This window comes from Heterodontus francisci, chromosome 36 (assembly GCF_036365525.1).
Source record: "Heterodontus francisci isolate sHetFra1 chromosome 36, sHetFra1.hap1, whole genome shotgun sequence".
In the NCBI taxonomy this organism is placed as follows: Eukaryota; Metazoa; Chordata; class Chondrichthyes; order Heterodontiformes; family Heterodontidae; genus Heterodontus; species Heterodontus francisci.
Window position 1 is genome coordinate 13,389,336 of NC_090406.1, and position 144,179 is coordinate 13,533,514.

General features: G+C 43.4%; 1 protein-coding gene across 1 annotated transcript; it reads right to left on the reverse strand.

Annotated features, from left to right (window-relative positions):
* Positions 1-10,167: 10,167 nt before the first annotated feature.
* LOC137351601 (ADAMTS-like protein 5) lies at positions 10,168-119,432 on the reverse strand. The gene is made up of 13 exons (XM_068016191.1): positions 118,792-119,432; positions 118,323-118,395; positions 49,745-49,899; positions 40,342-40,402; positions 38,844-38,952; positions 37,090-37,217; positions 32,769-32,892; positions 31,237-31,320; positions 20,021-20,184; positions 18,306-18,516; positions 15,465-15,569; positions 13,118-13,189; positions 10,168-11,604 (listed from the first exon to the last, which is right to left on the reverse strand). The coding sequence occupies exons 1-13, from the start codon at positions 118,821-118,823 to the stop codon at positions 11,297-11,299; spliced, it is 1,626 nt and encodes a 541-aa protein (XP_067872292.1). The 5' UTR covers positions 118,824-119,432; the 3' UTR covers positions 10,168-11,296.
* Between the last annotated feature and the right edge of the window lie 24,747 nt (positions 119,433-144,179).

The following is a 144,179-nucleotide window of genomic DNA, read 5'->3' on the forward strand; positions in this document are numbered from 1 at the left end:
TTTTTTGATAAGAACATAGGAGCAGGAGTAGGCCATTCAGCCCATCGAGTCTGTTCCACCATTCAATGCGATCATGGCTATTCATCCACTTCAATGCCTTTTTTCCCACACTATCCTCATATTCCCTTATGTCATTTGTATTTAGAAATCTGTCAATCTCTGCTTTAAACATACTCAATGACTGAGCTTCCGCAGCCCTCTGGGGTAGAAAATTCCAAATATTCACAACTCTCTGAGTAAAGAAATTTCTCCTCAATTCTGTCCTAAGTGGCTTCCCCGTTATTTTAAAATTGTGTCCCCTGGTTCTAGACTCCCCAACCAGGGGAAACATCTTAGCTGCACCTCCCCTGTCTATCCCTTGACGTATTTTGTGGGTTTCAATTAGATCATCTCTCATTCTTCAAAACTCTAGAGAATACAGGCCCAGTTTCCCCAAACTCTCTTCATAGGATAGTCCCGCCATGCCGGGAACAAGTCTGGTGAATCTTTGTTACACTCCCTCTATGGCAATAATAACCTTTCTAAGGGATCATGTTGAACACCACTTGGAGAAAGCACTGAGAGTGGCAAGGGAGCAGAATGTACTCTGGGTGGGGGACTTCAATGTCCATCACCTAGAGTGGCTAGGAAGCAACAGTACTGACCGTGTTGGCCGAGTCCTAAAGGACATAGCTGGTAGACTGGGTCTGCGGCTGGTGGTGAGGGAACCAACAAGAGGGAAGAACATACTTGACCTCATCCTCACCAATCTGCCTGCCGTAGATGCATTTGTCCATGACAGTATTGGAGTGACCACCGCACTGTCCTTGTGGAGACGAGGTTCTGCCTTCACATTGAGGATACCCTCCATCGTGTTGTGTGGCACTACCATCATACTAAATGGAATAGATTTCAAACAGATCCAGCAATGCAAAACTGGGTATCCATGAGGTGCTGTGGGCCATCAACAGTAGCAGAATTGTATTCAACCACAATCTGTAACCTCATGGCCTGACATATTCCCCACTCTACCATACCATCAAGTTGGGGGACTAACCCTGGTTCAATGAAGAGCGTAGGAGGGCATGCCAGGAGCAGCACCAGGCATACCTCAAAATGAGGTATCAACCTGGTGAAGCTACAACACAGGACTAGTTGTATGTCAAACTGCGTAAACAGCATGCGATAGACAGAGCGAAGAAATCCCATAACCAACGGATCAGATGTAAGCTCTGCAGTCCTGCCACATCCAACCGTGAATGGTGGTGGATAATTAACAACTAACTGGAGGAGGTGGCTCCACAAATATCCCCATCCTCAATGATGGGGGAGCCCAGCACATCAGTGCGAAAGATAAGGCTGAAGCATTTGCAACAATCTTCAGCCAGAAGTGCCAAGTTGATGATCCATCTTGGCCCCCTCCCGAAGTCCCCAGCATCATAGATGCTAGACTTCAGCCAATTCGATTCACTCTGTGTGATATCAAGAAACAACTGAAGGCACTGGATACTGCAAAGGCTCTGGGCCCTGGCAATATTCCAGCAATAGTACTGAAGACCTGTGCTCCAGAATTTGCCGCACCCCCAGCCAAGCTGTTCTAGTACAGCTACAACACTGGCATTTACCTGGCAATGTGGAAAATTGACCAGGTATGTCCTGTACACAAAAAGCAGGACAAGTCCAACCTGGCCAATTACTGCCCCATCAGCCTACTCTCAATCATCAGTAAAGTGATGGACGGTGTCGTCAACAGTGCTGTCAAGCAGCACTTGCTTAGCAGTAACCTGCTCAGTGATGCTCAGTTTGGGTTCCGCCAGGGCCACTCAGCTCCTGACCTCATTACAACCTTGGTTCAAACATGGACAAAACAGCTGAACTCAAGAGGTGAGGTGAGAGTGACTGCCCTTGACATCAAGACAGCACTTGACCATGTATGGCATCAAGGAGCCCTAGCAAAACTGAGGTCAATGGGAATCAGGGGGAAACTCTCCGCTGGTTGGAGTCATACCTGGTGCAAAGGAAGATGGTTGTGGTTTTTGAAGGTCAATCATCTGAGCTCCAGACATCACTGCAGAAGTTCCTCAGGATAGTATCCTAGGCTCAACCATCTTCAGCTGCTTCATCAATGACGTTCCTTCAATCATAAGATCAGAAGTGGGGATGTTCGCTGATGATTGCACAATGTTCAGCACCATTCATGACACCTCAGATACTGAAGCAGTCCGTGTAGAAATGCAGCAAGACCTGGACAATATCCAGTTTTGGGCTGATAAGTGGCAAGTAACATTCACACCACACAAGTGCCAGGCACTGACCATCTCCAACAAGAGAGAATCTAACCATCTGCCTTTGATGTTCAATGGCATTACAATTGCTCAAACCCCCACTATCAACATCCTAGGGGTTACCATTGTCCAGAAATGGAACTGGAGTAGCCATAAAAATACTGTGGCTACAAGAGCAGGTCAGAACCTAAGATTCCTGCGGCGAGTAACTCACCTCCTGACTCCCTAAAGCCTGTCCACCGTCTACAAGGCACAAGTCAAGAGTGTGATGGGATAGTCTCCACTTGCCTGGATGGGTACAGCTCCAACATCACTCAAGAAGCTCGACACCGTCCAGGACAAAGCAGCCCGCTTGATTGGCACCCCATCCACAAACATTCACTCCCTCCACCACCGATGTACAGTGGCAGCAGTGTGTACCATCTACAAGATGCACTGCAGCAACACACCAATGCTCCTTTGACAGCACCTTCTAAACCCATGACCTCTACCAGCTGGAAGGACAAGGGCAGCAAATGCATTCGAACACCACCACCTGCAAGTTCCCCTCCAAGTCACACACCATCCTGACTTGGAACTATATTGCCGTTCCTTCACTGTCACTGAGTCAAAATCCTGGAACTCCCTTCCTAACAGCACTATGGGTGTACCAACCTCACATGGACTGCGGCAGTTCAAGAAGGCTGCTGACCACCACCTTCTCAATGGCAATTAAGGATGGCCAAATAATACTGGCCTAGCCAGCAAAGCCCACATCCCATGAATGAATTTAAAAAAAACTTCACACAGTACTCCAGGTGTGGTCTAACCAAGGTTCTATACAAGCAAGACTTCACTACTCCTGTACTTAAATCCTTTTGCGATAAAGGCTAACGTGCCGTCAGCCTTCTTAATTGCTTGGTGCACCTGCATGTTAGCTTTCAGTGACTTATTGACAAGGACACCCATGTCCCTTTTACATCAACACTTTCTATTCTCTTACCATTTAAGAAATAATTGGCACATCTGTTCCTCCTACCAAAGTGGATAACCTCACATTTTTCCACATTTTATTCCATCTGTCACGTTCTTGCCCACTCACTAAGTCTGTCCAAATCCCCCTGAAGCTGCTTTGCATCTTCCTCACAACACACATTTCCACCTAGTTTTGTGTCATCCGCGAACTTGGGAATACTACATTTGGTCCCCACATCCAAATCATTGATATATATTGTGAACAGCTGGGGCCCAAGCACTGATCCCTGCAGTACCCCACTAGTCACAGCCTGCCAATACAAGAATGACCCATTTATTCCTACTCTCTGTTTTCTGCCTGTTAACCAATCCTTAATCCATGCCAGTATATTACCTCCTATCCCATGTGCTTTAATTTTGCTAACCAACCTTCTGCGGAGGACTTTATCAAAGGCCTTTTCAAAATCCAAATATACCACGTCCACGGACTCCCTTTATCAATTCTGTTAGTAACATCCTCAAAGTTCTCTAACAGGTTCGTCAAACATGATTTCCCGTTCATTAATCCATGTTGACTATGCCCAATCAGATCATTATTATCCAAGTGTCCATTTATCACATCCTATAGAATAGATTCTAGCATTTTCCCAATGACTGATGTAAGGCTAACAGGCCTGTAATTCCCTGTTTTCTCTCTCCCTCCCTTCTTAAATAGTGGGGTGACATTTGCGACCTTCCAATCTTCAGGAGCCACTCCAGAATCTATAGAAGTTTAGAAGATGATCACCTATGCATCCATTATATTCATAGCTACCTCTTTCAACACTCTTGGATGTAGAATATCAGGTCCTGGGGACTTATCAACCTTCAGCCCCATTAATTTCCCTAATACGACCTTCTTACTAATACTAATTTCCGTCAATTCCTCATTCCCTCCAATCTCTTGGGTCTCTAATTTTGGGAGATTTCTTGTATCTTCCTCAGTGAAGACAGACACAAAGTAATCATTTAGCTTTTCTGCCATTTCTCTATTCCCCATTATAAATTCTCCTGACTCTGCCTGTAATGGACCCACATTTGTCTTAGCCAAATTTTTCCTTTTTACATACAAATAGAAGCTTTTACAGTCCGTTCTTATATTTTTTTCTAGCTTGCATTCATATTCTATTCTCCCTTTCTTTATCAGTTTCTTCATCCTCCTTTGCTGTATTATAAAATCCTCCCAATCCTCAGGTTTACTACTATTTCTGCCAACATTGTAGGCCTTTTCTTTTAATCTTATACAATCCTCAACTTCCTTTGTTATCTATGGTTGACTGCCTTTACTTTTGGGGTTTTTGTGCCTTGAAGGAATGTATAGTTGCTGTAAACTATGTAATAATTCTTTAAAGACTATCCATTGCCTATGTACGGTCATACCTTTTAATGTTTTTTCCCAATCCACCTCAGCCAATTTGCCCCTCATATTTTCATAATTTCCTTTGTTCAAATTTAACAGATTGAACCACCTCACTTTCAAACAAAATGTAAAATTCTATCATATTATGGTCACTCATCCCTAAAGATTCTTTTACAACAAGATTATTAATTAGCCCTTTCTCATTACATAACATTAGATCTAAAGTAGCCTGTTCTCTAGTCGGTTCCTCAACGTACTGCTCTAGAAAACCATCCCTAACATACTCCAGAAACTTGTTCTGAAGCATTAGTTCTCGTTAGGTTTACCCAGTCTATATGCAGATTGAAGTCATACATGATTACCGTATTACTCATGCCACATGCTGCTCTAATATCCTGATTAATACCGTGCCCCACACTACCACTACTGTTTGGTTGCCAATTGACAACTCGTATCAATGTTTGCTGCCCCTCGCTGTTTCTTAGCTCCATCCAAAAAGATTCCACATTTTGTTCTTCTGATGTGAGATTCTCCCTTACTAATGTACTGATAACATCCCTTATAGTGGATAACCCCACTATTTAAAAAGGGAGGTAGGGAGAAAGCAGGGAATTATAGACGAGTCAACCTGATGTTGGTAGTGGGGACAATTCTATTATCAAAGATTTTATAGCAGAGCACTTAGAGAACAATGGTAGAATCGGGCCGAGTCAGTATGGATTTACCACAGGGAAATTATGCTTGACAAATCTAGTTTGTAGAATTCTTTGACGATGCAACTAGTAGAGTTGATGAGGGGGAGCCAGTGGATGTGGTTTATTTGGACTTTCAGAGGGCTTTCATCGAAGTCCCACATAAGAGATTAGCATGTAAAATTAAAGCGCATGGGATTTGGGGTAGTGTATTGCGATGGATAGAAAATTGGTTGGCAGACAGGAAACAAAGAGTAGGGATAAATGGGTCTTTTTCCGAATGGCAGGCAGTGACTGGTAGGGTGCGGCAGGGATCGGTGCTAGGACTCCAGCTATTCACAATATATATTAATGATTTAGATGAGGGAACTAAATGTAATATCTCCAAATTTGCAGATGACACAAAACTGGGTGGGAGGGTGATTTGTGAGGAGGATGCAGAGAGGCTTCAGGGTGATTTGGACAAGTTGAGTGAGTGGGCTAATGCATGGCAGATGCAGTATAATGTGGATAAAAACAGGAAGGCAGATTATTATCTGAACGGCTATAAACTGAGAGAGGGGAATATGCAGCGAGACCTGGGTGTTCTCATACACCAGTCGCTGAAGGTAAGCATGCAGGTGCAACAGGCGGTAAAAAAGGCAAATGGTATGTTGGCCTTCATAGCGAGAGGATGCGAGTACAGGAGCAAGGATGTCTTGCTGCAATTATACAGGGCCTTGGTGAAGCCACACCTGAAATATTGTGTGCAGTTTTGGTCTCCTTATCTGAGGAAGGATGTTCATGCTATAGAGGGAGTGCAGCGAAGGTTTACCAGACTGATTCCTGGGATGGTGGGACTGACGTATGAGGAGAGATGGAGTCTGTTAGGATTATATTCGCTGGAGTTCAGCAGAGTGAGGGGGGATCTCATAGAAACCTATAAAATTCTAACAGGACTTGACAGGGTAGATGCAGGAAGGATGTTCTCGATGGTGGGGGAGTCCAGAACTGGGGTTATAGTCTAAGTATACAGGGTAAACCTTTCAGGACTGAGATGAGGAGAAATTTCTTCACCCAGAGAGTGGTGAGCCTGTGGAATTTGTTACCACAGAAAGCAGTTGAGGCCAAAACATTGTATGTTTTCAAGAAGGAGTTAGATATAGCTCTTGGGTCTGAAGGGATCAAAGGGTATGGGGTGAAAGTGGGAACAGGTTATTGAGTTGGCTGATCAGCCATGATCATAATGAATGGCGGAGCAGGCTCGAAGGGCTGAATGGCCTACTCCTGCTCCTATTTTCTATGCTTCAATGTTTCTATTATCAGCTCATCACCACCTCCTTTTCCTTTTTGCCTGTCCTTCCTAAATGTCGAATGTCCTTGAATAGTCAGTTCCCAGTCTTGGCAACCCTGTAGCCATGTTTCTGTTATGGCAATTAGATCATACCCATTTACCTCTATTTGGGCCTTTAGGTCATCTACCTTGTTGCGAATGCTGCATGCTTTCAGGTAGAATGCCCTTAACCTTGGCTTCTTGACATTCTGCATTCTAAGACTAGTTGATGCTCGCCTTTGTTTCACCTGCCTTCTAATGTTACTTGCTACTTTTCTATCTCCGTTACCAGCTTTACTTCCTTCCAATTTGAACCACCCTCTGGTTCCCATCCCCCTGACAAGCTAGTTTAAACCCTCCCCAACAGCACTAGCAAATCTCCCTGCAATGATGTTAATTCCAGTCCTGATGCTTTTCTTATATCCACACAAGTCAGAATGCACTGCCTATAACAATTAAACTGCTAAGATATTTTAAATTAGTAAATGACTAAGGAATTACATGGTAAATGATTTCAGTATGTTGAAAGGTAAGTTTCAAGCATTTCCAATTTGCTTTGTTGCTCTCCCATTCTCTTTTCTTCTATTGTGTCTCTTTTGCTAATTGTTTCTGTCAACATAAATTTCCTCTATTTCTCTTTGGATCCCCTCATGTTTTCTCACTCAGTCATTTTACACTTTTCTTCTGCTTTCTCAGTGTCTCTCCTGACTTTTTCACTGTCTCTTCCCAATTTAAATTGGTGTGCACCTGGAATTGTCATTAACTTTGTACTCCAAGGAGAAATAAGGGAAATTATAATTGAAGATTCTTGTGGAGTCTCTGCAGCTGTTTTAATGCTATGATATAGTTTCTTTGTGACTGGCTAGAAGGATGGTCAGAGGCCCTGCAGGCCAAAGCCCTAATGGATAAGACAGCTCTAGCTGGACAAGCAGCAGGAATCTTACAAGTGACCTGTAAGGTGTATGGTCCAGCAATACCTCTTCCTCGTTTTCAAATCCCTCCATAGCTTCGTCTCACCCTGTCTCTGTAACCTCCTCCAGCACTACAACCCTCTGAGATCTCTGTACTCCTCCAATTCTGGCCTTTTGCACATCTCCAGTTTTAATTGCTGCACCATTGGCTGCTATGCCATCAGCTGTCGAGGCCCTAAGATCTGGAAATTCCTCCCTTAATCTCCATTTCTCTATCACTCTCTCCTTTAAGACATTCCTTAAAACTTACCTCTTTGGTCAACAGTCCTAATATCTCCTTATGTAGGTTGGTGTTGAATTTTGGTTTATAATGCTCCTGTGAAGTGCCTTGTGACTTTGAGTACGTTAAAGGCACTATATAAATGCAAGTTGTTGTTGTTGTTTTGCTTGGCTAAATTGCAAAACTCCTGTGCAGACCAAAGCTTCTCTGGGGATAATCTTCAATTTTACTGCCAGAGCGTTGGGCCGTGTGCATTACAGAAATAGCCCAAGTTTCCTCGCCATTAATTTCAATGTCTAGGCTCTGCCATCCTATAACTAAGCTCTTTGCATTCAGCTAAGTGTGATATGTTCCTACGGAGAGAGAATGCACATGCTATATTTAGCAAACAGGAGTCTTACAGATGAGTATCAATTTCTCTATAGCTTGCATAGGAGATTCTTAAACATGATGATGGGTTCTCTGTGTGGTACACACCAACCCCGCCCCCCACCAACCCCCCCCCAAAATAATACTGTCCACCTGATGGTATGACATATTTGGCTTGTTTCCTACATTGTAACAGTAACTTCACTTCAAAAATACTTCATTGGCCGTAAAATGCTTTTGGATGTCGTGAGGTCAAGAAACAGACCATATAAAATGCAATATCTGTCTTTCTTTCTTTACATGATAAAGATATGTTATCTCAGGTTGATTATATGCAATTACTCATGTACAGCATTCAGGTTTAGTTCTGCTGTAGGATACATGTTATATTAAGACAACAACCATTCCTTCATTCTTTACATTTCTCCTGTAGGAATTATGGAATTGAGTGATCGCTGCAATATGCAGGCAGCTGGAGCTGTCATCGTACCTGGGGAATTAGCGCAGGGAATATAATTCCTCTATCTGTTTCTTATAGCAACATCATAAATGCACCTTCCCAGTTCACGACCAAAGGAAATCTTCCTCCTCAGTTTGTAGGCAGGTGGGAATACAATCAGGCAAACTCTGTTAAAATGGCAACTAGATCTGGCTGGAATACTCAAAGTCTCCACCCTTTACTAGGAATCAATTAACTCAGATGTGCAAAATTAAAGGGTCTCGTTACTTGCCCCTCCCAGTGCTCCATAATGCTACCATCCTAGTCTTCCTTTAGTCATACCTTCCAGTTTATCTAGCAGTGATCACCTGCTTTACAGATTTTCCATGTTTTATCTCATGATCTGTTCCTTGCTGTTTCTCTGAGTTATTCAACCATCCGTGTCAATCTTTTCTGCTTTGATTTCCTCTCCACAGATGTTGCCTGACCTGCTGAATATTTCCAGCATTTTCCGTTTTTGTTTCAGATTTCCAGCATCTGCAGTATTTTGCTTTCGTATTCATGTTAATCTTATCTTTCTGTCCTACTCTATTTTCCTGCTGCATCCTGCCTTCTCCTCTTCTTCAGCTGTAATATGTTTTTTTATTCATTCATGGGATGTGGACGTTGCTGGCTAGGTCAGCATTTATAGCCCATCCCTAATTGCCCTAGAGAAGGTGGTGGTGAGCTGCCTTCTTGAACCGCTGCAGTCCATGTGAGGTAAGTACACCCACAGTGCCGTTAGGAAGGGAGTTCCAGGATTTTGACCCAGCGATGGTGAAGGAACGGCAATATCGTTCCAAGTCAGGAGGGTGTGTGGCTTGGAGGGGAACTTGCAGGTTGTGGTGTTCCCATGCATTTGCTGCCCTTGTTCTTCTAGGTGGAAGTCGTGGGTTTGGAAGGTGCTGTCTAAGGAGCCTTGGTGCTTTGCTGCAATGTATCTTGTAGATGGTACACACTGCTGCCACTGTGCATCGGTGGTGGAGGGAGTGAATGGTTGTGGATGGGGTGCCAATCAAGTGGGCTGCTTTGTCCTGGATGGTGTTGAGCTTCTTGAATGTTATTGGAGCTGCACCCATCCATCCAGGCAAGTGAAGGATATTCCATCACACTCCCGACTTGTGCCTTGTAGATGGTGGACAGGCTTTGGGGTGTCAGGAGGTGAGTTACTCGCACAGGATTCCTAGCCTCTGACCTGCTCTTGTAGCCACGGTGATTATATGGCTACTCCAGTTCAGTTTATGGTCATTGGTAACCCCCAGGATGTTGATAGATTAATATACTTTCTGGGGCATCTCTTTATATCCTCGTTATTCATCCAATGTTCAGTGTTCTTCATCGCCATTGTCCCTCTTGCACTAATCATATAACAAGAGGTATTATCTGTTTTTGTTACTAATGTGGTGACATTTGATCCTGCTCATCTGTTGTCAGCAGAAAGTGATATGGGAAAAGTTAAATATCTTACAAACAAACTTGAAGAATTGCAAAATAAGTAGCTCCTACAGTCACCATAAATTGTTCCTTTAATGGTTAATTTAAATCACAACTTTTGAATCCTCTTAGTTATTCCACTGTTAAATTTTCATTACAGGCACATACAGGTCTTTGATGTGGTTGTGAAGGATGTGCTATCTGGTGCAATAACATCCTTTTGTTACCTTATAATCTTTGCTTTTAGTTGATATTCAATATGTCTTCAATGGTTGAGTGTATGTGAAAGTCAGAGGTGAAATGATTTAAGATAATTAATGTTTGTCAATTTTAATGACTGAGTGTGTACAATAAAATATTTTAAAATGCCTTTGATTCTTAGATACATCATGTACCATGCAAAGTGATTAGCCTCAGTATACTAGTGAGGTACTTAATATACGTATTTAAATAAGTGAAATAAAAGAATTGGCACAGGGGTATATCAGTACAATACATCACCCAAATTCAGAACATGCCAGGTATAATAGACTGCTAGTCCTTAAAAACCATGGGATCCATGCAATGTAAAACAGTCCAAACCTGGGAGCATCCTTCAGGAAATTGATGTCCCAAATACATGTAGAGAAACTATTACAAAACAAATAAGTGCATTATTTTTCGAAGTGTAGCAGAGATATTGTCATTGTGCTCCAGTCACAATAGCGTAATATTGGGTTGGCTGGTTGCTTAAATATATAGCTTCTGCCATTATCATCAACCTTAGGCATGATGATACCATGCACATTGAATAGTTCATCATAGAGAACATTCATTACAACAAAACCAGACACTGTTGGTCAAGACCGATCACATACAAACGTTGGAAAGCTCCCAATAGCTCTTTCCAATATGTAGTATTTTGCTTCATTTCAACTGAGCATGGATGTACAAAGCAGCCATATTAACTAATTTCCAATAATTCAGTGCCACTCATTTTTGCCTTGACCCACAGAGTCATCATCAAATTAGATCTTCCAGTGATTGCTCTTGGTGGCTTAGAAAGAGGTATTTTAATATAAACTTTGAGTAGTTGGTTAATAGGAAGTTTGCATGTAACTGATGGAATGATACAGTTTTCCTACACAATGTTAAGAGCTCTTCCCAAATACTATCCAATATAGGACAGGGCTGCAAAATGCTTGTGTTAAGATAGACTTTCTTTTATGAGTATCGATGGCAATATTTGTCCATGTCTCGCAGCATCATGTCTTCCTTTGGCTGCCAGAGCCTGACGAAACTGTTGTGCTCCAGTAGGATTCGGTTCAGCGTCTGCTCAAAGTTCACATGTCGCCTTGCCATCATGATATATTCTCGCTTCTCTAGAATATATGGACAGTCACATGTGTTTGGCACCCAGATGTATTCCCTGTGGACTATGGGGTATTGGTTCTTATATGTTTGCTTGACTTGTACATCGTATCGAGTCTCTGACCCCACAATTGTCTTTCCAAGGATTCTTCCACGGAAAACTGGTGAGAAAGGAAAGAAGAAACATTTAAGGAACAAAGTAGGAGTAGGGTTTTTTTTTACTGGCAATTTACTTTCTCCCATTTTCCCTTCCTCAAGTTTCCTAGGACCACACTTCCCCACTTTCCTTCATCAGGAATACAAGTCTCTGCTTTACTCAGTTGGTAATACTCAGTTCGTAACATTCTTACCTTTGAAGCCATGGGTTCAAGCATTGTTGGAGGTACTGCGTTTTGAATAAGACATTAAAGTGAGGCCTGGTATGCCTGCTTAAGGAGATGTTAAAGACTTCATGGCATTATTCAAAGAAGATCAGGGAGTTCTCCTGTTGTCCTGCGCATTCCTCCCTCAACCAACACCAGAAAAACTGTTTATCTAACCATTCATTTATTTATGTTTGTGAAAAATGATTGAATGGGCAAGAAGCACCTTGGGATGCTTGAGGATGTGATTTGGTGTTTGATAAATACAGGTTCTTCTTTTCTTATGTAACACTGTTCCGTGTTGAAAAATCATTAGAGGACCAGTGACTGATCTATGAGTTCTCCCTCCATCCCTGTTGGAATGGCCTGGCTATTGCCTAATGTCAGTAACGTGGGTTAGTTTAGGTGGATAGAATTAATCCACCAAAATTCCAAAAGTTGCTGTGCACTCCATTGTTGCTGCGAGTGTCTTTATGGTGCCTTATCTAGTATGAAGGTGCTCAAATTTTCTTTGTAGCTGGGTCAACTCCATTACCCACATTTTGTGGTCCCATTATCACCTCTCCTCTTTGAGTGGCAGGATGCCAGGGCAGAGAGCAGATCAACGGTGGTGGTTATGCAAACAGCTCATTACTAATGTTCACTGTCTTTACAGTGGATGACACTGGAGTGAAATCCATACATACTAAAAGGTGTCAGTTGAGTATTTAATCATTCAAGGCATTACTTGGCTGATTGTTAATCCAACATCCAGCATGCACACATACAGACTGCATTGAATACTGATTGAGTGGCAACCCTGGTTCATTTTCATTCCCTAACTAGCTCAAGGGCATTGAAGCTATATGCAGGAACCTTATCTGCACCCGAGCTGAGATTGGCACAAGCCAAGGCTGACCCTAGGACTTGCTTTGTCTGTGTGGCCTTTGAGCACATTGGGCAATGTACTTACCCACTGTGGAGCTTTTATTTTGCTTTTCTTTGAGTTCCTCTGACATAGAAAGATAAATTCACTGATCCCGCATTCCATTGGTAAGCCCCACTGAAAGGGAGCATCGGGCATAGATAAAGCTAAAGCACGGTAGTGCCAATTCTGTGCTCCCTTTGAGCATGGTTTCATGCTGAGATAAGTGAATACATTCTACAGAGCTGACCTTTGCTACAAAAACAAGCATGAGATGATCTGTAGCACAGTGATGTTGTTATAAATTAAAACCAGTGCTCATAATGCGTCCAAAAATAAATTTATATATATTTGAATTAGTTTCTATTACTTTTAAAGTAATGGTTTCATGTTTTATTGATGTCTTACCAAAGTCTTTCTGGCAGTACTGTTGAATCCTTTGAGATTTTCCTTTTGATTTCTTACACTTTCTACAGTAACCTAGATCAGAGATAGATAGTGATTACTTACATGCATCAGACCAGTTTAGCTCAGTGCTCGTCAACATGTCAGTTAATGCATACCATCTATTAGAGAGAACCTTTTCTCAGGCAGCAAGTAATTAAAGCTCTCCCTGTTGAAGCTTTATTAGACTGTCAGCAAATGGATATTGTTCAGAAGGGATGCTCAGCTTTCCTTGACTGCAGATGGGAGAAGGAGGAAGAATTATATTCAGTTCTCAGAGGGTGAGTCTTTGGAACTCTCTTCCTCAAAAGGTGGTGGAAGCAGAGTCTTTGAATATTTTTAAGGCAGAGGTAGATAGATTCTTGATAAGCAAGGGGGTGAAAGGTTATTGGGAGTAGGCAGGGATATGGAGTTGAGGTTACAATCAGATCAGCCATGATCTTGTTGAATGCTGGAGCAGGCTCGAGGGGCTAAGTGGCCTACTCCTGCTCCTAATCTGTATGTAAATAAAAAAAAATCCCTTTCCCTGGCCTGGGACAGCTCCACTGAATCTTCTTCGTGGGATGGGTTGTTTGGGAAAGGAGTTGCTTGAGGTGAAGATACACAGGATATGTTTCTCCATTCCCCTCTCCTGTGCGCCGGTGATCTCTCACACTTGTTTGTTACTCAAAAGTTCTGTGGATTTCACACTTTCCCTCCCATCCCCCTCTTCCGTCCTTTATTTTTAAAGAGTGTTAGCTGTAGCTTTGTTGATGGCACTTCTTATCTCTAAATCAGGAGGTTGTGGTTTCAAGCCCTATTCCATGCCTTAAGCACAACAATCTAGGCTGACACTCCAGTATAGTACTGAGGAAGAGCTACACTGTCAGAAGAGAAGTTAAACTCAGGCCCCATTTGCTTACTCAGGTGGATATAAGAGATCTCTGGCAGCATTTTGAAAATGAATAGGGGAGTTATTTCTGGTGTCCTGGTCAATATTTATCCCTCAACCAATATAACAAAAACAGATATCTGGCCATTATCACATTGATGTTTGTGGGAGTTTGCTGTGTGCAAATTAGCGACTGCATTTCCTACATTACAATAGTGACAGTACTTCATTGGCTGTAAAAAGATTTGGGATGTCTGGTGGTTGTGAAAGACACTATACGAATGAAGGTCTTTCGTCTCCCCAGGTGTTTGCGTGCAGGTATTGTGAAGATCCTCATGCTTGGCAAAGTAGCAAGCCACCTCTGGTGAGCATTGAGCTCGAAGAGAGAGAGAGACAGCAGGGAGATGACAGGAGGTTTAACATTCATTATTTCTTTCTAGATATTAACAGTTCAGCAGCTGACAGGAAGCTCACTTACTGGGATACAGATCTCCCAATGCTGTCAAAGACGACAGACTAAGGAATGTGTTTTGACTGTTGCAAGTAGTTTCTGTAGACATGTTACTGCTGGTGAGATTTTATCAGGCATATGTACCATTAACACATGTAATGGAAGGATTTCCATGGCACATAGTTCCATGCCAGGAATAATACTACTCTTTATAAACACAAAATATGGATTCTGTGCTCAATGGCATTTGTGGTCTTTTCACCCTTAACATAAAAGCAACTCAGGGTCATGCTCTTGGGTGGGAAGAAAACAAAATGGTTGCTTCAACATTGGGTGGGACAGTGCACAGTCACCATTTACAGTAAATCTGTAAATAAAGAGCTTGTTTGATTTGGCTACAAATAGCGAACAAAAGGCTATGTGTGAGGCTAATCCTCTCAACACTTAAACAACTCTGTAAGCACAAACAGTTCCACCATTAAAGGCATCTCAAGTCTATTTAATGAATATTGAAACTTATTTGGTCATTGGAAATTCACTTTGCAGAGCTCACTGAAATATTTCAGGAAATTGAAATTATATAGGAACATGAGCAAGCCATTTGGCCTTTTGAGTTTGCACTGCCATTGGTCATGGCAACTCTTTTACTTTTCAACCTCAATTCATGTCCTTTCTTTGTTAAGTTACTTTTTTGATTCTGTGGTCCCAGCAGGGCATTGGCTACAAAATGTTTTTGGATATTCCAATAATTTTATAAGGTAAGATATAGCTTTCTGCATTATATATATAACATATGTAAATGCTAGATCAGCTGGTCCATTGAGGTTTTATTATTGTCATTATGGCCTCCACATCATGATTCCCAACATCCACCCATCCAATGACAGCCATGTTGTTTCCTGGGAGAGGCAAATAAAACAGATAATAAAGAAACACAAAGCCAGTCCAGTGGGCCTGGTTCTGGCAGTGCCTTCGATGCTTTCACTCACTGGGCTGATGGCTGGTGGGCTGGATGGGATCCCTCGGTGATATGTTTTGTAAATAATTATCTTGATGGGGACGCACTGGTGGTCGCTGTGCAGGGTGAATCCAGCCTGAAGAGAAAGGGGCAGGGGAAAACATTTAGATCTGTGCTTTGGTCAGTAACACGACAACCCTAACACCTTGCCTCAATCCAATGAGTCTGTAAGGAATGCCTGACAGTTCCTTCAGCGCTCCTACCTGTAGTGGTCTTCCCAACTGTATCATTGGTTGGGACTCATAAGCAGAGAGGGTGAAATACAGAATTGTCTAATGAATCAGGCACTGTTAGAACACCTATTAGGCATGGGAAAGCCCTGGGTTTGCTCTTTGAACCCTGGCACAAACTCTCCAGCTTTTTCTTGTGCCCTTAGTGATTTCCAGAGTTTTGCTCACCCCTAACTTTCATACAGTTGGTTGTGGCTGGTCCCTGTTATTATGTACATTTTATTAAAAATCCTATCGTCTGCAATCCCACACCATTTTCCCCTTTAATTCCTCTTCACTGAAGGCTAGTATACAACATAGAATTAACTGTACAGAGACAGGCCATTTGGCACAACATTTCCATGCTGGTGTTTATGCTCCACATGAGCCACTTCCCACCCTCCTCCATCTAACCCGGTCAGCATACCCTTCTATTCCTTTCTCTCTCCTGTACTTGACCAGCTTCCCCTTAAATGTATCTGTGTGCTATTTGCCTCAACTACCCGCATGTAGTAGCAGGTTCTGCAGTCTAAAGTCTCTCTGGATAAATTCGTCTCTGCTGAATTCCTTATTGGATTCATTAATGACTATCTTATATTTATGACCCCTGAAAGGAATGCAAAAATAGTCTTCTGCAAAAACGGAGTGAAATTCAAGTTATAAGGAGATTCAAAAGCCTCATAATTTTATTTTATTTCATGAGTCACATTCAATAAAAAGCATTTCTGCAACATTACAGAGTATCACTGATCATGTATTCTCAGTGGGAAACTACCTGAAGGGGGCTCAGGTTGGAGATGGGGCTACAACCCTATAGGGATGATTCTCCAAACTGCACTGCCCATGATTGTGACTCTCCACTGGGAATACAGCAGCAGTGAATTTATCATAAAATGCAAAGTGCTTAAAGGTGAGAATGGATAAATAAGTGATCCCTGCCCTCATTCAGTTCTCGTCCGTGTACCTTATCTACCATTTCTTGTGTACAGTGAGAATGCTCAGAATCCTTTGTATTTTATTTCAAAACCTGCTGGCTTGGATTTTTGCAGGGGACGTTGTGGGATTTGCTGGTGAACTATCAGCGTTTGTCGTTGTTACCCGCGAAACTGACTGCAACTTCAGAATGCAGCACATGCGCAGATTAGTGCGGAAATCCTGGTCTGTCACTCAAGGCCCTGCTATAGGCTATGCTGTGGATCCCCCTCACCTACCCTCCCCCAGAGCCAGTAATCATTGAAATCAGTGAGAAATTCACCTTTTCTGCTCTTACATTGCTTTTCGAAGCCCCATAAAAAGTTGTACCTTGTTCAATCAGCTGTAACTGTGTTTTAAACAGCAACGTACATAATAACTATTGTTGAACAGCAAATCTGGCCCTGAAAAAATAATTTTCTATTTGTGGAGTTTTGTTAAATATCACCATTGAGGTTAATTACAAGATTTTTTAAACTAAGTTTTTAAAATACTTTTTGAAAAGTTTTTCATGCTATTTCAGCTTCAACCATTGCCCCTTTTCTATGTCCCAATCTTTATTTGGCTGAATGTAAAATTTTTTAAAAGTGATTTGATTTATTAGTGCTTTTTTATTTCCTGGTTGGCTGTCTGTGAGAATTCTTTAATGTGACTGGCTGCTTGGACAGCTTGATGACATCACCGCAGTGCCAGGCGGGGAATCCCCATTAAAGAATGCTACAATCCACTGCATAGCGGATGAGGGACAGTTCTCACCACAGACATCGTTAGATCGCTCAGCGAGGCTTTCTTTGAGGTCAGTGGCGAGTGTCCTTTGATGCTGACCGCAAAATCCAGGCCGGTGTCTTTTTTCAGTATTTATTTTATCGCTCTCCCAACCCCCCACCTTTTAAGATGCTGACACTTGCTGGGGTACAGCTCCACAGATGCCTTCCACCTTCCCCAAGTGACCATTCTTCATCTGTTCAGGTAGAGGGTATCAGCAGACTATTTGACCATGGAGAGCATCACATCTGAGCCAGGCCTCACCTGATGTCAGTTTCCAGCAGTCATTACTGGACAGCAATCAGGAGGTAAAACAATGGCTCATTTTGCCAAGCCTATTACAAGGGAGCCTTAAAACCATCTTAGTGCCCCATTGTTGCCCTGGCTGGGACCAGCTTAGTCAATCCAGACTGGAAACCATTCGAATCTATATGGACCCACATGGCATCAAAGAGTAAATATAGTCACTATTTATGGATTACGATTTAACCATCCATTCATGATTACATTCAACTGTACAATGGCTCATGGTTAACAATTCCTCATTCAGCAAGTGTGCACTTGTGCAGGAAAGGCAGATGCCAGGCAGGAGCTGCACACATGTCCAAGGAAGGCAGAGGAAAAGGAAATGGTGGACAAGTCACCTTGGCCTGCTTTGTTGCTCCTTCTCATGGTAACTTCAAGAGCAGCAGTGGCAGAGACCAGGCAAAAGGCTGACCATTCAGGCTCGAGGTATGGAGAAAAAATGTGTGTGGGTGATGGAACATAAGTAGGCTGGAAGAATGTCATTGGAAAATAATTACTCCTGAAATCGAAAATTCACTATCTAGTGATTGTGTCAATTCAAACAAAAGCCAGATACGTACCTGGGTAGACGGTTGGCTTTCTGGTGGTGGTGGTGGTGGTGGAGGCTGTTGTGGTCTGTGCCCAGGGCAGGTAACTGAGAGGGTGGTCTGCCTCTATAACAGCAGTCTCAGGCTGCCTCAGTGGACTATGGCCCCCTTGGTAATGACTGTAGCGTTCATTCGGAAGCCAGAATTCATATTCGATACCCGAGTTTTCCTCTTGTAGGAGAACCTGTAACACACATTGACCTTTACATGTTCCATTGCTAGATCACCTTTGACAACTGTATTTTATATTGTTACACTCAAAATGGATGGCAATGCAATGATTACCTGAGCTACTCTTTGGGATGAAATTGCATTATGTGGAATTAGCTTATAAAGAGTTATTTTATTCTGTGTTCATTTCCTTTGCCTGCTACTTTAGCAAAGGCTCATAAGTGGATTAATGCCTCCATTAAAATACTGGCCAAAAATATTAAATGCAATAGAAAAAAGAATGAAAGAATTGCACAACCTCAGGACATCCCAAAATGATTACTAGACAATGAAATACTTTTGAAATGCAATCACCGTTGTAATATAGGAAACACAGCAGCTAATTTGCATACAGCAAGGCCCCACAATTAGCAGTGTGATAAATGATCAGTAATTTGTTTTGGTGATGTTGGTTGAAGGCCATCTTATTTTCTGATGGGAATTTCTGTTACTTAAATGATGCATTAACAGTCAGTGTTTTAAATCTTACTGGGATTGTTCTCCTTACAGCAGAGAAGGTTAAGGGAAGATTTAATAGAGATGTTCACAATTATGAAAGGATTTGATAGAGAAAGTAAGAAGAAACTGGTTCCACTGGCAGGAGGGTGAGTAACTAGAGATGCATGGTTAAGGTAAATGGCAAAAGAATCAAAAGGGAGATGAGGAGAATTTTTTTTGTGCAGCCAGTTGCTGTGATCTGAATGCACTGCCGGAAAAATGGTAGAACCAGATTTAATAACTTTCAAAAAGGAATGAGATGTATACTTGGAAAGGAAAATTTGCAAGGCTATGGGGAAAGAGCAGGGGCATGGAACTAATTAGATAGCACTTTCAAAGAGCTAGCACAGGCACAATGGACCAAATGGCCTCCTTCTGTATCCTTATTATCTTTATGATTCACAAAGATAAGGTGCTCCTCTGTCTGGATGCTGACAAATCTGACAAAAAAAATTTATTTTGTTCAGTATTTAGAATAAGATCATGTACGCATTCTTTATACACGTGTTTATGATTTTGTTATAAATAGTTAACAGACGGAATCTATACTGCTAGAAACTATTCACAAAATTAATGACTGAATATGGTTGAATAGATGACATTTGTCTGAGAAGCTTTCTGTCTTTCACCTATTGAACCAGCATTGGTTTATTTCCAAATCTTTGAATTGAGAGAACACTGACTTTTAAGTAAACATGTCGGGTTAACCATTTTTTCTATTGTAAATTGTCAAAGACAGCAGAGGATAATTTTAGAAGTTTTATTGAGTTGAGGAAATCTCTCCAGGGTTGCTAGGATGGTTCGACAGTCATGAAGGACACCACCTCATGGGATTGCAGACTAAGAAGAGCCTATCACACTTCCATCCATGTGTAATCGTACTGTTACTTTCAGCACTACAAAAATACCCACCAGCAGATGAATAATGATCACTCTATCATGATAAACAATCACCACACATTTTACATGAAGATTTGTACCATCACATGGAGGTCCTCGGCTGTCGGTCCTATGGCCTCAATGGACTCATGGTTGCTAGCAGAACGCTTGTAGTGCACCTTGGTGCCAGCGACATCATATTCTCCAGGCCAGTCTATAACCCAGTTCCCATTAATCACATAGTGATTTTTGCCATTTATTAAGGCTGCAGGCAGAAAATAGAATCATTGCAGTCAAAACGTAACATCCATAATCAATGCAATCAAAAGTACAATTACCCATAATGGTAGCATTGTACACCAACCATTAATACGGGAGACTGGACAGTTAAATGGGTTAGACACGTCTGGGACCTGGACTTAAATGAAGAGCAGACTGTTGGATTGAAAGTCTTCTCTGTTTACAGGCTCACAGTACAAAACTGTCAATAATGTGGCACCAAATTGGCAATCTCTCCTCAGAAAGGCCACAGGATGTCTGGTGCAGTGAATAGAGAAATTCCAACAAAGCGGGAGGTCATCTGAGGTTGGAGATGAGATATAAGTTTGGGGCAAAGTTTTACTCAACAGCTGGACAGACTGGAGCTGAGATGGGAGTGCTTCATGTGACAGTGGAAATTAGATTTTAAAAAAATTCACATATGGCTCTGAAAGTAGGCTGATACCTTGGATGGGAGGAGTTACAATTTTCTGATATACATTTTTAGGCTTTTGAAGATTTCTAAAACTCAGGGGACAGATTTGCTCTGATTCTATAGCTAACAGGCAGATGGTCCGAGATGTGGTCATTTACATGGGAGTCACCAATGCCATCTCTTATGCTAATTGGGTGGTGTACTTGACCTAGAAGGAGCTCAGCCATGGTCCAGACCTCCTGTCCCCCAAGTATATCCCCCCACTTCAGATGATTCCACTTACATTGATAAAACCCATCACCCAAGGGCACTCGACAAAGAAAGGTCAGGCAGAACATGGATGTTGCTTCTGCTTTCTCAATATTCCAATATTCCAGTTTTGCAGCAGAACCTTTTTACTTTGCATGAGAGGAATCTGTACATGCTCCCAGGTAAGACTTACCGAAGGTGACGTGTAATGATCATCGATTCCAACTTCACCCCCCCCCCCCCACTGCCAAAATCTGACATTTTCAGTTTGTGGAATGAAGTCATAAATATTTTTTCTAACTGCATTTGTACTTAAAACATTGGAAAATGCACTAAAGTTGCACCAAAGCCATTAAGACTCCAAACTCTAGTGACAAGCACTCACCAAATGCTTTCACCATCTGCCATTACCTGATTGTTTTGCTCACTTGGTCTGCCAAGTTAGAACTTGTACAAGATAATCACTCAAAGAAGTCATTGGTGTGCAACATGGGACTGAGAAATTAATCTGTTGGCTGAGAGAACTAGTCGATTATAAGACCACATGCGACACCTGTCAATTTAATGGGGTAATGTTGAGGAAAAACAGCCTCTTGTGTTTTGGAATTTGCCAATATTTCCTCAGTTCACAGTGGGGATCCAGGATTCCACATCAGTGTGAATGAAAACAATATTCCACGCTTACACCCTAGCATCACAGGGATGTGGAAATGCTCATTAGTTCATTAGTGCAGACACAGCAAAGGGAATGTTTTGTGGTCTTGACAGTGGATGGTCAATGTTCAATCACTTGTGAGCTATCCTTAATTCATCCCATGCATTTGGCAGGCCTGTTTGCCTTCATCACCCATGGAACAGATCGGAGCCTGCACAATCTCTGCCCTGTTCCCATCTACAATGGCAATCGGGGTCTTATTTATGTCATGGCATCCCAATTTCAATATTAAAATGAGCCTAGTGCCTGAAAAAAGCAGACGTGTTGGACACTTGCCTGTAGGCCCCTTTCAAAATGGAGTTGATATGAAGGGGACAGTAAGGCTATCGACCCCATTTTGCAGCCGATGCTACCCATTAACAGCAGATAAAGGCAACAAAAATTGACGCCCCCCCTTAATCTGACAGCACATTTGTGCACCCATATTTTCATGGACGGATGCTATTGCTGGTTCCCTAAGCATAGGAGTGAGATAACTCCCATTGTCAGCGCTCCTACAATATAAAAGCACCTTAGATAGTTTCACACTATAAGGCCGAGAAGAATGCATTAAGAGTTGAAAGAGAAGGCCAGCTTGTTGAAGAATTCTTAGAGTCAGATACATAGGTCTGAAGGATGAACAATTTGGGCCTAATGCCCTTCTCCAAACCCCCTGCACCCCAACCCCTACTCCCCTCATCTGTTGTTGCTTTGTGATCTTTGTAGTGTTTTAAAATTAGTAATAGACTGAAAGATCCTTGCCAGTTTAATTTCAGAAACAGAGATCAGAGAGGAAGAGCTAATGATATTGTCCAGGAGGCACAGGGACCAGAGACAAATAATAAAAACAAACAACTTTTATCGCTCTCTACAAATGCTTAGTGAGATTGTTTACTTCAGGGCAGCAGAGTACGAAGCGAATCGGAGAACCAGCGCTGACTCCTGTGATAAATCAGCCAGAAAGGCAGGGCAGTCGTCTGAAAAACTCATTCAACTAAAGTCTACATTAAAGGGGTGATCTCACAATCCAGAATTTGCCCAGCAGGGAGTGCACCCTGGGCAACTGTAACCATCAGCTGTGATTTCACATCATCTGTAAGATCAGAGACTCTATTCCCTCTATTGTGCTCCCTGTGAATCACTCCCACCTGGGAGCTCTGGATTGTAAGTTCACCAAATCATGTCTTGCTGACCGCCTGATCGAGCTTCAAAGACTTTAAGACTACCAGCCTTAAAATAGTTTTGCATATTCACCTGCAATAAAATCAAAACTCATCATACAAGCCTCCTACTTGAACCAAAATCTCAAAACTGTGGAACTCCTTAACTTCTCCAGTCTTTCCTTCCTTCAACAATCCTCAGGCTCTTTAAAAAACAATTAAGCTTGTTGCCTAGATTCATGAATAATCTCATCTTCTCTCTTCTTCTCAACCTTGGGAATGTGTCCTATACTATGGGCCTTGGTCTTTTACCTGCGTTTCATCACAGAATCACAGAATAATACAGAGCAGAAGAGGCCCTTCGGCCCATCGAGTCTGCACCGATGCATTAAAGACAGCTGACCTGTCTACCTAATCCCATTTTCCAGCACTTGGCCCATAGCCTTGAATGTTATGATGTGCCAAGTGCTCATCCAGGTACTTTTTAAAGGATGTGAGGCAACCTGCCTCTACAACCCTCCCAGGCAGGGCATTCCAGACCGTCACCACCCTCTGGGTAAAAAAGTTCTTCCTCAAATCCCCCTTAAACCTCCCGCCCCTCACCTTAAACTTGTGACCCCTCGTAACTGACCCTTCAACTAAGGGGAACAGCTGCTCCCTATTCACCCTGCCCATGCCCCTCATAATCTTGTACACCTCGATCAGGTCACCCCCCCATCAGTCTTCTCTGCTCCAGCGAAAACAACCCCAGCCTATCCAACCTCTCTTCATAGCTTAAATGTACCATCCCAGGCTCCATCCTGGTGAATCATTTCTGCACCCCCTCCAATGCAATCACATCCTTCCTATAATGTGGTGACCAGAATTGCACACAGTACTCCAGCTGTGGCCTTACCAAAGTTCTGTATAACTCCAACATGACCTCCCTGCTTTTGTAATCTATGCCTCGATTGATAAAGGCAAGTGTCCCATATGCCTTTTCACCACCCTATTAACCTGCCCTTCTGCCTTCAGAGATCTATGGACAAACACGCCAAGGTCCCTTTGTTCCTCAGAACTTCCCAGTGTCCGGCCATTCATTGAATACTTCCGTGTCACATTACTCCTTCCAAAGTGTATCACCTCACACTTTTCTGCCCATTTGACTATCCCGTCTATATCTTCCTGTAACCTAAGACACTCCACCTCACTGTTAACCACTCGGCCAATCTTTGTGTCATCCGCGAACTTACTGATCCTACCCCCCACATAGTTATCTACGTCGTTTATATAAATGACAAACAACAGGGGACCCAGCACAGATCCCTGTGGTACGCCACTGGACACTGGCTTCCAGTCACTAAAACAGCCGTCTGTCATCACTCTCTGCCTCCTACAGCTAAGCCAATTTTGAATCCACCTTATCAAGTTACCCTGTATCCCATGTGCATTTGCTTTCTTGATAAGTCTCCCATGTGGGACCTTGTCAAAGGCTTTGCTGAAATCCATGTAAACTACATCAACTGCACTACTCTCATCTACACACCTGGTCACATGCTCAAAAAATTCAATCAAATTTGTTAGGCATGACCTCCCTCTGACAAAGCCATGCTGACTATTCCTAATCAAATTTTGCCTCTCCAAGTGGAGATAGATTCTCTCCTTCAGAATTTTCTCCAATAGTTTCCCTACCACTGACGTGAGACTCACTGGGCTGTAGTTCCCTGGCTTATCTCTACAACCTTTCTTAAATAGTGGGACCCCACATTAGCTGTTCTCCAGTCCTCTGGCACCTCCCCCGTGGCCAAAGAGGAAATAAAAATTAGGGTCAGAGCCCCTGCAATCTCCACCCTCACCTCCCACAGCATCCTGGGACACAAATCGTCCGGACCTGGAGATTTGTCCACTTTTAAGCCTTCCAAAACCTCCAATACCTTGTCACTCCCTATGACAATTTGCTCAAGAACCTCACCGTCTCTGTCTTTAAGTTCCATATCTACATCCTCATTCTCTTGGGTGAAGACAGATGTGAAGTATTCGTTCAACACCCTACCAATGTCCTCTGGCTCCACCCACAAATTTCCCCCTTGGTCCCTAATGGGTCCTACTCTTTCCCTGGTTATCCTCTTCCCATTGATATACTTATAGAATATCTTGGGATTTTCCCTAATTTTACCAGCCAGAGCTTTCTCAAACCTCTTTGCTCTCCTAATTGCTTTCTTAAGCTCCATCCTACACTTTCTGTACTCCACTAATGCTTCCATTGATTTGCTCTCCTTGTATTTGCTAAAAGCATTTCTTTTCCTTCTCATCGTACCCTGAATGTTTCTGGTCATCCATGGTTCTCTGGGCTTGTTGCTCCTACCTATTACCCTAGAGGGAACATGTTGGGCCTGTACCCTCCCCATTTCCTTTTTGAATGCCCCCCACTGCTCTTCTGTAGATTTCCCGACAAGTAACTCTTTCCAGTCTACCTTGGCCAGATCCTACCTTATTTTGCTAAAATTCACTCTCCCCCAATCCAAAACCGTTTTTTGCAACTTGTCTATTTCTTTCTCCATAACAAGCTTAAATTGTACCATGTTGTTCACTAAAGAGAAACTTCTTTTGTTTGGCATTAAAACACCTTAGGAACTGGTGAATGCAATCACAGATATCAAAAACAACTTGTATTTATATAGCGCCTTTAATATAGCAAAACATCCCAAGGTGCTTCATAGGAAGGCCAAACAAAATTCGACACTGAGCCACATTAGAGCAGGTGACTAAAAGCTTAGTCAAAGAAGTAGGTTTTAAGGAACATTTAAAGGAGGGGAGAGGGAGTTAGAGAGGCTTAGGGAGGGAATTGCAGACTTTAGGGTCTAGGCAGCTGTAAACTCCAGTATTATTGAAGCTTCTCATGAGTCTAAACAACAGAGAATACCAATTCTGAGTCTTTTTTTTTCAGAAGCATCTGCTGAACTGAGGAACTGAGCTGGACTCTGGGATTCACCATACATGATAATTTATTTCACTGCCAGCTCTGCAATATACTCACAACAACCCCTTTGTTCTGGCAGTAAGAAATTTGACTTATTAATCATACGTATTTCAAAACCACTAATTACTGCTTCCTAAAAAAAACATGATCTGTAGTTGGTGGTCTGATAACTCATGTTAGCTGAGTGTTGTACTCCTAACCATTAAGGTCATAAGTTCAAGCCCAAGGATTCTTTGAATTCTTAATCTTATTTATGCTAATATTGTCAGTCTGCAGCATCGCAAAGTCAAGTATTTTGTTCCTCGGGTGGGCACTCCACTTTCTGTTGGCTAGTCGATCATGCTTCCTGTACCACAGTTCAAATGCCACATTTGAAAATTATTTATCACGTAATACCCTAAATGCATAATGTACTCCATTATTAGCTAGGTCATTGACTTATACTTGGAAATGTAATATTATTTTAATCAATATTAATGACTGGTGAAATACACCTTATCCTGACATAGCACTTTCATCATCGTGAAATGACTGAAAGTGCTTCGTAAAAGGACTGCATGAGTTGACAAAGGTATGCTTGAAGGGGTAGGCTCTGATGAGGCTTCTGAAGGTGGGGAGAGAAGTCGCAAAGGGGAGGGATGTAGGAAGGGAAATCCAAGTGTAGCGACAAGTTGATGGAAGGCAGAGTGATGCCTGCTGCTCAGAACTCAGAAGGACTGCCAAGTCGAGCTGGATGATTTTGCAGAGGCAGAGTGAAGTGAAACTTGAAGGGATTTGTAAGGAAGGATGAGGATTTTGTAATCAATGTGCTGGGGGATGGGGAGGCAGATAGGTGAAGACTGGGGAGATTGGGCCATGAGAAAAGCAGTGGTTTCTGAAAGATTGAAGTTTTCTGAAGAGACATTGGGCCCAATTTTAACTCTATAAGTGAATGGATTTTGAGTGAGTTCGAATCTTGATTTCATAGAATCATAGCGAGTCATAGAATGGTTACAGCACAGAAGGAGGCCACTTGGTCCATCGTGCACATGCCAGCTCTCTGAAAGAGCAGCTCACCTCGTCCCACTTCCCTGCCTTTTCCTGTAGTCCTGCAAATTTTTCTCTTCAGATAGTTATCCAGTTCTCTTTTGAAGGCCTCAATTGAATCTGCGTCCACCACACTCTCAGGCAATGCATTCCACTCGCTGCGTTAAAAAAAAGGTTTTCCTCTGTTCTCTGTTGCTTCTTTTGCCAATTACCTTAAATCGGTGTCCTCTATTTCTGAATTCTTCCGTCAATGGGAACAGTTTCTCCCTATCCACTCTGTCCAGACCCCACATGATTTTGAACTCCTCTATCAAATCTCCTACTAATCTTCTTTTCTCCAGGGAGAACAGACCCAGCTTATCCAACCTAGCCACGTTATTGAAATTCCTCATCCCTGGAACCATTCTTGTGATTCTTTCCTGCACCCTCTCTAATACCTCTGAAAATGTGGTGCCCAGAACTGGACACAATACTCCAGTTGAGGCTAAACCAGGGATTTTAAACTTCCTTGTGTGACGGAAACCACACCTGCCAAATGGAAATATATTAATTTCGGCATATGGAACACTATTTGAACATTTACTGGACATTGAACATAACTTGTTTAAAAGGACCACAGAGCATTGGCTGAAAACACAGCTGTACAATTGCATTCTGAGAGGCAGTTGAAAAGAGAGGTAATGGAAGTGCTCCCTGATTCAGTTAGCCAGATGGGTTTTGTCAATAGTGACGATCAAAAGATATTGAGAGTCATTGTCTGTGTAAGAGTCAGCAATCCACCCCACTCCCCCCCTCTCCACCCACCCACCACTGAGTGTGTCTAGTAAGCTTTGATGAATCAACAAACCTCGCAGACGATGCTGTTGCAAACAAGGAGCTAGTCACATGACTAACCTGTTGGCCAACCTGGGAATTGACTGAATTGTGCTCACAGTAAAGTTTAGACAGATTGCTTTTGAAGACCAAAGAGAAGCAAGGCCTCTCTCTCTCTCTATGTCTCCCTCTCACACAAAGTTCCAGGGACCCATGGAAGTAACTTCAGCCTCAAGACAGAAGACCCCTGAAGCCTTCTGGTACCAGCAAAATAAGTTTAAAAGTGTGCACCGGGCCCCAATGAGAACTGCAACACTTAGCTTCGTTCAAAGACTTTACATCCAACCCAAAACCAGTAACTGAATTCCATCTACTACTTCAAACTTCCCCCTTTAATTCTTTCTCCTCCTCTGTATCTATTTGTATGTGTGTTTATTGCGTATGCATGCTAGTGTGGTTGTGTTGTGTATTTTTAGTAGTTTTAACTGAGTTAGAGTTTTAAGGTTAAGAAACTTACACATTTCTTGTTTAAACCTGAGAAAAGCTGTCTGGTTGGTTCCTTTACAATTACACTAAGAGAGCAGTGAAGGGAAGCTAAAAAACACTGTGTTTTAAAAGTTAAACCCTGTTCTGGCCAAACCAGGAAAGGGCTCAGAGGGGAGCCTGAGACCCCTTCCTCACCTGGTTGATACAGAAATTTGGGGGCGCATCCGGGATTGGACCCACAGATAAACGAGAAATTGGAAGTGGGAAGTCAAATTGATCCCAAACAAAAAGAGAAAATATTTAAATACAGATTTTATTGTGGTTGTGTGTGCTGGAATAGTAACATGTCCATGACTGAAGCCAGTAACTACCCAAGCCAGGGTGAAGTAAATCGGGATAAGTTAAAAGCACTGTCTATGGGGGAGTTGAGAAATATGGCTGAGCAGATTGGGATCACTTTCTGTGCCAAGGCTAGGAAGTCCAAACTCCTAAGACTAGTGGCCTACCATTTTTCCCTTGAATCTGAAGAATCAGAGACAGGGTTAGAAATAGACTCTGACGGGGTATTGCTAGCAAAGATACAACTTGAATAGACGAAACTTGAATTAGAATACAGAGAGAGAGAAAGAACCTTCCAGAAGGAACGGGAGGAAATAGAACTGAGGCGGCTTGCGTTCGCTAGGGGGCGACAGAGTAACCCCAGTGAAAGCATGGAAAATACAAGTGGTGTGGTGCTGTGTACTGAATTTTTAAAATTTTCCCAATTGATTCCAAAATTCAATGAGGGAGACGTGGAAGCATTTTTTGTATCTTTTGAAAAACTTGCAAGGCAGTTAAAGTGGTCAGCTGAGGCTTGGACTCTCCTGCTACAAAGCAAGCTACCAGAAAAAGCCCATGAGGTTTATTCCCTGTTGCCAGATGAGAGTTCATCAAATTATGAACTGACAAAAAATGTTATCTTCGGGGCATATGAGCTAGTACCAGAAGCCTACCGTCAGAAGTTTCGAACCCTCAGGAAGCAGACTGATCAAACTAACTTGGAGTTTGAGAGAAGTAAGCAGCTGGCTTTTGACCAGTGGTTGAGGGCTCTTAAAGTGCAGCCCAGCTATGAAAACCTCAGAGAGGTGATTTTTCTAGAGGAATTTAAAATCTGTCTCCCACTCTCCGTAAAGACCCATGTGGAGGAACAAAAATTATATAGAGTGAGGCAAGCTACTGTTCTGGCTGATGAGTTTGCTCTAATATACAAGTGGGTTCCACTGGGAAAACATTTTCTAGTCACCCCAGCAAATCCGAAAAGGACAATGGGTGGGAAGGTGATAGGAGCCCAAGCAGTCTGAGAGAGAAAGAAAAGCAGGACACACAGGGCGCCCTTCTCTCCAGCCAAAAAGGAAGGTGCTGTAAGTAGGAGTGAGACCTGGAGACCTGTGTGCTTCAATTGTAATAAGGCAGGTCATCTAAGAGCTGACTGCTAGAAATTATGGGGAAAGCCTGTCGGGTTAATCAGGGCACATCCGCTCTGTGACAGAGAAGAGACCCTGATGGAAAGCACAGCTGAACAAGCTGTGTCTTTAACTGCAGCAATAGTAAGACCCAGAAAACATACTGCTGCAGGTGCAGGAAAATTTAATAGGATTCCTGAAGGTTGTCAGGATTTTGTGTCTAAAGGGAGAGTAAACCCTCGAGTGGGACAAGCAAGCCCATAGTAATACTCAGGGATACAGGGGCCACCAGATCCATTTTACTGGGAAAAGGCCTGACCTTTCCGCCAGAGAGTGCAGTAAATACCAGAATAGTGGTGAATGGTATTGGAGGGCAGTGTATGCCTGTACCTGTACACCGGGTGCACCTGGAGCGTGACCTAGTTTCGGGACCGGTGACCGCAAGGATTGTCCCTAGTTTGCCTGTGGATGGGGTTGACTTGCTCCTAGGTAATGATCTGGCAGGGTGAAGGTGGTAGCTTCCCCAGTAGTGAAAGAGAGACTGAAGGAGGTCAGAGAGACAGGGCAGTGGCAGGAGACGGTCCCCTGCAGTTCCCCTACATGTGAATCGGGCCATGACCAAACCAGGTCCCCCCAGAGGAGACAGAATTAGGTCATTAATATATATCAAGAAAAGCAGGGGTCCTAATACCGACCCATGGGGAATCCAGTCTAAAAAACAACTGTTCATAACTATTCGGTTTCCTGTCACTAGCCAATTTCGTATCCATGCCACTACTGTCCCGTTTATTCAATGGGCTGTAATTTTGCTGACAAGCCTGTTATGTGGCACTTTATCAAATGCCTTTTGCAAGTCCATGAGCATCATATCAACTGCATTACCCTCATCAACTCTCTCTGTTACCTCATCAAAAAACTCAAGCAAGTTTGTTAAACACTGTTTGCTGATCTCTGTAAACTCTAACCTAAGCTTAACAGCACTCTACCAAAGTTTTACATCATGCTTTCATGCGTCTTTGGGATATTCTAAAGAACTTTATGGCCAATAATTTATTTTTAAGTGTCATCACTGATGTTTTGCAGCCAATTTGCAGACAGGTAGGCACCATAAACAGTAATGAGATGAATGACCAGTAAATCAGCTGTTGGTGTTGTTGACTAAGGGACAAATGTTGGCCAGGACCTACATTGGGTCTGAGTCCCCTAAATCCACCATTAAAATCCTCATTCTTGTGTTTAAAACTTTTCATGGACTCTCCCTGTCCCTATACAATCCTGCCTCCTACAATCGCCCCCATGAACTCTCTGCTTCTCCAACAACCCCCTCCTTTTGCCCCACCATTTGTGGCCATGTCTTCGGTCACCTAGACCCCATTCTCTGAGATTCCTTCCCTATACCCCTCCACCTCCCTCTTTTCCTTCAAGATCTTCCTTAAAACTCACCTCTTTGACCATGCTTTTGGTCACCACCTCCTACTATCTCCTTGTTGGGCTCAGCATCCAATTATTTCTGATTATGCTTTTGCGAAGTGTCTTGGGTCTTTTTGTTATTTGACAGCATCGCAGCTGAGCCTTGACATCCACTTGAGAATTTGCCTGACGGGGTTAGGTTGATAGATGTCAAAAGTGGGATCACTGGCTGATTCTTCCCTACTTAGCCCAAGGCTACCGGAGCTAAGTGTAACACTGGAATTACAGCTCTGGCTGAAATCAACTAACTTAGCACAGATGAGCTAACATGGCATGTACTGCTGCAGTAACCTTTGAATTCTTGTAACTGAGAGGTTGACTTACCCAGGTAGTTCCTGCTGTTGTCTGTAACTTTGATGTTAGTGGCTCCTGCTGGGATCATAGTCACATTATTGTAACCAAAGTAACCTAGGATTAGTTAGAAAAAAATACTTATTAACTCCCTGATGCCAATTACCAGCTGCACCACTGAGATTTCAGAAGTTGTACTGTGCATTATTTTGAAGTTTGGAAATTGCAGTAAGTAATGATTAACACATAAGTATTAAAGATGCATTTTACAGAACTGGGCAAAACATTTAAATAATAAAAAATAAACCTGGAAGTTCCTGTTGGAGTCATCAGAGAATCATAGAATAGGATCAAAGAACCATAGACTTGGACCATAAAATTATTTAATAACACTAAAGATGTTTGCAACACAGAGGGAGGCTATTCAGCCCATCTTGCCTGTGCTGACTCTTTGCAAGAGCAATCCAAAACTAATCCCATCACCTCAATCTCTTCCCACAGCCCTGCATTTCCTCTGCTTCAAATATTTATCTAGTTTTCCTTTATAAGATCTCTGCCTCAACTATTCTCTGTAGCAAAACATTCCATGCTCCAACCCTCAGTGAAAAGAAATGTATCCAAACTTCGCCCCCCCCACTCTCTTGGCGACAATTTTAAATTGGTGGCCCTGCAGAAACTCCCCAACTATCAGAACATAGTCATTATCTATTCACCCTATCAAAACCTTTCCTATAATCTTCACCCCCGTGGAACTAATCCTAGTATCTCAAGTGTCTGCTTATATCCAATTGAACACTCTTAATATCCTCTAACTTTTCTGTCAGGGGTCACCCAAAACAGTGATTGTGCAAAAGCTTTTATTTTATATTAAAATCGTTATTGCCTTTGTTAAGATAACAAAGAGAACTATATGATCAAAGGTACATATAAACCATTGCAGGAAATCATCTCCAGGCTTAAATGCGTAAACACTGGGAGGCAAATTCTTAAATTGTGTAGCTCTTAATAAATCAGAGGTAAAATTTGAAAGAGTAGTGAGATTATACGAAAAGAGGCGATTTTTAAGTTATTTAAAAATAAATGGGAGTTAATTTTACTAATTTTTCAAATGCTATTTGATCTGGACAAGTGTAGCAAGAATTGATTGGTCGCAGTTAATAATAATTAGCCACTAATCAGTTCTGATAATCAATGAAAATTTGGCAACGGGGCAGCATTATTCTGGAAAGAAAAAAATAGAAATACTGGAAACACACAGTCAGGCGCTGTAGAGAAAAGGTTATGGTGTTTAGGCTGCGTACGTGAAGTGTAAAGCAACCCCCCATCTTTACACTCTTCTCAGGTGTTATCTGAACTTTTGTGTATTTCCAGCAGTTTTTCATTTTTTTTACTTCAGACTTTTACACTGGTGGAAAGGATCTGCACTGTTACTCTTGTGTCCCACATCTTGTGTGCTGCTCCTGGTAATGCGGTGTACCGCAGACTGCCAGCACCGATGGGAATTCCGACTCATGTTTTAGTCAAGGCACAAGGCATTCACCCATCGAGAATGTCAGGGCAATCACCAGAAGAGGGAAACGCTGATCGGTAGACTCTCCTGACCAGGATGCACGAGTCGTTCCGTCCTCCACAAACACCACACACGTCCGCTCTGGCGCTCGAGCCGAGAATACTGTCACAACCTACTTTCTGAAAAGCAAGAGAAAGGGGAAACAAAAACACACACATCCAGTGATTCAGGACGGTTACAGTCAGTCAACAGTGAAGCTTACGCGAAAAGTGAGACAGTTGAGAGGGATATGTACATGCCTCAGTTACTCTAAAGCGCCTGTTCTATGATCTGTGCACAAGGTTCACTTGCAGGAAACAGGTTTCCCTCTCATCCATCTCAGTGTAAAGGCTCCTGTTTATGTTACACTCAGTATTGTTTGCAAAGTGCAAAAGACCCACATGTAAGGGCTAACTCTGCACTTTCAGCAGGGAGCTGTGTTTATAGGTTGCACAGGGGAGGAAAGTGGGCCTACCATGTTGCAGCCCTAACTCTGACCTCTTTGTCCTCGCTTGGAGTATGCCTCTCCATTGGAACCATGGGATCGCAGGATCAACCCTACAGAAGATAGGAGCAGGAAGGGATCCAAATTCAATCCAGTATATGATCACCCCTGATTGGCTAAATTGGAAATCCAATGCTTTGCATAGAACTCAAGTCGCAGAGCCTATCCCCATCTATGCAAAGTTAGCTGGTCTCAGCCAGGGTGACAGTGGATAGGGCCCTATAACTGGCCTCAGTGCCGTCGGCAAAAAAAAGCCCTGCTTCCTGGGCTGATGGTCTGTCAATTCTGGTGAAGACAGGCTGTGTTTTGGCTGTCCTGTGCTCATGACTGAATAGCCGGCTGACACGCATTGCCTAGGCTTGCATAGTGCCACCTGAGCGTGATACAGGAGGGTGTGCAGGCCCGTGGAACAGTGCCTCAGTCAATGTCCCCTCTAAATTTTTTGCAGCCTGTTCATTTCAATATACGGTATCTTTAAATTTTTTTGTGTGGCCCTGCAAACACAGTATCTTAAAGGGGACAACTTGTGAGTGACCTGCGCGGAACCTTCCGGGTTGCTGCATGGCTGCATACAAGCACAGCTTACAGGGAACAGTGATCTCAAAGCTCAGGACCTTAAGGTTGAAGAGAGGAGCATGGGATGGGAAACTAACTGGAACATTAGTTAGAGGTTCCTTAAAAAAATTTGAATTAAAATGTTTAAATGTTTTTGATCATTTTTATTAACAGATTAAAGAATTATCGCAACCAACAAAATGTTTTCACGTAAAAGTAGGAAAACATATAGACATGCTTAACATGGGCAAATAAATCTATCACCAGAAAGGAATGCGAAACAGAATTCCACACACTGAATGATAATCTTTACTTTGATATTCACTGGTTTTGTAAGGAGAAAACATACACACAGACCAAGCCAATTTCTGTAAGCTGCTGTCTCAAGGGTGAATTCACACTGCAGGTTTAGTTCAGTATGAAGTGGTTTTGGTTTCACATCGATGCTAAACCCACTTGGTGTAAAGCAGGTGTTGCCCCAAACTAGCTGCAAAGCAAAATGCAGCAAGACCACCCGCTTCAGGGCGTCTCACTTGGGTGTTAGGCTTAGTCCCAACTCTGCACTTGGACTGACAATAGTTATGTTGTCATTACCCCATAACAGATTAATAAAACCTTAATGGTGTTAGTGACTTTAAACAACAACAACACCCATGCCTATGTTATCTCTGGACTTGACTATTCCAAAACACTCCTGACCAGCCCCTCACGTTCTACCCTCTGTAAACTTGAGGTCATCCAAAATTCTGCTGCCCGTGTCCTAACTCAGATCAAGTCCCGATCACCCATCATTCCTTTGCTCGCTGACCTACATTGGCTCCTGGTTAAGCAATGCCTCGATTTAAAAATTCTCATCCTTATTTTCAAATCCTTCAAACCCCTCCTGATCTCAGTAATCTCCTGCAGCCCCACAACCAATATTCCCTCACCACCTACCGCAGACCCAATCTAACAACTATGTCCTTTAGGTCTTGGTCAGTAGTGGTGCTACTGAGCCACACTTGGTGATGGACATTGAAGTCCCCCACCGAGAGTACATTCTGCGCCCTTGCCACCCTCAGTGTTTCTTCTAAGTGGTGCTCAACATGGAGGAATACTGATTCATCAGCTGAGGGAGGCCAGTAGGTGGTAATCAGCAGAGGTTTCCTTGCCCATGTTTGACCTGATGCCATGAGACTTCATGGGGACCGGAGTCAATGTTGAGGACTCCCAGGGCAACTCCCTCCTGACTGTATACTACTGTGCTGCCACCTCTGGTGGGTCTGTCCTGCCGGTGGGACTTGACATACGCAGGAATGGTGATGGTGGTGTCTGGGACATTGGATGTAAAGTATGATTCCATGAGTATGACTATGTCAGGCTGTTGCTTGATTAGTCTGTGTAACAGCTCTCCCAATTTTGGCACAAGTCCCCAGATGTTAGTAAGGAGGACTTTGCAGGGTTGACAGGGCTGAATTTACCATTGCTGTTTCTGGTGCCTAGGTCGATGCAGGGTGTTGTGTCTGGTTTTATTCCCTTTCAACTTTTGTGCAGCGGTTTGGTACAATAGTGGCTTGCTTGACCATTTTAGAGGGCAGTTAAGAGTCAATGACATTGCTGCTGTGGGTCTGGAGTCACATGTAGGCCAGACCATGTAAAGACAACAGAATTTCCTTCCCTAAAGGGCATTAGTGAACCAGATGGGTTTTTACAACAATCAAAGGTAGTTTCTTGGTCATCATCACTGAAACTGGCTATCAATTCCAGATTTTTATGATTTAATTTATTAATTAATTGAATTTAAATTCCATCAGCTGCCATGGTGGGATTTGAATCCATGTCCCCAGAGTATTAACCTGAATCTCTGGATTACTAGTGCAGTGATATTACTACAATGCCACCATCTCCTTATGAGGCACTGTGGAAAGTTTTATTATGTTAAAGGCCCTATATAAATGTAAGTTGTTGTTGTCAGTGCTCCATAGCAGATTAATGAAACCTTAATGGTGTTAATGACTTTGAAATCAGTCTTATGTATTTGATGCAATAGGCTTAGTGGATATACTGTACTATCTGTACAAGAATCTGTTCTTCCCCATCCCCTGCCCCAGGCTAACAAAACACCAGATAAAGGACTCTTATGTAGATATTAACTCCTGCATTGGTTCACTGATTTTTGTTATATAAATATACATAATATATATAATTCCCTCCTAGATCTGTTTATTTTACTTTTTCCCCATCTCCATTACGTCTTGCTGTGATATTTTTCCATAGGTGCTAACAGCTCCCTGATACCTCACCCAAGACATCACATGAGTGCTAGCAGGCTATTTGGCTGTGAGGGGCATCACAGCTGAGCTTGATCCTTCCCTTATCTGGTTCCCACACACACGTGGGGACAATTTTGACTTTGGGCAATACTGTATAATGGCTGCCATTGATTCAACTGTGTTATACACCCCTCCTGATTTTTGTATCAACTCAAATGGAAATATAGTCAGGAGTGGGGTCCTCAGTCAGTCCTGTTTCCAAGATGTTAATTTGCTGGGGAGTTTCCAGGTAAGTCAGAACCAAGTTCTGAAACATTTTTTTTATCCTTTCCTGGGATGTGGGTGTCGCTAACAAGGACAGCATTTGTTGCCCACCCCTAATTGCCCTTGACCTGAGTGGCTTGCTCGGCCATTTCGGAGGGCAATTAAGTGTCAACCACATTGCTTTTGGTCTGGAGTCACTTGGAGGCCAGACCAGGTAAGGATGGCAGATTTCCATCCCCAAAGGACATTAGTGAACCAGATGGGTTTCTATAACAATCAATGATGGTTTTGTGGTCATCATTACTGAGGCTAGCTTTCAATTCCAGATTTTAACGAACTGAATTTAAATTCTACCAGCTGGCAAGATGGGATTTGAACCCATATCCCCAGGGCATTATCCCAGGCCTTTGGATTACTAGTCCAGTAACATTACCACTACGCCACCATCTTCCCCCATTGCCATGCTGGTGACTGTAGAGGGGGTGGGTTACACTGCAGGAGACACAGAAAAGCACAGAAATGATATATCCTAACCCTGGCCACAATGGCAGTTTTAAGTGGTCATCACTATGAGCTTTGAGAATGGCAGTTTACTCTTGGTGCACTCTTGTTTACTCTTGGTATCCTCAAGTAGTCCTAACCACTGATACTCCACTGACAAAAATGTAACCTGTTTATCCTCAGTCTAGTCAGCTATTGTTTATTCAATGTGTTTGCAAAGTCAGTTTTCCATTTATAACATTTTCTGGGAAATTGCTCACCAAACATTGCCCATTAATACACATATCCGATGAGTCAGGGCTACACTTAGTACCATCCAGAACGCGACCAAACATGTAGTAGAAATTCTTCCCTTTGGCTAGGCAGTTGAGGTCACATTGATTGGGAGCTGTTAAAAAGAATAAGACAGCAAGGTTCACAGTTCAAACTCACATAAATCTCTATAGACAACAGCAATGTACTAATCTAAAGCCAAGCAAACCTCAATATAGTAGATCTATCAGCAACAGGCATGAAGCAAAGATTGTTCTTGGGTTTTGTGACTGTTGGTACTGAGAGAGTTAAAGCCATTTGATCAAAGGTTACTGGGGAGCACTTTAGTTTTGTCTTTCCCTGTTACTGCATTAAGAACATAGGAAAACCCGAATAGGGTAGTAGAATCAGACATTAGGGGAGTTTAAAATTCATTTGGCTCTGGGAGTTGGAGCGCCAGAGAGATGAGCCTTGCTCATCTTTTGCTGTTCCTTGTGCTCTTCTCATGGGGTCAGAATTCCTCTGGTCATTGCAGATTGCAACATCGTAAATGTGTCTGTAAAGATTTTCTCAGCTCTGTATTTCTGGCAAAATCGTAAACGTGTTCTGTTATAATGAGTTTACAATCTTGCTAGAGATAATGACCAGAGGAAAGTTCACTGATGTATTTACGATCTTGCTGGAGTGGAATTGTTACCTCAAATGACACAGCTGTAACTTAGCGAAACGTAATGTACACAACCACTTGGGGCAGTTCATTTGCTAGTTTCTCCACTTCTTTGAAAGCTGCCGAGTTGATCTTCATGCAATAATTTAACCCAGATTTTGATGTATGACTATTTGTAGGAATGGGACTTTTTAACCACTGTATGTACTGGACTTATTATTACTGGTACACTAGATTAGGTGTGCAGGAGTTATATCATTGTTAGTTGCACACAAGATTGGGTATACTGGAGTCAGGAAATAGGAACAGGAATTGCCCATTCCGTCCTTTCAGCCTGTTATGCCCTTCAATGAGGTCATAGCTGATCTGTATCCTAGCTACATCTACACGCCTTGGTTCCCTATTCCTCGATACCCTTGGCTAGCAAAAATCTATTGATCTCAGATTTAACATTATTAATTGAACTAGAATTTACTATTCTTTGGTGGGAGGTAATTCTGTACTTCTTCCATCCTTCGTGTGAAGTAATGTTTCCTAACTTCTCTCCTCTGGTCTGGCTCTGATTTTACGGTTATGTCCCCTTGTTCTAGACCCCCTAACAGAAAAAATTCTATCGACCCTATCAATTCCTTTCAAGATCCTAAAAACCTTAATCAATCACCTCTTAACTTTTTTATATTCCAGGGAATACAAGCTTAATTTATGCAATTTCTCCTCACAATTTATCACTTAGAGCCCTAATAATATTCTGGTGAATCTGCACTGCATTCGTTCCAAGGCCACTATATTCTTTCAAAGCATAATAGCATTGTTATTTGTATACTAGATTAGGTGTACAGGAGTTAAACCATTATTATTTAGACACTGGATTAAGCATACAGGATTCTGATCGAGTAGCAAGAGGTCCCATTGTTCTGATAGCATGTTACCTAACCCCATCTGCAACCTCAGAATATTTTACAAGCTCTCTAATTCTCTTCCCTCTTGAACAGGGTAAATTGAATTAGGGCCAATTGAATTAGCACCCAAGTTCACATCACTTGGATCCCAGTGATTTCACTGTGCTATAATTGGGGAGAATGTTCGAACACTTACCCCCATAGAATGGCAGCCACTGGTGATTCATCATATTGCCCTGGATTGGTTTGTTGTTATAGAGAGAACATTGCATCTTTCGGAAATCAATGGATCCTGGAGGGCAGTCCTGTGAAAATTGTGTTAAATCACTGTTTCAATCACTTACAGAAACCTGGTCACAAACCCGCACAATAAAAACAACTTTCATTTATATAGCACCGTTAATGTAGACAAATGTTCCAAAGCTACTCACAAAGGCATAACCAAAAACAAAAATGGACACCAAACCAAAGAAGGAGGCATAAGGAAGGGTGATGAAAAGCTTGGTTGAAGAGCTGGAGGATCTTAATGGTAGAGGGAGGCGGAGAGGTTGGGGGAGGAGGTTGTTAGCAAAGAGTGTGGGATCTAGACCAATGAATGTATGGCCACCAATGATGGGACAAAGGGAGGGAGATGCGCAAAAAGTCAAAGTTGGAAGAATTGAGAATTCAGTGGTGGTGGGGTGGCGGTTGATTGGAGGTTGTTGGAGGAGGTTATTGAGATATGGAGGGGTAAATCCAGGAAGAGATTTACACATAAAGATGATAATTTTAAAGTTAAAATGATAGTGGACTGGGAAACAATATAGGGCAGTGAGGACAGGAGAATGAATGGGATTTGATGGAGGATAGGATACAGACAACAGAGTTTTGGATAAACTAAAGTTTACAGAGAGTGGAGGCTAGAACAGCATTGGAACTGTTGAGTCTGAAGTTGACAAAGGCATGGGTGAGGGTTTCAACGGCAGATGGGCGGGAATTGAGCTACAGGTAGGAGATATTATAAGGTGGACTATGGCAGTTGTCCTGGTGGAGGGATATGGGCTTAAAATCCTAGCTTGGGGGTCATAATGAACGCTAAGGTTGTGAACAGTGTGTTTCAGCCTGAGACAGTAGCCAGGATGGGAGATAGAGTCATTGGCAAGGGTATGAAGTTTTTGGTGAGGGCCAAGAATGATGGCTTTGGTCCTCCCAGTGTTCCACAGGGGGAAATGGTGGTTCATCCAAAATTGGATGTCGGACAAGCAATCTGACAGCACAAAGCAGTGGAGGGGTTGAGAGGTGGTGAAATGGTAGAGCTGGGTGTTGTCAGAGTACTTGTCTGCAGATAGCATTGCCGAGGACCAGCATGGAGATGAGGACGAGGAGGGTCTGAGGACAGGTCCTTGGGGTCTTCAAAGGTGACTTTATGAGAGTTAGAAAAGAACACATTACCGGGGATATCTTGGCTATGAATGGAGAGTTCAGGCAGAGTGGGGCAGGGGAGTAGTTGTTGTAGGATTGGAGAAGGTGACAGAGATAGGAAGGGTAAAGCAATTAAGGAACTGAAACATGAAGATAAGAAGTTTTTCAAGGACAGGATGATAGGGGAACGGAATGCTGTGGGATAGGATACAGACAGCAGAGTTTCAGATAAGTAAGTTGAAAGATGTGAAGAGCATTCAGTGCTGAAAATGTTCCAACAGAAGTCTACTCACCAGAATGTTACACACTCTGTACTGCCTTTGATCCCCTGGACAACCCTCTGTATTAGCGAACCTGACAAGTGAAAACAAACATAGGATCTGTTTGATTCCTTAAAAGGAGTAGAGTCACATTTCTGTACCAAAATCAAACATAACTATTGGGTTGTCACAATGACATATTCTCTCACGAGATTCTTCTCAAGCTGGGGAAGGGATTAGAATGACATAACAATAACAACAACAACTTGGATTTATATAGTGCCTTTAATATAGTCCCAAGGCACTTCACATGAGCGTCATCAAATTTGACACCCGAGCCATATAAGGAAATATTAGGACAGATGACTAAAAGCTTGGTTAAAGAGGTAGGTTTTAAGGAGCATCTTAAAGGAAGAGAGAGAGGCGGAGGGAATTCCAGAGCTTAGGGTCTTGGCAGTTCAAGGCCACCATTAGTGGAGGATTGAAAATCGGGAATGCACAAGAGGCCAGAATTGGAGGAGCACGGAAAACTTAGAGGGTTGTAGGGCTGGAGGAAATTGCAGAGAAAGGAGGGTGATGAAGTGACAACTGATGCACTGATTTGCTCACTGCATCCTGAATTCCAAATAGTTTTTAAATAAAATCTTTCTCCTCTTTGCTCCTGAAGACAATGGCTCCCACTGGGATTGAGGCTCCGCTACCAGTGCCAACCTTCCTTGGGATCTTACCCAAGTGCCATTTTTCATATATGGCCTTAGACAGTGAGTATCTGAGTATTCAACCTTGCAAGACCATTGCAATCCTGGGTTCCATGGCTGCTGATCACCAAGATACCTCCCCACCTCCAAGTGGCTATTCTTCATCTGTGACTCTAGATAATTACTGTCTGAGAGTTATTCACTCATGAGGGACAGTACACAAACCTCTAATTCTATCCTCCATGTTCACACATGCAAATTTCTCAGCAAAGGATCACTGGATAGCTGACATTTTCCCCCCTTGCTTGGTTCCGTGCCCTGATTGCCCAGCTGAGCTGGAGATCAATGAATAGTGCAAACCAAAAGAAAGACTTGCATTTATAGATCACCTTACAGATGAGCACTTGAAAAGCCATAGCATACATGGCTACGGGCCCAGTGCTGGAAAATGGGATTAGAATAGATAGGCTTGATGGCCGGCACAGACATGGTGGGCCGAAGCCCTGTTTCTGTGTTGTATAGCTCTATGAATCTATGACTCTTTCCCATCCTCAGGATGTCTCAAAGTGCTTTACAGCCTATGAAATGAAGTCACTGTTGTAATGTGGGAAATGGAGCAACCAATTTGTGCATAGCAAGATCCCACAAAGAGCAATATGATATCAGTCAGATAACCTGCATTAGTGATGTTGGTTGAGGATAAATATTGGCCAGGACACCAGGGAGAATTCCCCTCCTTTTTTTCGAATAGTGCCATGGGTTCTTTTATGTCCACCTGAGGGGGCAGATGGGAGCCTTGGTTTAACATCGTATCCAATTTTAAGACATCTCATTAGACAAGGGCAGGAATGTTGGCCCGTCCATTTCCGTAGTAAGCCACCTTGGATGGAGCTCTTTTTCATTATTGATTCAAAATCCCAAATTAACATTCCATGGGAAAACTTTGCTCCAAAGCAGTTACACCATATGCTATGATATCAAATGGTACCAGGTAGCCAACTCAAAACTTCAAGGCAGGTCATTCACTTCTGTTCCAGAAACACAGTCCACCAAAACACTTTGGTGACATTCCCCCTTTAAGAACGTTTAGCTAATTCCATGAACATTTCAATTGAGAATTATCCCTCTGGTTATATATTTCTCTCCATCGCAATCATAAAAAATTCCAGATAATTATTTTTGCAGATGTTATTTGAAGGAAATTATGCGCACAGTTTGAATTCTCAAAATGGTTTTCCAAAGGGATATTAACCAGTTCATTAATCACTGAAATCACCATTGCTTCCTCTGGGAAACAGCAAAGTAGGTAATTTAGGTTTATTCCTCAGCCTATATTTTCATGCTATAAAACAATTCAAGGTCAAGTTAACCCAAAAGTCACAGGGCTCTGTTCTGATGTCATTTCACTGACATAGTGGAGGTTGGAAAAGCCTGGAGTTTTATCTGTGGTTGATGCACTATGTAGTTTACAAATGTTACATTTCAGTTGCCTTGTCCCTCTCCTGATGGCACACTGGGTTTCGGTTACACAGAAACTGACTACCATTTGGCACCTTGTACAAGGAGCCATTCTTCATTGGGTAACAGTCAGCAACTGGAACGCTGGCTGATTTCCCACCCCTCTCCAATCCAGGGCACGGAGGCCAAATATAGCACCTTAACCATCACCTTAAACATCCACTCCACAGGCACACCCTGACAGCAGTGGGTACCATCTACAAGATGTACCTCAGCAACTCACCAAGGCTCCTTCGGCAACACCCCCCAAACCCGTGATAGCTACCACCTAGAAGGGCATGGGTAGCAGGCACATGGGGACACCACTACCTCCAAGTTCCCCTCCAAGTTACAAACCATCCTGACTTGGACATAAATCGCTGTTCCTTCACTGTTGCTGGGTCAAAAACTTGAAACACATTAGCTAACAAACTGTGGGAGTACCTTCACCACACAGACTGCATCGGTTCAAGAAGGCAGCTCACCACCACCTTCTCAAGTGCAACTAGGGATGGGTAATAAATGCTGGCCTAGCCAGCGACACCCACATCCTGAGAATTAATATTTAAAAATACATCTAGAAAGTAATACACTTGTATCTCAATATCTTATCCATTTCTCTGGTGACCAATTGAAATTTTCAATGCCCCTAAATTGCTGCAAATCCAAATTACTTTGTGGTGTGAAGACTTTTTTATATAACAGTGTGACAAATATGGTAAAATAACCATATGACCATACGAATTTGGAGCAGAAGTAGGCCATTCAGCCCATTGAGCTTGCCACTCCATTTAATAAGATCATGGCTGATCTGTTTCTGTCTCGAATTCCACACTCCCATCTAACCCTATAATCTTTTATTCCCGTGCCTAACAAGAATCTAACTACTTCTGCCTTAAAATTATTCAATGACCCTGCCCCCACCACCTTCTGAGGCAGAGAATTCCAAAGTCACACAACCCTCTGAAAGAAAACATTTCTCCTCATGTCTGTCCTAAAAGGGAGACCCCCTAGTTTTAAAAGAGTGCCCCCTAGTTCTGGACTCACCCACAAGAGGAAACATCCCCTCCACAGTCACCCTGTGAAGACCGTTCAGGATCTTCCATACTCCAATCAAGTCTCCCCTCACTCTCCTAAACTCCAGTGAAAACAAGCCCAGTCTGTCCAACCTTTTGTCATAAGACAACCTGCTCATTCCAGGTATCAAACTAGTAAACCTCCTCTGAACTGCCACCAACGCATTTACATCCTTCCTTAACTAAGGAGACCAAAACTGCACACAGTATTCGAGATGTGATCTCACCAATGCTCTGTATAACTGAAGCATAATATCCTTACTTTTATTTTCAATTCCTCTCGTAATAAAGGATAGCATTCCATTCGCCTTCTTTATTACTTGCTGTACCTGCATACTAACCTTTCTTAACTCCTGCACGAGGACACCTAGATCCCTCTGCACCTCAGAATTATTCAGTTTTTCTCCATTTAAGAGATACTGAGCTATTTTTATTCTTCCTGTCAAAGTGAACAACTTCACATTTTCCCACATTATGCTCCATCTGCCAGATTTTTGCCCACTCACTCAACCTCCTTATGTCCTCTTCACAACATACTTTCCTACCCATCTTTGTGTCATCTGCCATCTATGACCACCTTTGGCAAACATGAGAAGCAGAATGCAGACTGGTTTCAATCTCACGTTGAAGAGCTGAAACCAGTCATAGCTGCCAAGCGCACTTCACTGCTGAACTACAAGAAAGCCCCCAGCGAGTTAACTTCCTTAGCACTTAAAGCCGCCAGAAGCACCGTGCAAAGAACAGCCAGGCGCTGTGCAAATGACTACTGGCAACACCTATGCAGTCATATTTAGCTGGCCTCCGACACCGGAAACATCAGAGGAATGTATGATGAGATTAAGAGAGCTTTTGGACCAACCATCAAGAAGATCGCCCCCCTCAAGTCTAAATCAGGGGAAACGATCACTGACCCAAGCAAGCAAATGGACCGCTGGGTGGAGCACTACCGAGAACTGTACTCCAGGGAAAATGTTGTCACTGATACTGCCCTCAATGTAGCCCAGTCTCTGCCAGTCATGGATGAGCTGGACGAACAGCCAACAAAACCGGAGCTCAGTAACGCCATCGATTCTCTAGCCATCGGAAAAGCCCCTGGAAAGGATGGCATTATCCCTGAAATAATCAAGTGTGCCAAGCCTGCTATGCTCTCAGCACTCCGTGAACTGCTTTGTCTGTGCTGGGATGAGGGAGCAGTACCACAGGACATGCGCGATTCCAATATCATCACCCTCTATAAGAACAAGGGTGACTGCGGTGACTGCAACAACTACCGTGGAATCAGCACAGTGGGGAAAGCCTTCGCTTGAGTCATTTTATACAGACCCCAGAGGCTGGCTGAGCGTGTCTACCCTGGGGCACAGTGCGGCTTTCGAGCAGCGAGATCCACCACTGAGATGCTGTTCTCCCTTCGCCAGCTACAGCAGAAATGCCGTGAACAACAGATACCCCTCTATGTTGCCTTCATAGATCTCACAAAAGCCTTTGACCTCATCAGCAGACACGGTCTCTTCAGACTACTAGCAAAGATCGGATGTCCACCAAAGCTACTAAGCATCATCACCTTGTTCCATGATAATATGAATGGCTCAATTCATCATAGCGGCGCCTCATCAGACTCCTTTCCTATCCTGAGTGATGTGAAACAGGGCTGTGTTCTCACACCCACACTGTTTGGGATCTTCTTCTCACTGCTACTCTCTCATGCGTTTAAGTCTTCAGAAGAATGAATTTTCTTCCACACAAGGTCAGATGGCAGGTTGTTCAACCTTGCCCGTCTTGGAGCGAAGACCAAAGTATGGAAAGTCCTCATCAGGGAACTCCTCTTTGCTGACGATGCTGCATTAACATCTCACACTGAAGAGTGTCTGCAGAGACTCATTGACAGGATTGCGGCTGCCTGCAACGAATTTGGCCTAACCAGCAGTTTCAAGAAAACGAACATCATGGGACAGAACTTCAGAAATGCTCCATCCATCAATATCAGCGACCACACTCTGGAAGTGGTTTAAAAGTTCATCTACCTAGGCTCAACCATCACCAGTAACCTGTCTCTCGATGCAGAAATCAACAAGCGCATGAGAAAGGCATCTGCTGCTACGTCCAGACTGGCCAAGACAGTGTGGGAAAATGACGCACTGACATGGAACACAAAAGTACGAGTGTTTCAAGCCTGTGTTCTCAATACCTTGCTCTCCGGCAGCGAGGCCTGGACAATGTATGTCAGCCAAGAGTGATGTCTCAACGCATTCCATCTTTGTTGTCTCAGGCGAATCCTTGGCATCAGGTGGCAGGACCGTATTTCCTACGCAGAAGTCCTTGAGGCAGCCAACATCCCCAGCATGTACGCCCTACTGAGCCAGCAGCGCTCGAGATGACTTGGCCATGTGAACTGCATGGAAGATGTCAGGATCCCCAAGGAGGTATTGCACAGCGATCTCATCACTGATATCAGACCCACCGGCCATCCATGTCTCCGCTTTAAAGACATTTGCAAACGCAACATGAAGTCTTGCGACATTGACCACAAGTCACGGGAGCCAGTTGCCAGTGATCGCCAGATCTGGCAGACAGCTATAAAGGCAGGTCTAAAGAGAGGCGAGTCAAAGAGGCTCAGCAGTTGGCAGGAAAAGAATCAGCAGTGTAAGGAGAGAGTCAACTGTGTAACAGCACCGACAACCAACTTTACCTGCAGTGCCTGTGGAAGAGTCTCTCACTCTAGAATTGGCCTTCATAGCTTCACCAGGCACTGCTCCACAAACCGATGACCACCTCTAGGCACTTACCCATTGTCTCTCGAGACAAGGAGGCCAAAAGGAAGGACTCAACCTATCTATATAGGTCTGCAACTTCCTTATGTCCTCTTCACAATATACTTTCCTACCTATGGCGGCACAGTGGCGCAGTGGTTAGCACCGCAGCCTCACAGCTCCAGGGACCCGGGTTCAATTCCGGGTACTGCCTGTGTGGAGTTTGCAAGTTCTCCCTGTGTCTGCGTGGGTTTTCTCCGGGTGCTCCGGTTTCCTCCCACAAGCCAAAAGACTTGCAGGTTGATAGGTAAATTGGCCATTATAAATTGTCACTAGTATAGGTAGGTGGTAGGGAAATATAGGGACAGGTGGGGATGTTTGGTAGGAATATGGGATTAGTGTAGGATTAGTATAAATGGGTGGTTGATGTTCGGCACAGACTCGGTGGGCCGAAGGGCCTGTTTCAGTGCTGTATCTCTAATCTAATCTATCTTTGTGTCATCTGCCAATTTAGCTACCATGCCATCGCTCCCCTCATCTAAGTCATTGATATAAATTGTAAAAAGTTGAGGCAGGACTGACCCCTGTGGGATTCCACTCGTCACATCCTACCAATCAGAAAAGGACCCATTTATGCCTTTCTCTCTGTTTTATGCCAGACAGCCAATCTTCTATCCATGCTAATATGTTACCCCCTAAACCATGAGCTCCTACTTTGCGCAATAACATTTTATGTGGCACCTTGTCAAATGCCTTCTGGAAATCCAAGTATAGTATGTCAACAGGCTCCCCTTTATCCACATTGCATGTTACTCCTTCAAAGAACTCCAATGAATTGGTTGAACATGACCATGACCTTTTACAAAACCATGCTGACTATTCCTGATTACCTTGAGTTTTTCTAAGTGCCCAGCTGTAGCCTCCTTAATGATCGATTCTCCACGACAGACGCCTATAGTTACCTGTTTTCTGCCTTCCCCACTTCTTGAATGGAGAGGTTATATTTGCTATTTTCCAGTCTGATAGAACCTTTCCAGAATCTAGCGAATTTTGAAAAATTAACACCAATGCATCTACTACCTTATTAGCCACCTCTTTTAAGACCCTAGGATGAAGCCCATCAGGACCCAGGGACTTGTCAGCCCACAACTCCAACAATTTGTTCAGTACTGCTTCCCTGGTGATTGTAATTTCACCAAGTTCCTCTCTTCCTTCCACCTCCTGATTTACAGCTATTACTTGAATGTTTTTTGTATCCTCTGTAGCGGAAACAGAAGCAAAATATTTCTTCATTTCCTTCGCAATTTCCTTATTATCTACTATTAACTACCCATTCTCACTCTCTAGAGGACCAACACGCACCTTACTTACTCTTTTTTTCTTTTTAAATACCTGTAGAAACTCTTGCTATCCGTTTTTACATTTATAGCTAGCTTCCTCTCATTCTCTAATTTCTTTCTCCTGATTAACCTTTTAGTCATTCTCTGCCATTCTTAATATTCTGACCAATCATCTGACCTGCCACTTATTTTTGCACAATTATATGCTTTTTCCTGAAGTTTGATGCTCTCCTTAACTTCTTCAGTTAACCACGGACGGTGGGTCCTCCCCTTAGAATGTTTCTTTATAGTAGGAATATACTTATTCAGAGTTTTCTGAAATATCCCCTTAAATGTCTGCCATGGCTTTTCTATTCTATCTCTAGCCTAGTAACCCAGTTCACCAGCTAGCTCAGCTTTCATGCCCACATAGTTGCCTTTATTTAAGTTTAAAATCCTAGTCTTAGACCCACTCCTCTCTCTTTCAAATTGGATGTAAAATTCAATATTGTGGTTGCTGCTATCTGGAGGTGCCTTTACTCTGAGGTCATTAATTAATCCTTTCATGTTACACAATACCCAGTACAATATAACCTGCTCTCTGGTTGGTTCCAGAACATGCTGCTCTAACCAAAGGCTATTTTCACAGGTCTATGAATGGATAATAGGAGGGCATAAAAATAGGAAGCATAAAGGGAGCAACAAATTTTTCACACAAAGTGTTGTCTGAATATGGAGCTATTGAATTAGAGTTAATCGTGACATTTAAGACAACAACAACTTATATTTATATAGTGTTTTTAATGTCACAAAACATCCCAACGCGCTTCACAGGAGAATTTAAAACAAAATATGTCACTGAGCCACATAAGGAGATATTAGGTCAGATGACCAAAAGCTTGAAGGAGGAAAGTGAGGTGGAGAGATGTAGGGAGGGTATTCCCAGAGCTTGGGGCCTAGGCAATTGAAGGCATGACCACCAATAGTGGAGTGGTTAAAATCAGGGATGCTCAAGAGGCCAGAATTAGAGGAGCACAGACATTTTGGAGGGCTTTGGGGCTGGAGGAGATTACAGAGGTAGGGGAGAGGCGAGGCCATGGAGGGATTTGAAAACAAGGAGGAGAAAGATGCAATATATTAAAGTGTATGGGGAAAAGGGCATTGAATTGGGATTAGAGAAAACAGTTGGGTTGCGAGAGATAGCACCAGCACAGATAGGAATAGTTTCCTCATGTATAGTCTCCTGTTGTTAATTCAGAGACAATTCTCTTGAGGTTTAATGGTGAAGAGTGATCTAATTTAAAACGATAGAAGGATTGGATAAGGTAGATACAGAGAAGCTATTTCCTGTGGTGGGGGAATCCAGAATAAATGGGTACAATCTCAAAACCGGAGCTCAGCCTTTCAGGATGAAATCAGGGAGCACTTTTTCACACAAACAGCAGTGGAAATGTAGAATCCTCTCCCGCAAAAGTTTGTAGATGTAGACTGTACTGTGCTTTTGTGAGGTTTTTGCTTGAATTCTCACCTCATAATAAGGACAAACTACCTCAAACTTTTAATTTTCACACTACCTTAAAAAAAAACTTGCAGTTCACTTCTGTCTTACATAGCAACCAATTCAAAATGCTAATTTGAAAAACCATTCCTTTTCGCTTTTGTAAATATTTTTAAAGTTTCAATCACAGGATATGAACAGCTGGAAATTGATTTTCCTTTGGCAAGAATTTGCCTCTTCATTTACCCAAAATGACACAGAGGAGTAAGTAGCTGTCAAACAAGTTAACAGTTAATTGGACGAACATATAGGACATGATGCAATACATTGAGTGAAATTTTGTTTAACATCATCGAATGTCCATGTACTGATTCTCACTCAGTTCCAAGTTATTACAGTGCACAATTTCTGCCACCAGAGGACACAGCAGCGAGTTAGCATTGTGTAAATACTCCAGAAGGTTTCCAGTGGTGGAAGTGGGCTACTGTGGCACTGCAACTCAACATGGACTCTGTTTAATGTCAGCCTGAATCAGCACTGGTTGAGCCCAATGCACTAGTGGGAAATGTGTACAGTACAGACAAAAGTTCTGGTCACGTACCTCAAACAGCGCCTGCTCCTGAATGATGCTCCTCCACCACAAGTGCTGGAACAAGCGCTCCAGCTCCCCCATGGTGACCACTCATTGGACCAAATCTGACGGCGCTGACGCACTCTGTTCACCCACTGGGGTCTTCTTAGCTTCTGATTCGCCGCCTACTTGTGGAAACAGCCATAAATAAATCAATACATCTCAGATGAAGCTTTCAAATCCATTACATCAGTAGTGTTAGAGCTACCTTAGTTAGCGTGCCCTTTAAAAGTTATATCTTTATGCTTGCCGAGGTACCAGTGGTGTGAGCTGAGTCTTCACATTTTTGCATCCTATGTCAGCATTCCGGTAAGGTAGAGCATGAGTAAGATGCAGAGTAAATCATTGAATCATACAGCATAGAAGGAGACCATTCAGCCCATCATACCTAGGCTGGTTCTTTGAAAGAGCAATTGGTCCCACTCCTCTGCTCTTTCACTATAGCCCTGCAAGTTTTTCCTTTTCAATAATATATTCAATTCCCTTTTGAAAGTTACTATTGCATCTGTTTTCACCTCCTTTGCATTTCCAGATCATTCTAACTTACCATTTAGGAAGAATCTTCATCTTTCCTCTGTCTTTTTGCCAATTACCCTTAAATATGTGTCCTCTTGTTACTGACCCTCTTACTAGTGGAAACAATAGCTCCTCATTCACTCTGATCAACAAGCCTCATAATAGCCAACGTCTCTATTAAATCTCCTCTTGACCTGCTCCACTCTACGAAGAATAAACCAGCTTTTCTAGTCTCACCACTGAACTGAAGCCCTTTGTCTCTGCTCCTTTCAATCTGAACAACCATTTTCTTGCTGTTTCTGAGCCTAGTGCTGAAGCAAGATATATTTTACCACATAATAGCTATCTTCATGACCAGACCTGTCATCTTCACATTGTTCCTGAGGATAAAGTACTGGAACATTGTGTTTGGGCACTCAGCCTTAAATCATCCATACCATCCAATCCTTCAGCGATGCTAGGAGCTAAGGTTAACAGCCCAGATGTCATGTTCCACTGCCCAAGCCTTGGAAACACCAATGCTGATGTACACTCTTCCAGAGAGTTACTTTAAGTTAGAAATGTCTCATTTTGATAAATATAATTAAAACACAAAGGGTGTAATGAACATTTTAAAGATGGATTTATTGAAGAATACAACCATTATGGGGATTCATCTCAGAATATTCCATTGATACTCAGTATAATGGGGTGTATTTTCCACTGTACTAATGCAATCATCATTGGCATCAGGTGGCAGGATCGCATCTCCAACACAGAAGTCCTCGAGGCGGCCAACATCCCCAGCTTATACACACTACTGAGTCAGCGGCGCTTGAGATGGCTTGGCCATGTGAGCCGCATGGAAGATGGCAGGATCCCCAAGGACACATTGTACAGCGAGCTCGCTACTGGTATCAGACCTACTGGCCGTCCATGTCTCCGCTTTAAAGATGTCTGCAAACGCGACATGAAGTCCTGTAACATTGATCACAAGTCGTGGGAGTCAGTTGCCAGCGATCGCCAGAGCTGACGGGCAGCCATAAAGGCGGGGCTAAAGTGTGGCGAGTCGAAGAGACTTAACAGTTGGCAGGAAAAAAGACAGAAGCGCAAGGGGAGAGCCAACTGTGTAACAGCCCCGACAACCAATTTTTTCTGCAGCACCTTTGGAAGAGTCTGTCACTCTAGTATTGGCCTTTATAGCCACTCCAGGCGCTGCTCCACAAACCACTGACCACCTCCAGGCACTTACCCATTGTCTCCCAAGACAAGGAGGCCAAAGAATGCACTCATGCTAAATCCCACACAGCATTTTTAATGTAGGTTTTGGAAGATATGCCAATGAAAGCAAAACCTTCATTACTTTTTATTGGTAAAATTTGATCAAAGACTTTTCAATGCCACTTCTTCTGAACACTCAAAACTCCAGAGATAATAACAACTTGCACTGATATAACACCTTTACCATAGTAAAACATCCCAAGGCACTTCACAGGAGTGTTATAGACAAACTTGGACACCAAACCATTTAAGGATTATTAGGAGAGATGTTTGGTCACAAAGGTTGATATTCAAGATCTTAAAGGAGGAGAGGTAGAGATGTGGAGAGATTTAGGGAGGGGATTCCAATGCTTGGGTCCTAGACAGCTGAAAGAACAGCCATCAATGGTGGAGTAAAGGAAATTAGAGATGCACAAGAGTTGGAAGCATGCAGAGTTCTCAGAGGGTGTAGGACGAGTGAAGGTTACAGAAATTGGAAGGGATGAGACTATGGAGGGATTCAAACACAAAGATAAGAATTTTAAATTTGAGGCATTGATGGACTTGTAGGTTAGCGAGCTGAGGGTTGATGGAGATGGGAACTTGGTATAAGTTAGGGTACAGGCAGCAGAGTTTTGAATGAGCTCAAGTTTATGAAAGGTGGAATTTGGGAGGCTGGCCAGGAGAGCATTGGAATAGTTGAGTCTGGAAATGACAAAGGCATGGGCGAAGGCAGAGGCAACACTGCGATGGTGGAAGTAGGCAGTTTTGGTGATGGAGTGGATATAGGTCAGAAGCTCAGTTCAGGATCAAATAATTATCCACCTGACATGGCAAACTATGTCCTGGTGCGTCTAAACCCCCAGAGTTTGAATAATGTTAGAGTTGGGACTTATTCCTCAATGGGAAACAGGTTTTAATTTTACTGAGAGTGCCTACTTTGCTTTCTCCTCTTCCAAGCCCTCAGGCTATGGTATCTTGAGATCCCTCACCTACCTGCTGTATGCAACTCTATTGGCTGTCCCAGGATTGTGAAACCAGCATCTTAAATACTTGATGTTTGAGTTTATCATGAAATGAGGCTTGCAAATACTGTGATGCTCCCCTATAATATGTTTTAGTTTTAAGTCATATGGAACAGACCATTTATGCCCCACATTGCACACAGTGATGCAGTAGGTTGAGAACAAGCTTTTAACATCAGACATCAATAAAATATGATACTCAAGCACCTACCACATACACAGAAAAGGGGGCGAAATAGAAGTATATCAGTTTCACACTAGTTTTCAATCAGCCTCCTAACTGCAATCCTTGTAACATGCACAATCTCTCCTTTATCATTCCAAACTGTCAATTAATCCTTTCAGTGCCACAGGCAAGTTTAATCACCCAAGCACTGCTGAGCTACAGAAACGACTTGTTCAACAGCCTCTTCAGTAGTTTGGTGCACATTCCTATACCTCAGATTTGATGTAGCTACATCTATAATGCATTCACCTTAACCTTCACTTTAACCCAGGGGTACCTAAAATGTGGTGCCAACCTGGTGAAGCTACAATATAGGATGGCATGCATGCTAAACATTGGAAACAGCATGTGATAGAGCAAAATGATCCCACAACTAATGGATCAGATCAAAGCTTTGCAGTTCTACCACATCAAGTCGTGAATGGTGGCAGACAACTGAACAACTAGCCAGAGGAGGAGGCTCCACAAATAACCCCATCTTCAATGATGACTGAGACCAGCACGTCAGTGCAAAAGACAAGGCAGAAACGTTTACAATCATCTTCAGTCAGAAGTGCCAAGTGGATGATCCATCTTGACCTTCTCCTGAGTTCCCCAGCATCACAGATGCCAGTTTTCAGCCAATTCAATTCACTCCACATGTTATCAAGAAACAGCTGAAGACACTGGATACAACAAAGGCTATGGGCCCTGACAACATCCTGGCAGTAGTACTGAAGACCTATGCTCCAGAATTAGCCATACCCCTAGCCAAGCTATTCCAGTACAGTTACAACACTGGCATCTACCTGATAATGTGGTAAATTTCCCGCGTATGTCCTGTCCACAAAAAGCAGGACAAATCCAATCTGGCCAATTAATGCCCCATCAGTCTACACTCAGTCACCAGCAAAGTGATGGAAGGTGTCATTGATAGTGCTATAAAGCGGCACTTACACATCAATAACCTGCTCACTGATGCTCAGTTTGGGTTCCACCAGGACCACTTGGCTCCAGACCTCATTACAGCCTTGGTCCAAACAAGGACAAAAGACCTGAATTTCAGAGGTCAGATGAGAGTGACATCAAGGCAGCATTTGACCGAGTGTGGCATCAAGGAGCCCGAGTAAAATTGAAGTCAATGGGAATCAGGAGAAAATCCTCCACTGTTGCAGTTGGGTCAAAATCCTGGAACTCCCTTCCTAACAGCACTGTGGGTGCACCTACCCCACATGGACTGCAGCGGTTGAAGAAGGCAGCTCACCACAACCTTCTCAAGGGCAATTAGGGATGGGCAATAAATGCTGGCCTAGCCAGCGACACCCACATCCCATCAACGAATTAAAAAAAAGTTATACATGGAAAGGAAGATGATTGTAGTTGTTAGAGTCCAATCATCTTAGTCTGAGGACATCGCTGCAGGAGTTCCTCAGGGTAGTGTCCTGGGCCCAATCATCTTCAGCTGTTTCATCAGTGACCCTCCCTCCATCAAAAGGTTAGAAGCGGGAATGCCTGCTGATGATTGCACAGTGTTCCGTACGATTCATGACTCCTCAGATACTGAAGCAATCCGTGCTCGCATGCAGCAAGACCTGATAAGTGGTAAGTAACATTCGTGCCACACAATTGCCAGGCAATGACCATCTCAAACAAGAGAGAATCTACTATCTCCCCTTGAAGTTCAACAGCATTATCATCGCTGAATTCCCTATTATCAACACCCTGGCAAGGTGTGGGTGGGTTGCCATTGACCAGAAACTTAACTGGACCAGCCATATGAGTACTGTGGGTACAAGAGGAGGTCAGATGCTGGGAATTCTACGGCGAGTAACTCACCTTTGACTCTCTAAAGCCTGTTCTCCATCTACAAGGCACACGTCAGGAGTGTGATGGAAAACTCTCCACTTGCCTGGATGGGTGCAGCTCCAACAACACTCAAGACACCATCCAGGACAAAGCAGCCCACTTGATTGTCATCCCATCCACCATCTTAAACATTCACTCTCTCCACCACTTGTGCACAGTGGCAGCAGTGTGTACCAACTATAAGATGCAATGTAGCAATTCGCCAAGCCTCTTTTGACAGCACCTTCCAAACCTGTGACTTCTACCCCCTAGAAGGATAAGGGCAGCAGATGCATGGGAACATCACAACTTGCAAGTACCCCTCCAAGGCACACACCATCCTGATTTGGAACTATATTGCTGTTCCTTCACTGGCACTGGGTCAAAATCTGAGAACTCCCTTTCTAACACCATACGGACCGCAGTGGTTTAAGAAGGTGGCTCACCATCACCTTCTCAAAGGCAATTAGGGATGGGCAACAAATGCTGGCCTTGCCTGCGACACCCACATCCCATGAAAGAATAAAAAAAATCCTTCAACATCTGTGCTTTCAATTGGTTGAAAACCCAGGTTGTAAAGTTGATTATCAGCCAATGAAAACTCATCTTTGCTACCAGTTCTAATACGGATAATGGAAAAATGAAAATTAAACAACAACTGGCATTAAGGTAGCGCCTCTAAAGTAGTTAAATGCCCAAAGCATTTCAAAGGAGTGCAATCAAATGAAAAAATATTTTTTAAGGACATATGGAGAAAGAAGGCAGCAAAAAAGTAAAATTAAATTAACAAGGGACAAAAAGAAAATAGGGGAAGCATGGACAACAAGGTAACCAGAATTAGAGTGCTTAAGATAAATTGGGGTAGAAATTGGTTTAGGACAATTTTTGGGCACGATTGGGGGTACAGGGAATGATCCATGAACCCAGAGAGGGAGGCTTGAGGATCATGAGAAATTGGTTCTCTGACCCTTGTTGTAATAACAGCGCAAGATGTGGACACCAATGGGCCACCTCCAAAGAGATCACCTGTCTGGGCCTTCCCATATCTGGCTGGCTGAGGCACCAGGCCAGGCAGGTAATTCTAGGAAGGGTGGGGGAGGCAAATAGGATAGGGCTGAGCCGAGGCTTATTGCGCTCTGCAGTTTTGCTCTGGAGTGAGCAGCAGCACTTGTTGCTCCACATCAAGGTAAGTAGAAGAATTTTAAAACAAAATGTACTTCCTTTCCCCATGTTCCAGTGGTCCCTTTAACCATCGTTGATTAGGCCGCTGTAGCAGTGGAAGATTATTTGGTGTTTTCGCGGCCTATACTCCACCTAGTTTTTCACAAATATTGCAGAAGGGTCCTGAAACAGGCACAGGATCCTTCTTTGCATCTTTTATTGGACCAACATGGCTTCTAGGCAGCCACCAGAGATAGTGAGGACCAATACTGAGCAGGGTATGCCATTGAAGCAGTTTGAGCATGGGACCCTGCATCCAGAAATTGGTTATGCCTATTTTATCCCTGGGAAATGGGTATAATGCATCCTAATTTCTCCTGCATTATGTTATTGGTGCTTAGTTTAGCTCTTTTGCGGTAGTGTGAATTGCCTTTTGAAAATTACTATGAATATGCTTCCACCATCCTTCCAGATTAACAGTCTAAGGTTTAAAAGCTGACAGAAATTCTGCTTTAGTGTTATTCCTATAGCCCTGGTTAGATACAAGTCTGGGAAAAGGCGACACCGAGAATCCCGTATCGCCTCTTCTCTGGAAGGCCCACCAAATTTAGTGCTAATCAGGCACTTAAGTGGACAGTGGTGGGCCTTCCACGGCATCAAGGGCCACGGCGCTGGAAGTCCCACCCTCGGAGAGCTGCTGGCCAATCAGAGGCCAGCAGCTCTTCCACTGAGCAACGCTACCACGCAGGCGGTGGTGGCTGCCAGAGGAGCACCTACCTGAGGCCCAGGGGCGGCGCTGGACCCAGGTCACAGGTAGGTCAGGGCAGGAAGGGTCTCGCGTGGTAAGGGCCACGGGGGACGGGGTGTAGGGGGGTCGTTAGCAAGGGCGGGGGGAGGATCTCAGCGGCCCCCCCCCCCCCCCCAATGCCGGGTCCCTCGTTTAGGCACTAAGTGCCTTTTAACAAGGGACCCCTCTCCACGAGCCGGGAAGCAGCCCGCATGGTTTCTCGCGCTGTGCTTCCCATGTGGGGACAGGGTCACCTGCCACGTGGCTAATTGAGGCGGCGGTGGGATGAGGCCCTTAATTGGGGATTAATTGCCCAGTTAAGGGCCTCAATTGGTGGTGGGGTGGGAAAGCCGTTCACAGGCCTTCTAGCCCTGCAATAAATTTTGGCAGAGCGGGGAAAGTGGTGGGAACGGCTCCCGCTACCATCCCACCTGATTTTATGCTCTCCCCGCCTCCAAACCCCCTGCCGGGAGAGCATAAAATTCCCCCCATGGAGATTGGACCCCTTTCATTCTCTCTCAGCTACATGAGAAACAGAAACCTCTGGCCACAAGCCCAGTGGAACCCACATGAAACTGATGCAAATAGAGAGCTTTCATACCACTCTTAATACTGGGATAGCTCTGTCTCCATAGTAATCTCTTAACTATTTGGCTGCTCAGTACAATCCAGCTATTAACTTTACAAGGCCAGAAAGAAACCTGCAGTTGCAAGACGTTTTGTCATTTTGTTGTGCACGCGCCCCCGAGCAATAAAATAATGACAGAAAGCCTCAATACACTTTTCAACTTAATGGGACAGTCCCATCCAATCTAGGCCTAACATTAGGGCCTCGTCCTCAAGTCTGCATTGATCCAATTCAAAATTTAACATCCTAATTCAGAATGCATCCAGTTGCGAATGTAGCCACGTGTGTAGAACAGCTGGAGGGAAGTAATAACTTACAAATTAAACTTCTACCTTTCCCTCCTGTGGGAGGTCATCACTCCCTGAGAATCACAATTTCTTACATGTTCGGACTGCGCTGGCAATTCAAGAGGCATAGCTATCCCATCATTCAGGGCAGTACTTCATTAAAAACTGTTGCATAATTATCTGCAAATTCCATGGCTTGACATGCTGCAAAGGAAGAAAAACAAGCACAGAAAGCGAGATTGAGGAAGATAGGAAAAAGAAGATAACGAGGTGCCAAGTAGAATACATCTACCCATCTCCTGCAGCCCATGCGCCAGAAGCAGTTTGCTAGTTTTAGGCGTGTTTATGTTTTTGGCATGAGTGCCCTCAGAAATACGGCCGGTGGCTGTAAAGCTCACATCTAGGATCTTCCCAAGGTCGACAGCTTTGAGTTTAAATAGAACTAGCCTGGAGACTAATAAACAGATGTGTCAAATTTGGGGAGCGATTGTCAACAGGTCGAATGGTTTTCTCAAGTTACAGCATGGTGTGGCTCAGTTTTAATCTGAATGACACAGACTTGAAGAACCAGTTCACCGAGGAGAAGAAACTATGGATTATTTCCCTGACTGCCTTTGTACATGCGACTAAATTTTACACAAAGCACAAAAGGCTGATGCATTTGGGTGAAGATTTTAAAGTTTGAAGGGAAATTGAATCACTAACGTGTAACTTGATGAAGAAATAAAAATATTGTTGGCTATTTCAATCTTTTATAATTCACTTCTAGATATAATCAATTAAAAAAAAATATATTCTAGTCTTTCAGTTGTCCTACACTGCCATATCCTCTCTGAGAGACCAGGCATGTAGCCCTTGATTTCTGAACTATTTATATATTATTAAAAATCTTCTATGACACAGACTTCCTGTCCTTGAACCTTACTTACTGTTGTCATGACTTATGGTCATGTTTTTCCAACAATATTCCTATGTAAGCATTTTCCATTCAGTTTGCTATGTCAACTGTAACAATCTCGATGCAGGCTCTGGTCACTGAGTATCTCTTTAGAGTAAGATTCTGAAGTTAGTCTCCCAACTCTGCCACTGTCTTCTATATATATTAAACACCCTCATGTTCATCAACTGATTGTGGGTGGCGATGGTGGCGAAAGGTGAACTATTCCTACCTGTGGGATAATGGGGAGGAAGGAACTTAAGAAAGATGAGCCTGCTCTGTCTTTCAATAAGATCATGACTGAACTTCTACATCGACTCCACTTTTCCGCCCTATCACCAAAACCCTCGATTCCCTTCATGCCCAAAAATGTATCAATCTCAGTCTTGAATACACTCAACGACTGAGCATCCGTAGCACTCAGGAGTGGAGGATTCCAAAGATTCACAAACCTCTTGAGTAAGGAGCGGGTTGAATAGCATAGATGTGAGGACAAATGAATATTCTGGATTTCTGTTTCATTACCTTTGAGGAGTGGGGAGTATTTACGTATAAACTGCCCTGGCAAGATAAAATGAGTGAGGTAGAGTTAATAGGAAGAGATTTTTCACGGTGTATGGAAGGACGGGGACTAATGCGCCAATGACATGTTCACATTCCACGTTTCCTTGTGCTCTTTATACCTGCCAACCTGAGTCATGCAGTTGTGGCTAATTCAGCACATGATGAATTGTGGAGCCAATGCCCACGTTGTGCCACTCCATGCTGCAGCATTTTGAAGTTCCAACATGCTTTGCCAGTGCATTCTGACATGAGGAGTAGGAACGCCATTCCTTTTTTTTTTCAAAAGAAAGGGCTAAAGATGCTCCTGAAGCTATGAGCAAAATACCAACCCAACCACCATCAAGTCAAATTGGGTTTCTTCAAAGATAACCAAAATAACTTTGTTTGCCCTGAAGCTGATTCCTGTTTTCTCTGGAAGACTTTGCTGGTGCTTTATACAGATTGACTAATCCACCAGCATCCCAAGAGGTCTGATTATTTACAGTTTGTGGTCTGTTGATAACTTCAGAGTAGAGCTAGTTTGCTGGGAAAATAGAGCTGATTGTATTACTAGACCAACAGGGTGGTGGGGGGAGGGGGCAAGACAACTGGCACTTTAAAGAATAGCGACTGCCATATTACTAGAAACATAGAGTCTGAAATGAGATGGTCTCACTGATGAAACCAATTATTTGTTACTGATGTGGCATCTAATACTGAATAAGCAAGCGGGGGGCTGGGAAAGTGGGGGAATTTTCAGGATGCAAGCATGCTTTTGTCTAATTAAAACAGTCTTATCTTAAACATTCCTTTTATTTCTTCTCAGGATGTGGGCAGCATTGGCATGACTGCATGTATTGCCCATCCCTTGTTGAGAAGGTAGTGGGTGGGCCTTTTTCTTGAAGCAATTGTTTATACAATGGAGTGGCTCACTAGATCATGAAAGGACAGTTTGTGTCACATGCAGGCCAGACCGGATAGTGGGTAGCATGCTCCCATGCTTGGAGGTAATTTTAATTCCCTTATTGGCTCAAGGTCTTTCTCTGTTTTTTGCCTTTTCCAGGAGATTGCTATGGGGGCAGGGATAGGAAGTGTCCAGTCATGATGCTCCAGCCAAAATGAGTGTGGGGTAGGCATGATCAAGAAAGAAAGAGCTTGTCCTCATACAGCATCTTTCACAACCTCAGGATGTCCCAGAGTGCTTTACAGCCAATAGAATATTTTTCAAGGGTAGTTACTGTCTAATGTAGTAAAATGCAGCAGCCAATTTGCAAACAGCAAGTGCCCATAAAGAGCAAGGAGGTTCCAACCAGATAATCTGTTGTTAGTGATGTTGGTTGTGGGATAACTATTTACCGGGACACCAGGTGTTCTACAAAATAGTGCCATGTGATCTTTTGCATCCACCTGAGAAGGCAAATGAAGCTTTGGTTTAATGTCCCATCTGATAGACAACACCTCAATACCTCAACATTCTGATGAAAGGTCATTGACCTGAAACATTAACTCTGGTTTCTCTCGTGTTACGGTCAGGTGAGGAGGGGTCAAAGGGCTTCCCTTTTTGCCTCTCCCTGTTTGACCACAACAAGTTTTGTTCTTTCTTAAAGTGGATGCACTGGCCAGTTCAGTCGGTGTTTAATTACTTACTTGCTATGATCATAACAAGAAACAATTGGACAGGTTTTCTTGAGTTAATAAAGAAAGAGGTTAACTTTATTGTACCTAAACCGAACTAATGAAAATAATGAACTACATGCCAACATTCACTCACATACACACAATAGAGGTTTACACACGCACAAATAAGTTACAGAGTGGGGAAAGGTAGATAGGTTGAGTTACAGTCCATAGAAAAAAGGGAGTACAGTCTGTGGGGTTTGGTGATTTGGCTGGCTTCTGGTTGAATTCAGTGGTCCTGAGCTTTTAATTTGAAGAGGTAGATGACTGGCTTGGTTGGTCTCTTAGAGACAGCGATGTGGATGATTTTCTCCAAAGCGGTTTCTGATTTTAGCTAGAGTATGCAAAGGTTCAAAGTTCAAAGCTTGTAAGCTGAAATGGAGAGAGAGAGAGGGACCCTCACTTGCGTCTGCATGTGTCAGAGTCCAGAAGCTTCTCCTTGTTGCTGTAGAGAAAACACAAGCTTAAAACCACAAATGGAGGGGGGGAGGCTTGTCACATGACAGTCACCCAGTGATTCAAACATGGTAGCAGTGTTTCTCTTCTTGCTAAAAAGAACAGGTAGTTCCCTTAAACTTCCTGGGTTTTGGTTTTTGCTGGGGTGAGCAGCCATTTCGTCTCCCACCTCAGAGGCCTTGCAATGTAGGATACAGTGTTGCAAATTAGGTGGCCATTCTAAGCTGCCAGCAAAGTCATCCTTCATCTGTTCTCTCTTAAATTTCTTCAAAAAATATAAATTCAGATCTCCAGTCAGTGGATTAAGGAAAATTATCATCCAACAAAGCAAGCTGGTGTGACACTCTCCACAAATACTGCCAGACCTGCTGAGTATTTCCAGCACTTTTTTTATTTCATACTCCTGTGTGTGTATGCACACATGTGTGTGTGGACAAGATTGGGCTTGATGGTGGTAGCCCATATTCACATACCGCACCAACACTTGAGATGAATAACGATAGCACCTGTAGAACTGTATCCATGAAGGGTGTCAATAATAGAAAGACTTGCACCTATATAGAATCTTTCAGGAGCTTAGGATGTCCCAAAGTGCTTTACCATCAATGAGATACTTTTGAAGTTTATTCATAGTTGTAATGTAGGAAACATGGCAACTAGTTTGCACACAACATCAGAACTGGCAAAAAGAGGAGGAGTAAGAACCCTGGCCAACTGTGTCTTCACTAATCCATAGGACCTGTGCCTAACTGCTGTGCCAATATCATGCACCCCAAGCTGAGATTAGCTAATTTAGCACAAAGCAGAGGTGTAATTGGGTATGGTAACAGGCTAGCAAAGCTTGAGGCCATGAATTTAATTCCCATCATGGCAAACTATGAAATTGATTTTAATAAATCTGATCATTTGTGGGTTGCTGGTAGAAAAATGGTCATGAAGAAAAATCTGTCTTTCAGGAAAAGAAACCTGCTGTTCCTACCCAGTCCGTGTGTTTCCAGTCCTAACCTATGGGCTAAACTTTATCAGCCCTCTAGGAACTGGCAGGGAGGTGGGTGGGCTCATAAAATAGCAAGGGAAGGTAGTGGTGTGGAATGCCTGTTGTCTTCCCGATGCCATTAACTTTTCTCACGGGTGGGGCCAATTAGTGGACACTCAAGGGCATCCAAACTACTGCGAGCATTTAACCGGTGGTGGGGGGCCCTCTGTCACGTGGGGACGCTGCCTAATTTTACTAGGCAGCCTCCCTGTGGTCTGGGAGGTGGGGGGTGTCCTCCTGCTTGGGCAATCTGTGGCTTATAGTGGACCCCTAGCAGCAAAGACTGCCCCTGTGCCAACCACCCCCCTACCCCCCCCTCGGCCTGACTGGCCCTGGTGAACTGCCAGCCCTCTGATTGGTCAGCAGCTCCTGAAGGCAGAATCCCGTCCTTAAAGGGACAGGGACCTGATGCCAGTCAGTTAATGCCTGAGAGCCATAAAATGAAGCCGGGGGACCCCCATAATGAACAGTCGAGGCGGGGTTCTCCTTGCCTTTCTGTCCCAGAGTCAGGGCCCCTGCCGCCTGCATAAAATTCACCCTGATGTGGTTGATGTTTCATGGCTTGTGAACTAAAAGAAATCACTTAAGGTAACCAGGGATGGCCAATAAATGTGGCTACGCCAGCACTGTCGAGGTTGGTCTCCAGTCAGAGGCAAGATGCTGCTAACAACGGTGAACTTTGCCAAGAGCAAATCAAATGAACAAGCATGTCCTTTTCTTGGAAAAGAAGAAAATCAGGTCAATTTGATGGAGGGAGCTTAAATGGACTAGCTTTGTGCAAGGACAGTTTAGGAACTGAACAAGATTTCCTGGAAATAGTATGAATACCATCTGTGGCTTTGGGATGACGCAAAAGATGATGGTGATATTTCAAAAGAAGACGATAATGCAAGAAGAGGGGACTATCACTTTTGCACTTTTATTTACAATGTTATTTTTAAAATGTACAATAAAATGAACTATGGATATAACCATGAAAAAAAAAAGCACTGTCGAGGTTCATCCCAAGCAGCTCTGTAACACAGGAGTCTGTGCTTTACGGGCTGTTCCCAGGGACGCACACTGAGAAAAACATCAACAGCTGCTGGAGGACTATCAATTCGGTGAAAGACGCCCTTTGGTCTGCCCAAAACTTGCTGGTCTTCCAGCGCAAAGAGTTGTCCACGACCGAATGTTGCAGACTGGCACATTCCAAGGTCCAGGACTACGTGCTGAGGGACGCACTAAAGCTTGGGGCAGCCGCCGCAAAGGCTCAATGGGGGAAGACCATAGTGTAAGGTCCCCCCACCAAGCTGAACTGAGGGGATGGATCCATGGGAAACCCCTCCAACTGTATCGGGAAAATTTTCATTTGCTGTAAAATGTAAAAATGTAATTGGCATGACAAATGTGAAATGGAAGGGTTGTGAGGCAACTCATGATTGTAATGAAGAAAACGGACCGCCTTTGCACTGTTTGTATTTTTTGACTTGGTCCTGTTTGAAACTGGTAATGTAATTTTTACAGATTTTTATGAATAAAGTATATTTTGAAAATAATTTTTTTTTTTTTTTAAAAAGCACTGTCCATATCCTGAGTGCAAACAAAAAAGAGTGAAACATACGAACACAGAAATAGGAGCAGGAGTAGGCATCCAGCCCCTTGAGCTTGCTCTGCCATTCAATAAGACCACAGCTAATCTTGTTTCTCAGCTACACACACCTGCACTATCCCCGTATCTCTTGATTCATTTGGTATCCAAAAATCCATCAATCTCTGACTTGAATATACTCAATGATTTCTTTCTAGGGTAAGGGAGGGGGTTAGAGCTGCACACATCATTTTTATCATGATAATGTCTCGTGCAAGTGACTTAAAGACGGTCTGTGATACGCTGAAATATTTTAGGTCAATGCAATATGTATTCGGAAAAAAAATAGAATTTCCGAACAGATTTTCCATGAAGACAATATTTCTTTAACAGTAGTTGACATCATAATCTAAAGTTTGTCACGTTATATCTCCACCAATGATCTTCTGCCCATTTCTAATCCAGGAAATTATACATGTTAGAGAAATATAAATCCTCAGTCCATTCTACTGACTGCAGAAATTATTCAGCACAAACATGGCTGCAGGTTTCCAGGAGTTATGTGTAAAAATGCAGAGGAGGGTAAACTCTGATCTGAAATGTTTAATGAAGAAACATTTGCTTAGCTTTTATCTAATACTCAGGAGTATTATTTTACCAAGTCACATTCTTGCAGCTGTTTGAAACATTGATGTTCGACTGAATCAGAAAGTCGCTTCATTAACTGTTGGATGACTGCAATTGGAGCTCTATACTGCCATTTTTAAAAAGACATGCACACTTGGAGAATAACCATACAAAAGAGAATGACTACACAAAGGGTGAGGGGCAGGATAGAGAGACTACATGGAGAGCGATGGGCAGGATAGAGACAGGATGCAGAGAGTGATGGATGGGAGGAAATGATCATACAGTGAATGATCATTGGAGCTAGTGACCACATATAGAGTAACAGACAGGATAGAATGACCACACAGAGTGTAGTGAATAGAATAGAGTAACCACACATACAGTGATGGACAGGAGAGAATGATCACACTGAGCATGACAAATGGCAGTGAGTGACCATGCAGACAGCAACAGATTGGTAGTTAATTATTGTTTTTCCCTTTAAGGTTTCGGTTCATGGAAAAATTTAATGACGGTTGTAAGAAGCTGTAAGAAACAGCTAATAACAGACTCTCTTAATGTGATGGAAGGTAGTTCAGCAAAGGCATTTCCACTGTGTGTGTAAGTTTTCCCAGTATCTCTCACTTCAAGGGTAAAACCTTTATAAATAGCTCCATATTGTTGATAATAACTGTCATGGGAACGGGACTTATCTCTGGTTTGAAGGAATTAATTTGCAGCAGTCTTGAAGAGATCTTGAACTGGGTTTGGCCCACAAGTGCCACAACAATTTACAAATAGCTTTTGAAAGGTGTTTATTATTGTGGGTTTGCAAACAAAAAGTCTGTGGCTAAGGAGAGAGAAAGAGCACGCCCAGCATATTGGATGTACAGAATTAGAGATGATTGATATATATACGTGTGTGTGTGTGTGTATGTATTCATAATTGACTCTGGGCCAGTGAGCAGGTGAATGGTGAAGCCATAAATGCAAACAGAAGCCCCCGACTAAGAAGCACCTCATGCATGTCAAGTATTCAAGCTACATTTTCTCCATTGTTTGCATGCATGAGAAAAGGGTGGCAGCTTGCCAAGGGTTAGTGGAGCAAGGAGATGAAGGAGCCATTTGTAACAGTGGACAATGGACGCGTGACATCCCAGGTACAATGGGACAATGGACATCCTGACAGGTAGAAACGACGGGGAATTAATCTACCTGTTCTGATACAGGAACATGCAGTTTATACAGACGTCTCCTTCACAGACTACAGGAGGCTGAAGTACTTTGTACTGGAGCTACTTAAACCAATCCCTTGGTCATTGAAATCATTATTTAAAGTGTTTTTTTCTTGCTTTTCTTGTGTGTAAAGACCACATTTAGTGCAATTGCCTCTTGATAGGAATTCAGTTCACGTATCAGGCTGCTCACAACAAATGGACAAAACGCGTGAGAAATTTATGTTTTATGCCTGGAATGAAGTGTGGCTCTTAAAGTGGGCTGCACTTAACATTTAATCCACTTCATATCTCATAGTGGTGTTCCTGTTTAAAATCCACAGGCCTGCCATGGTGAACAGTAGCAGGAATGCGACGTCAAGAAGGATTAGTCGCACCAACACATGGAAGCTTTTCCACTGCCCATTCCCTCAGTTCTGCACTGCTGAATAAATTGTTAATCATTTCATAGCCGAGATTTCATTTTTCTCTTGTCAACAAAGCGGACCTGAAATTTGCCACCAGCAGTTGTAGAGAAACGGATTCTGTTGGAGCAGTAGAAATATGGAGATCATTTCCTTCATTTTTTTGTGATGGAGCCAACATACAAAATAATAAAAAAAACTTGGCAGTCATTAAATTCACAAGAATTATGACAACTTTCTACTTGTACAGGGCAGTCTTCCAACATTGCACCTCTGTTCAAAGGACCACCACTGCATGCCAGAAATTCGGGCACTAAGATATTTGTTGCGAGCGGGCAAGACTCCATGCTGGCAGCATTAAGGAATGTATTGCATTTATATAGCACCTTTCACGACCAATAGATGCCCCAAAGTGCTTTGTGGCCAATGAAGTACTTTTGAAGTGTCATCACTGTTGCAATGTAGGAAACGCGGCAGGCAATTTGTACACAGCAAGCTCCCACCAACAACAATATGATAATAACCAGATAATCTGTTTTTGTGATGTTGATTGAGGGATTTACATCGGCCAGAACACCGGGGATAACTCCCCTGCTCTTCTTCAAAATAGTGCCGTGGAATCTTTTACGTCCACCTGAGTGGGCAGACAGGACCTCAGTTTAATGTCTTATCTAAAAGATGGCACCTCTGACAGTCTGCACTCCCTCAGTACTGCACTGGACTGTCAGCCTAGATTTTTGTGCTCAAGTCCTGGAATGGGACTTGAACCCACAACCTTCAATTATTCATACTCTTTAATACTGGAAGCCTTTTTCGCAGGTTTCAGCTATTGCTGGTTCGAACTGATTTCTAGGAAGTGTATCATAAATCATGATATTTGTGCCAATTTATTTTGTGTGTAAAAAAAATCAACAGTATTGTGTCAAACAAGGCATTAAAGCAGGTGACTATGTTTTCTTTACTTCAAAGGGGTTGCTTGTCTTTGTTCTTGGGGAAACTTGCTTAGTTAATTGGATTAGCAAGATAAGTATGAATGCCGAGAAATGTGTTCTGTAGGTTCTAACAGAAAGTGACTCTGTAAATTGGTCCCAGGCATGCAATTTAGAATAAAGGATTGTATACATGAATTTTGCGATTGCTTAATGAATTTTTTTCTGTGATTGCTAACTGATTAAAAGTGACCAACCAGTATGTATGAAAGTGCCATAGAATGTTCTTAAATGACCAGGTGCTATTCTGGTGTGTTTTTGTTGCTCATTTCTTTAAAGAAGGAACATTAAATGGATAAAAGCAGGGGGTATCTGTTGATTCCTTAGATTTTATTGCATTCTGAAGGCTGTTCAGGCAAAAAGCTCCTGACTCATATTTCCCTGCATGAGAGGTATTGAATTTATATTGTACCTTTCACAAACTCAGGGCTTTACAGCTAATGAAATACTTTTGAAGTGTAGTCTCTGTTGTAATGTAGGAAATGCAGCAGCCAAAATGCGCACATCATTTTGATAATGACCAGATAATGTCTTTAAGTGACATTGGTTGAGGGATTAATATTGGCCAGGGCACCGGGGAGAGCTACATACACCACGCATGTGGCATGGGTACACGAGGCTGCTAACAGTTCCATTTCTTAGTCCTTTATTATATTTCCAAAGGCAGGACTCTCTGTTTTGCCAGGGTTAGCCACTGTATAGTTAGAAAAGTGAGCTTTGTGTCTGATCTGTTGTGAGGGTTGGGGCTGTGGGTGGATGAAATCCGTTGCTGCTACAAATCTCTGACACTTGTAACAGTTTTATGGAGCCAGCTCTTACATGAAGTGTGGGTCCTTAGAACCTGCAGGCCAAATCTGCTGGTGGTGGTTTTTGATAGTGATCACTGTAGACGAATCTTTCAATTTTAAACTCTGTCCATATGCCTCAGTAACACCAGGATACCAGTTAACTGCTCACGCAAGTGGTGTGGAAGGTTGCTATCATGCTAATAAAGGAGACTTGCATTTATATAGCGCCTTACATATCCTCAGGAGGTCCCAAAGCACTTTATAACCAATGAAATACTATTGAAGTGTAGTCACTATTGTAATGTAGGAATAAAGGCAGCCGGTTTGCACACAGCAAGGCCCTACAAACAGCCCAGTGATAATGACTAGGTAATCTGTTTTAGTGATGTTGATTGAGGGATAAATATTGGCCAGGACGCTGGGGAGAATTCCCCCTGCTCTTTTTTGAAATAGTAGCATGGGATCTTTTACGTCCACCCGAGAGGGCAGCAGTGGGGCCTTGGTTTAATGTCTCATCCAAAAGGCAGCACTTCTGACAATGCAACACTCCCTCAGTACTGCGCTGGAATGTCAGCGAGCTTTTGTGCTCAAGTCACTGAAGTGGGACTTGAACCTACAATTACTCTGACTCACAGGAGAGAGTGCTACCACTGAGCCATGGCTGATGCCTTACTGTGGAAAATATAAGGTGTAATATCCCGCTGTCTTATTTAACATATGTGCCCATGTTTGCGCAGATGCTTCCAGGAGCCACTGTCACTTGCGACCTAAAAGAACACAATGGGCAGGATTTTCCGTGCCCTTTGGGGATGGGCTGGGAGATGGGAGGGCTGGCAAAATGACGGGGAAGGTGTCAGGAGGGGAGCCCGACACCTTTCCACCGCTATGACGTATTGCCAGCGGCAGGAAGGTTGGTGGCTCGGACACTCGCTGGAAGACCAATTACGCCACTTAATAGGCCAAGTAAGGGCCACTTCCCGCCTCCATAGACATTTTGCCCACATTGGGAGGGCCCACTGCCATGTGAGGAGGCTGCCCAATGAAATCTGGAGGCCTCCCAGGGGGGTTCTGGGTGGTGGTGGGGGGGTGGGGGTCCACCTTTAAGGGCAATCCATGGCTCACAGAGGGGGACACCCGATGACAATGGCCACCCTCGCGGCAACAACGCTGCTGGCGCTCACTAGGGCCTGCCTGCCTGGCTCCGACGTCTCCAACCCAACACCAGTCGTCAAAAGCGCCTGGCTGTTGAGGCACCCTCTCCCTGGAGCTGCAGCCTCAGCGATGGTTATCGCTAGCAGTGGCGCTGCTGAGCCGCTGGCCCTCTGATTGGGTCGGCAGCTCTGGGCAGCTGGCCATCGTTCTCAACTGTACGGTGGCCCTGGTGGTGGTATTTTAATTGACCATCACCAGCACTATGCCCCTGGGTCCTGCTGCTGGCTGAAGCAGGGTCGTCTTCCACTATCGGCTCCGGTGGCGATACTTCCCCGTTAATGGGAAAATTCAGCCCAACGTGTGGAAAATGGGTGGCTTTTGGACCACAGGTAAAAAACATGCGAGAGCTGTTATGATGTGCATCTTAAAAGTTACTGTGATCTTGTACTCTAATATCTACTCAATTTTGTAAATAATTCCTATTTTGGTCTGTCAAATTTCTGCTCTGTGCATCATATGTCTGCATATCGAAATAGACTAGATTTGGTGGGAATTCTACATAAATTCCAGCACGCAAGTTGCTAAAACTTTAGTTTCCAAGTGCTCTGTAAGGCAGAATTGTAAAGACCCAGATTTCAGATAATAAGGGGCACGATTCACTTACAGAAACTTCTCCCAGCCCACTGATGGAGAAATGATATGAATAAACCTAATGAGTAACAAAGTGATCGCAATGATATGATAATGCTGTCTCGCTGCAGAGAAGTGCCTGATTTCTGTATTGTGCCTCTTTACAGCATCATGACCGATATTGGGGTGTTGGTGTATGGGGGATCACTGTGATAAACCCATAGCTCCACAGTGCCATGCATTGGTACATAAATGTGCTCCACCATTGTTCCCATTTATGGGATCATTAATAGTGAAGCTTGAAAATGTCAACCGAGAGTATTCTGGTGCATTGGGTTAGATGCTGTTCTTTGACGTCTTGAATTCCTGCCAAGAGATCTGGGATGGAACCTTCTGGAAGCAGTAAGGGTCCTGGATGAAAGAGTGCATGCTGAAAAGAATGTGGGTGATCTCAACTCACTTCTTACTGAGTGTGGGCACACAGTACTAAATTGGCAGTCTTACTCAAAGAGGTCACACTAGTATGGGAAATGGAAATATCACAGAGGTGCAATATGGACTTCCTCCTGTGACTGAAACTAAGGCATGTTGTTGGGATTACTAGAGACAATCTAAGCTTTGACCTGCGAGTGCCTGTTGCTGACAATAGGTGCAATGAGAAAGTGTTCCAATCGCCAGGACGAACATTCATTGATACTCAAAATTCATCAAAAAAACAAGTGCGATTATACACAAATCGCCTCTTTCCAAGATCCCTTGACTGAAAGTTTTAAAGCATTAAACAGTAAAAAGAAAAGAGAACCAGGAAGCAGCAGCAAGTGTACTGATAATCTCCTTTTACACTTCTGAGAGTATGTGGCAGTTCAGATAAGTATTCTTCCCCTTCCGCAAGTTAAACTTAAACCGAAACATGTGTCAAATATATCACAACTGGAGATTGTTAAAATGCTGAACACTCATTCCAGAGTCTAAGCAATTAACAGTTGGCTGGTAACCAAGGCTACATTTATAATCGCATAGCAATTAAATGGAAATGCTGCATTATTTGCATTAGCTACTGCTACAATATTCCCTGTGTCTAGAATGAAAAGTTAGGTTCACTGATATTGAAGGATTTATTGTATATTATATATTAAATAGATTGTACCAGTTCAAGATGACAGACTACTTATTGAATGATGATATTCCTGGAAAATGTTGTAAAACTGTTTACGACACTCCAGAGATGTGGTGTTGCTTTAGAACAAGTTTGTTATAGTAATTTTTGCGGAGGAAAGAAAAATGTCTTTTTGTGGTCTAACTTATAATAACTCATTGGCAAACCTCCAGTCATTCGTAAACAAACACAGAATGCAGGGAGGAAATTCGTGATACTGGGCTGGATTTAACGTCGGGAGGACGGGAGCTGGCCACTGACGTAAAAGCAGGTGGCGAACCCGCTTCCACCTAGCCCGTCCTGCATTTTTCAGGTGCCCAGGCTTTAATTGTTCCGAGGCGGGACCTCCACCCACTTGAGGCAGGACGTCCCGCCTCATTGAGCTGCTGGCCAATCATCGGGCAAGCAGTTCTTAGCCCCAGCAGCACCACTGGGAGCGGTAGCCACTGCTGGACTGCAGCCCAGCCGAGGATATGGAGTCAGGACTGCAGGTAAGTTTGGGTTGCCATGGGTAAAATCCCCATGGAGGTGGGCGAAGGCCCTTAAGTGGCCGTTAATTGGCAACTTAAGAGCCTTGATTGGCCTGGGGCAGGCGGCCTGTTTTTCTCACACGCCCCACCCCCACCCCGCCCTACATAAAGTGGGGCGGAAGCGGGACCAGGTCGAGAAGGCCTCCCGGAGCTTCCCGCTCCATCTTACGCTCCCCCCCACCACCATCCAGCTTACTGTGGTGGTGTAAAATTCCGACCGCTATCTCATATATGCGCAACATCAGATAGTCCACTATAATGATGGTTAAAAAAAACTAGTATAGTTTTTTCACGCTATACAATGGGTGTAAGTCCAAACTAACACTCCTTTATTTTTCCATTAATCTTCATTGAGTCCACTAAAAATCATGTTAAAATAGGCATTGAATATGGAATGGACAAATAAGTGATAAATGAAGTTCAACACAGATAAATGTGTGGTAGTACATTTTGGTAGGAAGAATATGGAGGTCACTTCTTACTAGGAAGGTGTGATCTTAGGTGGGGTAGAGGAACAAAGGGATCTTGGAGTAAAATACACCAATAACTAAAGGTTGTGCCACAGGTTAGCAAGGCCATTAAAAAAAAGCAAACCAAGCACTAGGCTTAATTTCTAGAGGGATAGAATTGAAAAGTAGAGACGTTATGCTAAACCTGTATCAAACCTTGGTTTAAGTACAGCGTGCAGTTCCGGTTGCCATATTATAAAAAGGATATAGAGGCACTGGAAAGGGTGCAGAGAAGATTTACAAGGATGTTACCAGAAATGGGAGGATATACATATCAGGAAATGATGAAGAGGCTGGGTCTCTTTTTTCTTGAGAAAAGAAGGCTGAGGGGTGACCCAATAGAGGTCTTTAAAATTATGAAAGGTTTTGATAGAGTGGATACAGAGACAATGTTTCCACTTGTGGAGAAGAGCATAACTAGAGGGCATCAAGATAAAGACGGTCACAAAGAAATCCAATAGGGAATTCAGAAGAAATTTCTTTACCCAAACAGTAGTGAGAATGTGGAACTCACTACCCCAGGGAGTGGTTGAAGCTAATAGTGGATGCATTTAAGGGAAGCTAGACAAATATATGAGGGAGAAGGGAACAAAGGGTTACAATGATAGATTTAGATGAGGAAAGATGGGAGGAGGCTTGAGTGGAGCATAAATGCCGGCACGGTCTGGTTGGACTGAATGGCCTTTTTCTGTGTCGTACATCCTACATAATCCTATGTAATGCTCTGCGACAATCCAAAAAATGTGTACTTCTGTTGTGTTTAAGCAGATAATTCCATAAACACATCCTGTTTCATCGGGGGGATGTATGTAACTCTTGTGATACTCTAGGCTAGTGCCATATGTTTCTAGTCACACCTAGAGCTGCAACAGATAATGGTTGGGGTTGGTAGCGCTAAAGGGGAAAAATAATTTCACACCAAGAGCTGTAGAATCTTGCACACTATCTGGCCTAACATGAGTTAAGCTGTCAATCATTAAAACAGCTTCCAGGTCAGCAAGAACGGTCAGAGAACTTCCTATACTTAACAAAAGCAAGTTCTGCGGATGCCAGAAACCTGAAATAAAATTCTGCTTTTCCCATTTACACCCATCTTTTGTTTCTTTACCTGCCCCATGACCATTTCCTTTTGCCTTGCACCATCATCCCTTCTGTCATTTAATCTCTCCTGCTTTCCATTCTGTCACAGACCTGCCCTTTTGTTTCTTTCCCCATTCCCCCTTTCCCTGCCTCTGTCCTTGCTTAAAACCTGTTACATTTCTAACTTCTTCCAGTTCCGATGAAAGGCCAACAACCTGAAATGTTAACTCTGTTTCTTTCTCCACAGATGCTGCCAGAGATGCTGAATATTTCCTGCATTTTCTGTTTTTATTTCTTGAACTTGACTTTGGGTAGACAATTGTAATATCAATGCGCCTTCCCTCTCAAAGAAATAACCTTTATACAAGAACACTTGGCCGGCACAGACACGATGGGCCGAAGGGCCTGTTTGTCTGCTGTATAACTCTATGACTCTATGACTCTAACACTCATCAATAACAAGCTGATGAATAGTTCCAGTATCATCGTTATGTGGATTTTGTACTATTTTCTCACCAGTATTATCAGCCTCTTCTTTCTGGTGCTGATGGAAGCCCTTTTCATGCTGGCATTCCTTTTGCTGTACCGCTTTGCTAGTGACAAGCTATGTTCTTTCTTCAACAGTGCTCAGTTATGGCCATGGTTTGTGTTTTGGAATGTACAACTGGATTTTCAGATTTCTCCACAAAGGTTGGTTTGGGCTGCTTTCTTCAGACCTGTCTGGTCCCTTCTAAAGATCTTTCCATTTTCACTTCTTACTTGGTGGGACCTGACATCCATTTGCTGTTGCACTTCCTCTAGCATCATTTATTTTTTGTGTTGCCTGGCTTCTGATGCCTCTTCCTTCTCTATAATTAACACGTTCAGTGCCTTTACTGTAGAGCGAGGTCTACTTGGCTTTACTGAGGTCTAACGTCTCCCTTACAACACTTCCATCTTCGTTTTTAGAAGTTGCCTTGCTGTAGGGAGGATTGTCTTGGCTCATCTTGAAAAAGACTTTGAGCTGGTGAGCTGTTCACTATTTCACTTGGTGTATTATACTACTGAAGAAGAGTGAGGCAAAGGTCTCTGCCAGATTCATGTATCATAATTTCAACAGTATTCTCCACCTTGCCCTTCACTGTGGATATGTTGGTGAACTGGTGGGATGATTAAACACGTGTTGTCAAACCCCTGGAGCTCCCTTTAGTTAAATGGCAGTCCAATGGCATATCACCTCGTTTAGAATACCATGGTGCATGAAATGAGTTTCCATCTGGAATCTGATCGTCCCCCCCTTATTTAATGTGTCTATTTTATTGAAACGCTCGTCTACTTCAAACAGCTCACAAACTATTTTCTCTCAGGACCTTTCTTGTATTTGGTTCTTTTCAGTTGTTTAGCTTGAAGCTCCTTGCGTATACCACACTTATGTCTATATATATTTTGTTTGATAACACTCCTGTGAAGCACTGTGGGATATTTTACAAAAGTCGCAACATAAACGCAAGTAGCTGTTATATTAGAGGCCATCACTTCCCTTACTCTCTGAAAACAACCATGGGTGTGGCTTGAGTGAACACTGTGTTTCAAATCTTCTCTCTTCTTAAATGATCTCCCTCGAATATCAATGCACTTGGTATGCTCAGTTCACTTCCACTGTTGAAAAAAACAGCAATCTAACGTGACACTGCTTTCAGGCCCCTGGTGCTTATTGTCATTCTCAACAATTTCACACCTTCAAATACTCCAGCAGCTTGCTGAATCTTAGTCATATCATCCTCAGGAAGGTGAAAATGATGCAGCATATTAATACTCTTCTGTCTTCTTTCTGTTTCCAAATGAATGTCAATCAACTTGCTTGTTGTCTATATCTGTAACTACATGAGGTAAATAGTCTCTGCTAAATGTGTCAGCAAGAAACATCTTGGGCAGAATTTTCCTCCGAAGATGGGGGTTGAGAATGGAGGCGGGCGGGTGACCACAAATGGCGGGTGGCTAATCGAGGTAAGTTAAAGGCCAATTATCATCAGCCAACTGGAATTTTCGGAGGCCCCACATGGCGTTGGGAACAGGCCAGCTGCCTGGAGGTGGCCTCCCAGTGGCAGACTGGAAGGCTTGCTCTCCAGGCAGGCTTTGAAGCCCTCCCTGGCCGCAGCTGCACCCGCAGGCTGCCCTGTGGAGGGGCTGCCCCTCCACAATGGTGGCCCGGCAGCTGTGGCAGTTTTTTTAATAATAAAGCTTTAAAAGTCCAGAGGGGGGGGCCTCAAGATGGAGGCGCCCTCTCTCTCCCTTACCTGCAACAGCAGACTGCAGCTCCTTCCTTTCTGGAGGGCAGCCTATCAGCCTTCCAGCTTTGAGATCCTGCCCACTGTCCTTAATTGGATGGTGAGCATGCCCTCTGGCCACTAATCGGCCAATTCAGGGAAAATCACTGCTGGGTGATTGCTCCCGAAAGAGTGCAGGTTCAGGACCCACATTTGACCCCAACGTCAGGGTCCCAAACCAAAACCCAAAATCCTGCCCCTTGTTTCTGTAGTAAAGAATATTAAATTTCTCATGACCCAGAGAGATTCCAAAATGCACAGGCAGCTAGCTGTGTCTCCTAAATGGTGTGAAAAAGCTTGTCAGCGGACTTAATTTTTTTCCATCTAACACAATCTACAAAACCCATTCATTGTATTTAAAGCAATGAACAGTTTTACTTTTGCTAGTTTAAGTTGTCATCTATGATTTGAATGGGTAGGGGGTTAAATTTAAGGTCTTTATTAAGTGGCTTTGGATCGATACATAGGTGCATTTTATCATTCCTTTTCATTATCATCATTGGAGAGACCCAAGCAGTTAGAATATTGAGTCTTGCAAGACCCATTTGGTTCATCAGCGTCCTTTAGGAAAATCAATCTGCTGTCCTTACCTGGTCTGGCCTACATGTGACTCCAGACCCACAGCAATTTGGTTGACTCTTAACTGCCCTCTAAATGGCCGAGCAAGCCACTCAGTTGTTAACGGCAGTTAGGGATGGGCAACAAATGCTGGTCTTGCCAGCAATGCCCACATCCCATGAAAGAATTAAAAAAAATCTTTCATGTAAACAAACTCATTAATATGCTTCTTGACAAGTAATTTTGACTGATAACTGTATAGAGAGGACTTTGTGATCAAGTTGAATGTCCAAATTACCATCTAACTTTTCCTCTCCTTAAAAGACATCATGGCACTTGGTCACTAATCCTGTTTTATGACCTTTTATGCATCTTTCATGATCATCATGTTGTTGAGTTTTACTGGCTGGGATTTTATCCTGGCGACAGGGGTCTCAATGTCTGGAAAAAGCGATGCCGGGAACCCTGAGTCGCCTCTTCTGTGGGAGGCCCCCCTGAATCTAGTGCCAATTAGGCACTAAAGTGGACCGCATTGGGCCTTCCGCAGGATCAAGGACCTCGGCGATGGCTGTCTCGCCCTTGGAGAACTGCTGGCCAATCAGAGGCCGACAGCTCTTTAACTGAGCAGTTCCACCATTGATGCGGAGGCGGCTGCACCCACCCGAGGCCCGGGAGTGGCGCTGGACCCAGGCCACAGGTAGGTCAGTGTAGGAGGGATCTCGTAGGTTGGAGGTTATGGGGAGGGGTGTGTAGGCACCCCCCCCCACCTTCCCGATGCCGCGTCCCTCGGTCAAGCACTGTGTGCCTTTTAATGGGGGAACCCCCTCATGCGGAGCCGGAAAGCAGCCCACTTCCCATGCTTCCTGTACGGCAACAGTGCCGCCCGCCGCTCGGCTAATTGCAGCGGTGGAATGAGGCCATTAATTGAGTATTAATTGTCCAGTTAAGGGCCTCAATTGGCAGACTTAATTTTGGCGGAGGTGGGAAGGTGGTGAGATTCCTCCTCTGCCACCATCTCAACCGATTTCATGCTTTCCACGACTCCCCCAATGTCTTAAGTTGCACAAATTGAATCACTCAAGTACTTAAAACAAATTCACATTTATTCAGCACTATTTAATACTCAGTACTATACCTCTTGTTGTTCTTGGAGTTTTTTGGCTGACTTTTGCCCTTGTGGACATGAATAGTAATGTGTTAGAAATCTGAAGTTAATGAGATGATGACCTATCCTCAGGTATTCGTTCTGGGGTAGAACATTGACATTAGCACCACAGTTTAGTTCAGATCCATCTTGCCTGTTGTTTTTGAGCATATTGCCGTATAAGTAGTAGCCATACTGCTCTTCCACACATCCAACAATTCCAAGTAAAAGAATGTAACCTTCATCTGAGTTACAAGTAGCATCATCAACCATATGTAGCTGTTGTTTGCCTTTCTTAATATTTCTGGGTTTTGTTACTTGACTAAGCAATGATTCCATTTTTTTTTACAAGTACTACACTTTTGACTCCAACTAGGACAGGCTTCTTTCTCTCTGACAAAATACTTGCAGTCAATTTCAGAAGCTTTCCAAAATTTCTTACTTGTTTCATTAGCCTTTTGAAAACAAAGTTGCTCCATTTCGCTAAGAACATCAGACTTGTCTTCATCTGCCTCAAATTGAAGACCATCATGTATTTTAAGTATCCCTCAGCCCAGTTGAATAATTAGTGTAGTAATTTTCTTTTGACTGTTTAATGAGCCATGGTGTAACCTTATAGTAGTCCAATTGCTTGCTAGATTACCTGTCATCTGTAGTTTTTTTGGAACTGATACATTTAGTATGTTAGCTAGACCAGCCTGTATGGTGCCTGTATTCCTGATGATTAACATTTTAATTTTTTTTTTGCTTGGAATGAGTTTATGGCTGGTGCAGTAGTAAAATAAACACAATGCAGGATTAGTCCCGAATCAATCATACTTAGAACAAGGGAAGTTGCTTGGTTGAAAAGTATATAGAGTTGGAGGAAGCTGGCTTTCTGGTTTCAAATGTTCTTTCTGTTCTGCTTTGTGTCCCTCTCTGAACCCTTCTGATAGGATCAGAATGGGTTACTTCCATTTCTGACACTGTGTAGTATTTATTATTACAAGTCAGCTAGCAACAGATGTCTAAAGACTTTAGGGCTGAAGACCTTTGCTGTTTACTTTTCAGCTAGTTTAATTAACTCCATGCAATGGTCAATTATACAAACCTCCCTACTTCTGTGATCACCTCCAGCCTGACAACTTTCCATAGATCTGCATTCCTCCAAATCTGGCCTCTTGCACATCCTGGTTTTTATAGCTCCACCATTGGCCACAGTGCCTTCAGCTGCCTGGGCCCTAAGCTCTAGAATTCCCGCCCTTAAACCTCATTGGCTCTACCTTTCTCGCCTCTTTTTAAGGCACTCCTTAAAACGTAGCTCTTTGAGTAAAGTATTAGTCACATAGCCTAATATCTCCTTATGTGGTTCAGTGTCAAATTTGTTTGCTAAGACTCCTGTGAAGCACCTTGTGTCATTTTACTACATTAAAAGGTAGAATAAATGCAAATTGTTGTTAGAGGCAAAGGAAGGAACTTGCATTTATATAGCATCTTTCACCTCATAACCAATGAATTACGTTTGAAGTGGTCACCATTGTCCTTCATAGGTGAGAGAATTCGAGTACAGGAGCAGGGATGTCTAGCTGCAATTATACAGGGCCTAGGTGAGGCCACCCCAGGAATATTGTGTGCAGTTTTGGTCTCCTTATCTGAGGAAGGATGTTCTTGTTATAGAGGGAGTGCAGCGAAGGTTTACCAGACTGATTCCTGGGATGGCGGGACTGACGTATGAGGAGAGATTGAGTCTGTTAGGATTAAATTCACTGGAGTTCAGAAGAGTGAGGGGGGATCTCATAGAAACCTATAAAATTCGAACAGGACTTGACAGGGTAGATGCAGGAAGAATGTTCCCGATGGTGGGGAGTCCAGAACCAGGGGTCATAGTCTAAGGATACGGGGTAAACCTTTCAGGACTGAGATGAGGGGAAATTCCTTCACCCAGAGAGTGGTGAGCCTGTGGAATTCGCTACCACAGTAAGCAGTTGAGGCCAAAACATTGTATGTTTTCAAGAAGGAGTTAGATGTAGCTCTTGGGGCGAAAGGGATTAAAGGATATAGGGGAAAAGCGGGAACAGGTGACTGAGTTGGATTATCAGCTATGATCATAATGAATGGTGCAGCAGGCTTGAAGAGCCGAATGGCCTACTACTGCTCCTATTTTCTATGTTTTTTCTATGTAACATAGCAGCCAAATTGTGCACAAGGTCCCACAAACTGAAATAAGGTAAATGACTAGATAGTCTCTTTTTTGATGGTGTCAGTTGACAAATGGCAGACATGATATTGGGAAATCCCATTGCTCTGTCAATTCTACAAAGGGACCTTTTACATACAATAGAACAGGAAGATGGAGGCCTTAGTTTAAAATCACATCCAAAGGCAGTACCTGTGACTATTCTGCACTCCCTCCATAATGAGCTGAAGTGTCTAGATTACATGCTCAATCCCTGGAGTAGGGCTGGAAACCATAATCTTCTGTCACAAAGGCAACAAGTGCTACCATTGAACTAAGCTGACAGAGGAAGTCAGGAAACTTCCTGCACTTGACTACTGATAGAAAGTTACAACAACTTGCATTTATATAGCTTTACATTTAATATAGGAAAGCGTCCCAAGGTGTTCTATAAAAGCATGATCAGACAAAAACTGACACTGAGCTAAAGAAGCAGCTATTCGGAGGAATGACTAAAAACTTGGTCAAAGAGGTAAATTCTATGAAGGGCCTTAAGGAAGGAGAGAGGTGGAGAGGGGTAGAGGTTTAGAGGGGGAAATCTAGAGCTTTGGGGCTAGATTACTGCAGGCCCAGCAGGAAAAGCCTAAGAGGTCACATTTGGAAGAACACAGAGTTCTGGGAATGTTGTAGGGCTGGAGGAGGTTGCAGAGATAGGGAGGGGCAAAACCATGAAGGCATTTGAATATGAGGATGCGAATTTTAAAACTGAGGTGTTGGTCGATTGGGAGCCAACGTAGATCAGCAAGCACAGGTGTGATGGGTGAACGGGTCTTGGTGCAAGATAGGATATGGGCTGTGGGGTTTTGGATGAGCACAAGTTAATGGAAGGTATAAGATGAGACACTGGCCTAATCACGTCTTGATATGACAAAAGCATGAATGAGGATTTCAGTTGCAGATGGACTGAGGCAGGGGCAGAGATAGGTGATGTCACAGTGGTAGAAGTAGGTGCTCTTTGTATTGAGTTGGCAGTAGGCTGAGGTTTTGCCCGCTTTCCTAAGTTTCAGGTGACAGCTGGGGAAGACTTCCTCTAAGGCAGCAATAATTACTTACAAGATTTGCATTAACTTGAAGGAACAGTTGTTTTCAGTCATTGGACTAGAAATAGTGAGTAACTTTAAAACATTTTTCCAGCATGGGTCAACACAACAATGAGAGAGTTGAGAGTTCACTGCAGTCCCACTTCAAGTTAGTGTTCAGAACTTGCAATTTAATCATAGACTTGAAAATGATGCTGTGAAATATTAGCCTGCAAATGTTAAATACTAAATTTCTTTCTCCTCTAGTTGAGCTGAAGTATTTAAAATCATCCCTGTTGAAGTAGCAGAGAAGAAATTTCAAATGAACATGTTAAGTCGTTGTACACTTATGCTGCATGGTGTATGTTCAATGTCTAAATACTTACAAGGTAACACCAGGTTCCTGGTTGGGTTGGCAACTTTGATTGGGCATATTGCTGGAGGTTTCAGCACATGACTTACCCCTTCCAACCACACCGCCCCCACTCTCTTGCCATTGATCACCCGGCATGCCTAACCACATGGCACATCACCTTCCTACAACAATCGTAAAGTCCCTTCATAACTGATTGGATGATTCTTTTCTACCCGTCAAACAGCATTTTTTTGACCAATATTTTTATAACTAGTAAATAAATATGATCAAAGAATTTTTTTAAAAAACACAATATGTTTTTACTGCCACTATGACTTTTCTCCTGGGTTTGCTCACAGCAGTGTGCTGGAGATTAATCTTCAATTCCTGGAGACTCCAGGATGGTTAACAAAGCCAGTGCTAGGCCCAACAAGGTTGGATTACATTGATCATCCATTTAAAAGGAAGAACATTTCTTTTGTTGGAAAACAAGTTCAAGTTTGCGTAAGTGCATTGAGCTAATGTTTACTGCTATGGATCCTGTTCAGACACAGGCTCGAAGTGCTGGTCAGGGCCACGCTGAGCAGGAAGTCAGCTGAGCAGAGTCTTTCTGAAGTGAGGGGGAACAACTGAAGGTAGGAGTCATGTTCTTCACCTCTGGTGGCCCAAACTGAAATGGAGACTGACTAAATGTCTCCAGTGCCTCCTGGCTGTCCTCTTACCAAAAATACGGAAAAAAAGGAAGGGAAGAAAAATATTTTTTTAAAAGTCAGAAAATGAATTTAGTTTAACTTAAAAAACATAACTTCTCGACAATGCCTTCTTTCCAACCAAATGGGCACGTGCCCATTCAGCTCCCAGCGTTCTGTGAAAGATTAAGTCAGTGTCTGATGGGAAGGGTTAGATGTGCAAGACAGCGAGTGATGGATCTGGATAACCCCCAACAAATGAAAAGTCCCCACAGGCGTGCTTTCGATTGGGGGCATTTTTCTTTTTGCATCTTTAGTCCAATGCTTGTTACACACCTGAGATATATTGCTTATGCAAGAGTGAGATTGGAACGAACAGAATAAAAATGCACGACTGCTCGCTCCCATCTGAGAAATTGAAGTAGTGGTTTTGGAATGCAGAGTTCTGACTCAATTTCCTGGTAAGACCTATCTCTTTTCCATCAGCCTTTGAGAGGAGGCACACTGTCATCACATACCCATTAGAAGGTTAGGGAGGAAATTATCTGGAAGTTCGACTGACATATTGGAAGCACTTCTAAAACAAAAGCCCGCTTAAATAATACCTCTTACATGGGTTAAAATAGCCAGCACACAGATCACTGTCAGGCTAGAATATCGTCTCCAAAGGTATGGAGACACGATAGCAATAACAAAGGCTTCAAGGTGCACTTTCTTCATCTCAATTTGTCAGGAGAAACTATATTTAAATCTACAATGAGTTAATTGTGATTTCATTCACATGTTTGTGTGTCGGTTCTTGTAAAGGAAAACTTGACAGAATAATGGAACATAACAATGTGTCACCTTGTACACAATGATACCATCAAGTATTCTCAGATTGGGTACAGTACAGCCCAGATATAATGGACTGCTCCCCCATCTCCGGTTCCGACAACATAATTAGGCTTACTAAAGTATGTCCTCCTGTTGCATCGTGACTTTTCCGGTTGCCGGACTGAATGTAAGTTTGCTGAATTATAGACGATTTTGAAAAGCTATGTTTTATCAGGCAATGGTTGATTGCAGTAATATATTTCGCTTTGTAATGAACAGCCATAGCACAGACTACCTCAGCTTGTTTGCCTGAACTGCAGGTGAAGCTGGGTGAAAAGGCCAGAAGACTTCGCAATGCCAAGTTTACCTTTATGTAAAAATTCATTAAATATTGTCAAAATAATGATTGAGAAATGGCTCTTGTGTTGCTGGGTGGGTGAACAGGCTGTTGTCTGGAGGACTGTAGAGCATGGTTGAATAGTGGAGATGTGAGAATGAACCATTTGTTGGGTGGGGGGGGTGGGGGGGCAATAGTGTAGAATTCCAAGCGCACGTTATGTTTAGCGCAAATTGAGCTACTGCAATCTTTTGTGCTGGTTTTAAAAAAAAATCACGTTGGAAGTCAGCCCCATCCACAAAACAGGCTACACCTCCAGTCCAAATTAATCACCATGGAGAGCTTCCACTAATTATGCCCGTTTGCGGCCCTTCGAAGAGGCTCTTCAAATTAAGCTTTTTTTTTAGATATAAGGGCTTTAAAAGGCACCTTTTAAATGTTAAAAATATTTAATTTACAAAAAAATTGCTGATACACAAATGAAACTAGTAAGTATAATTTTTTTTTGTCATTTTCAGTTATTCAAAATTGGGTTACTCACAGGTGGTGGACTAGACACTCAGATTAAAAATGCTTTTTTCATGATAAACTCATTTTCAGCTGTATTAATAAAACTGCACCGAGTTCTCTCTCTTCATAGATCAAGGATTACTTTTTAATGCAAAAAAAAAATGTTTTACAACGCTGCCCAATTGTGCTGGTTCAAGGAGAATTTTAGGTTTGTGATTATGCAAATATGTTTGAGTGGAAATTCGAACCATAAATCAATCTGAAAAACGAAAGCAATTTTATCTTTGTGATGAGAGAGTAGTTATCCAGAGCTTACTTCAGGAGGTATGATAGGTGGGGTAGTATCTGTGATAGAGTAGACGGTATCAACCATGGACAGTGCAAACAAGGTAAAAACAAAACTCGATTAAAGCAAGAAATGCTGGAAATACTCAGCAGGTCTGGCAGCATCTGTGGAGAGAGAAGCAGAGTTAACGTTTCAGGTCAGTGACCCTTCTTCAGATCTGAAGAAGGGTCACTGACCTGAAACGTTAACTCTGCTTCTCTCTCCACAGATGCTGCCAGACCTGCTGAGTATTTCCAGTATTTCTTGTTTTTATTTCAGATTCCCAGCATCTGCCGTATTTTGCTTTAAAAAAAACTGGAATGTTGGAAATCTGAAATAAAACCAGAAAATTTCAAAAACACACAGTGGATCAGTCAGCATGTCTTGGGTGTATACACGTCATCAGAGCTTATGATGAAGGGTTAACATCACATCACTTTGCAGATGCTGACTGATTTGCAATCCATTTCCACCTGTCAGGCTTATGAGAAGTGCAACCATGAAAAAATACAAACTCAAACTGAAGATTTAATAAAAATTGACTTTGCCTTTTTCAAAACAAAATAGACAATGCTGCAAAAGATGGCCACATGTGTAGTCCAACATTGCCACCCTGTCTGTTCAGAATGAAGGATGCGTAACTAGGCTGAGAAGTTTCAAATACACCCATCCTGAAACATTCCTGAATTGAATGGATTCTGCTGAAACAAAGAAGTTATAAAATGGAAACATCATAACGGGATTATTTGCATCCTGGGCCATTGTGTGATCACCATGGGGGAAAGACCAAAGTGTCTCCTATCAGAACATAATATGACAAACTTTTACCTTAAAAAAACAGCCAGAGAGTGAGAGAGACCCAGAAAGGAGCATCACCAAGAAACTTGTCCAGCTAAGGGCTGGGAGAAAATGCAGCAAGCCAGAAGGGAGGCACCCTGCTGTGAACTCCACATTTCTAACCTATGCAGCAGTGAATTGAAAGTAATCTCTATCTTGAAACTGAACTTTCAATCAAGAGAGGAACCTACAAACACCTCAGGCCTGCAACCAACAAGAACTTGACTTCTGAGAGAATTCAACAGGGTTATCATGAAACCCAAAACCCTACCTCACTTGAAAACCACATACCCGTTTCCACTCTGTCTCTTCTTGTGTGTGTGTGTGCGTGCATGCACGCATGCGCGAGTGGATGCAGTTGCGACAATTTCAAGATAAGGCATATTGCTCAACAAATAATTAATCTCCTGTTTTAAACCTACAAGAAAACCTGTTGCTGTCTGTCTATTAGACAAATAAAATACAAAGAGGTTAAACCCTAATAACAAAAAACACTTGCTACGGTCAGGTGGGAGTTGAACAGTGGGGACCACCCACACCCCTCACCATGTAGCCGTAACACACCATTTTCTTATGAAGTTCTGATGAAAGGTCATTGACCTGAAATGTTAACTTGGGGATGAATTTTGCAGCAAGGACCGAGGTCCTGCCGCCGGGACTAGAAGTGGGAGCCACTGCTGCTTGGGCAGAGGCCAGCTGGAGATTGGTATTCTAATTGGCGGTCAGCCAATTAACTGCTGAGATGCAGAGGCAGCGTCCAGTCAGGCGGTGTGATGGCGTGAGGTCACGCTGCTGGAAGTGCTGGCACCATATTTAAACGGTTGTCAGCACTCAGTGAAATGGATCCATCGACAAAGAAGCCTTAGTGGAAGACCTAAGAAGAGAAGGCTAGTCAATGAATGGCGGAGGGAAGATCTCGGGTGGCCCCATGGTTTAGCGATGCCTCCCTGCAAGTTCTCCTCCAGGCTCTTCGGGCAAGGCTGGAGGCCCTGTTCCCTCTGGGTGGGAGGAGTAGGCCTGCCCACCAGCCCAAGCAAGCCTGGATGGAGATTGTACAGGAGGTCAGCAGCTGTGGGGTTGTCGCTTGAAGCTGTCTGCAGTGCCGCAAGTGGGTTAATGACCTCATGCGATTTGCCAAGGTGAGTGCACAAGTTGCTTTCCTTAGGGGCTTACATGTGGCCATGCGTGATGGTGAGATTGTTCAAAAGGAAATTCCAACCCAGTCAGTGGCAATGGGGCAAGGCAGCAGAATTGCCTGTCATAGGGATAGCAGCTTCATCGTGAATGGCCACGGAGTGTCAGAGTTGACTCCTGCACGACTGCTTCTGAGGGGCTGCATGCAGGAGGCATTCCTGTTGCATGGACAGTCTGGCAGCCACTAGCACATTAAAAAAAATGCATCTCTTTTCCAATGGCTCAGTGTGTTTATCCAATGAGTACCATACAGACCAGGGACTTCCAAGATCTGACCCCTAGTCCTAGCTGAGTTCTCTGCTCTGTCTCGGTGGCAATAGACGATGCCACAATTGGCCTCGATGGGCTTGGGCTAGAGGGGAAAATTGGCCAGGAGTCCTGCTCCCACTCACTGCCCAGAAGAGGTGTCCATGTGCAGACATTGGGTGAGGACAAAGATTGGGCTCAGCTTTGATGTCCTAGGTTGAATATCGTGCTGCCACTCACTGTAAACGTTCACACATGAGCAATAGTCCCATAAGCAATGGCATTGGTGGAAGGGAGGCTGTGCCCAGTGTGTTCAGGAAAGGAGGAGAACAGTGTAAAAAGTAAAGAAAAAACTTGCAAGCTTCAGGTATATGCATAACTTAGAATCGTTTATTGATAACTGGTTAGACAGTGACGCTCCTACTGTGTGAGTAAACTCACGGACCCAGGAGGAAAGCTGGTCCATTAAGTTTCTTAACAAGCACAAGGTGGTAGTTTGGAAGTGGGTAGTTCAAAGAGGAAAGAAGTGCTGCAGGTGCATTTCTTGACAGCGAAGAGCTCAACTGAAAGTGTCCTGTGAGTTTCCACATGACGTTTGCGTTTTAACTAGGACTGGACTTCAATAAAATGGTTCCAGATAATCCTGGAAATAGACCAAATAAACTGAGCTGGGTTAAATTGAGGCTGTGCTTTGTGCAGATTCCCTTAGGTGAGATCCATGGGATGCCAGATTAGAATCACAGAGTCATACAGCACAGAAACAGGCCCTTTGGCCCATCGTGTCTGTGCTGGCCATTCTAATCCCATTTTCAAGCACTTGGCCCGTAGCCTTGTATGCTATGGCGTTTCAAGTGCTCATCTAAATACTTATTAAATGTTCTGAGGGTTCCTGCCTCTACCACCTCTTCAGGCAGTATGTTCCAGATTCCAACCACCCTCTGGGTGAAATTTTTTTTCCTCAGATCCCCTCTAAACCTCCTGACCCTTACCTTAAATCTATGCCCACTGGTTATTGACCCCTCCGCTAAGGGAAAAAGTTTCTTCCTATCTAATCTATCAATGCCACTCATAATTTTGTATACCTCAATCACGTCCCCCCTCAGCCTTCTCTGCTCCAAGGAAAACAACCCTAGCCTATTCAGTTTCTCTTCATAGCTGAAATGCTCCAGCCCAGGCAACATCCTGGTGAATCTCCTCTGCACCCTCTCCGGTGCAATCACATCCTTCCTATAGTGTGGGGCCCAGAACTGTACACAGTACTCCAGCTGTGGCCTAACTAGCGTTTTATACAGCTCCATCATAACCTCCCTGCTCTTATATTCTATGCCTCGCTAATAAAGGCAGGTATCCCATATGCCTTCCTAACCACCTTATCTACCTGTGCTGCTGCCTTCAGTGATCTACGGACAAGTACACCAAGGTCCCTTTGACCTTCTGTACTTCCTAGGATCCTACCATCCATTGTATATTCCCTCGCCTTATTTGTCCTCCCAAAATGCATCACCTCACACTTCTCAGGATTAAATTCCATTTGTCACTGCTCTGCCCATCTTACCAGCCCATCTATATCGTCCTGTAATCTAAGGCTTTCCTCCTCAATATTTACAACACCACCAATTTTCGTGTCATCCGTGAACTTACTGATCATACCTCCTATATTCACATCCAAATCATTAATGTACACTACAAACAGCAAGGGTCCCAGCACCAATCCCTGTGGTACACCAGTGGTCACAGGCTTCCACTCGCAGAAACAACCCTTGACCATCACCCTCTGCCTCCTGCCACTAAGCCAATTTTGGATCCAATTTGCCGAATTGCCCTGGATCCCATTGGCTCTTACCTTCATAACTAATCTGCCATGCGGGATCTTATCAAAAGCTTTACTGAAAGTCCATGTAGACTACATCAACTGCTTTACCCTCATCTACACATCTAGTCACCTCCTCGAAAAATTCAATCAAGTTAGTTAGACACGATCTCCCTCTGACAAAGCTATGCTGACTATTCCTGATTAATCCCTGCCTCTCCAAGTGGAGATTAATCCTGTCCCTCAGAATTTTTTCCAATAGTTTCCCAACAACTGATGTTAGACTCACTGGCCTGTAATTACCTGGTTTATCCCTGCTACCCTTCTTGAATAATAGTACCACATTCACTGTCCAATCCTCCAATCCTCTGGTACCTCTCCTGTGGCCAGAGAGGATTTGAAAATTTGTGTCAGAGCCCCTGCTATCTCCTCCCTTGCCTCACATAACAGCCTGGGATACATCTCATCTGGGCCGCCTGGGGATTTATCCACTTTTAAGCCTGCTAAAACAGCTAATACTTCCTTCCTTTCAATACTAATATGTTCAAGTATATCACAATCCCCCTCCCTGATCTCTACACCTACATCGTCCTTCTCCATACTGAACACAAATGAAAAGTAATCATTTAAAACCTCATCTATGTCCTCCGGTTCCACACACAGATTGCCACTTTGGTCCCCAATGGGCCCTACTATTTTCCTGCTTATCCACTTGCCCTAAATATACTTATAAAATGCCTTAGGATTTTCCTTTATCTTACCCGCCAGTGTTTTTTCATGTCCCCTCTTCGCTCTCCTAATTAATTTTTTAAGTACCCCCCACACTTCCTAGACTCCTCTAGGACCTCCGCTGAATATGCCATAAGGCTCCTTTTTTTTCCTGATGCAATCCTCTATATCCCTTGACATCCAGGGTTCCCTGGATTTGTTGGTTCTATCCTTCACCTTAACGGGTACATGTTGGCTCTGAACTCTCACTATTTCCTCTTTGAATGACTCCCACTGGTCTGATGTAGACTTTCCTACAAGTAGCTGCTCCCAGTCCACTTTGGCCAGATCCTGTTTTATCATACTGAAATCAGCCTTCCCCCAACACAGTATCTTTATTTCCGGTCTGTCTTTGTCCTTTTCCATAACTACCTTAAATCTTACAGAGTTATGGTCACTATCCCCGAAATGCACCCCCACTGACACTTTACCACTTGTCCAGCTTCATTCCCTAGGATTAAGTCCAGTACTGCCCCTTCTTTTGTCGGACTTTCTACGTACCGGCTCAAAAAGCTCTCCTGTATGCATTTTAAGAATTCTGCCCCCTTTAAGCCTTTTGCACTAAGACTATCCAGTTGATATTAGGGAAGTTGAAATCCCCTACTACTATTACCCTATTATTTTTACACCTCTCTGAGATTTGCCTACATATCTGCTCCTATATCTCTCCCTGACTGTTTAGAGGCCTGTAGTACACTCCCAGCCAATTGATTACCCCCTTTTTGTTTTTAAGTTCTACCCATATGGCCTCATTGAGGAACCTTCTAAGATATCATCCCTCCTTACTGCAGTAATTGACTCCTTGATCAACAGTGCAATGCCACCTCCTCTTTTATCCCCTCCCCTGCCACGCCTGAAGATTCTATACCCTGGAATATTGAGCTGCCAGTCCTGTCCCTCCCTCAACCATGTCTCTGTGGTAACAATAATATCATAATCCCATGTGCTAATCAATGACTTCAATTCATCTGCCTTACTAGTAAGACTCCTTGCATTAAAATCGATGCAATCCAGCCTTGCATTTTTCACCTGTGCCTTAAAAGGTCGATATTTGCTCTGCCTTCCAGACTGACTCAGTTTCTCTTCTATATTTGACTGTGCATCACCTCCTACTGTACCTCCACTCTGTATCCCATCCCCCTGCCAAATTAGTTTAATACCCTCCCCCAACAGCACTAGCAAACCTCCCAGCAAGGATGTTGGTCCCATTCCGGTTCAGGTGCAACCCGTCCAACTTGGACAGGTCCTACCTTTGCCAGGAACAGTCCCAGTGATCCAGGAAACTAAAGCCCTCCCTCCTGCACCATCTCCTCAGCCACGTATTCATCTGCTCTATCCTCCTATTCCTGTACTCACTAGCATGTGGCACCAGGAGTAATCCAGAGATTATAACCTTTGAGGTCCTGCTTTTTAATCTGCTACCTAGCTCCCTAAATTCTTGTTGCAGGACTTCATCCTTCTTCCTACCTATATCATTGGTACCAATGTGTACCATGACCTCTGACTGTTCACCATCCCCCTTCAGAATGTCCTGCAGCCGCTCCATGACATCCTAGCACCAGGGAGGCAACATACCATCCTGGAGTCACATTTGCGGCCACAGAAACGCCTATCTGTACCCCTCATGATAGAATCCCCTATCGCTATAGCTGTCCCACTCCTTTTCCTCCCCTCCTGTGCAGCTGAGCCACCCGTGGTGCCACAGACTTATCTGTTGCTGCATTCCCCTAAGAAGCTATCTCCCCCAACAGTATCCAAAGTGGAAAATCTGTTAGAAAGGGAGATGAACCCAGGGGACTCCTGCAGTACCTGCCTAGTTCTTCTACTCTGCCTGGCGGTCACCCATTCCCTTTCTGTCTGAGCAGTCTTTACCTGCGGTGTGACCACCTCCCTGTACGGGCTATCCATGATGATCTCAGACTCGTGGATGCTCCACAGTGTCTAGAGCCACCGCTCCTGATCCGAAATGCGGATTGACTCAGTTGGGTTGTGTTATTACCAGAAACTGTTTATGAAGAGAGTGTTTAATATGCTTTATTTATTTAGGGAACCAGTAATCTTTCTTATAGCAGGGGATGTATCAGTCAGTGCTGTGCAATAAAGAGGGTGTTTCATACCCTTTCTCCTGCAGTTAGGAAACTACAAAAATCGACAAGTTGCATTTTATAGGACCTTTATCATAGTAAAATATCCTCGGATACTTCACAAAGGCGTAATTAGACAAAAATTGACATCAAAGCAAAGAAGAAGATATTAGGATGAGTTCCAGAAACCTTAGTCAAAGAGGTAGGACTTTAGGAACATGTTAAGGGAGAAGAGCATGGTGGAGACGTTTAGGGAAGGATTTCTAGAGATTAGGACCTAAATGGTTGAAGGCAGCACGAATGGGGTGAAGGAAGTGAGGGATGCACAAGAGGGCTGGAGGAGGTTACAGAGAAGGTGGGGAGGTGTGAGGAAGGCTATTCGTGGGATCCAAATCTTATCAGATGCCATTCATCTTTCACCGAAGACTGATGCATTTCTCCCTTTACTCTGGGTGAAAAGGATATTTATTACCATCAAGTCAGCAGTCAAGAGTGAAGATGCTGGCTCCGCCAGGAGCAGAAAGCCAATTTCACTCAAGCCTAAGGTAGCAGCTTGTTAGCACCTTCTGTTCAATAACCAAAGCTTAGTGTGAGGCCATGCTGTAAGGATTAATGTGCGCAGCTCTAGTGACCCATAACTCAAGCTGATAAGAGTATTGTTGGTACGATCGTTATCTTGCTGCAATCAGACAGAGTTTAGGAAGCACATTAACAGTGCATGCAGTGCATAAATAAGCAGCAGGCCAACTTCCAATGTTCCACTGTGACACACAGGAGCGGAAGAAGGTTTAGAATAATATTCCACAGACTATTTACAAAAACTCCATGGGCGATCCTGCTTTGCCAGTAGAAAAAACATTTCAGCTTGTCTTTTTCACATCTTAAAGCCCCCCAACCTCGTTTATCAGCTTTGCTACAGCCATTGCCCCAATGCCAGCTATACGTTGAGAAGTATCGCATTGCAATTGGGGCATTTCACAATAACTGAGGGAAGAAAATAAGATTTTGAATTGCAGGTTCCCCCCCACTGTAGTTCTGTCTGTAAATGCACTGTGCATATAGGCCAAGAAGGTTCTAGATGCTAACCAAGTATGTGCTGTCAGTCCGTGCTCAGTTAGCTGATCTGAGCTGAAGTGGCCTTTGTGCCCCTGCATTAGAGAAGTTTAGAAAAAAGCATAAATAGCCAGGCTCCTTCTCCTGATTATGGTCCAGTGTTACCCATGTGTGTGAAATTCATATGAGGTCAGTGGTCAGGTTTGCCGCTAGTTGAATGGCCATATGCCACCTATTGGCCCAGAATTTGCTTGGAACTGGAGTTTCTGCTATGCTTCCGGCAACGTTACGGCAATAGAACCGGAGCAGCTCCAAGGAAATTCCAGTCTTTTGTCCACAGATAAATAACAACCACTTGAGTGAGGTACTTGAGGGCTGCCAGAGAACCTTAGAACCCATCCTAGCATGTTCGGAAGGAGAAGAGAAAATTAGAAGGGACCATTTCCTATAACAAGTATCTGGTGGCAGGTAAAGACAATAATTTGATTATGCTGATGAACACACGGTAAAAAAAATTCAACGAAAAATCACCTGAACTCCATGGTTAATAAAGACAGGTACACTTATTATTGAGTAATGATTAAACCCTCAACTAGAAGACACTGACACAAGAGCACAATTTCTTATGTAAGCACCATTTTGGTGGACAGACAGTGAGACCAAGACATAGAGCGAGAAAATGACAGTGATGGACTTACTTTCCTGTCTGCATTTTCTAGCCTCTTTCTGGCATTGGCGGGCTAACTATGAGCGAAGCCACAGTGATTGGAGCCAACAACCCACATCGCAATTCTTTCTAATTGATTGTTAAAGCAAAAAAAAAAGAAACAGGATTTAAAGACCTGCTCTTAAGACTTTCCAGAATGGAAATGATTATGTCATAAGAGAGATTGCCATCTTAAATCACATGCCTGCCAGCAGAGTTTGCCTCATATATGTGTGGTTGTAATTAGACAGACACGTACTGAGCATTTCACATTCCTGGATATTTGAATGGCTACAGTTGGACATATTCAGTCACTGTGGCCGTTTGTGGATTCTGCCAAATTAAGAAATTTAACAAGAATCCTTCAATTTGGAGCTAACCTACAGCATAAACCTCTCTTTTCCTTTTTACCTCTTTTCCTTTTCTCCTCCTTCTCTCCAGAAGGGATTGCTAGGATACAGTTCCCTAGGTCTCGGTTGTCTCACAGTGTGCTGCCAAGAAGCTATTTGTTATGTGTCAGCCAGACTTTGGAGGGGCAATTTTAACCTAACCCCTCCATTGGGATCAGTTGGAACTTTGCAGTTATACTCATCCAATGTTACTCTCCCTTGACTTAAAGGGATAGAAAAATCAGGACGGGTGCAAAACTAGTTCCCCGACAGATGGATTAGATTAAAATTGTCCCCTGGCTATCACCAGACTATTCATCCCCAGGGGGCAATACAGCAGGAGCTGATTCTTGCCTAACATTCACACATGCACACATGGGAACTGTTAGACTGGATCCTGGCTTAACTTCCCCACCAAAGCACTGATTTGTAAAACTGTCATTAACATTGCAATGAAGAGTTAATAAAACTCAACACCAAATGAGCAGAATAAGAAATTGTTCCTTTTTAGAAAAGTAACTCTGCCCGATAATGAAGTGCGAGTACTCAGTAAGGTCAAAGTTAAACTTGACTGCTAGCCAAAACAGCACTCATAAACAGTTTGAAGCCTTTGAATTTAAGGTTTTGTTCTCCAAATTTAGTTGCACCTGTGCTTGGAAGGAGAACACAAGTGTTGCAGACCCTGGGACAACATTAGGGAGAAGGCAGTCACCACAACTAACAACACTCCTTGTATAAGGACCCTAGCAATTGCTGTTGGAAAATAAATATCCTTTGACACAATTATCTTGAAAATGACAGGCCTATAAATCCCATGGGAAAAAGCTAGAAATCTGAACTTATGCTACTGTCTAAATGTCACAGAGCTGGCCCTTTAATTGGGTAACAAATGGGTTTAAATAAACAGCTGTGATGAAACCTTTAGCATCATGGATAAGATTTGCTTAATTGATTTCTTTGCAATAGATTTATACCGTGCGCAGGAGGTATTGGCTGTTAGACTCCGTAATAGGCAGCTCTGAAGTTGCATTTTATTCCCTTTTCTTAAAAGAAAATTACTGCAACACCTTCGCAAAAGGTACTTTTAAACCCAAGACAGAGTCTTGGGGTTTTGCATCCATGAGACTCAGGTCCATGATTGGAGTAGAGTGTTTAAAGGCATTTGCGTGGCTTTAAAGTATTAAAAATCTGGGGTGACTGAAACAGTTTAAGTTGGGACCCTTTTCTGGGCTGTGTGTAGCCATTCCTCTTCTTGATCTCCTGGAAGGAGTAACAGAATGGCCTGAATTTTGCAGGTTACAGCTTACAGCTGACCTCAAAGAAAGCTGCCCACAAAGGTCTAGCTATGGATTTTACCTTTCACTTTTTCCAACGCTAATTTCATTCTGACGCCAGCTATAGGAGATCTCTGGTGTACAGCAGTGATATCATCAAGCATACTAAGCAGCCAATCACTTTGAAGAATTCTCACAGGCAACAAGTAACAAGCAAGTAACAAGCAAGTTTTATCTTTCATTTTTTTTTACAATTTTATAGACAGCAAAATAAAGTTTGGGACATACACATGGGATTATGGTGGAAGCTGAAATGTCATAAACAATTTTTTCAATTTTTTTTTTATAATTGTAAAAATCTATGGAATTTTTATCATAGAATGGAAAAAGTTGACATTTCACAAATATGGAAATAATTTTTCAGAGCCTGAGAGTTGTTCAGCAGCAATTTTGACTTAGTACCATGTTTAAAAACCTAGGTACACCTCATTCAACAAAGCGTAACTTTTTCAAAGGTTTCTACAGTGAGAAGCAGTGTAAAAAGTGGAACTTCACGTCAATTCAGTGATTTTGAATCGATTTCCATCTAAGAGGATGTCAACAGTGTCCCCTGTGGAGGAGCAGGGAATCAAGGACAGCAACTTCTGGATTTCCGAATTTAACTGCGCATGTGCGGATGACAGAAGTTGCTGGTGCCTGCATCTCTCTCTGCTACTTTGCCCAAGGGGGCTACCTTTCAGGGGTGAGACTGCTTTGAATATTGGCAGGCTGTTTGAATGTGGGAGTCTTCACTGTCCAGCCCAATCTTGCTGTCACCCAACGTTCAGGTAACACTGAAGCAAACTACAGTTCCAGCTGAGATCAGTTAACTCAATAAGGAAGCAGGGACCCAGTGTCAAAACTCAGTTAGATAATTGGTAAGACAGACAGTTAGAGTTGCCACTTTACTGTACTGTTGAATTACTAACAAACTTCTGTTGGCCTAATAAAACATGTTGGCGCTGGAGTATGTTGAAAAGCAGTAACAGCCAAGGGTTTAAGTAATTTACAGGAAATTGGGAAACCTTTGTGTTCATTCTTTGAAACCTGAAATTCTATTCTGGTGGAGAACATATGCAGGAGCAATCTAACAGGACATCTTTGGATTATGACACAACCTGTGAAAGGAAGGCACGTGCATTTAGAATTGCCATCCAAACGCAAGATGAGATTACGGCCTTAAAATCTCACCCATATCTCCCAAGATCATATAGCAGAGGGATTGGGTGGGGCCATGGGGCACTGTTCACCCATCATCTTTATGTTCGTGATCTATATTGACTCCTGGTCCAGAAATGTTTTGATTTTAAAATTCTCATCCTTGTTTTCAAATTCCTCCATGGGCTTGCCTCCCTCTACCTCTGAAATTTCCTATATCCCTTGAGGTTTTTAAAAATTCTTTTCATGGGCAAGGCCAGCATTTGTTACCCATCCCTAATTGCCCTTGACAGCTGAGTGGCTTTCTAGGGCTATTTCAGAGGGCAGTTTAGAGTCAACCACATTGCTGTGGGTCCGGAGTCACATGAAGACAAACAGATTTCCTTCCCTCAAGGACATTAGTGAACGAGATGGGTTTTCACGACAATCAATCATAGTTTCATGGATTTCCCCCCACTGTTGTTGACAGGGCCCTCAACTGTGTCTGGCCCATTTCCCACACCTCTACCCTCACCCCTTCCCCTCCCTTCCAGAACCATGACAGGGTTCCCCTTGTCCTCACCTTCCACCCCATCAGCCTCCACATCCAAAGGATCATCCTCCGGCATTTCCGCCACCTCCAGCGTGATGCCACTACCAAACGCATCATCCCCTCCCGTCCCCTGTCAGCATTCCAAAGGGATCGTTCCCTCCGCGACACCCTGGTCCACTCCTCCATTACCCCCACCACCTCGTCCCCGTCCCATGGCATCTTCCCCTGCAATCACAGGAGGTGTAATACCTGCCCATTTACCTCCTCTCTCCTCACTATCCCAGGCCCCAAACACTCCTTTCAGGTGAAGCAGCAATTTACTTGTACTTCTTTCAATGTAGTATACTGTATTTGCTGCTCACAATGTGGTCTCCTCTTCATTGGGGAGACCAAGCGCAGACTGGGTGACTGCTTTGTGGAACACCTCCCCTCGGTCCGCAAGCAGGACCCTGAGCTTCCGGTTGCTTGCCATTTCAACACTCCCCTCTGCTCTCATGCTCACATCTCTGTCCTGGGATTGCTGCAGTGTTCCAGTGAACATCAACGCAAGCTCGAGGAACAGCATCTCATCTACCGATTAGGCACACTACAGCCTGCCGGACTGAACATTGAGTTCAATAATTTCAGAGCATGACAGCCCCCCATTTTACTTCCATTTTTAGTTATTTTTTCTTTTTTTCTTTTTTACAATCTTTTTTTTTGCATTTATTTCATTTCATCTTAGTTTGTTCAGTTTGCTTACCCACTGTTTTTTTCAGGTTTGCACTTGCTGCTGTTCAATATTCAGTCCGTTAACACCTAATCTGTACTAATGCTTTGTCTTTCAACACATCATTAACATATTGTTTGCCTTTGCTCCATGACCTTTTGGTCAGCTATGTGGCCTTGTCCAATCTACACCTTCTCCTTTGTTATCTCTTGCCCCACCCCCACCTCACTTGCTTATAACCTGTGACTTTTCTAATATTTGTCAGTTCCGAAGAAGGGTCACTGACCCGAAACATTAACTCTGCTTCTCTTTCCACAGATGCTGCCAGATCTGCTGAGTGGTTCCAGCATTTCTTGTTTTTATTATAGTTTCATGGTACCATTACTGAGAGTAGCTTTCAATTCGAGATTTTTTATTAATTAATTGAATTTAAATCCCACCAGCTGGCTGTATCCCCAGGGCATTAGCCTGGGTCTTTGGGTTACTAGTTCAATGATGATACCACTACGCTACCACCTCTCCCAATACCTGCCAATTCCGCCTCGGCCCTAAGCTGCAGAATTTCCTCCTTAAACCTCTCTACCTCTCTCCTCCTTTAAGATGCTCCTTAAAACCCACCTTTTTGACTAGGCTTATGGTCACCAGTTCTCATATCTCCTATGTGGGTCGGTGTTAAATTTTGTTTGATAATGCTCCTGTAAATTCTTATGGCATGATTGGCACTTCTTTTTCCATCATGACAGACAGAACAGGGAATACAATTTAATCTATTGATGTGCACTTAACACAAGGGCAAGCAATGATGATGCAATCCCTTTAAAGTTAATCAAGTGATATTTTTGCAACTGATTACTGAAAAATAACAAGAATTTGATTAAATTACTTTTTCATATTGAAAGGCCTAGACCTGTGAAGGCTTAAAGTCGGCAAACATTCTTCCTAAGGCTTTACTGAAAATTCTCTTTGCTGCACAGTGTATAGGGTGAGGAACACTACCTGCTTGCTAAATAATATTGGTGTTTATTTTGTTGCTCTAATGATAATTCCACAAAATGTCAGAGGGGTATACAGTCTCTCAACTGTATGAACCTTTAATTGCTCTTGGAAGATGCTGCCTTTTTTGTTGTTGATCAGAGGTGAGAAACAGATCAAGTGTGATCTAATGGAATGACAAAGCAGACTTGAGGGGCTCAAATGGTCTATTCCTGTTCCTATGAGACAGGAAGTTGACTCCCTGTGCACCATCATCTCCTTTATTTGAACCAAGCCTAAAATCCAGTTCTGTTTGTTAGTAAGGTGACAGAAAACTCCCTGCGTGTGATGTTCTTAGGAAAGGGAATGAGATTTAGCTGAGTTTACTAAGAAATATGAGGCAAAGACTGAGACAGAGTAAGCAAGCTTTTGAATATACTGGAGTCTTCTTTTTTCTGTTTTAATTTCACTTTCTCCTTCAGCTCCCTCTGCTGGCTCATGTGCTCCTGGTAGCCTCATGTGAACAATATGTACAATGCAATTCTCAAAATACTCTCAAAACACTGCACTGGGGGCCTGACATTGTTTCAAATGGTCTAGAGGATGACTTTCTGCCGAATTTGCTCCACTCCTCCACTGTAACTTGGATGTAAGAGCCATGGGAAGCCCAGTAAAACAGCAAAACATTTCTCCACAGAGAGTATGGTGGATTAGCTGGGGTACCTTGGCAGAATGTCACTCCTTAGACCCAACAGCTTTGTAGCTAACAGTTGTACAAACATTACCACCCCGTATGGGCCAATGTTTTTCATTGTGCAAACTTATTTCTTCTGTAGCAAACTGTGCAGATTAATCAAATCTAATCTACCATACATGTGAATCAACAGAAAATTAAATAATAAACAGAAGCTTTTAATACCAGCCAGGTGGTATGGACATGGTACAGTACTTTGTCATTCAGATTCTGCTAACAATACTGTGATAACCAGAACAAACAATGAAATGTGTACTCAGCAGGGATGAACAGTCGGAATTCAGCTTTGCTCTCAACCTCAGTGCAATCAGAAGGGTCAGAGGTCAAAAGCTCAAGTTCCCTCAATTAGTTTAGGCTCCAAACACCTCTGGTTGGAGAGGAGAAGGAAGAAATATATTGTTACCACTCTTCTCATTAACCAGGTCCCTGTCGAAAAGTGATTTAAAAAAAATTCACTCATGGGGTGTGAGTGTCGCTGGCAAGACTAGTATTTATTGTCCATCCCTAATTTAGGGCGGCACAGTGGCGCAGTGGTTAGCACCGCAGCCTCACAGCTCCAGGGACCCGGGTTCGATTCCGGGTACTGCCTGTGTGGAGTTTGCAAGTTCTCCCTGTGTCTGCGTGGGTTTTCTCCGGATGCTCCGGTTTCCTCCCACAAGCCAAAAGACTTGCAGGTTGATAGGTAAATTGGCCATTATAAATTGTCACTAGTATAGGTAGGTGGTAGGGAAATATAGGGACAGGTGGGGATGTTTGGTAGGAATATGGAATTAGTGTAGGATTAGTATAAATGGGTGGTTGATGTTCGGCACAGACTTGGTGGGCCGAAGGGCCTGTTTCAGTGCTGTATCTCTAATCTAATCTAATCTAATCTAATTGCCTTTAGGTGCTGAGCCACCTTCTTGAACCACTACAGACCATGTGGTAGGCCCATAGCGCTGTTAATGTAATGAAAGCATGCCTGGCCCTTTTTGGAGCAGGGAGCAACTATGAATCCAATAAAGACAAACAACAGATGCTTTGGGGTAATTTTGATGGGTGATGGAGGATCAGCTGCTCGTTGTATGTCTCTCTGGATTTTCCTTTACATTGGCGCGACCAGTTCTATCCTAAAATGGCTTTTGGAGTCCTATGTATGTCGTAAGACTGCCATTTGCATATTAAAAGAGGCCAACCTACTGCCTGAAACAGGTAGGCTGTTTGGCTGCATAGTGTCTTTAGTGGGCCGATTGTTGCCATTGATGGGGCAGTAAGCCTACTGACCCCCTTTTGAGGCTATTGCTGCCCCATTAGCACCAATTTCAGCCAATTAAAGTCAACCTCATTGAGTGAAACTTAGATTTAATTTTAGTTCAAAGTCACTCCATTTGAAATGCTGGATAATTTAGATTTGAATTATGCTGCTTTATTCCAATTGCATGATTTGAACTACTGGATAGATCAAATATTGTAGCACAGAAGCCCCTCTGAGTTAACAGGAGATGAATGGTGGTTCCCGAGGATGATATTACAATGAGAATTCCATGTAACCAATACAATACACGTTAGTCAGTGTTTTGGTTGGGACTATTCTCCATTAAATCCAAGTTAGGGATGAGAATTAAGAGCCATTTAAATGACTTTGTGTTATTTAGCCTGTTGTACAAAGCTCACTTTGGGCTTATAATCATATCTTTTACAAGGGAACAACAGGGGCATTGTGTTGTGAGAAAGCAAAATATGTTTTTTGCTGGAAGATTTGGGAACAAGTTTCTGGAACACGTAACAATACTGGAATTTAGTACTGATCGCATGTTTGATATGACTGTTGCTTTCTAGTATTAAATTTGCTTTAAAACATCTATTATATAACCCAGTGATGTGGCTACACTGGTGTGTCAGGGAGCTGGTGCAAAGAAAAACATGCCTGGGTGCTTGTGTGGTTTTTCAATGAAATCTTATTACTGTGGTTTTGTCCTGTATGCCAGTGACTTCATCATTTTCAGTCATCAATCCATTGTTTGTCTAGAAACCTGTATTAATAATGTTTCTGGTATGCTTAATTAGTGTATTAGCATCAATACATGGTAGAAAAGATGTCTTTTTCGTAATACTCGTAATTCAATGCCTCACATTGTTCTTACAAGCAGTGAAAGGAGATAGCTGGAAGCTGTAATCACAAGTGTTTCCTCTTTATGTTATAAAGTTCAGAATATTCTCTCCATTTACATTTAAACATTTAAGAAGTATTTAGATGAGCACTTGAAATGCCAAAGCATACAAGGCTACGAGCCAAGTGCTGGAAAATGGGATTAGAATAGTTAGGTGCTTGATGGCCAGCACAGACATGGTGGGCTGAAGGGCCTGTCTCTGTGCTATATAATTCTATGACTCTACATACTGCGAATGGAAGTACTCTCAGTGTTATGGAAAAGCAGAGGGATTTGGGGGTACAGGTTCATCGGACATTAAAGCTAGCACCTTGATAAACCATAGAAAAAAGCAAGTGGAATTCTAGGTTTTATCCCAAGAAGTATAGTATATAAAGGCCAAAAGGTAATGATGGGCCTATATAAAACCTTAATAAGACCTCAGTTAGAGTATTGTGCAGTCTTGGGCTTTAGAGTGTTAACAATAGATTAATTAGGATTCCGCCTGGGGTATAAAGAAATACAAGTATGAAGAAAGATGAAAGATTGGGCCTTCTTTGGTTGAAACAATGCAAATTTCACGGCAATATGATAGAAGTGTCCAAAATTATGCAAGGATGGGATAATATAGATAGAAGCAGATTGTTTCTGGTGGTTGAGGGAATGGGAACAAGGGGCCATGGATACCAGATCAAATATAACATTTAGAGCAGGAGAAATTTCTTTACACAGAGAGTTGTGAGGCTGTGGAAAACACTTCCAGGGTTAGTGGTTGAAACAGAAACTATGATTGTAAGGGATAGGTAGTTCAAAAAAAAAAGAGGGGGGGAATGGTAAAGGGATATGGAAATTGAGTGGGAAAATGTTATAAGGAAGGTAAATGCTGACACAGACTGATTAGGCCGAATAACCTGTTTCTGTGTTGTAACTTCTATGTATTTCTGTGCATTTTACTGTTGGCTGTTTTCCATGCCACAGTGTCGATTTGAAAATTCTGATCCTTTTTTTCAAATCTTGCCATGGCTTTTCTCCCATTTACCTTGGAGTTCTCCTCATGCCTTACGTCTCAACTCACAACCTTCACTCTTCTAACCCTGGCTCCCTCCATTCCACCATTGCCAGGCAGTCATTCAGACACTATGTTTCTCCCCTCCTGAATTGCCTACTCGTCCCCCTTGCCTGGCACCTTCCTCCCCATTTTTAGAAGCCTCCTTAAAACTTCTTCAACCATGCTGTGTGTTCCCCACCCAAAACGTTCCTTCTCCCCCCTATTTCTCCATGCTGGGTTTTCACCGTATCCCTTTCTTCCTTACTGTAACGTGCACTGAGATATCTTCCGGAAAATGAAGAGCACTGTACAAATTTAAGTTATTCTTTTCTCAGTTAGTGGACAAAGAATAACGGGGAGATTCCACAGTAGTTGTTGCAGTCACTGCAGTCACCTTTGTTCTTATAGAGGGTGATGATATTGGCATCACGCATTGTCCTGTGGTATTGCTCCCTCATCCCAGCACAGGCAAAGCAGTTCATGGAGTGCAGAGATGATTGCAGGCTTGGCACACTTGATTATTTCAGGGGTAATGCCGTCCTTTCCAGGGGCTTTTCCACTGCCTAGAGAATCAATGGCATCACTGAGTTCTGATTTTGTTGGCTGCTCATTCAATTACTAGGGGTCACGAGTTCAAAGTGAGAGGGGAAAAGTTTAGGGGGGATATGCGTGGAAAGTTCTTTACGCAGAGGGTGGTGGGTGCCTGGAACGCGTTGCCAGCGGAGGTGGTAGACGCGGGCACGATAGCGTCTTTTAAGATGTATCTAGACAGATACATGAATGGGCAGGAAGCAAAGAGATACAGACCCTTAGAAAATAGGCGACATGTTTAGATAGAGGATCTGGATCGGCGCAGGCTTGGAGGGCCGAAGGGCCTGTTCCTGTGCTGTAATTTTCTTTGTTCTTTGTTGTTGTTCATCCAGCTCATCCATGACTAGCAGAGACTGGGCTGCATTGAGGGCAGTCTCAGTGACAACATTTTCTCTGGAGTACAGTTCTAAGTAGTGCTCCACCCAGCAGTTCATTTGCTTGCATTGGTCAGTGATCGTTTCCCCTGATTTAGACTTCATAGGGTCGACCTTCTTGATGGTTGGCCCAAAAGCTGTCTTATTGCCATCATACATTCCTCTGGTTTCCGGTGTCGGAGGCCATAGCAGGCTGGATTTACCAAGCCCGCGATGTCGGGCTGCGTGGCTGGGTGGGAGGAAGGGTGGGGTTAGGGTGCAGAAGATGGTGCCGGCAGTGGTCTGCCACGGAGGCCAATGCTGGGAGGGTGGCCCCCTGCTGCTGGGCGATGGGACCTGGATTTAAATATTTAAATTAATGTCATGCATAAATTTAACTTACCTTAAATTTCTGGGCCCAACATGATCTTCGGCGTGGCAGCTGGCACTCCTGCACCTTCAATTCCCCGTCCGGGGAAAGCTGGCATGGCACTGGTGGGGAGGGGGAAGGAGTTAAGATTTTCAGTGTGGAGGGTGGGGGGGAACGGGGTCAAATAAAAATAATGGGTGTAGGGGATGATGGGAAGGCGTGAACTTTAAACTTTGTGCATTCTGTGGGGGGGGGGGAAGGTCAGATTTAAAAGCTAAGTGTTTTGGGAGGGGATGGGCAAATAGTTAGTCTAATTGTTATTGGTGGGGTGGGAAAGGGGCATTAGAAATTTTTTTGATAAATTTTGGGGGGATACTGCTTTAAAAATTTAAATTGGGCGGCAGGACTGGCTGCCCTTTAAAAATGTCGTCAGTGCCTGTGCATAGGTAGCTGACACCATTACTGGGGACGGACAGCACGCCCCCCTCCATGAGATTGGGGGGGGCGGGGCCACCCCAGGTATTGAAATGAGCCACCGTGCAGGAGATTGCAGCGGCTCTTTGGTTTGTGCCCCGCGCATTAGGGCTGCCATTTTTTGAGCTCGCTACCGAAATTGGCAGCAGGCTCTTAACATCCAGCCCAGCACTTCTGTTGGCTTTTGCACTGGAACTTGCGGTGATTAAAAAACTATTTTGGTGCTGCGCTCTCTACAGGAGATCTGGAACCTGTATGAACAGGCAGCTGTATATTTCCTTAACCAATCAGACTGAAGAATCGTAATGAGATAGGTAGAGTCTAAACCAGGAAGTGTAAGTTGGAATAGTAAATTCGATGCCAAATCATGTGCATAAAGCAAAATAAAGAGAGGGAAAAAAGATGGAAATAAGAGAGAGAGATAAAAAGAGAGAGATAAAAAGAGACAGAAAGAACAGTGAAAAAATTAATTATCTCCAACAACAATTAGAATCTGAAGGAATGAACCTCCCCACTTGTAAAAGTTAATTTTCAGTAATTATGAATTGTCGCACTGTTAAAAATTCACTTATACTTGAATGGACAAGTCCTAACCTTTTCTAGCGTGTTTAGTAGGTATCTGTCATGTAAGTATTACAAATTCACACCCTTCATGTATTTGAATGTTGAGTTTCTCAGCAAGATACCAGTGAAGCGAAGCTTGGGGAAGAGCAGGCAACTCGGACAGTGACATCCCAATTTCCGCATTTAACTGCGCATGTGCAGACGCCAGAAGTTGCTTTCTGATTTACTCCTAAATAACAGTGAACACTGATAGTTCCACCATTTCTTTCTACCACAAAATCCCGGCCACTGTCTTTATTTCTGTTCTTTTCCTTCCCTCATTCCCTGTGTTTATACCATTTTGTTATTTTCAGCTTGATTGCCCCAGACTTCATTCCTTGGATAAGCACTACAACAGGAAATTATATAGCGCTCAAAATCAACGCGCAATTTAATTTGTCGCTTCTGGCAGTTTTGCAAAATTGCTGCCAATTACTTTGTACAGTGAAGAGAAGGCGGAAGTGCAATAGGCAGTAGAACTTCGTCATTACAAACCATCACCGCGAACCCCTCATTATGACAAACCCTCCCACATTCCCACTGGGTTGTCCCATATGGTCAGTCGTGACGATCATAGCTCAATAAAATTACCTCCTATCACCCCCACAAACAAATGAATGAGCCCACTTTGCTGGTTCTGACAGGTGTCTCCTTATATGGCTATCATTGCCATATGTATATAACATGTGGTAAGCATATAAGGTAGTTCTCAGGCAGTAGCACTGAACTGTATTATAACAAGGTCACATGTATGTTCAAAAGTCATGGTTTCCAGCATTCATTTGGGACTATGAAATGCAGATACTGACATAATTCTCCACATCTGCAAATAACTTTTTAAAACAATTCTACAGAGCAAAATGCAAACAATCTTTCAACAACTAAATATCAATAGTATAATCATATTGTGTTGAACAAAGCATCAGAATAAATATTAGGCTTGCCAGCAACAACCACATCCTGTGAATTAACATAAAAAGTACAGAACTACATGGCACTGTACCAGTCCTGGACAGTACACTTAGGAGGCATGGTATAAGTAATCATATATGTGGTGAGGTTCATGCAGTAAATAAATTTGTGCATCTTTCAGACTAATTTTTTCTTCCTACCCAGCGGCAATTCAAAAGCATAATTTTCTTCCCTGTTTAGCTGTAATTTACCTTAACAAGTGCTAACATTAAAGTAAGTTAATTTGGTGTCTCATTTTCAATGGATTGTATTAGCAAATTTAAATCAAGATTATAATTATAAACTGATTTACTCCAGTTGATTTGGCTGGTTTTAAATAAATTAATTTTTAACTCTCCACTCCACAAGGCACTGTTTAAAAAAACAAAATTAGCCTCGGTGAAGTCAGCTTGCTTCATGTCCGTTTTTGCTTTGTGAGATGTTATTATCCTGATTAAAATAAATATGGGAACGATGAATACGCCTGACTGCAATCTGCTGCCAGTCTCTGAGCCAAACATATTTTTTTGGTTTTATTTTTGGCACCTAACCCACACTAACAACCCTCTGTATCCCTGCTTATCAGGGAACTCCTTAAAACGTCACCTGCTGTCATTAGCAAAACGTACTCTGTGTTTGCAGCAGAAATGAGTTTAGTATTTTAAAAAATAGGATGGTGAGCCACACAATTCCAATCAGCCAAGACAGCTACAATGTACTGAGAATGCAATCTTCTTCTTTGGCCTCCTTGTCTCTAGAGACAATGGATAAGAGCCTGGAGGTGGTCAGTGGTTTGTGGAGCAGCGCCTGGAGTGGCTATAAAGGCCAATTCTAGAGTGACAGACTCTTCCACAGGCGCTGCAGATACAATTGGTTGTCGGGCTGTTACACAGTTGGCACTCCCCTTGCACTTCTGTCTCTTTTCCTGTCAACTGCTAAGTCTCTTTGACTCGTCTCTCTTTAGCCCCGCTAAATATAACATCAATATTTGCCTGTAATCCTCCCTCATATAAAACAAGATGACAAAAAAAATTGTATTTACAGCTGGGGGCTTGTAGTGTTTCTTGAATGATTGTTGAAGTGTTAGTTGTCTTTTAAAATTGAGAAAACTAGGTGAATGGTGGGACATCACTGAAGGTTGAATAGGAGACAACAATGTAAATCAAGTAATGAGAGGACATTAACCTTGGGTTTTAAATGCCAGTAGAATGCAGCAGTGTTGTGGGAGAGCGGGCAGGGTTAACTGAGGGAGGTAAGGAATTCCAAATTTGAGACCCTGGGAAAGAATGAGTGAGAGTAGAAGGCTATGTTGAGCCTCAGTTTCAAAACTGCGAAGATGCAAAGAGGAGGAATAACCTGTCGAACAATGTGTTTGGAGCATGAAATCGCACGAAAGGGAAGTGTAGGGGAGCAATGACCACTGGATCTATAAATTAGGAGTTTATACTCATGTTCCAAGAGGTTTAGAATGTGGGTTCATAAAACTTGTTAAAACTGCAAGGCCTTTAATATTAGGAGTGGATAAAAACAACTAATAGATTAAAAAAGAATCAGGATTAATATCAATAGTTTTTTCCCTACCTATTTATGATTTAAAAAGGAACAATGGGTTCTTGATATCATTGCAGCAGCTGTGTTGGAGAACTCACTGAACCTGACAGCATGTGGGAGTATGTAACGTCAATGGAGATGCATTCATTAAACCTGAATATTTCAGTGATTATGCCATTTTAACTGCGCATGCTAATTAAGTTCCCTCACATGATGGAGCTCAACAGCCCCTCCCAGTCACTCGATGTTTAACAATATAATGAAAGGTTGAGCAGAAAAACAGACACAGCATTATCATTCATTATCACCCTCTCGATTTCGGTTAAACAATGCAGAGATGGTGAGAGTGCATCTTAATATTAAAAGATTTCAATTTGAATGCATTTGTTTTCCCCGTGGTGACAGTTTCTCATAGGGACCCTGTGCTGCAACTTGAAGTCTGTCAGTTGCTTGCTGCTCTCTTCTCCTCATCCCTGGTTCATAGCGAGTTGATTGGCAGGAGCCCAGGGGCATTCGTGAACACAATGCACAGTTGCAGAGTTCAATCTCCAGTTGAAATATGTAAATGACTATCAAAGGAAATCATGTCTGAAATCCCAAATTACCCAAGTGTGATTGTTTGAAATAAAGCATTAAAGAAAACCATGGCTGGAGGAGGGGATAGTTTCAATTAAATCCAAAGCCCGTAAATTTTAAATGAACTTGTTGTGAAGGCAATCTTTAATGAAGGGATTCTCTGAATGACATGTTATGGGAGTGGATGGATCTCGTCAGGGACCATGTCCACTGAAAGCAATGGCACATCACACAGCAGACACAGTTACGCTCTTTTTAAAAAATTACTGGGAAACTTAGTATCGATCCAAGACCAACGGCACAGTACAGAACAACACCAAGATTGAAAAGAGTAGGACAGAAGATGAGGTAAAGCAATAAGTAGTGCTTAGGTGACACCAAGCTTGAGTTTTAGAAATCCATACATTACAGGATGAAGCAAAACACTGAAAGAGCTAAGGATTCCCTCAGTAATATAAAAGCAAAATACTGCGGATGCTGGAAATCTGAAACAAAAACAAGAAATGCTGGATTCACTCAGCAGGTCTGGCAGCATCTGTGGAAAGAGAAGCAGAGTTAACGTTTCGGGTCAGTGACCCTTCTTCGGAACTGCTCTTCCCTCAGCTTTGGTGAAGAATGAGATAGAGTAAGAAATGGTGCGATGATTCTTGATTTCAATGCTGTGAGGTGCAAGTGGATTTACAATAGTATTTGTAACTTTAACAAAACATAAGGAAGATTATTAAAGCAAAAGCCATAGTAGCATTTACAAAACGCCTTCTGGAAACTGGTACTGGCTACACTTTCTTGGTGATCAGTCAAGAGCACAAGGCAGCTCATTTTCACTGCTAGGCAGGAATGGGGTGGTGGTGCTCCGAAATTTGCAGCGCTGAACTCACCACCTCATCCCTGCTCCCAGTCCACCTGCCATCGCTTTGTTGTGCACATTGAGAAATGCAGCCAATCCCGAGTGCATGAAACCAGACCCTTAAAATGGCTGGGGCTGCACACCCAGGACACCAGGCAAGGCTGTGTGATTCCCCTGCCCACCACCAATGAAGTGTCTGCTGAAGGTTAATATGGGTCCCAATAAACAAATTCATGAGGTATTTGAGTGATGCTATGTGCCACTGCTTCCGGTGGACAGAATTCTATTGAGGACACCAGCAGAAAGCAACCAATTCCACTGGAAGACACTGGCTGATTGGATTACAAGGCAGAAATCTAATCAAAGGGAATCACACTGGCCTATAAATTATAAGAGCAAAGCCTGGGTACTATATTCATTATTTTAACCTTAGATTAGACTATTGTGCTGAATCCTTTCACGAGGCATCTGATATGATTTAGATCACACGGAGCTTGCCCATGCTTTGATCAAGGTTGATTCTTTTGATACTGTGGGTTAGTGTTCAGTGACGGAGGACCACACACGATTTCTGGCTCTGACACAGGACCTCACAGGATACCGACCTATTTTAGATGATGGAAGGAGCTCATTATCCTCCATATAACATTACTCTCAATTCTCCTTTGGAGCTCATTAAAAACAGAGATTTTGGGATAGAACGAGATATGTCCTTCATGTAGAATCATGTAATCGTGCAGCACAGAGGGAGGCTATTCAGCCCATTCAGCCTGTGAAAGAACTATCCAATTACTCGCACTCCCCTTCTCTTTCCTCATAACTGTTATTTTTTGCATTTTCAAGTATTTATCCAATTCCCTTTTGAAAGATGTTCGTGAATCTGCTTCCACCATGCTTTCAGGCAGCGGAGGAGGCAGTGGCGTAGTGGTAATGTCACTGGACGAGTAATCCAGAGGCCCAGTCTAATGCTCTGGGGACATGGGTTTGAATCCCACCATGGCAGATGATGAAATTTGAATTCAATTAATAAAAATATGGAATTTAAAAAGCTAGTCTAATGGTGACCATGAAACCATTGTCGATTATTGTCAAAACCCATCTGGTTCACTAATGTCCTTTAGAGAAGGAAATCTGCTGTCCTTACCTGGTCTGGCCCATGTGTGACTCCAGCCCCACAGCAATGTGGTTGACTCTTAACAGCCCTCTAAAATGGCCTAGTTCAAGGGCAAATAGGGATGGGCAATAAATGCTGGCCTAGCCAGCGGCGCCCAAATCCCACGTGCGAATTTTAAAAAAAAATGCAGATCACAACAACTCGCTGAGTAAAAAAATAAATTCTTCTCTACTTCCCTCATAGAAAGCATTCCCATAAAAAGGGGGTCATATCCCTTTAAACACTCACCAAGTATCAATAGAGCACAGTCTCTTTAAATATAGGGACTAGAATGGTACTGAAACATATCAATATATTAATCACATCGCTGTTTGTACTGGCACACACTGAAGTCGAACACTAACTTGAGCCTGAGTGTGCTTAAACTTCAGTAAACATGCACAATTGAGTTTGTTATTATTAGATTATGGCCATTCTGCCAATGCTGCACGTTACTATAGTAATTGATTAAGTAATACAACATAGACTTAACTTTCAAAACTTTCACAGAAACCATGCATGATTAGCACTTTGATTCAATAGCCAGCTAATGTTTTCAGCCTCTATAGAAACCAGCAGTGATCTTGCATCACAAAGAGCAAAAGAGAACACGAGAATGAATACAGGGTTCTGAATCCTGGGGTTGAACTGTTGGAACCCCCCGAAGTCAGGAACAGAGGTGGGGAGCCTGAAAAATACCAGCGCCGGCCGGCCTGTCACTTATAGGATGCCATTCCCAGTGCCAGGAATGTTAATCAGGGCAGGGGGAAGCCGGGACAGGAATCCTGCTCTCCTCCCAAATGAAGCCAACTTACTTAATTAAAAAGCTCGTTAAGAGCTTGTTGGAGGGGGAAGGTGGAATATTTAAAGGCATGCACGGGTTTCAGGTGCTGTCAGTTTCTAATCAGCTTCGGGAGGTGGGAACAGAGTGGGTAGCCAGTCAAGGCTGTCCCAGGGCAGCACCCTGGCCGCATAAAAGGGTCAGCAGGGCAAAGGGGAACATGGCGCTTGGCAAGGAGGTGCTCTTGGTGGTGTGCAGTTGGCAGGAAGAGTGGGTAGTCAGTGCTCAGACATTGAAAGGGATTGTCACTCCCCCTGTTGCAAGGCAGGAGAGCAGGGGACAAGGCTGACATTCAAAATAGAATGGCCATCGGTCCAAAAGGAAGGCTACAGCTGGCACTGGGGGGCATGACTGTCAGATTTTGGGCCCAGACATGATGAGGGGCAACACCCTCCACAGAGGCATGGAGAGAAAGGAAGGGCAAGAAGACAATGGAGGCCATACCCTCAACACAGGAACTAGCGCCAAAGACCGAGCTATCCGTAGATGACCAAGATCCAGTGCTGCAGGCAACTGTGACTCTCCAGGCAAATGGTCACAGAGATTTGTGCCCATGTCGTCAAAGACCTCACACCTCACAGCACTTTCACCATGCCCTGTCAATGGCTGCCAAAGTCACTGTGGCCTTGAAATTCTTTGCTTTTGGCTCCTTCCAAGGATCAGCTTCGTGCCATCTCGTTAGCAGCTGCACACCAGTGCCTTTCGCAGGTCACTGATGCCCTCTTACCAGAGCTGGATAGCACATTCATTTCACCAAAGACATGGCCTTGTAGTAACAGAGGGCATTGGGTTTCAACCCTGTAACAAGATTCCCCCAGGTGCAGAGCATCATCGGTGGCACCCATGTGGCCATCAAGGCACCCAGCGAATGACCACTCAGATCCATCAACAGGAAGGGCTTCCACTCCCTCAACGTCCAACTGGTCTGCAACCACAACAAGAGCTTCCTCCATGTGTGCGCTCGCTTTCCTGGAAGCTGCCTTGACTCCTTCATCCTCTGACAGTCCAAGCTACTTTAGAGCTTCACTCCAACTCCCAAAGTGCATGGATGAATCCTAGGGGGCAAGGGATATCTCGCAGACTTGGCTACTGACCCATCTGTGGGCATGTCGGACAGAGGCACAGAGGAGATACAACCAATGCCATCTGCTCACTAGGAGAACCATTGAGCAGGCCATTGGGCTTCTGAAGATGCAATTCCAGTGCCTGGACCAGTCGGGAGGTTCCTTCCTCCCTCAAGGGTGTCAGTCATTGTGCTGGTCTGCTGTGCTCTTCATAACATGACCCTCCAGAGAGGTGTGGACCTTGAGGACGTTGAGGCCCTGGAAGGAGAAAGCTCATTGTGGGAGGAGCAGCAGGTGAGAGGAGGAGGAAGAGGAGGTGGAGGGAGATGACACTGAACAGAAAGGTGTCCCTGCCACATGATGAGGTGACCTCCTCCTGCCACCCTCTAGGAAGAGGACTTCCCTCCACTCTCTCATGGCCTCCAGCATTGGATCCAGTTCAGCATCAATGAACCGAGAGGCAGCCCTGCCCTGGGTGTCAGGCCTCTTGCTCTCCTGTGTCATCTTTGGTGCTGTGGAAGTCTTTGGCCCAATAAGCAGATCCCTCCCTTAGGACAACCAGCAGCCTCAGTGATGGCTGCCGTGGGAGTCTAATTGAGTCCCACACTTACGGCTGTATATTGTGCAGGAGGTGCGGCTCCTGGCGCTGGGCTGAAAAGGCGGGGAAACCCCGCCTCCGCCTTTTCATGCCCTGCCCCATCCCCCGGAGTGATCTTTTGGTCATTTTGATTCAAAGTTTTAGGAGGTGGGATCCCCGTCCCTTGGATCCCGCCTACAAGGACTGCTGGCCAATCAGAGGGAGTGGTGGCAACTGCTGGTATTACAGAAGCCTCGGAATGAGGCCCAGTGCTAGAACCCTGAAACAGGGGTAGTTGAGGCGAGATCGCCCCAGCAAGTGGGGGGTTGAGGGTGGAGTGCGGGGGGTGGTCATTCAGTCCTGGGGGATGGGTGCCCGGGGGTAAAGTTGTTCCCAGTGAGGGTCCTCCATCGGCCACAAATTGCCCAAGGAGGAGGGACCCCCCCCCCCCAAAACACGCAGGGAGGGCGCCTCGTTTTACAAGGCCTCCCCCGTTGCTGGTAATATCACAGTGGTGGCAGGAAGAGGCCCTTTATAGGCTACTTAAGAGCTTCAATTGGCCTCTGGACAGCAAGGCTGTCGTGGGCCTATTCCATCTCTGGGAAGATCACTGGGCGATGTGGAGGCGATGGGCCCTTCACCCAGCCGCTAACCCCCACCGCCCGCCACCCGTCGTGATACTCCATGCGTCCCCCCCCACCCCCGGCCTCCATTCCTGCTCCCACGGGCTCTAAGTGGACAGGAAACCTGTCTCCATATGTTAAGGACTCTCCCACATGAAAATTCTGACTTTAATCAGTTTTGCACTGGAGGCGGGTTTCTGACCTGAAAATAAACCTTCTTTCCTGACTCCGTGGCAAAACCTCACTCTTTGGTTTCTATGGCTCTCTGAACCAAAAGTATAAATTCGATATTGGAACTTCTTCATGGAACGATCAGTTTGCTTGGCAGCACCAGCTATCTGAACATGATTACCTATCATAGCATTTATTGTTCAGAACCTTTAATGCAGTAAAATGTACTGAGGAGTTGGCGTCAGATGTGTTAGAATGGGTGGGAAATTATGGGAGGCTGCAATGTGGCCAAAGTGAAGAGATGGGTTTTAGAAAGGTTTTTGAAAATAGGTAAGGGATATCTTAAGACAGAGAGATTTAGCACTAGAGTTCCAGAGAGTAAGCACATGGTAACCAAAGGATTTTCTACCAATAGATTGCAGAACATGTAGCAGATCAGAGTTCAAGGATGGAAGTGGCCGGAAGAGGTTTCAGGGGAGATAGGAACAGGGGCTGGAAGAGGTTGGAGAAGTGGAGTAGAGTGTGGCTGAAGGAGGTTGGAGCGAGAGCGCAGTGTGGCTGGAACAGGTTGGAGAGATAGTGGAGTGTGGCTGGAGGAGGTTGGAGAGATAGTGGAGTGTGGCTGGAGGAGGTTGGAGAGATACTGGAGTGTGGCTGGAGGAGGTTGGAGAGATAGTGGTGTGTAGCTGGAGGAGGTTGGAGAGATACTGGAGTGTGGCTGGAGGAGGTTGGAGAGATAATGGATTGTGGTTAGAGGAGATTGGATAGGGGTCTGGGAGTAGGGTTAGAAGAGGCTGGAGAGGCAGGGTCCATCTCGTTCACCTTCCACCATTCTGGTAGTCGCAAAACGTGATAATGGACTTGTTGATTAATTATAGCAATCAATTTGTCTATAACAGACCCAGACATGAGGCAAGGAAGTCTTTGGGAACCATAGGTCCAAAGTTACCTTCCAAACATGTTGCACTTACCATGTCATGTCTCGGGTTACTCATACTCTGTCCCAAAATATTACTTTATGAAAGAAATCTCTCTAATTGGCATTTGAATGAATTAATACTAGCTGCTTCCATCTTCCTGGGGACCCAGCTCCATAGATTAACCACTTGCTCACAGAAATATTGTTTCTGCAGATTAGTTTTGAATTTACCCCCCTTCAAGCATCAAACAAGCATCATTCTAACAAATCAGCTCATTATATAATGAACTTGAAACTAAAGGAAATGAATCAAGGGTTTAGTTTATTGTAATAGATCTCTGGCACTAACTGCTCAATGGCAATATTTAACAATAGAACTGGGGAATAATTCCCTTGGGATGAGCCAATATGAACCTCAGTGTTTATCTAACTGAAGGGTTATTGCTACATAGACTCTCTTGATGTTTTACTTTATGACCCATGACTGCACTCTGCTTGCTATTTTTCACTCAACTATGGAGTCATTTAAAAAAATAATTCCAGTTGGCTCTTTTTGAAATCACACTATTTGAAGGGGCACTTTCACATATTGAGATATTTCAAAAGACATGTGTTGGAACTGAGTTAGAGGGAGCTTAATTTTGGATTTAACTGTCCTCTATACCTGCCCTGGGAGCACTTGATGCTGTCACTGGGTTTCAGAAATGGCAAGCTTTCCATTTCCCAGTGCTAACATTGAATAGTGGAAAATTCAACAAAAAGAAAACTCACTACAGAAGCTTCTCATCTGTTGTAGCCTTTTTTGGTTTAATTTCGGGGGTGGGTGATTTACCTTGAGCTTTTTCCAGGAACCTACTGCATTTGAATACTCACCATTGCCCCTCAAAAATGGCAATTGTTTATAAATATGCCACTTGTTGTCGGTTTGGATGGGCAATCAATCTTTTGGAGGCAAAAATAGGGTGAAGCACCTTTAAAGGAGATGGTAAAGAGGGGGAGGCAAGTAATTATTAATAGTACAGTTCCACTGGCACAGAACTCCCTGACCAAGTAGGTAAAAATGTAAGGTTAAATGTAGAAGATTTAAGACAGAGAGCATGAAAAACATTTTGGCACCGGAGGTTGTGAAGCTTTGCAATGCACAACTGCCGTTGGAAGGGTTGAAGCAGAGACCACACCAATGCTTAAGAAAAGGTGAGGTAAGTGGTTGAAAGAAAGGGAGAAATCAAAGAATTTGGGAATAGGGAAGGCACAAATGATTAAGACTACTGCTCGTGTGAAGGGTAAACACCAACAACTCGTTGGGCCAAACAACTTGTTTCTCTCTTTCAATTTTTATGCAGTCTTTCTTGTATAAACTTCGATAGCGAATGCTGGCAGGCTGTGTTGCTCTGGAAAGCATCACTCCCAAGCTTGATGTTGTCATCCTATATGTTCAACATGAACTTTGCAACAACTGTTACAGGGTAGTGAGATGTTCCTTCACCCCCACCCCCACTCCATAGTTTAGGAACATGCAACCTGATTAATGCATCCCAAACGCTACCCTGGCTAAGTCGGGCTAACTCAGCACAAACTGGAGACCAACCCAAGAACTTTCGTGCTCAGTATGGCTGAGTATCACAGTACACTTACTCACCAAGCCAATGGCAAACCTAAGGCAGTGGTTTCACCACAGACGTTTACACCAACATGGAATTGACAGTAAAAACTCACCACCTTACACTTAGGAGCCAATTCCAAAAAAGGAAAGCGTTACACACATCGACATTCCATTGTGTGGGCTCAAACTTCAGCTCCCACAACACAGTATTGAATAGAGAAGACAAATTGCCATCTGAAAGTAACGTCAAAAATGACACATTCTGGGAGAGCTCGCAGTAAACCATGTGGTGTAATCATAATGTATAGAATATACCTTAAGTTACATAGCTGTGTGATCTGAATAAATGACAAGGCTGTGGGGAAGGTGAGTGACTTGTTATTATTCCAAAACTATCACTTTCAATGCCTGTGGATTCTTTCATGCAACACTGTGGTACTCATGGTGGCAGGCACACTACATTGGGCAAACACAGAAATTCATGGGATTTGTTGTGAGATAGCATGTTCCCAGCTATTGGCCAACTCATCTTTCAATGGGCTTCAGCTATTTATTGCATTGTGGCTACAGCAGCCTCTTTACATAAACACTCAACCATCACACTGTGAACTGGCTGTTTGCCTCTACCCAAAGCAATGCAAACTATTAAAATCTTATAGGAATTAGTCGATACAACAATATCAGCTTGTATTTATACAGCGCCTTTAACATAATAAAAAGTCCCAAGGCGCTTCACAGGAGCATTATAAAACAAAACATGACACTGAGCCCCAAAAGGAGATCTTGGTCAGAAAAGAGGCAGGTTTTAAGGAGTGTCTTAAAGGAGGAAAGCAAGGTAGAGAGGCAGAGAGGTGAGTATTCCAGAGCTTAGGGCATAGGCAAATGTTAAAAAATGTTTAAAAAAAGGGACAAGTTAACATAGTCACTCCAAGACATTCACGCACACTGTCTGATCCAAACAGTTTGGGCACGATGCAGGAAATTACCCCTCAGCTATTTGCTTTGAAAGTGTTGATCCTCATACGTGTATAAGTAGAGGCTACAGGAGTCTACCTGTGAAAACATGCTGTTCACGCCTTCCATCTGATCATTTTCCAACAGGTTAAAAAAAACACTTGAATGGTGAAAACGCACAGAAAAGCCATCAGGCCAATCCCTTGTGTCAGGGGTCTGAGTTATGAGAAGAGAACCTGGGGTAATTTTATCTTTGGGTCACAGTGCCTCACACAAAGGGCATTATTCATGATTAAGCCTTGACCGTGTCATTGTCAGAAGGCAATTTTACTCTACGCGGTGACAAAGCTGAGCCTGGTCTTTAATTTGATGTCCAGATATGTACACTTCCAGCAGGGGTTGCTAGACAGAGATTGGGGGTGGGAACACTGGAGGATTTTCTCCTCGCTAATTCAGGGGCACAGCCAACTCTGGAGACCCCCCTTACTGCCTTCTGGTTGTGATCAGCTAGCTCATTGAGAATCAAACCTGGGACTTTCCTGATGAATGTGGCTCAGTTACTCACTGGATAGACTTGATAGGTGAGATTTTAACTCACTCAAAACTCACTTATACAAAGTTAAAATCGGGCCCAATAAGTCATCAAGGAAGTGGGGTAGCTGGGATCTTTTACCCTGTAATATACCCTAGAGATGGGAGAACTGCAAATGGGTGTCACCAATAGCACATTGTCAAGGTAAAACTGTCAGGCATGGAGAATCCAAAGCCCCAGACTTATTTCTAGCTTTGGACTGATCCCTTCTTTTCCACGGCAGGGATAGAAGTTGTTGACATGTTCTGAGCCTTTTATTATGTGGCTGTGATTGTTAATGGTTGATTGATGTGACACGTCAGGATGAAAGAAAACAAGGTCACCGAAAGGAATATCACTTCTGTTAAAACCAAACAAAAGTTGCTTATGTATTGTAGTTGGACTCGTATTCCTACACACAGGTCTCACACAGATGACCTTACCTTCAGATTGCAGCCAGCTGCACGGGACTCACGGGTCAGGAGCCGACAGTCCTCGCATGGATCTCAGTGCAACATAAAAGCAATTATAAATACTGCACAATACCCGCACCCCCCCAGCTCCCTATTGACCAGGCTCAGTGAAGCACTCTGAATGAAGATCAGAACTTCATTGACAATTAGCAATTCAGTGTATATTTATCAGTGTAATTAATAATCAGCTTTGACACAAGCCAGAGCTTACACCATGGTTGACAACTGACTGTCAACAAGGACTGTTTCTCACTGACAAGCTGTCAAACAACAATAGCAGCTTGCATTTATATAGCGCGTTTAACACGATAATAATGTCCCAAGGCACTTCACAAAAACTTAATGAGACAAAAACTGACACCAAGTCAAAGAAGGAGACATTAGGACAGATGACCAAATCACTTGGTCAAAGAGATAGGTTTTAAGCAGGCATCTTAAAAGAGGAGAGAGAGAGAGAGAGAGACAGTGAGCTTTAAAGACAGAATTGCAGATCTTGGGACCTAAATGTCTGAAGGCATTGTGGAGTAATTTGAGAAGAGTTACTCATTTGAATCAAAATGTTACAATTCAACTGATCATTTGAAAGATTGTATTTAGAAGGAACTCGGCAATATCAGCTTCCCCATTAGTTTGGTTGAGTTGTTAAGCCATAGAGACCATACAGTAGGTGCCATCTTTGATTGCCATCCTGCTCTGTTAACTGATCTCGGCCAGGGTAGTCAGGGTATGACAGTTTTCCTCAGTTCCCCTGTGCCTGGCAGTGGAAAATGTGTCCTGATTATTATCCAGTGACTAGCCCCTCTCCTCCTCCCACCCGCTGGTAAGTGTGGTTGCCAGTTGAGAACAGGATTAAGCTAATCTATGAGGCTCTTCCAAGGTTTAAACAGCTTATTGACCCTTGACGAACAGTCACTCCAGTGATGCAGAGGAAAGAGGCAAGAAAAGGGGAACAAACTGGGAAAAAATGAAATGGACACTTAATTATAAACTGAATTATCCCAATCAGTCCGTTTGGGATTCAATTACCAGAAACTTGAAGTAGCTGAAATAGAACCCTTTAGTTTTGGTTGAGATCATCTCTCTGTGCAGATTGGCCACTCATTCATCGACCTTCCCAGGAGTTCCTCTGCCAATATGGTGGCTGGTCAGAGTGTTTTGCTACATCACAACATTCATCATTTGCTGCACTCCACAAGTAATTCATTGTGTGAGCTCGCTTGACAATTTTCAGCTGTGGCTCAGTTGGCAGCACTCTCACCACTGAATCATAAGGTTCTGGGTTCAAGTCCCACTCCTGTGCTTGAACACAAAAATCAAGGCTGACACTCCCAGTGCTGTAATGAGCGACTGCTGCACTGCTGATGAGACGTTAAACCGAGGCTCCATCTGCCTGCTTGAGTGGATGCAAAAGATCCCATGACACTATTTCGAAGAAGAGCAGAGGAGTTATCCCCAGTGTCCTGGCCAATATTCATCCCTCAATCAACATTATAAAAGCAGATTATCCGGTGATTATCAAATTTGTGGGAGCTTGCTGTGCACAAATTGGTTGCCATGTTTCCCACATTACAGCAGTGATTACACTTCAAAAGTACTTCGCTGGCTGAAAAGTGCTTTGAGACATCTGATGGTTGTGAAAAATGCTATATTGATGCAAATCTTTATTTCAATGGGATATTGTACTATGATAATCAAGGACTATTTGTGATGGGAACTACAGTAACACATGTAAGTACCTGTTTAATATAGAAATAAATTCAAACTCAAGGGGTGAATGTGTAGCTGGAGGGAATGTCCAATTAATACTGGTCTGCCTCCAATATAGTATCAGCCGATGGTTGGGTATCTGTCTCCACCCATAACACCAGGCAATACAGATAGAAATATATCTGATATTTTGAAAGGATGCACAGCTATATTAATGCAAGGTGTTGATGTCTAAAAAGCCTTTTGTGTCAGTGACTACACATTCTCTATACAAATGTACCATTTAGGAATCTCTCCCCCTTCCCAAACAATATAAACACATATTCAGAATTAAGGAACCATTAGAGTTGACAAACCCCCGTCACTGAAAATGGTAGCCAATTAAACCATTAGTAGACTCCATGTAATCCCATTAACAGTTTCCCTTCAAAGACCAGCAACAAAACAAGAGAAAGAGGAAATGGAAAGCAAAATCATAAATTAACAGTCACACATTAATTACTGGTGAATGATCAGATGCATTTTGTTGACTTTGTTGTCTGTGCATGCGTGCTGTTTGCAAGTGTATAATTACCTGGCACTGATTCAGTTTGCACTGTGACTCACCTGAGTGCTGCAGAGGGCTCCAAATCCCAGCACCATCCCAGCCAGCAGCCAAGATTTCCAGCAGTACCATCTCCTGAACAAAGTGGGGGGAGGGGGTGATGGGGGAGACACACACATTAAGAAGGCAAATGAAGAGAAAGTCCTCACAATTCCCCCTCCCAGTAGCCAACTTTCACTGCCCATATTAAGTTGCATTCTCCATCAAATTACAACCATAACAAATTTTTGCAGGCATCTCCTCAGTATCAGTCATGAAATTAACTGGATTATTCAAACACTTAGATATTCAGAAGTACCAGCCAGCACCCGATGGTCCAGGGAAGTATTTCTTTAATAAAAAGACGTATGAAAGGACACATGCACTGTTTTTAAAGCTTCAAAGGGTTAACGCTGACAATATATTCAGTATCAATGATAGGACACGATTCTGCTGGTAGCAGGATAGAATACTTAAACAAAGTGAACATACCAGGAACGCAGACGGAGCATGCTTGATCCCATCCGTATGATCTCAGTGTGAGAACTTATCTGGCACTGTCATCTCGTAGCTTCATTCTCAGCCAAATCTTCAAAATCGATTGCCCGCAACATTGACAATTCCCAAACTTGCAAATGTCTCAAGGACTTCCGACTGTCCCGCTGCTCCCGATGGACACTGTGCTGTCGATGGCGATCAATTTGTAATATTGAGTCGTATTAAGTGCAACCAGAATCCAGTCGTGTCTTTCTGGGTTGAAGCTTTGCGTAATTTAAAGTGGTCATTTAATAACTTTCCCCCAGCAATCACTCGTTGCTCTCCTAAAGATTTAACTACAGCTCCTTAATGATTAAGAATATTATTCCTCCAAGTTTCATCCTTCTCAGAATATTTCTTTCCCTTTGAAATCCAAACACGTGTTTTACTGACCACTTGTGCTGACCTTTTTAACTAACCACACACACACACAGGTAGATGATCTTGCTGGATCCATTTAGGTGGAAAATTCCAAGCATCGATGACCGTCTGGATGCTGAAAACTTTAGGAGTGGCGCAAAGTTTTGAAACTTCTTGCAGCTAAAAATCCCTAGAAGTGAAGAGATTTTTTTTTCCGGGTGTCTCATGTATGTATCAGTGCTTGTTAAATAGCAACAGCCCGTCTCAGAGAACTGAGATACATATTCATGAAATGGGCGTGTTTTGTTTAAAGGGACAGCATCTCTTTCGGATGTAATCGTTTATATGTCTCCATATGTGTGTGTATATAAGTACTGGATGAGCAGAAATTTTCTCTTGTTAAATATTGGAAGACCAAAACCAGTGCCTTCGGTCCCCGCTATAAAACCCGTTCTCTAGCTACCAATTCCATCCCTCTCCCTGGCAAATGTTTGAGGCTGAACCAGACAGTTCACAACCTTGGTGTCATATTTGACCCTGGGATTAACTTCCGACCACATATTTGTCCATCACTAAGATCGCTTATTTCCACCTCCTCAACATTACCTGCCTCTGCCCCTACCTCAGCTCAAGTGCGGCTGAAATCCTTAACCCCCAGACTTGATTAGTCCAATGCACTTCCAGCTGGCCTCCCACATTCTACCCTCCTTAAACTTGAGGTCATCCTATATTCTACTACCTGTGTTCTTACTCACACCAAGTCCCATTCATCCATTATCTCTCTGCTTGCCGACCTACATTGGCCTTGGGACATTTTATTATGTTAAAAGTGCTATATCAATGCAAATTGTTGTAGTTTAGAAGAGGTAATTTGAGGAAAGAGGGTGCCAGACTGGATTGTCAATCCGAACTGAAAACAAACGCTAGAGAAACTTCTCTGTGTTGCCCATGGGAACACAGAACAAACCCAATTACCTCAGAGTGCATTGGCAATGATGTAGGCATTGTTATGGGGATCTGCAGGGTCTGGAGCTTATGAAGCTCAATCCAGTGGTAGAGGTTTGCAGCTGCAGTCATAACCGTGTGTCACAGAATGGTGATGCCTAAATGAGGAGCTTGTGATGTGCATAGCAAATTAACATTTGAACTTTGATCCATGGGCCTCATGCAGTCCCCAACACTGGTCATTCGTCTGCAAAGCCCAGGCATCTCAGTCCCATTTAGATTTTTTATGCATCTTAGTAAATTGAGGAATTATATGCAAATGAGTGAGAGCATGGATTTAAACTTTATACATGGCCCGCGATGCTCTATGGCATGTTTTCATCTAGCCCACAGTCCTAAGTTACCTCTGCTGTATAAATATTATTCTGGTAATTGCTGTTAATGTTTATGTGGCATGTACATTTGGTTATGTTTGCAGTTTATCCTACAACACTTGTCTGATTTATGTTATGGTGTAAAGGCTCTCCCTGGTGGGCCAAGTGACGTATAGACCTATTGCTCATAGCAATTACTTTTGGGAACCAGGTTGAGGGGCGACGCATCTGTAGTTCCCATTTACTGGGTGGACAGGAAAGATAAAGGCGGAAGGGGGCTGCAAGTTAATTGACCCCATTTCCCTGATAGTACAGGAGGTTAAAGGTTATATATCAGCAGCATTGATTGCGCTGGGGCAATTAGAGGTGAGTATTCATCCAAGGGTTCAATTTCCCTTAGATATTTTGGATTGATCTCATTTGCATCCACCTTCTTTCTCCTTCCTTTATTAGTTTTCAATTGTTCCCCAAAGCATTTAAAAATCAGAGTTTGGAAATCCTAAATTAGTCTGGTGTCCTGAGTTCCAAAATATAAAAAGGAACCTGACCACTCATTCCTCGAAATTAGAAATCCCTATTTTCTTTCCAATGGCTTCTCCTTCCCTTCCTTGAGATAACCAACTCTTCCTTGTAGTGTGGCTCCACAGTTGCTGGTTGCCCCTTGGTGATTTGACCATGCGCCTGTTCCTCATGGGTGAGCTCAGGTAGTAGGTGTTGGCAGGCTGTTCAATGACGGGAAAAGGGAAGGGGGAGTATGCAGGTATGGAGGATTTTACAGTCAACCCTGGTTTTCTGCTCATGTAACAAACATTCACATAAACACCATTCCAGCAGGGGTCAGTGGAGAGCTGGTAAGGGGCCAATTTTTCTCTTATTAACTATGTTATCAGCTGTGACACCCCTATCAACAGCCCCTAGCTGAGCTCACTAACTCAGGACCTGCTGGGGATTAAATCAGCATCGTCATTGTTTTTAGCGGCCAGTCTCTCACCAAATCATTTTCTATCTATAACCATGTTATCAAAACAAATCTTTTCCAACAGCAGATTGCTGGTAAGTGGACACATTCTTGTCGCTTACACATTTTACTTTCTGGAGTCAATGGGAATCAGGGGGAAAACTCTCCACTGGTTGGAGTCATATCTAGCACAATGGAAGATGGTTGTGGTTGTTGAAGTTCAATCATATCAGTCCCAGGACAGCACTGCAGGAGTTCCTCAGGGTAGTGTCCTAGGCCCAACCATCTTCAGCTGCTTCATCAATGACATTCCATCCATCATAAGGTCAGAAGTGGGGATGTTCGCTGATGATTGCACAATGCTCAGCAGCATTCGCGAGTCCTCATACTGAAGCAGCCCATGTCCATATGCAGCAAGACCTGGACAACATCCAGGCTGGGGCTGATAAGTGGCAAGTAACATTCGTGCCACACAAGTGCCAGGCAATGACCATCTCCAACAAGAGAGAATCTAACCATCTCCCCTTGACATTCAATGGCATTACCGTCGCTGAATCCCCCACTATCATCCTGGGGGTTACCATTGACCAGAAACTGAACTCGACCAGCCACGTAAATGTTGTGGCTACAAGAGCAGATCAGAGGCTAGGAATTCTGTGGTGAGTAATTCACCTCCTGTCTCCCCAATGCCTGTCCACCATCTACAAGGCACAAGACAGGTGTGTGATGGAATACTCTCCACTTGCCTGGATGGGTGCAGCTCCAACAACACTCAAAAAGCTCAACACCATCCAGGACAAAGCAGCCCACTTGATTGGCACCGCATCCACCACCCTCAACATTCACTCCCTTCACCACCGACGCACAGTGACAGCAGTGTGTACCATCTACAAGATGCACTGCAGCAATGCACCAAGGCTCCTTTGACAGCACCTTCCAAACCCGTGACCTCTACCACCCAGGAGGACAAGGGCAGCTGATGCATAGGAACACTGCCACCTGCAAGTTCCCCTCCAAACTGCACACCATACTGACTTAGAACTATATTGCTTTTCCTTCACTGTCGCTGGATCAAAATCCTGGAACTCCCTTCCTAACAGCACTGTGGGTGTACCTACACACCAATGACTGCAGCAGTTCCAGAAGGCAGCTCACCACCACCTTCTCAAGGGCAATTAGGGATGAGTAATAAATGCTGGCCTAGCCAGCGATGCCCACATCCCACAAATGAATTTTTAAAAATCCCAAATTGCACACAATCCCTTTCTACAGAACATGTTGCATAAATCCTACCATTTTAACTGATGTCTATAATGCAACCTATTCAGTGGCATTTTTGCAGCTTTTAAGGATAGAATGTAAACAATACAACTTCCTCAAGACTGACTCAGAGAATGAGATAACATTCTACAACACACTAATTTGCTACAATACTGTAGCGTACTCTGCCATGGATTGAAATGATTTTAATTACGTCCATGAAAGAAAAAATTAAAAAAAGATTTGCATTTATATAGTGCCTTTCACAACCTATGGATGTCCTAAAGTGTTTTACAGACGATGAAGTACTTCTGAAGGGTGGTCAGTGTTGTAATGTAGGAAATATAGCAGACAATTTGTGCACAGCAAGCTCACACAAACAGGAATGTGATATATGACTAGACAATCTGTTCTTTCTCAGTGAAGCTGGTTGAGGGATAAATATTGGCCAAGACACTTGGGGAGAATCCATGCTGCCCCATGCTGATCCTATAGTTAAGGCAGACCTTTCAATTCTCTCTCATTTCAATAATGACATTTCATTTCTGAATTATCAACTTCATTTATCAGTCATGGTATGTTTGTATTAAACAGAATGAATGGTTTATGACAACTCAAAGTCTCTGAGGCCCTGAAACAGCCCCTGAATCCCCAGCAAATTCAGCTGCACTTCATGCCTTTTTACACTTGGTCGATCCTTCATTCACAGAAAGATTTTCCTTAGGTTTAATAAGTTGAAGTGTCACCCAGAGAGACAGGAAGTGAGGGAGAGGTAAGAGTTCTAAATGATCCTGGCACTTCCTCCCACAATTAAACCATACAGAGTATCAATGGAAGAGCCTAAGGAGCATGTGACCTGGACATGTTTGCCAAAGAATGGAAGAAATAAAGTGGGGGAATGATCAGTGGCCCAGGCAAAGAGACGGGAAGAATCAGCCATGGTATGTATGTCTAATTGTGATTCAGAGACTGTTGCTGGCAAAATAAACAGGTGATTCTTGGGTGAGCACAGGCTCAGGGGCAGTCCTATACCCTCCATGATAGGATAGCCCATTCGCACAAGCTGTTTCTACTCATAAAAAAGATGGGTTCTTTCAGTCAAGTACTGTGTGGCAGTCAGTGCCCTTTGGCCTGTATCAAATTTAGGTAAGGGGTAGCCATGATGAGAACAGTCTGCTTGCCCTGCAAGCAGGCAATGTGGCAGGGGAGGAGGGAGCAGAGGCAGAGGGAGCGGGGGCGGTGGGAGCAGAGGCGAAGGAAGCGTAGGCAGAGGGAAGGAACATCAAAGCTAATGTTTGAAGACAGGAGGCTGAGAAAGTTGAAGTAAAAGTGAGGGAAGTGAGGACTAAATTCATGGGAAAGTTGCGAAACGTGGAATTTTATTGTGGCTATTTTGTTTCAATAAACCTAAAAATAAATCATTTAGTGAAACCTTTTGCAGAACACGTCCAAAGTGATATCATTGTGAAATAATTTCTATTTTGGAAATCTTTAGTCATATAAAATTATGCAAGTAATTGTATAATAGAAATCTTTTCCTAATATGTCTCTTCTGGCAACTAAATATCATTTTCTGGGAAACAGGTTTTCCTTTTTCAGGAAATCAGTACACTAACAAATTCATTTTGGAGTGAATCCAGTGGAGATTTAGCTCTACACTACCCGTTGTTCTCTAGCCTCAGGTGTTCTAACACAGAGGGAAAGAAATTGTATTGTGCCAGAAACGGAGCATGATTCCAATGCATCGTGATTCCAATGCAGCACATGGTGCATGTGTCCAATGAGGCCGGAGGCAGGACCACTCAAAATTGGTCTGCTAGCCTTATTTTCCTACTACCGGTAAGTGGCAGGCACTATGTGTGCTCCCAGCCACTGGTTGCAGAGGCAGAGCAAAGTTTGGTGGGCTGGGGTGCATGTAATCGGTAGGGGGGTTTGCTCCGATACTGGCAGCGGCTTGCCAATATAATATGGTAGCGGGAGGAAGCACACCTGCTCTTCCTGGCTCCATAATAATCTAAGCAAAAATAGTTCACATTACCTTCTGGGTGACAGTCTCTAGTTGTCCCTTTAAGGAGCGTTACTTGGGCTGCATAACACTTGAAAAAAACTGACCATAGTGCCCACGGCGCACACTGTGATCAGTCACATTCAAATTCTGGAAAGGGGGCCTCACCCTGCCCTTAGGCTCCCTATTTGTACAAATATAAGGCCTAATGCCTATTTTAGCCATGGGCCTGGAGACCTATGGAATAGCCATTACGAAGAATGAACACGTGCATGCCACCCACCATAATGGACTTTTAGGCACCCATTTTACACCTGTAAACCGGGTGCAGAGTGATCCAATTTCTATGCCAAAATTCAGCCCCCTTCCACCCACCTACCCCCGCTCCTCTTTTTTGGTTTTCCAACCACTTTGACAGCTGTATCAGCACAAAGTAAATAGTGTGACAGCAAAGTCTGTAAACACTGCTGACCTCTGAACTCTTCTGAGTGGTGCCCTGAGTCAGCATACCATTGTGACTCCAAGTACAAGGGTAAGCTAGACTTGCTCTCAGCCAGCCTTTTTCAGTGGGTTTCTTAATTCTTGTTGTACTGCAATTTTCTTTCTCGACTCTGTGTTAGTCTTTCTCTTTTTCTCCATCTTCCTTTTGACATATGTGTATTTTCTGCCAGTTTCTGGATGAATGTGTCCAACATGATTGGAGGTACCAGTAAAATAAAGAGATTTTATTGGCATCTGCTATTCAGACTGGTTCCACAGGATGTTCCTCCAAAACAAACTATTTGGATGCCAACCTTCTGACTGGGCCATGGTTGTTACTGCCCTCAAAGAATGACCAACCTAATTTACCTCTCCAAGTTTCTTGGATCAGAAGGTCATCAGACATTACAAGTAACACTTGCATTGAGGGTTCTGAAGCCTTTGACAATGTAGCTTAGGGTTAAACCATTCAATAGCTGGTCATTTGGCGGCTCTGTAATCAAAGAACCTGATCTTGGTGATCTGTTGTGCATCTTCAGCATTTCAATTACATGACTTCTCTTCCCTTCCAGTGCTTGTTAGTTCACATTACCTTCTGGGTGACAGCCAAGTGATGATATTAAGTTAGTTTGTTTCACTGTATTAATATCAGCAATGTATAGAGTTCATAATAATACTGTGGAACTTAAGAAAATAGAAAACATGGTTCAAGAAAAGACCTACATACTCACTCCGTATGTTCATCTTGCATAATTGAGTCTACCGTAGATTCTACCTACCGCATTTGATTTTCTGGGGGATATTTCTGCTTAAATACCTGCCGATTCTCAAAGATATTTAAGTGAAATTCTAGACTCTTTACCCATTCCCATATTGCCACTATTCATCCCAATTAATCAGAGACTGTGACCACCAATCCCCAGCAGTACAGGAACCATATTGTCCATCATTGGAGAGCTTAATTATTTCAGTCTAAACCTTTCCCTATAACCACCAGATCTGATTCTCAACCAGGTATTTAGACCATTCTTTTTTGCATGACCCGATTGACATAGCATCAGTTACTTTTGCTGGTTCCACATGACCATTACTTCATAGGAGAAGAAATTTTAATCTTTAGTCTAGCTTGAGATTTGTTAACTTCGAATATATGTTACTCTGAAGCTGGCCAACAGGACGTGTGTGAAAATGATCCAGAAATGATTTCCTTCTCCTCTCATTGGTGATGTTGGTCTTCATCAGAGCCTCCCTATAGTATTATGCAGAGAATTGCAAGGTGAATGTATGAACTGCCATTCTGTTGCTCCATTGTCTACATGGCAACAGTGACTGCACTTCATTGGATTTGGAGGATGTGATAGATGCAAGTCCTTCCGCCTTTCTTGAATATTTGAAGGAGAGGAGAATGGAACTAATTGGATAGCTCTTTCAATGAGCCAGCCAAATGGCCTCCTTCTGTGCTGTATCAGTCAATGATTCTCCTTCCCCCCTTCCTTCCTCCCTTTCCTCCCAACTTTCTTCACATTTAACCAAAAACAGAAATAAAGAACCTTACAAAACTTTGATGGAGAGCCATGTTTGGAATTAATCCTTCAAGTGCCAGTATACCAAGGAGATTCCTAGCTCTTTAGAATACCTATTTCTAAAGATTTTAGCTTACATCTTGATCTTGGAACAAACCTTAAAATGACAGTAATAAAGTTACTCTGATGTAGGGAGTAGCCATATCATTGTGATATTAGCTTATACAATTAAACACCAATAAAAATCTTAATTTTCTCCCCCATCCTCCATTTTTCCCCATTCTGTCTCATCCATATCTGATTATTTTAACATTATCTTTCCTTATATTCCAGCTAATATAATCTGTTCTATAACTAATTTATCATTTTTAACTTAAAAGTACTTTATTCACCTAATGGTGCCTCTGGGTCATTTGTCTGATTATGCTCCTGTGATGCATCTTGTGGTCTTTTACTATGTTAAAGATGCTATATAAATGTAAGTTTGTTGTTGCTGTTTGGCGGTGGGACCCACACAGGAAGACATTGGCTTCTAATTGACAGAAAACTGACTCCAGCCACTTGAATGCCAGAATGTCAGCGATTGACACGTTGCCCTGATCAACCTCTGATATGTGTTTAACATGTCAAACCAGGGAGGTAAGGGAGGTATGCTCCAGCAGGCAGCTTCTCATCAACGATGCCAGCAGTCTGATTGTACCCGCAGGGGATCATTTGGCTCTGGTGTGGCAAGGGTTAAACCAGACACAAAATAATTAAATTCAACTTATTTGAATGTGATTTTTTTTTTAGCACTGAAATGATTGTGAGTGCTGTCATTACAAAACCTTGGATAATATTACTTTAGGAAAATTGTTATTGTAATACATGCCGTTCCTTCATAAATCCCTAGTTTATTAAAGCATTTGCTCACTTAATGAGTCACTGTCAGACAGGAAGAACCCTGTTTATATACTTCTTACACAAGTTAAGTATCAAAGGGCATTTATGTTCATTTTTAGTGGCAATGTTTGATCCTAGGCTTCACTAAATGGAAGCTACCAGCTGGAACCTACTCTTTGGCCAATTGATTGCATTTTCTCAATGAGTGGAAAATAAACTAGCTGCCTCTCCCTACACAATGGACCCCTCTGGTCTTGTCCTGTTGGGAACATGGGAATGCAACTATACAGGTTTGAGTACTGTTACTTGTACTATATGTTTACAGTTATTGTTTGATTATCCACAGCCAGTCAGAAGAAATTACACAGTTTTATCCCTTTGGAAATGGAATAGATCAGTGACCGTATATGTTGTGCATGGTCTGTTGGAAGGAGTAGACTGTATAGGCCAATTTTCTTGATTATTAATTTCCGTAAATTCTAAATAATAGACTATCCTTGATTCACTGCTGGGGTACATGACTTCCTGTCAATCCAGTTTCTATCTGAGAGTATTAGAAGGAATAGTAGCACAGGTGCAAATGACGTTTCACCACGTTTATCTATTGTTGGTCCCAAGACTCTAAGTTGAAGCACTTTAATCAGATTATTGCTTCTGTCAAACCAACACATTCATAGCCACCTCCTTCTTCACTCTCTATTGAGTTATCCATTCACCATGGTGTATTTAAGCTCTTCATTGCTGCCACAAACAACATGGCTGAAATAGGCCATCTTTGCTTTGATGATTCTCTCCATCAACTCCACATTCAAACCAGCTTTTCAAGAATTGAATCACTGGTGCTTTCAGTTTATGAGGTACCTTGAAAAGCTGCTTTTGGCAATACCTTTCAAATGCCCTAATCCCTTTCTCAACATTAACTTTCAGTGTCCAACTCTTTGAATTATGTATGCAAAAGCTTCATGCATATGATTTAATTCTTTTAATTTTGTTTCATTTAGTTAAGTCTTCCTTTCTGGCTTAAATCTGAGAAAATCACCTGCTCTATCCTAATTCATCTTTTAATTTCCTTTGAGTAATCCCAGCGAAGTCTTCGGGGAAATCAAGGACACATGCACAATTATGCAAATATATATTCAAAACATTGAGAAGAAAAGATGCCTTTGATGACGACCATATGCTTAGGCTTAAAAATGGCAGCCGTTTCATCTCAGGCTGGGGATGGTGCAGTTTCAGAGACAGCCTGCATCAGGAGGATGTTGTCAATAACATACTCATATCCTCAATGAAGTGTGAGAAGATGGCGAGGAGCCCATGAGAACATAGGGTAGCCCGTAGTTTAATCATCTTAACTTTAGTTGTGAAGCCTTCTAGAAAAGAAAAACGACCGAGCTCGATATGTTGGCAGTTCTGCATCGGGATGAAGTTAACTTCATTACTAGGTGTCCAAAGGGTGGCTGACATTCTAGGTAGACACCACAGAGAGGTTTAAGAGTGATTAAATCATCTCTGGCAAAAGCGTACCAGGTGGTATTTTACTAAGGCAAAAGGTCTCAGGTTTGATCCCTTGCTGTGGTGGTTTAGTTGATTTCATCTGCAACAAAAATTTATGTGTTGATCTCACTGAGTTGGACTTGGCTTTGATGTCCTCCTTAGTTGCATCGCTTGCCAACTGTCTAGGCTGATGCATGGAATGCAGCCACTTGGATGAGTTGCAGGAAGATATTGGCAGAGCTGTACTGCAAGAAAAGCTAAGTGCCTTCAGGAGTGGAACAGGAAAAGTTGGGAGAAAAGTAGAGATTGTGTAATTCTACAGCTAGATACAACTCCCACAGTTAGTAAATATTACATCAGATCATGTTAACTAGACATGCTAAAGATGTCTGGGGAAAACCATCAGCCATCATCAGAGAAACAGTCTCGTCCCTGGGGACGCTGCAGTAATGTTCTGGCTCTTTCAATCCAATATCTGACTCCTTAAATTTTGACATTGGATATTAAATAGACCATAAGTTTCAGAATCCCAGCTTCTGTAATTAGAATTCAATAATTTGAATGTATGTGTGTCTATAGTAATGACTGATATAAGGGCCTCATAATTAGACACAATTTAAACTGTTGCCTGAAATTAGTGTTTTTTGTGGGTATTGTCTATGTGTCTAAAATTCGTTACTAGCAAAGTTCAAGGAGTGGTAGGCAGCACACCACTGTATCGCACTGGTCACTGATGCCCTCTTTGCCAGAGCTGGACAATACATTCATTTCACGACAGACACAACCTTGCAGGGACAGAGGACATTGGGTTTCGCTGCCATCGTTGGATTCCCCTAGGTGCAGGGCATCATCGATTGCACCCATGTGGCCATCATGGCACCCGGTCACCTGCCAGTGAGATCCATCAACAGATCCAGCATTGTCCAACTGGTCTGTGTCCACATCAACAGCTTCCTCCATGTGTGCGCTCACTTTCTTGGCAGCTGCCACTACTCCTTCATCTTCCAGCACTCCAGGCTGCCTCAATATTCACTCCAATCCCCAAGATGTGTAGATGAATCCTAGGGGATCAAGTGAAATCCCTTGAAGAGCTGGCTACTGACCCCTCTACCCGATCCCCAGACAGAGGCACAGAGGCGACACAGCCAATGCCACCTGCTCAGCAGGACAACTATTGAACAGGCCATTGGGCTTCTGAAGATGTGATTCTGGTGCCTGAATTGGTCGGGTGGCACCCTCCAATACCCTCCTGCCAGGGTCTCAATCATTCTGGTGGTCTGCTGTGCTCTCAATAACATGGCCCTCCAGAGAGGTGTGGACCTTGAGGACAATGAAGCTCTGGAAGGACACAGCACATTGGGGAAGAGGAGGAGCAGGAACAGGAGCAGAAGGCGAGGGAGGCGGAGGAATTGGAGGCAGAAGGAGATGTCACTGAACAGAGAGGTGCCGCTCCTACATGACAAGGTGGCATCTTCCTGCCAACCTTTGCGAAGATGACTTCCTTTTTCTCCCTCACGGCCTCCAGTATTAGATCCATGTTGGCACTGATGAAGCGAGGGTCTGCCCCAGGTGCCAGGCCTCTGATTCCCCTGTGACATCTGACTTCCCTCTGGTGAAGTGGAAGGCTTTGGCACAAACCAGAGATCCCTCCCTCAGGACAACCAGCAGTCTCAGTGATGGTTGTCGTTGGGTATCTAAATTAGTCCCACACTTCATCTGACCCACCTCCGTTCCTGCCCTCACTGGCTCTAAGTGGACGGGAAAACTGTCTCCATACCAATTTAGGGCTCACCCCTGTGAAAATTTGAACTCTAATCAATTTCCCACCAGAAGCAGGTTTCTGACCCAAAAATAGACCTGACTTCCGTTTCCTGCCTCCATGGCGAAAATTGAGGCCCGTGTGTGAAAGAGTGAGGATTTGATTGGCATACAGTGTCTCTGTAAGATGGGTCACCAGGGAATAGACTACTTCTCTGAACTGGGGCAGTGTGACTAAATGTGGAGGAGTAACTATTGAGGTAACCTTATGGGAAGTGATGGCCTGGTTACTGTATTGAAGGTGCAAATGCCACTTATGTTTTTAATCTAAAAAGAAAAGGGGAAAAAAGAAAAAAAAAATGATTAAAAGGAACCAGAATGCATAATTTTTAAAGTAATAATTCAAAAATTTCTAGGACAGCAAGTCCGTGGATCTTCCCTCTCTAAAATTTTGGGCTTTCAAGATTTGGATTCCCCTTCAGGTTTTTATGTATTTGTTTTTTGCCCCTTCAATACAAATGGAGGAATGTTGCATATATATCTACCACTTATGTTATAAAGCCAGTGTAACTACATATTTTCGCATGCCGTAGCCTTATACAGTTAAATGCTTTATAGGGACTGTACCAATTGTTCTGAAGCTGTTAGTCAGCTTTTGTTAGTTTTCTAGGCCAGTGCACTTGGAGATCTGAAAAACATAATGGCTGCCAAAGACATTCATGAAATACAATTCATTTTACTAATGTGGAACGATAGCATAGTGGGAATGTTACTGGACTATAATGCAGAGGCCTGCACAAATGCTCTGGAGACATGAGTTCAAATCCCATCACGGCAGCTGGGGGAGTTTAAATTCAGTTAATTAATCAATCTGGAATAAAATGCTGGTTGTGAACCTACCAGATTGTTGTAACAACCCGCCTAGTTCACTAATGCCCTTCAGGGGAGGAAATCTGTCATAAGGAGCAGGAGTGGGCCATTTGGCCCCTTGAACCTACACCACCATTTAATATCATGGCTGATCTAATTGCAGCCTTAACTCTGCTTCCTGCCTACTGCATAACCCTGAACTCCCCTGTAGATCAAAAATCTGTCTAACTCAACCTTGAATATGTTCAATGACCCAGTCTCCACTGCTCTCTGGGGAAGATAATTCCAAAGAGAAGATCCTCGCTGGGTCTGGCCTACATCTGACTCCAGACTCACAGCAATGTTGTTGACTCTTAACTGCCTTCTGAAACAGCCTAGCAAGCCACTTGGTTGTAGGTGGCTCACCAACACCTGCTCAAGGGCAATTAGAGATGGGCAATAAATGCTGGCCTTGCCAGTGATGCCCACATCCCAAGAACAAATAAAAAACAACGCCATGAATCAATACTCCCCGGAGCAAGGGAGATTTGTTAGAGGTGTACAAGATTATAACAGGCTTAGATGAATTAGGGAAAACTGTTCCTATGGCACAAGGGCTAGGGGACACACATTAAAGGTTTTGGGCAAAAGATGCAGGGGGAATGTGAGGAAGAACTTATTTACACAGCGAGTGGTAATGACCTGGAACTCGCTGCGCATGAGGTGGTGGAAGTGGAGACAATCAATGATTTCAAAAGGAAATTGGATGGGTACTTGAAGGAAATAAACTTGTAGGGCTAAAGGGATCAAGCGGGGAAGTGGGACTGACTGGATAGCTCCACAGAGAGCCACATGGACTTGATGGGCCGAATGGTCTCCTTCTACGCTATAAATGACAATATAACTATGACTCTAATGTTACTATAACCTCTAATCATCTGGGCAGCATGGTAATGTCAGGATTTAATGCACAAGTGCTCAGAGCTCTAGTGCGCAGGATGAATATAGCAGGCTCCAGTCCTGCTTTGCCCAGGGTCAAATTTAATCCAAAGTTAATTTTTGTGACAACCTATTGGACAACTAAGTTTCATCCAGGTAGGTGAGACATCTAGGTGGTTATCAGTCTCAATTTGCAGATTTGCTGATAGCCAAACAAGTCTATTTTAATAGTGAGACCTTTGGGACCTCAGTTTTCACTCTGAATGTCTAAAAACTCTGTGATATGTTGGGTTTGCTGACATTAAGATGGATAGTTCTGTTTTATAGCTTGACCAAAGTAATGATGAAACCAAAACTTAGTGTATGGGTAGTAAAAATGCCAAGTGAAATATGCCAGGCCAAGTCTATTAATCATTCTGCCCAATAAAAAACCACTGTTTAATAGTCATGATACATTAAAACAACTGCAACTAGGCTATTTGAAGGATAAGGAAGAGCAAACTTTTAATTTATTTGTCACTATTATTTAAGCTTCTGCCTCAACCATTCTTCCTAAATGGATAGAAGATTTCAGTGCTAAAAAGTGTGGAAAACTAAAAGCAGAGAGCAGTACAATCTTCCAAGGCTTGTTACAAATTGCATTGAAAATGTATACTCCTAGGAAATGTATGTGGGCAGTGCGGTAATGCTAGAATTTAATGCACAAGTGCTCAGAGCTCTGGTGTGAGGGATGAATATAGTAGGTTCTAGTCCTACTTTGCTCAGTTTATAAGCATCAGTTTGACACAGTGGTTGCACTCTCATTTCTGAGTCAGCAGGTTGTAAATTCAAGCTGCACTTCAGGAATTGATTATGTAATGCAAGCTGACACGTCAACGGCGTACCAAGGTAGTGCTGTATTGCTGAACGTGGCACCTATCGGATGAGCTGTTAAACTAAGGCCCTGTCTGCTTGATTGGGTGGGTGTAAAAGATGCAATGATATTATTTGAAGATGATAAGGGGAATTCTCCTGAAGGCTGGGCCAATATTTATCCCTCAACCAACACCACCGAAGACAGATTAGCTAGTCATTTATTCCATTTCTGTTTGTAGGATCTTGCTGTGTACATATTTGGCGGCCGTACTTGCCTACATACCAACAACTTCAAAGATGGCTCATTAGCTTTGGCACATCCAGAAGATGTAAAAGGCACTATAGAAATGCACATTCTTTCTTAGACAGTTGTAATGAATCAGAGCTTTGAAAGCCACCCATGTATTTGAATCAAACTCAGACAAAGAATTGAAAATCCAAAGCTTGACAGACTAAAATGAGGTGAAATTGATCTTTGGGGATATTGCGAAACAGTTGATAGTGAATTGGCTGCTTGTTTTACATCTCACCCAAGGCTGTGGTGTAAATATGCTGCCAGTTGCATATTACCTGTTTTGCCTTATTACCGAGGACCAATTTTATCCTAACTTTTTACAGTATTTGCCCATCAATTTGATAAGGTGCATGAAATAGATTGAATGCTTTAAGAAAGGTTCTTTGTGCTGTTGGGAACCATACATCCTCCTAGCTCATTGTTTTCTCTCACTCAATCTAGCAGCTGCAGATCTAAAGACTCTTACATTTGAGACAGGCTCAATTATTTTCGAATGAGTGTGGACGCACTGCTGATAATTCAGCACAAATTGGCAACAAATTGAAAACCTCATTCAGGGAGCCCTTAAGGGAATCTGATGTGAGAGGTGGAAAAATTCACTCTGACACAGTTAGGTGTGCTGTTCCGAGATTGGGAGTTAAGGTCTATTGTTTGGGTACCATAGTTGAAGCTTTATTCTGTATTTGCCTTGCTGTACTTACGAGGAAGCACAGTGTCAACATTAGTCAGTGCTCCTTTTGTGGTTGTTTTCAGTATGAGCTTCTAAACATTTAATGTGTTTTTGTGATAGCCCACTGCCTGTTATTTTAACATAAGAATCAAACAATTTATTTAATTGTGTTAATGGTTCTGTTAGTGTGATACTCACTTGTCCATGTTTCTAACAGGTTTATATACTCCTATCATAACCAGCAATTTCTAAGCTTTACTTTAGATAATTGTACTCAGCGTACAATCTAGTTGGCTCTGGATCTTTAAAGTAGTATTCAGTTTCCTTCCCAGCGATAAGATGACATAAATTTTTAAATGTACCTTCAAGATAGCCCAAATTAGTGAGTAACTTTTTCATTTCTGGTTAAATGTTTTGTTGTTCTTGGTAAAATGACTGAGGAATTGAGTTAATCAAAGTGACTCACATAAGTAAACACTTAGATTGACAACTGAATATTCTCAGCATTTATATAGAAGCAATGCATTGAAATGGCAGGCCTAAAGGGTTTTATATGACCCTTATAATTTAATATCACATTTTTCCTTCAAATTCAGTAGAGATGTGAACTACACTGAGTACTTTAAGAAAGATTTATTTTGCACTATGAGACTCAATAGTTTCTTCCAGCCAGTTCCTTGATTACAACATCAGCATTCACCGTTTCAATTAAGTCGCTGAAAAACATTGCTGTAAAAAGAATATTCTGGAGTTTCCCTACATCTGGAGAATACACAAAGCCACAAATTCTCCTAGCTTCCACAAACAGACCTGACAATTAGTTTAGCAACTAGCCTCTATGATATCAATCATGTGCAAACAAACAGGGAACACTGTTAACATGATCTCCAGCACCAGTTTATCATCGACAGAGATAAACCCCCTGATCTCCATCAGTAAATCGTGTCACATAATTTGCTGGACTCATTGTTGAAGAAACAGCTATGAAGTGTAGTTGTTGTGACCTGCATATCTGTGCTCCTTTGGTCAATATTGTAAACTGATCAAAAGGGCGAAGTCAAGATCAAGTCTGCTCCGGGGCCAACATCATGTCATGTGTTCCTCTTCCACAATGCCCTAAATCTCAGGCTCCCTTGACAGCTTCATTGGAACTTCAGCTGATCTCCAACGAAATTGTGGTCAAGGAGCCAGCAGACGCCTCTTTCTGTGCAGAGGCGCAGGCTGCAGATATGATGGCAGTTTGGGGCTGGAACAGGTGGTACTCTGCATACCAGCTTTCGGACCTTGGCAGCTAGGTTGTAGCCTGCTGTCTGTCAGGGCTTTTGGAAGTTGATGGCTGCAATTAGAACAGCCAGCCTGCCCAGTGGGGACACAGATGGAGTGGCGACAGCTAGAACAGACCTGCCTAAGGCAGCCATATCTCAGTGCAGCTGCACATGCCCGGCGTCTGGCATTTTCTTCACAGCTCTGCTCCAGGGTATAATTTCAGAGATGTAGCAAACAGTGACTTCCTCCCAGGAGCAAGCTGACATGAGAAGAGGGCTGCCTTAGTCCTGTGATCCTTTTGTAGCACAAGAGCAGCTTCTCGTGATAATGTCCTTCAATCTGCACCTAGGAGAAGCACTAGAAAAGGAGAAGGAAAAGTATGTCTAGACAGACAGGGGAACAGTGTCAGGAAAGATTAGATTGGCTTCTGTTCACTTACATTAAAAGAGAATGTGCTCTTCTGTCGTGCTCAGTTATTCATTGAGATCTGAGTCATATAGGAAAGGATGTGCTTATTCTATGCTGACTTATTCAATCAGTTAATTATTATCGGCATAGTCATGTTGGGACAAAGAGGCCTGATGTGGTGGAATGTTCTATGATGGATACTGGATTAAAGGAATAGCCGTTTATTTGAAGGCGGGAAAGAGTTAAGACAATGGTGTTAAAAGTAGATAGTATTAAATAGATCAGACATCATAGATCAGTTATGTTTTAATAACTCTTGCAGCAATTACTGAGGACTCCTCGGCATGTAGGTTATCCTGATGCTTTCCTCCATGTACACCCAGCTCCAAAGCAGCTGGGGCCACCTGGATTGTCGAATTCCAGAGCTGTAGATGGTAAAGTTTGGCAAGTACTGCAGTTTATAACTGTGTAGGACACACCAGCTGGAATGTACTCCAGACCACCAGATCTTTCAAGATAGTGAATGCGCCTATTGAAGATCCCAACAGTCTTCTGGAAGACCCTTCTGGTAGAGGCATGTGCCTCATCATGGTGCTCCCCTGATACTGTCCAGGCAATGCTGGGTTGGGTAATTATTCATGGGAGCAGGGCGTATGCCTTGCCACACATTGGCCATCCTTAGACATGATTTTCTTCCCTGAAGAATTCAGAGAGAGCTGAATTCTGAATGATGAGGGCATTGTGACAGCTTCCAGTAAACCCTGTACTGACGCGTTGGCCCCTTTTCATGTTGTCGCACACAATCTGCACATTCTGGCATTGGAAAACGTCTCAATTCAGGAAGTTGAGAAACTTGGCTGCAGGAGCTCGCAAAGCAGCATGTGTTCCATCTATTGCATCTGAACCTTGGGAAAGCCAGGCACCTTCATACTGCAGGAGCCACCTGCTGAATAGAGGACCATCCAGCAGCCTGTCTGATATTAGGGCAGGCAATGTTATAGTATAGTGGTAATGTCACTGAATTACTAATCCAGAGGCCCAGGCTAATGCCCTGGGGACATGGGTTCAAATGCCACCATGGCAGCTGGTGGAATTTAAATTCAATTAATTAATAAAAATCCGGAATTGAAAACCCATCTCGTTCACTAATGTCCTTTAGGGAAGGAAATCTGCCGCCCTTACCTGGTCTGGCCTACATGTGACTGCAGACCCACAACAATGTGGTTGACTCTTAACTGCCCTCTGAAATGGCCTAGCAAGCCATTTGGTTGTCAAGGACAATTAGGGAAGGGCAACAAATGCTGGCCTTGCCAGCAATGCCGACATCCCATGAAAGAATAAAACAAATTACCGAGATCCCCTGGAGCTACCTGAAATGACCCAGTGCCAGAAAAACTGACTGTGGTCATCATCTTCATAGCTAGTGCAGTGCATAGAGAGACTGCTGACCCTGGCTGGAGGTTGTCCTGCAGTCACTAGAACAACTCCCCTATTTCCTCTTTGGTGAAGAACAGTCTTTTAGTATCCATCCCCTCATGAAGATAGGAACTATACTGTTGGGGTGTCTCCTCTTTAAATGTTCCCTCACCCTCCTTTCCTCCATCTTCTCCTGATAATGGCTTGCAAATGTATGACCATGATAAATAACATACCCATTCGTGAGAAGCCCTCAATGGGCTTCGGTAGAGGTGTGGGGGGCGGGGGAGGTGGGGGTGGGCGGGCGATGCTTGTCAAAATCTCCTAGTTGTTTTAAACTCCCTCGGGGAGTCAACTTACGGATGGCCAGGCTGAATGTAAAATAAATTGCTCTGAAAGTCATTCCCAGCTGCAGTAATCGCTCTTCAAACTCCCAGCAATCTTTGGGCTGAAAGGTATCTTACTGCCATGGCAACAGCTGATCCTGGCAACAGCTGAGCCTTATATTTTTCATTCAAATGTACCCCTAGTGCATTGTGAGTGCATTTGGGGCCCCGTTTTAATATATGTTAATTTGGTGCTTGGGGGTTCTAATGGGCATAAACAAAAGGTGTGTGGAAATTCAGGATGCTCGATTTTGGAATGGGGAAAGATTCTGTCTCAATTTACCCTGATTTTACACTAAAGACAGAATTCTAGGACTGTCGCCTCTGACAAGATCGCACATCATCAGCACTGTGGTAATGGAGAGGGATAGGTATGTGCAACAGGGCAAGGTTTACAATTGGGGGAAGGGTAGATATGATGCTGTCAGGCAGGAACTGAGGAGCATAAGTTGGGAGCATATGCTGGCAGGGAAGGGCACGGTCGAAATGTGGAACTTTTTCAAGGAGCAGATAGTAGGGGCCATTGATAAGCATGTCCCTGTCAGACAGGGAAGGGATGGTCATGTGAGGGAACCGTGGTTGACAAGAGAGGTTGAGAGTCTTGTTAGGAAGAAGAAGGATGCGTATATAAAGTTGAGGAAAAAGGGCACAGGCATAGCTCTGGAGGGATACAAGATGGCCAGGAAGGATCTGAAGAAAGGGATTAGGAGAGCTAAGAGAGGGCATGAAAAATGCTTGGCGGGTAGGATAAAAGAAAACCCCAAGGCCTTTTACGCGTATGTCAGAAATATGAGGATGACTAGGGGGACCATAGGTCCGGTCAAGGACAATAGCGGGAGACTGTGTGTTGAGCCGGAAGAGATAAGTGAGGTTTTGAATGAGTACTTCTCTTCGGTATTTACGAATGAGAAGGGGTGTATTACTGAAGAGGACGGTGGGAAGCAGACTGGTAAGCTCGAGGAAGTGCTCGTTAGGAGGGAAGATGTGTTGGGGTTTTTGAATAACTTGAAGATAGACAAGTCTCCCGGGCCTGACGGGGTATATCCAAGGATGTTATGGGAAGCAAGGGATGAAATTGCAGAGCCGCTGGCAATGATCTTTTCATCTTCTCTGCTGACGGGGGTGGTACCAGGTGATTGGAGGGTGGCAAATGTTGTGCCCCTGTTCAAGAAAGGGAATAGGAACAACCCTGGGAATTACAGGCCAGTTAGTCTTACTTCGGTGGTAGGCAAGTTGATGGAAAAGGTGCTGAGGGATAGGATTTCTGAGCATCTGGAAAGACACTGCTTGATTCGGGACAGTCAGCACGGTTTTGTGAGGGGTAGGTCTTGCCTCACAAGCCTGATTGAATTCTTTGAGCAGGTGACCAAGCAAGTGGATGAGGGTAAACCAGTGGATGTGGTGTACATGGATTTTAGTCAGGCATTTGATAAGGTCCCCCATGGTAGACTTATGGAGAAAGTCAGGAGGCATGGGATAGTGGGGAATGTGGCCAGTTGGATTAAGAATTGGCTAACTGATAGAAGGCAGAGAGTGGTCTTAGATGGTAAATACTCAGCCTGGAGCCCAGTTACCAGTGGCGTGCCGCAGGGATCAGTTCTGGGTCCTATCCTGTTTGTGATTTTTATTAACGACTTGGATGAGGAAGTCGAAGGGTGGGTCAGTAAATTTGCAGATGATACAAAGGTTGGTGGAGTTGTGGATACCGAGGAGGGCTATTGTCGTCTGCAAAGGGACTTGGATAGGTTGCAGTGCTGGGCTGAAAAGTGGCAGATGGAGTTTAACCCTGAAAAGTGTGAGGTCGTCCATTTTGGAAGGACAAACATGAATGCAAAATACTGGGTTAACGGTAGGGTTCTTGGGCATGTGGAGGAGCAGAGAGACCTTGGGGTCTATGTGCATAGATCATTGAAAGTTGCAACTCAAGTGGATAGGGCTGTGAAGAAGGCATATGGGGTGTTAGCGTTCATTAGCAGAGGGATTGAATTTAAGAGCCGTGAGGTGATGATGCAGCTGTACAGGACCTTGGTAAGGCCTCATTTGGAGTACTGTGTGCAGTTCTGGTCGCCTCATTTTAGGAAGGATGTGGAAGCCTTGGAGAGGGTGCAGAGGAGATTTACCAGGATGTTGCCTGGAATGGAGAATAAATCTTACGAGGAAAGGCTGAACATTCTAGGCCTCTTCTCATTAGAAAGGAGAAGGATGAGGGGTGACATGATAGAGGTTTATAAGATGATCAGGGGAATAGATAGGGTAGACAGTCAGAAACTTTTTCCCCGGGTGGAGCAAAGCGTTACAAGGGGTCATAAATTTAAGGTGAAGGGTGGGAGATATAAGGGGGATGTCAGGGGAAGGTTCTTTACCCAGAGAGTGGTCGAGGCATGGAATGCCTTGCCCGGGGAAGTTGTTGAGTCAGAAACTTTAGGGACTTTCAAAAGGCTTTTGGATAGGTATATGGATAAAGGAGAATGATGGGGTATAGATTAAATTGTCCTTGACAGAGGACAAAGGATCGGCACAACATTGTGGGCCGAAGGGCCTGTTCTGTGCTGTATGTTCTATGTTCTATGTTCTATGTTCTATGTGTGAACATGTTAACCTAGAGTTCATGCTCAAGTCCTGCTTCAGGATTCACAACCCACAACTTTCCTAACCCACAGTCAAGAATGCTCCGTCTGAGCCAAGCTGGCAGGAAGCACCATAACATGATATCAACTTGGCATATGGACAATGTATGTCTGATGTGTTTAATAAGGAGAAAATGGATAACTTCATACTTCTCCAGCTACAATGTGTTGAAAGGGTGAAATTCAGGGCAGTTCCTGGGAATATTATATCGTCAATCCATCAAATCAGCTGATTGGGTTGAGAGTCTTGTGCTCACAGTTTTACTTTCTTGCTCTGTGATGGAAAGTTCCAATTAAAACAGGACATTTGAAAAATATGGAAAATGGGCTGGATTTTAACTTACCTGATCTGTTGGGAGTAGGGGCAGGCATTGGCAAAGTGCAGGGAACATGAAAGGGAGTAGCCTGGAGGGGCCACAGGACCAAGCAGATCCACACTCCCTGCCAGGGGTTTGTCAATCTGGGGTTGGGGGGTGGGGAAGGCATGGTCGATCCCAGAGGTGGGCTGATCCTGGGGTGGATTCAATCTTGGGGGGAGGGGGGGGGTGGGGGTGGTGGTTGGGCAGTCGATTTGGGGGGGTGGGTCAATCTTGGGATGGGGATTTCCTGGGGGGAGGGGCAGGGGGATGGGTGCTGGTCCTGGGGTCCCGGGGATGGGGGCAGGTCAGAGGTTTCAGTGAGAAGTGGGGGCTTGTCGGGCAGCCAGGAATTGGAACCTGAGGGGGCCGGGCCGTAAGACGAGAGAGGAATCAAAGGTTTGGGGCTAGAGTGGGGGGAATGGGAGGCCTCAGAGGAGGGGGGGAGGGTTGCCCAGATAGGCATGCTGGATCCAGCTGTTAACTTATCTCTTGGATCCTACAGTCCTCGCCTTGGTATAGCTGTCGGATTTCCCAAAGGAAGCTCTGCTGTCCACAGTTAAATTCAAAATGGTGAACAACAATGAAGCTTGCGGCCTCATTAAAGTGCCAACCAGCCTTCTTGGAGCAGGTTGGTAGCCCACACCCCGCTCTGTCCCTGTTAAAATTGGAAGTGGGCGGCTTGAAAATAGGTTGGTGTTGAGATTCTGATTTTTAACACTTTAACGCCCCACCTGACCAAAACCCGCCTGTTTTTTGTGGTTAAAGTTCCCCCTAACACAGCTATAGTGTACCTGCCATTCATGACCCGACTGAAGAAAAAGTTCAAAGCTGTCAGCATTGTTAGATTGTCAGACATTCACATTTTCATCATGACAGTGTTGAGCATGTGACATCTTGCGAAGGAGCTGCTGACGCGAGCTCACAGAAATGCTGCACTGTACCCCTTCCTGAGGAATGTCTGATTCACCACTGAATCATTAAAACATGATACTGAACAGGACTGTACTTGTAATCAGGGCCCACAGCCCATCGAAGCGAAGTGTATCGTCTTGTCAAATGTACTCACTTGGCAGAGATTCACCGTTAAAAACACATAGCAGCATACAACACAGAGAGAAATTCTATATACTTAAAAACACACAGCTACAATTACGAGAGCAAATTGAAATATATGCAACTGGAATTGGTTTCAGTTTGTGAAATTTTCTAAAGTTGTAGATAAGCATATACTAACTGACTAATCAAGTAACCTATTATTACTTGTCATTTTTTGTGATTTTCCTTTTGTAAAGGCTGTACCAACTATTATTGGTGTAATGGCAGATTGCAGGATCCATTGAGTGGAGTCCCTCAGGGGTTGTTGCTTAATATCCCATTGATTAAAATTTACATTAATAACCTGGTTATTGAGACCAAATGAAAACTTGTCAAGTTTTCTGATGACAGTGAAATAAAGCAGTACAGAGGAAGCAGCAAAGAGTTTACAAAATGACCAATGAAATTTAATATTGACCAGTAGATCTCCCAAGGTTTTGCACACAGGACCAAGCCAAAGTGCAGTTTTTTTTTTATTCGTTCATGGGATATGGTCGGCAAGGCCAGCATTTATTGCCCATCCCTAATTGCCCTTGAGAAGGTGGTGGTGAACTACCTTCTGGAACTTTTGTAGTCCATATGGTATAGGTACACCCACAGTTAGGCAGGGAGCTCCTTGATTTTGACTCAGCGATGATAATGGAACAGTGATATATTTTGAAGTCAGGATGGTGTGTGACTTGGAGGGGAACTTGCAGGTGGGGGTGCTCCCACATGCCTGCTGCCCTTGTTTCACTAGGCAGTACTTAGGTCAAGCAGACTAGAGGAAATAGGACAACCTGACTAAGAGTAGAGGCAGAGAGGCGAGGAGGACAAGGGATGGGTATGGGATGGGGATAGGGGATGGAGAAGTGGGAGGGGGAAAGGGACAGAAGGGAAGACAGAGAGGGAGAGAGTTATGAGAGAAGAAAGGGGAGACAAAGGGGAGACGGAGGAGTGGAAGTGGGAAGAGCAAGAAAGGAGGATAAGGGCAAAGGGAGAGAAGAGAGATGTGATTTTGGGTGGGAAATCAGGGGCAGGATGCTTAGGAGTTTGGCAAAGGCAAGGAAAGGGTTTGGAAGAATAAAAGTGCCTCAGTAGAGGGAGGAGTTGGGACAATCAGGGCTAAGAAGTGCCTCATGGAGGGACTGAAAAATACCTTATGTAAAGCGGGAGGAATAGTGATGAAAACTTCCTCAGTAGGGGGAGGAAGTCAACTTCAGGCTAAGTGGGCTAAAGTTGTCTCAGTTGAAAAAAAATCTGTGCGGGGTGGGGGTGTGGTTCTACAATGGTTGGACCATCGACTCTGCCAGGTTATCCGTAGGTGACAGTGTTGGAAATGATCCCCAGGCTGTAGTAGTGTTCTGTAGGTTATTGTAATTTGGATTAGTAGCAGGTCTCAGCTTCCTTTATAACATTACCATGGTATAGGACCTTCATGATGTTAGTTAAGAGGGCAAGAATCTGTGATATTATTGCTTTGATTGTGATTGATTGAAGCTCTGTCTCCAAAGGACTGGAAAGTATGAAACATAAGCACCTTTCTGTATTTATCAGTTCTGATGTAGTGGCAGGTATCTGTTCAGGTACAAAAACTCTATAAAAATCAAGTTGTTGTCATACAATCACACTCTCCCCCTTAGAGAATAGTGTGAAGTAGTCAAAGGATTCGTAAGCTAATTAACGATCCTACAGGCTATGATGTGGACAGTCCATTCTTGTACCAGCATATATGCAGGAGGGTTTTATGGGCAGGAGGGTTTTATGGGCTCCCGCAACCCAGCTCCAGTCTCCACTCACCAAGACTGTCTGGCGTGCGATTCAGACGCTGACACCTTCTAATTCACAAGCTGGAATGCTACCACTAAGTCAAAGGCTTTTGCATAAAATCCAGTGTGTAGTGTTTCAATTCTAAATAGTGTAATTACCAGTCTGGGCAATGCAACCTACAACTTGTCCTTCTTAAAAACGAAGAGCAGGGCCCACTCAGACAATTTTTGAGAGAGAAGTGGTATGTGTGTTTCCGCTGGTGGGGGAGACCAAAAGTGGAGGCTATAAATATAAGATAGTCACTAATAAATCAAATAAGGAATTCACAATCAACTTCTTGACCAAGAGAGCGGTTAGAATGTGGAACTTGTTACCATATTGGGTAGTTGT

Bases quoted from the DNA above. Each gene is read 5' to 3' on its own strand.
- LOC137351601 (XM_068016191.1), bottom strand. From the start codon at position 118,823: ATGGGATCAAGCATGCTCCGTCTGCGTTCCTG. The intron at 40,403-49,744 runs GTACGTGACCAG...TTCACTTGTCAG, and splicing joins AGGAGCAGGCGCTGTTTGAG to GTTCGCTAATACAGAGGGTT. The intron at 18,517-20,020 runs GTACAAATCTTC...TGTGTGTTACAG, and splicing joins CCGAGGACCTCCATGTGATG to GTTCTCCTACAAGAGGAAAA.